General features: G+C 41.2%; 5 protein-coding genes and 3 non-coding genes across 15 annotated transcripts; 4 read left to right on the forward strand and 4 right to left on the reverse strand.

Moving 5' to 3' along the window:
* Positions 1-26,028: 26,028 nt before the first annotated feature.
* Positions 26,029-55,874, forward strand: LOC133546181 (oocyte zinc finger protein XlCOF6.1-like). 7 transcript variants are annotated; one of them, XM_061892059.1, is made up of 4 exons: positions 42,725-42,796; positions 43,062-43,174; positions 52,644-52,717; positions 52,797-55,874. In XM_061892059.1, exon 4 carries the CDS (start codon positions 52,910-52,912, stop codon positions 54,209-54,211), a length of 1,302 nt encoding a protein of 433 aa, XP_061748043.1. In that variant the 5' UTR covers positions 42,725-42,796; positions 43,062-43,174; positions 52,644-52,717; positions 52,797-52,909; the 3' UTR covers positions 54,212-55,874. The 7 variants fall into 7 exon arrangements, with proteins under 7 accessions (XP_061748047.1, XP_061748046.1, XP_061748041.1 ...); XM_061892063.1 differs by lacking the exons at positions 42,725-42,796; positions 43,062-43,174 and adding an exon at positions 26,029-26,496 and having other exon boundaries at positions 52,797-52,876; XM_061892061.1 differs by lacking the exons at positions 42,725-42,796; positions 43,062-43,174 and adding an exon at positions 26,478-26,496.
* Positions 55,875-60,078: 4,204 nt separating this feature from the next.
* trnak-uuu (transfer RNA lysine (anticodon UUU)) lies at positions 60,079-60,151 on the forward strand. The gene has a single exon. It is a non-coding gene; the product is annotated as a tRNA-Lys (tRNA).
* A 147-nt stretch (positions 60,152-60,298) lies between these two features.
* Positions 60,299-83,221, reverse strand: LOC133546074 (gastrula zinc finger protein xLCGF3.1-like). Its single transcript, XM_061891906.1, has 4 exons — positions 83,119-83,221; positions 82,821-82,901; positions 75,199-76,026; positions 60,299-60,363 (listed from the first exon to the last, which is right to left on the reverse strand). Exons 1-4 carry the CDS (start codon positions 83,219-83,221, stop codon positions 60,299-60,301), a joined length of 1,077 nt encoding a protein of 358 aa, XP_061747890.1.
* trnaf-gaa (transfer RNA phenylalanine (anticodon GAA)) lies at positions 60,759-60,831 on the reverse strand. Its single transcript has one exon. It is a non-coding gene; the product is annotated as a tRNA-Phe (tRNA).
* trnay-gua (transfer RNA tyrosine (anticodon GUA)) lies at positions 61,662-61,748 on the reverse strand. The gene is given in 2 exon segments: positions 61,662-61,697; positions 61,712-61,748. It is a non-coding gene; the product is annotated as a tRNA-Tyr (tRNA).
* A 7,735-nt stretch (positions 83,222-90,956) lies between the features above and the next one.
* LOC133546204 (oocyte zinc finger protein XlCOF7.1-like) lies at positions 90,957-96,635 on the reverse strand. Of its 2 annotated transcripts, XM_061892106.1 has the most exons (3): positions 96,297-96,635; positions 95,950-96,126; positions 90,957-92,813 (listed from the first exon to the last, which is right to left on the reverse strand). In XM_061892106.1, the coding sequence occupies exon 3, from the start codon at positions 92,761-92,763 to the stop codon at positions 91,804-91,806; it is 960 nt and encodes a 319-aa protein (XP_061748090.1). In that variant the 5' UTR covers positions 92,764-92,813; positions 95,950-96,126; positions 96,297-96,635; the 3' UTR covers positions 90,957-91,803. The 2 variants fall into 2 exon arrangements, with proteins under 2 accessions (XP_061748090.1, XP_061748089.1); XM_061892105.1 differs by lacking the exon at positions 95,950-96,126.
* A 107-nt stretch (positions 96,636-96,742) lies between these two features.
* On the forward strand, positions 96,743-110,435 carry LOC133546192 (oocyte zinc finger protein XlCOF22-like). Its single transcript, XM_061892085.1, has 3 exons — positions 96,743-96,878; positions 99,584-99,806; positions 108,971-110,435. The coding sequence occupies exons 2-3, from the start codon at positions 99,584-99,586 to the stop codon at positions 110,290-110,292; spliced, it is 1,545 nt and encodes a 514-aa protein (XP_061748069.1). The 5' UTR covers positions 96,743-96,878; the 3' UTR covers positions 110,293-110,435.
* A 21,130-nt stretch (positions 110,436-131,565) lies between these two features.
* Positions 131,566-143,525, forward strand: LOC133546187 (gastrula zinc finger protein XlCGF57.1-like). Its single transcript, XM_061892077.1, has 2 exons — positions 131,566-132,015; positions 139,523-143,525. The coding sequence occupies exons 1-2, from the start codon at positions 131,892-131,894 to the stop codon at positions 140,983-140,985; spliced, it is 1,587 nt and encodes a 528-aa protein (XP_061748061.1). The 5' UTR covers positions 131,566-131,891; the 3' UTR covers positions 140,986-143,525.
* Positions 143,526-144,179: the final 654 nt, after the last annotated feature.

Consider the following 144,179-nt stretch of genomic DNA (forward strand, 5'->3'; position numbering starts at 1 on the left):
GAGTACATGAATATATGTGACATACTCCGCTGCAGTAGGTGGCAGTATTATATATATTATTATCATCCAGTATTAGTTTTGACAGTGTGAGTACATGAATATATGTGACATACTCCGCTGCAGTAGGTGGCAGTATTATATATATTATTATCATCCAGTATTAGTTTTGACAGTGTAAGTACATGAATATATATGACATACTCCGCTGCAGTAGGTGGCAGTATTATATATATTATTATCATCCAGTATTAGTTTTGACAGTGTAAGTACATGAATATATGTGACATACTCCGCTGCAGTAGGTGGCAGTATTATATATATTATTATCATCCAGTAGTAGTTTTGACAGTGTGAGTACATGAATATATGTGACATACTCCGCTGCAGTAGGTGGCAGTATTATATATATTATTATCATCCAGTATTAGTTTTGGCAGTGTGAGTACATGAATATATGTGACATACTCCGCTGCAGTAGGTGGCAGTATTATATATATTATTATCATCCAGTATTAGTTTTGACAGTGTAAGTACATGAATATATGTGACATACTCCGCTGCAGTAGGTGGCAGTATTATATATATTATTATCATCCAGTATTAGTTTTGACAGTGTAAGTACATGAATATATGTGACATACTCCGCTGCAGTAGGTGGCAGTATTATATACATTATTATCATCCAGTATTAGTTTTGACAGTGTAAGTACATGAATATATGTGACATGAATATATGTGACATACTCCGCTGCAGTAGGTGGCAGTATTATATATATTATTATCATCCAGTATTAGTTTTGACAGTGTAAGTACATGAATATATGTGACATACTCCGCTGCAGTAGGTGGCAGTATTATATATATTATTATCATCCAGTATTAGTTTTGACAGTGTAAGTACATGAATATATGTGACATACTCCGCTGCAGTAGGTGGCAGTATTATATACATTAGTATCATCCAGTATTAGTTTTGACAGTGTAAGTACATGAATATATGTGACATACTCCGCTGCAGTAGGTGGCAGTATTATATACATTATTATCATCCAGTATTAGTTTTGACAGTGTAAGTACATGAATATATGTGACATACTCCGCTGCAGTAGGTGGCAGTATTATATATATTATTATCATCCAGTATTAGTTTTGACAGTGTAAGTACATGAATATATGTGACATACTCCGCTGCAGTAGGTGGCAGTATTATATATATTATTATCATCCAGTATTAGTTTTGACAGTGTGAGTACATGAATATATGTGACATACTCCGCTGCAGTAGGTGGCAGTATTATATATATTATTATCATCCAGTATTAGTTTTGACAGTGTAAGTACATGAATATATGTGACATGAATATATGTGACATACTCCGCTGCAGTAGGTGGCAGTATTATATATATTATTATCATCCAGTATTAGTTTTGACAGTGTGAGTACATGAATATATGTGACATACTCCGCTGCAGTAGGTGGCAGTATTATATATATTATTATTATCCAGTATTAGTTTTGACAGTGTGAGTACATGAATATATGTGACATACTCCGCTGCAGTAGGTGGCAGTATTATATATATTATTATCATCCAGTATTAGTTTTGACAGTGTAAGTACATGAATATATGTGACATGAATATATGTGACATACTCCGCTGCAGTAGGTGGCAGTATTATATATATTATTATCATCCAGTATTAGTTTTGACAGTGTGAGTACATGAATATATGTGACATACTCCGCTGCAGTAGGTGGCAGTATTATATACATTATTATCATCCAGTATTAGTTTTGACAGTGTGAGTACATGAATATATGTGACATACTCCGCTGCAGTAGGTGGCAGTATTATATATATTATTATCATCCAGTATTAGTTTTGACAGTGTGAGTACATGAATATATGTGACATACTCCGCTGCAGTGGGTGGCAGTATTATATACATTATTATCATCCAGTATTAGTTTTGACAGTGTGAGTACATGTATATATGTGACATACTCCGCTGCAGTAGGTGGCAGTATTATATATATTATTATCATCCAGTATTAGTTTTGACAGTGTAAGTACATGAATATATGTGACATACTCCGCTGCAGTAGGTGGCAGTATTATATATATTAATATCATCCAGTATTAGTTTTGACAGTGTGAGTACATGAATATATGTGACATACTCCGCTGCAGTAGGTGGCAGTATTATATATATTATTATCATCCAGTATTAGTTTTGACAGTGTGAGTACATGAATATATGTGACATACTCCGCTGCAGTAGGTGGCAGTATTATATATATTATTATCATCCAGTATTAGTTTTGACAGTGTAAGTACATGAATATATGTGACATACTCCGCTGCAGTAGGTGGCAGTATTATATATATTATTATCATCCAGTATTAGTTTTGACAGTGTAAGTACATGAATATATGTGACATACTCCGCTGCAGTAGGTGGCAGTATTATATATATTATTATCATCCAGTATTAGTTTTGACAGTGTAAGTACATGAATATATGTGACATACTCCGCTGCAGTAGGTGGCAGTATTATATACATTATTATCATCCAGTATTAGTTTTGACAGTGTAAGTACATGAATATATGTGACATACTCCGCTGCAGTAGGTGGCAGTATTATATATATTATTATCATCCAGTATTAGTTTTGACAGTGTGAGTACATGAATATATGTGACATACTAAGCTGCAGTAGGTGGCAGTATTATATATATTATTATCATCCAGTATTAGTTTTGACAGTGTGAGTACATGAATATATGTGACATACTCCGCTGCAGTAGGTGGCAGTATTATATATATTATTATCATCCAGTATTAGTTTTGACAGTGTAAGTACATGAATATATGTGACATACTCCGCTACAGTAGGTGGCAGTATTATATATATTATTATCATCCAGTATTAGTTTTGACAGTGTAAGTACATGAATATATGTGACATACTCCGCTGCAGTAGGTGGCAGTATTATATATATTATTATCATCCAGTATTAGTTTTGACAGTGTAAGTACATGAATATATGTGACATACTCCGCTGCAGTAGGTGGCAGTATTATATACATTATTATCATCCAGTATTAGTTTTGACAGTGTGAGTACATGAATATATGTGACATACTCCGCTGCAGTAGGTGGCAGTATTATATATATTATTATCATCCAGTATTAGTTTTGACAGTGTAAGTACATGAATATATGTGACATACTCCGCTGCAGTAGGTGGCAGTATTATATATATTATTATCATCCAGTATTAGTTTTGACAGTGTAAGTACATGAATATATGTGACATACTCCGCTGCAGTAGGTGGCAGTATTATATATATTATTATCATCCAGTAGTAGTTTTGACAGTGTGAGTACATGAATATATGTGACATACTCCGCTGCAGTAGGTGGCAGTATTATATATATTATTATCATCCAGTATTAGTTTTGACAGTGTAAGTACATGAATATATGTGACATACTCCGCTGCAGTAGGTGGCAGTATTATATATATTATTATCATCCAGTATTAGTTTTGACAGTGTGAGTACATGAATATATGTGACATACTCCGCTGCAGTAGGTGGCAGTATTATATACATTATTATCATCCAGTATTAGTTTTGGCAGTGTGAGTACATGAATATATGTGACATACTCCGCTGCAGTAGGTGGCAGTATTATATATATTATTATCATCCAGTATTAGTTTTGACAGTGTGAGTACATGAATATATGTGACATACTCCGCTGCAGTAGGTGGCAGTATTATATACATTATTATCATCCAGTATTAGTTTTGACAGTGTAAGTACATGAATATATGTGACATGAATATATGTGACATACTCCGCTGCAGTAGGTGGCAGTATTATATATATTATTATCATCCAGTATTAGTTTTGACAGTGTGAGTACATGAATATATGTGACATACTCCGCTGCAGTAGGTGGCAGTATTATATATATTAATATCATCCAGTATTAGTTTTGACAGTGTGAGTACATGAATATATGTGACATACTCCGCTGCAGTAGGTGGCAGTATTATATATATTATTATCATCCAGTATTAGTTTTGACAGTGTGAGTACATGAATATATGTGACATACTCCGCTGCAGTAGGTGGCAGTATTATATATATTATTATCATCCAGTATTAGTTTTGACAGTGTAAGTACATGAATATATGTGACATACTCCGCTGCAGTAGGTGGCAGTATTATATATATTATTATCATCCAGTATTAGTTTTGACAGTGTGAGTACATGAATATATGTGACATACTCCGCTGCAGTAGGTGGCAGTATTATATACATTATTATCATCCAGTATTAGTTTTGACAGTGTGAGTACATGTATATATGTGACATACTCCGCTGCAGTAGGTGGCAGTATTATATATATTATTATCATCCAGTATTAGTTTTGACAGTGTGAGTACATGAATATATGTGACATACTCCGCTGCAGTAGGTGGCAGTATTATATATATTATTATCATCCAGTATTAGTTTTGACAGTGTAAGTACATGAATATATGTGACATACTCCGCTGCAGTAGGTGGCAGTATTATATATATTATTATCATCCAGTATTAGTTTTGATAGTGTAAGTACATGAATATATGTGACATACTCCGCTGCAGTAGGTGGCAGTATTATATACATTATTATCATCCAGTATTAGTTTTGACAGTGTAAGTACATGAATATATGTGACATGAATATATGTGACATACTCCGCTGCAGTAGGTGGCAGTATTACATATATTATTATCATTCAGTATTAGTTTTGACAGTGTGAGTACATGAATATATGTGACATACTCCGCTGCAGTAGGTGGCAGTATTATATATATTAATATCATCCAGTATTAGTTTTGACAGTGTGAGTACATGAATATATGTGACATACTCCGCTGCAGTAGGTGGCAGTATTATATATATTATTATCATCCAGTATTAGTTTTGACAGTGTGAGTACATGAATATATGTGACATACTCCGCTGCAGTAGGTGGCAGTATTATATATATTATTATCATCCAGTATTAGTTTTGACAGTGTAAGTACATGAATATATATGACATACTCCGCTGCAGTAGGTGGCAGTATTATATATATTATTATCATCCAGTATTAGTTTTGACAGTGTAAGTACATGAATATATGTGACATACTCCGCTGCAGTAGGTGGCAGTATTATATATATTATTATCATCCAGTAGTAGTTTTGACAGTGTGAGTACATGAATATATGTGACATACTCCGCTGCAGTAGGTGGCAGTATTATATATATTATTATCATCCAGTATTAGTTTTGGCAGTGTGAGTACATGAATATATGTGACATACTCCGCTGCAGTAGGTGGCAGTATTATATATATTATTATCATCCAGTATTAGTTTTGACAGTGTAAGTACATGAATATATGTGACATACTCCGCTGCAGTAGGTGGCAGTATGCACCTTTCATGTCATTGCTGCAAGCTGCCCTTCAACTCAAGGAAGAATTGCTCAAAGCTTCTTTCATGTCAAAGAGCTGCTACTTCAAAGAGCAGCATCTTTTAAAGGCCGATCCTTCGCCAAGCACCCATCACTCCGTGTTGGGAGCCTCAAATGCTAACATCTCATCTCTTTTTGCACTCAAACTAATTACTTACTTTTTAAATCAGCTTTTTACATGTAAAACATGAGCCAGGAAATAAGGCAGGAAAAAATGTGCCAATTCCAAAAGGTGAGAAGGTTGATGGAGCAGCGACTCAATCTTACTGTTGAAGAACTATTTGGAGTGTTGGAAAGAACCGTAGCAGAGTACCAGGAGGAACTTTCTAGGACAAAGGAGGAGAACAAACGTCTACAAGAACTACTGGACGCTGTTTTCAAACCTCAAGTTGTGCTACACAGAGCAGGTTTGTGGACATCTTTTCACCTTATGTCATGCAAAGTTAAAGTTATAGTTAAAGTAGCAATGATTGTCACACACACAACAGGTGTGGTGAAATGTGTCCTCTGCATTTGACCCATCCCCTTGTTCACCCCCTGGGAAGTGAGGGGAGCAGTGGGCAGCAGCGGAGCCACGCCCGGGAATCATTTATGGTGATGATTTAAGCCCCAATTCCAACCCTTGATGCTGAGTGCCAAGCAGGGAGGTAATGGATACCATTTTTATAGTCTTTGGTATGACTGGGCCGGGGTTTGAACTCCCAACCTACCCATCTCAGGGCGGACACTCTAACCACTAGGCCACTGAGTAGAATCAACAGCTTGTAGAATGCTCACTAAATTATTGGATGACACTCTTGATTTGTGAATTTTATTTGACATTGTCTTCATGATGATTATCCTGTAGAAACAAGATTGTTTCTTTTAGATTTGTTTGTGTTTTCTAACAGTGGGAAAAGTCCAGAACAATTGGGAGATGACACCTTTTTAAAATGAGTGATTCATCTATTTTCTATTTGACATAAACATCATTGTGTTGAAAGCCTCTGCATGAATTTAGATATAGAAACAAGTTGCAAGTTGCAAGATTAGAATGTATGAATGGCTTTGATGTTTATACCTGGAGCTTTGTTTTCAATGAAAAATGATATTTTGCTCAATAAAAATATTGTATTGGGGATAGGTTGATTGGCAACACTAAATGGTCCCTAGTGTGTGAATGTGAGTGTGAATGTTGTCTATCTGTGTTGGCCACCTGTCCAGGGTGTACCCCGCCTTCCGCCCGATTGTAGCTGACATAGGCACCAGCGTCCCCAAAGGCAATAAGTGGCAGAAAATGGAAGAATGGATATTAACATGACATGAGGGAAGAAGTTTCTACTTGAAGTCAGTTACATACTACATGACTTCTTCACTACTCAGTGGATTAGTGGTTAGAGTGTCTGCCCTGAGATCAGTAGGTCGTGAGTTCAAACCCCGGCCGAGTCATACCAAGGACTATAAAAATGGAACCCATTACCTCCCTGCCAGGCTTGCAGCATCAAGGGTTGGAGTTGGGGGTTAAATCACGGGTACTTTAACTTGACATTTTTTTCCCGGGAAGTGAAAAAGGTGGTGGTCAACCAAGCCAAGATGGCTGTTGTGCAGCAACCTGTGAGCCAACTCTCTTTGAGGACACAAAGGGCCGAGATCAGGGCTGTCAAACATAGGTCCCACGGGCCGGATAAGGCCCTCCTGTTCTACAAGTCTGACATACCAATACGTGTTTTGATACCCTCTAATAAAATATTATGATTGACAGTATCGAAAGCAGCGCTAAGATCAACAAAAAAGTATATTTTTAAAAATATACTTCATCTCCAATGTCCATCATAACTATACATAAAACTTCTTAGAAGTCCTTATAGACAGTCAATTAACATCAAATTAGAGCTACTTTGACTGTAAACCAGTCCAAATGCGGGAAAAAAAAGAAACACAAAGTCCACCCGTTGGAAAAGGTTCGCTACCAAAACATACGTCTTTAATTCTTTGTAGTAAAATATATAATTTCCAGTCCAAATGCCAAAAAAAAAGCAACATAACGTGATTCAAAAGCTTTCTAGGAGCAATGCTATGCTACCTCACAAGACGTAACTACCTTACCTCATTTCTTGGCTTAACTTGCTTATGAACACATTGCTCTTGCACAAATGATAGTCAACAACCTCCATTTATAAGAAAGATGTGCTTACCTTTTTGGTTTAAACAGCTTATTTTGGTGTTGAGTCAGCCGACATGTCCTGCACTGCAGAGGAACCTCCTTCAGTTTGGGGACCAGGTGTAGTCCATTGGTAATCAGGGGAGGGATATGAGCCCAACAGCGAGTGCAGTACCAGCTACAGCCCTATGAGGGGGCTGCTGTGCAAATGGCTCACACTCAAACTAAACAGTAAACATGGTTTATGGGGGGGAAAAAAGCTTAAAAATCACTTAGGCATTTTCAGAATGGATTTGACTATTATTTAAAGTGACTTTGTAAACAGAACGACATCCCCCATAAGTAAGCATTGCCAGAACACACACGCACACACACACAGACACACACACACACACACACACACACACACACACACACACACACACACACACACACACACACACACACACACACACATACAAAGCACTGAGAATTTGAGGAAAAAAGTCACTTTTGAGTTGTCCACACCGGAGAATAACTAAAGATTGTTGAACAAAAAAAATATGTAACTGAAAAACTTCTGCAACAAAGATCACAAAAACCAAGATTTGGAAAATGGTATCGATCCAGATACAAATGTTTTCCCCCACATCAGTAATAATAGTTGTTATTATCCAGATGAACAATATAATAGCAACATTAATTGTAATAACAAACTGTCAATTATTCATTTTAATAGCAGAAGTTTGTATGCAAATTCTAACAACATGAAGCACTTTTTAGAACAATTCAACAAACCCTTTAAAGTGATCGCTGTCACAGAAACATGGATTGATGATAAAAAAAAATGAATATATTTTGATCTGGAAGGATATGAACTAAACTACATCAACAGAAGCAACAAAAAAGGAGGAGGAGTAGTTGTGTATGTGATGAAGAACCTGAACCACAAAGTGGTAAAAAACATGTCATTTGCTGTAGATAATATCTTACAAAACCAGTGAATTTGGCACGTTGTGTAAATGGTAAATAAAAAGAGAATACAATGATTTGCAAATCATTTTCAACTTATATTCAATTGAATAGACTGCAAAGACAAGATAATTATTGTTCTAAAAGAGAAACGTGTTTTTTATTGCAAATAATCATTAACTTAGAATTTAATGGCAGCAACACATTGCAAAAAAGTTGTCACAGGAGCATTTTTACCACTGTGTTACATGGCCTTTCCTTTTAACAACACTCAGTAAACGTTTGGGAACTGATAAGACCAATGTTTGAAGCTTTTCAGGTGGAATTCTTTCCCATTCTTGCTTGATGTACAGCTTAAGTTGTTCAACAATCCGGGGTCTCTGTTGTGGAAATTTAGGCTTCATATTACGCCAAACATTTTCAATGGGAGACAGGTCTGGACTACAGGCAGGCCAGTCTAGTACCCACTCTTTTAGTATGAAGCCACACTGTTGTAACACGTGACATGGCATTGTCTTGCTGAAATAAGCAGGGGCGTCCATGATAATGTTGCTTGGATGGCAATATTCGTTGCTCCAAAACCTGTATGTACCATTCAGGATTAATGTTGCCTTCACAGATGTGTAAGTTACCCATGCCTTGGGTACTAATACACCCCCATACCATCACACATGCTGGCTTTTCAACTTTATGCCTATAACAATCTGGATGGATTATTTCCTCTTTGGTCCGGATGACACAAGTACCACAGTTTCTAAAAACAATATGAAATGTGGTCTCGTCACACCACAGAACACTTTTCCACTTTACATCAGTCCATCTATGATGAGCTCGGGCCCAGCGAAGCTGCCGGCATTTCTGGGTGTTGTTGATAAATGGCTTTGGCTTTGCATAGTAGAATTTTAACTTTCACTTACAGATCTAGCGACTAACTGTTGTTACTGACAGTGGATTTGTGAAGTGTTCCTGAGCCCACATGGTGATATCTTTTACACATTGATGTCGCTTTTTAATGCAGTACCGCCTGAGGGATTTAATGTCCTCGCTTATGTGCAGTGATTTTTCAAGATTCTCTGAACCTTTTGATGATATTACAGACCGCAGATTTTGAAATCCCTAAATTCCTTGCAATAGTTCTTTGAGAAATGTTGTCCCTAAACTGTTCGACAATTTGCTCACACATTTTGTCACAAAATGGCGACCCTCGCTCCATCCTTGTTTGTGAATGAGTGAGCATTTCATGGAAGCTGCTTTTATAGCCAATCATGGCACCCACCTGTTCCCAATTAGCCTGTTCACCTGTGGGATGTTCCAATTATGTGTTTGATGAGCATTCCTCAACTTTATCAGTCTTTTTTGCCACCTGTGCCAGCTCCTTTGAAATTAGTTGCAGGCATCAAATTCCAATTGAGCTAATATTTGTAAAAAATAAAAACGTTTTCCATTTCGAATGTTAAATATCTTGACTTTGCAGTCTATTCAATTGAATATAGGTCGAAAAGGATTTGCAAATCATTGTATTCTTTTTTTATTTACGGTTCACACAACGTGCAAACTTCACTAGTTTTGGGTTTTGTAGAATGTATAAGCATTGAAATATGTCAGGAAAAAAGCAAACACATATTCATCAGTTGTATATATAGATTAAGTATAGAAACATTTGAAGATTGGATCAATGCAAATTCCATGGACAATGGTCAAAAAATAATGTTCTTATGTGGTGACTTTAATATTGACTTATTGAACCCTAACAAGCAAAAGTCCATTGATGACTTCATTGATACAATGTACAGCATCAGTTTATATCCTAAAATCACAAAGCCAAGCAGCATCACAGGACACTATGCCACGCTTATTGATCATATCTTTACCAATGATTTTGATAACAACATTACAAGTGGTCTACTTATAACCAACATTAGTCATCATCTGCCATTTTTCGCAATATATGATGGAAACTCCAAGAAGAAGAACATGGAAGACATTAATACATTTTGAAAAATTTGCACAGAGAAGAGGATGATTGTTTTCAAAAATGAGCTAGAAAAGCTAAATTAGGACAATGTGTCCAATGAAAATGATGTTGATGAAGCATATGAACATTTCTTAAACACGTTGATTTTTTTTATGACAAACATTGTCCATGGAAACAACTCAGTAGAAAGCAGAGAAAGAATAATCAACCATGGACGACAAAAATATTTAAAAAGCTTCTAATAAGAATACATTATATCGAAAATGTATAACACAAGCAAGTACAAAAGGTATAAAAACAAGCTAACTAGCATACTACAAACATGTAGAAAATAATATTACAGTCAATTATTAGACTGACACAAAAACAATATGAGAGCAACATGGGGGCATCCTCAATAGCTTTATTAAAAATGGTACTAAGAGGGATTGGCCCCAATTCTTCAAAGACACACTGATAGAATACAATACAATGAATAATAAAAAAACAGGAGTTGAACATGATCAGTAAAAAGTCTGATTAAAAAGGTGTGTCCTTAGCCCTTTTAAAAAATACATCAATGGTTTCTGCAGTCCTGAGGCTCTCTGGCAGGCTGTTCCACAGGTGGGGGCCATAAGAGAATATAACACCCACTCTCTGTCAAATAGTCAAAAACAGATCAATCAAAATGGTTTATGACCTCTAAGCCACGCCCCTGGCTTCCGGTGTGATCAATAGGTCACTGACAGTATGATTTGACTGATCAATCCATTAAAGATGACCATGTATTTTACAGTCTGATACTAACTGTCTGATTTGTCAGATGTCAGTTGTTTTGAAAATCTATGAAGGACTTGTCTGTCATCTCTGTACATCTAATATATTTCATTTAACAGTATTGTGTATGTCAACTATACACTCTATAAAACTCTTAAAAATGGAGAGGCTACTATGTTAGACATGTTAATGTGTGTGTGTGTGTGTGTGTGTGTGTGTGTGTGTGTGTGTGTGTGTGCCCAGCCAGGAAGGATAGAAAAATGTCTTGTGCTACCATGAGGGTTTGTGTGGGCTCAGTTTGTTCCTTGCGTGCAACTTCAGAGTTGAAACAAACACATTAGGAAAAGTTCTGTTTATTTCTCATAAAAGTCATTATAATGTGTCTTGCAGACGTCTGTGAAGAACATCTTCTCTCTGAGCAACAGGAGTGGAGCTCCAGGATGGTGAAGGAGGAGCCTCAGCCCTCTTACTTGAAAGAGGAAGACAAGGACCCACTCTTCCTCCATTTTAAAGAGGAAGAGGAGGTACCAGAGACCCCACACTTTATAAAGAAAGTGAATGATCCACTGACCCCCAACATTAAACTGAACATGGAGGAACCACTGACCGACCACTTTAAAAAGGAAGAAGAGGCGCCACAGACCTCACACATTAAAGAAGAAGAGGAGGAACACAGCGTCAGTCAGGAGGGAGAGCATATTGAAGGACTGATGTTCCCAGTGACTGGTGTCCCTGTGAAGAGTGAAGATGATGAGGTGAAAGGTGAAAGTGAGGAGAGGGGAGGGGGGGAGCCTCCAAGCAGCAGCTCAACACAACACATGACAACAGAAGCTGATGGAGACCACTGTGGAGGATCACAAGCAGACAAGCTCTTAGCTCCACTATCAGATAGTGAGGACACAACGTCACACTCTCCTGACACTGATGATGAAGACTCTAAAGATGATAAGACATGTCACACTGACAACACTCACTTCACATCTTCTCACTCTCACAAAACTTTTAAATACCCAAGTCTTCTGAAAGAACACATGAGAACACACACTGGTGAAAAATATTTTTCTTGTTCAATCTGTGGTAAAGGTTTCACACAAAGTCAGGATGTGAAAAAAACAAGAGAACACACACTGGTGAAAAATCACATTCCTGTTCAATCTGCAACAGAAGCTTTTGTGACCGATCGACCCTTGTAAGACACATGAGAAGACACCCAGGAGAGAAAGTGTTGAGTTGCAGTGTGTGTGGTGAAAGATTGTCTTCTAAGTACCAGTGTAAGAAACACAAGTGTGCTGGTGAGAACAGCAGCAGCAAATGAAACTGCAGGATTTGAAATAAACTGTCCAGACTTTCATTTTGACTTTCTAACAACATCAGCACATATAACATGTGTGACATTGTTGTTTGTCTAACACAATGTTGTTAACATGCTTCTATATTCACACACCATTTTTTCAGCCCATTGTATGCATTATTGTGCAACATTGTTTAGTTTTATATTGACATACATTTTTGCAAGAGGAACAATTTTACTAAAATGGTCAGTAAATCCAAAACAGTACAAAACATGTGATACATTCAAATTCCATTTAATGTACAAACAATTTATACAAAATTATTCCCTTTTAAAATGTGTGACTGTATGTGTAACATTGTTGTTTGTGTAACACTATTTTAATATGCTTCTACATTTAAAGATTAGATATTTTGTATTAGTGTTTTTTTTAGTCGAGTACCTGCATTAATATGCAACATTGTGTACTTTTATTAAAAATTTAACAGAACAATTTGACTGAAAAGGTGAGAGTAAACAGTACAAGACATATTTTAAATACATTTAAAAAAATGTAAGTGTATATATATTCATCATACAACATTAGACTTATTCATAATAGTGTTTTTTATAGGTGTTTGAAATATTGAAGTTTGACATATTTGTATTTGTAATTGTTAATAATCCCATAGATTATCACCTTTATATGATATACATATGTACTGGTTCACATCTGAAACATCTTCTGGACCACTTCAGGAAGCATATTATTATTTACTTTATACATCATCTGAACAGTTGTCTTATATACAATTTTAAAATGTGTGACTTTATGAATTATTTGTTGGGTCTCTTTAATCTATTTTATTAATTATCTTTATTACTCTCTTTTGTAATATGATGATTGTGTTGTGATTGTTTTAAATGTATGTCCCCAAACCTTTATGTAATATAAAAGTGAGAGAAAATGGCTGAATTGTTTGTGGAAGGATGGTTTTGTTTTTACTTACATTTGTGGATAAAATCAAACATTCCATTATTGTCTCTTAAACATTTTGTACAATTTTTTTTCTTTTTTAACATCCCGAAAACATTATTAATTTCAGTAAACAAGTTTGGAGTGTCAGACAAAAGCCGATATTGTACATCATCCAGCTGAGATTTCCTTTGCATACATTCTTATAATAAACACTTCATTTTGTTTTGCTATCACAGAAAGAACAAATGTTGTCTTCAATTGCAAAACATCTTAAAAATTATTTTAAGTGGTGAATTCCGTTTTTTTTTTTGTTTTTTTTTATGAACTCCTTTGCCTTTGGAAGAATGAAAACTTTACAGTTATTTGTATTTTTGTTTGTTTTTTTGTTCTAGAGAAAATACAGCAAATAAGAAATATTAAATAATTGTCTAATTTCAGAGTTTCAAATCTGTAATATTGTGTCCATCCACCAAAAGCCCGGACAATTTAGAAAAGAGCTCTGAAAAACATTACATGCTGTATTTAGAATATTTTGAACCTTTACATTTGTTTTTAAATATGTTTGTCTATTTACAGGTCGTACTTACTGAAATCTTGAAATATTATAATACTTTTATCACTCAATAAGTGCATCAGCAACCAAATGCCTTTTTCAAACCACTTGGGTTGCCAGCACCCAGACTTTGAAATAAGGGACATCTCGCGGGTGGTTGGAACATTTTTGGTGTCCCTTATAAAACTTGGATATCCCCTATTTCAGTCCGGGCCTGAAAAAATGCTTAGAAAATGCTTTAAAAATGCCAAATCTGTGCCAGTGCAGTTTGCAGAGGAAGTCCTCCCAGAAAGAATCATGAATGGGTATCTAAGCTTCTACTTTAGAGCTTACGTGCCACCCCTAGTACCTTGTTTCAAGTGCCAACGCTATGGGCACATAGTAGTGTGTGTCATGCTAAGATGAGATGTGGACGGTGTGGAGGGGAGCATGAATATGGACAATGTGGAGAAAATGAACAGGTCAAGTGTTGTAATTGTGGCGGGAATCACACAGCAGCGTATGGGGGCTGCATCATAAGGAAACAGAAGTACAGCAAATCAGAGTTGAAAGAAATATAACATACGCAGAGGCAGTTCAAATAAGAAATCAAGAAAGTGCAGAACAGGACAGAAGTGAAAATAGTTCAAGAAATAAAAAACAAGAGGCAGCAAATACAGGAATTTCCATGGACAAACTAGTTGTATTCCTGGCTTACGTAATAAACTGTACAGAACAGGCTAGAAACAAAACTGAGAAAATCAAAATAATTGTCAAAGCAGCAGCAAAGTTTTTAAATTTAAAAGAACTATCCTGGGAACAGGTGCAAGGTGAGCTACAGAGAGTAGACGAGACCGAGTCATGTGACCACAATCCAACGCCATGTTCATTGTTCAGTGGAATGCCAGAAGTTTGATAGCAAACGGACAGGAATTAAAGGGATATATTAATAATATGAAAAATAAACCACATATAATATGTATTCAAGAAACATGGCTGAAGCCAAAATTAAACTTTATAATAAAAGGATATATAACGATACGTAAAGATAGGAATGATGGGCAAGGAGGAGGATGTGCCATATTTATTAAGGAAGATATGCATTAATAAATGGGTTGTACTTGTATAACGCTTTTCTACCTTCAAGGTACTCAAAGCGCTTTGACACTACTTCCACATTTACCCATTCACACACACATTCACACACTGATGGAGGGAGCTGCCATGCAAGGCGCCAACCAGCACCCATCAGGAGCAAGGGTGAAGTGTCTTGCTCAGGACACAACGGACGTGACGAGGTTGGTTCTAGGTGGGATTTGAACCAGTGACCCTCGGGTTGCGCTCGGCCACTCTCCCACTGCGCCACACCGTCCCAATATTAAAAGTAAATCAAGAACTAGAGATAGTAGGAGTAGAAGTATGGAATAATAAAGAAAGATACAAAGTACTAAACTTCTATAATCCATGCAAGGAATTAGAAATTCACCAACTAGAAACAATAATGGAGCACTGGAGTGGCAATATTATTTGGTGTGGTGACTTTAATGCACATAGCACAATGTGGGGTGAAAGGGATGACTGGAATGGGGAAACATTGGAAGCACTTTTGGAGGAAAAAGAAGTGGTGTGTGTGAATGATGGGTCGGGAACAAGGTTAGATGTCGTCACGGGTAAAGAAACAGCAATAGATTTAACACTAGTGTCACAAGGGTTAGCAGGAAAGGTGGAGTGGGAAGTAAATAAATACAGCACAATGGGAAGTGATCACTATCCAATCTTCATTCACATAAACATAAATCATAGGACAGAAAGCACTAGGATAGAAGGAAGATGGAAGTATAATCATGGTGACTGGGGGAAATTTAGGGAAATTACCGACATAACTTTAAAGGAAGTAGATATAAATCAAGATATTGAACAATTAAATACAGATATTACGGGGTGCATAATAGAAGCAGCCGAACAGAGCATACCAAGGAATAGTATAGGGAGAAGAAGGAAGATAGTGCCGTGGTGGACACAAGAGTGCACAGATGCAATACAAGAACGGAATAGAGCATTTAGAATATTGAGAAGAACACATCATTTCCAAGACATGATCCAGTATAAAAGGCATCAAGCTAGAGTAAGGTATGTTATTAAAAAAACAAGAAAACACCATTGGAGAACTTTTTGTGAAACACTAAATAGAACTACTCCTTTAAGCCAAGTGTGGGGAATGATCAAGAGAATGTCAGGGCTCAGAAAAGAACATAAACATCATGAGATGAAAGATGGAACGCGGAGTGTGGGAGGAAATAAAGAAAAAGCAGAACTTTTAGCAAAAACCTTTGTTAAAGTGCACAGTAATGATCATTTGAGAAATGTAAAAAAACAAAAGAGAGAAGAAACAATTAGTTTAAATATTGAGGATATGAAGGAAGACAACGATAATAGTTTTACCAACACTATGGATATGACATTTTCTTTGGATGAAATGGTTCCAATTTTAAAAAAAGTTAAAAATACGACGGCAGGGAAAGACCTGGTGAGTTATCAAATGATCAAAAATGTAGGTAGCATCGGCAAAGAAGTGGTCTTGAAATTATATAATAGGATATATGAAGAAGGAAAATTACCAGATGAGTGGAAAACAGCTGTAATAATTCCAATATGCAAGTCAGGGAAAGATCCGGAAGAGGCAGGAAATTATAGGCCGATAGCATTGACCTCAAATTTGGGCAAAGTAATGGAAAAAATGATTAATGAAAGAATAATATATTATTTAGAGTCAAAAGAAATGATAAAAAACTACCAAAGTGGTTTTCGCAAAGCAAGAAGCACAAATGACCCAGCAGTGCAGCTGGAAGAGGAAATTAGAAAGGGACAAATAAATAAAGAAAGTATAATTGCGGTATTTTTGGACATAGAGAAAGCGTATGATATGTTGTGGAAACAGGGGTTGCTGATGAAACTAAATAGGATTGGGATTAGAGGAAGAATGTACAGATGGATAAAAGACTTTTTAACAAGTAGAACATTATTAGTAAAAATAGAGAATGAATATAGCAGAGAATACGAGGTGGAAAATGGGACCCCACAAGGGAGTATAATAAGTCCAGTACTATTTTCCATCATGATAAATGAAGTTTTTAGTGAAGTGGAAGGGTTAGTGGAGGTGGCATTGTTTGTGATGATGGAGTGATGTGGAAGAGAGGTAGAAATACACATCATATAGAAAAGAAGATTCAAAAAGCGGTAAATAATGTTCAAGACTGGGGGACGGCTTGGGGTTTAAGATTCTCTGTTGGAAAGACAAAAGTCATACATTTTACGAAGAGGAAAGTACAAAACAAGCTCCAAATAAAACTCTATGGAGAAAACATAGAAGAGGTACAAGTATTTAAATATTTAGGAATATGGTTTGATAAAAATATGAACTGGTCAACCCATCCATCCATCATCTTCCGCTTATCCGAGGTCGGGTCGCGGGGGCAACAGCCTAAGCAGGGAAACCCAGACTTCCCTCTCCCCAGCCACTTCGTCCAGCTCTTCCCGGGGGATCCCGAGGCGTTCCCAGGCCAGCCGGGAGACATAGTCTTCCCAACGTGTCCTGGGTCTTCCCCGTGGCCTCCTACCGGTTGGACGTGCCCTAAACACCTCCCTAGGGAGGCGTTCGGGTGGCATCCTGACCAGATGCCCGAACCACCTCATCTGGCTCAGGAGCAGCGGCTTTACTTTGAGTCCCTCCCGGATGGCAGAGCTTCTCACCCTATCTCTAAGGGAGAGCCCCGCCACACGGCGGAGGAAACTCATTTGGGCCGCTTGTACCCGTGATCTTATCCTTTCGGTCATGACCCAAAGCTCATGACCATAGGTGAGGATGGGAACGTAGATCGACCGGTAAATTGAGAGCTTTGCCTTCCGGCTCAGCTCCTTCTTCACCACAACGGATCGGTACAACATCCGCATTACTGAAGACGCCGCACCGATCCGCCTGTCGATCTCACGATCCACTCTTCCCTCACTCGTGAACAAGACTCCTAGGTACTTGAACTCCTCCACTTGGGGCAGGGTCTCCTCCCCGACCCGGAGATGGCATTCCACCCTTTTCCGGGCGAGAACCATGGACTCGGACTTGGAGGTGCTGATTCTCATTCCGGTCGCTTCACACTCGGCTGCAAACCGATCCAGCGAGAGCTGAAGATCCCGGTCAGATGAAGCCATCAGGACCACATCATCTGCAAAAAGCAGAGACCTAATCCTGCGGTTACCAAACCGGAACCCCTCAACGCCTTGACTGCGCCTAGAAATTCTGTCCATAAAAGTTATGAACAGAATCGGTGACAAAGGACAGCCTTGGCGGAGTCCAACCCTCACTGGAAATGTGTTCGACTTACTGCCAGCAATGCGGACCAAGCTCTGGCACTGATCGTACAGGGAACGGACCGCCACAATAAGACAGTCCGATACCCCATACTCTCTGAGCACTCCCCACAGGACTTCCCGAGGGACACGGTCGAATGCCTTCTCCAAGTCCACAAAGCACATGTAGACTGGTTGGGCAAACTCCCATGCACCCTCAAGAACCCTGCCGAGAGTATAGAGCTGGTCCACAGTTCCACGACCAGGACGAAAACCACACCGTTCCTCCTGAATCCGAGGTTCGACTATCCGACGTAGCCTCCTCTCCAGTACACCTGAATAAACCTTACCGGGAAGGCTGAGGAGTGTGATCCCACGATAGTTGGAACACACCCTCCGGTCCCCCTTCTTAAAGAGAGGAACCACCACCCCGGTCTGCCAATCCAGAGGTACCGCCCCCGATGTCCACGCGATGCTGCAAAGTCTTGTCAACCAAGACAGCCCCACAGCATCCAGAGCCTTAAGGAACTCCGGGCGGATCTCGTCCACCCCTGGGGCCTTGCCACCGAGGAACTTTTTAACTACCTCAGCGACCTCAGCCCCAGAAATAGGAGAGTCCACCACAGATCCCCCAGGCACTGCTTCCTCATAGGAAGACATGTTGGTGGGATTGAGGAGGTCTTCGAAGTATTCCCTCCATCTATCCACAACATCCGCAGTTGAGGTCAGCAGAACACCATCCGCACCATACACGGTGTTGATAGTGCACTGCTTCCCCTTCCTGAGGCGGCGGACGGTGGTCCAGAATCGCTTCGAAGCCGTCCGGAAGTTGTTTTCCATGGCTTCCCCGAACTCCTCCCATGTCCGAGTTTTTGCCTCAGCGACCGCTGAAGCTGCACACCGCTTGGCCCGTCGGTACCTGTCCACTGCCTCCGGAGTCCTATGAGCCAAAAGGACCCGATAGGACTCCTTCTTCAGCTTGACGGCATCCCTCACCGCTGGTGTCCACCAAGGGGTTTTAGGATTTCCGCCCCGACAGGCACCAACTACCTTGCGGCCACAGCTCCGATCTGCCGCCTCGACAATGGAGGTGCGGAACATGGTCCACTCGGACTCAATGTCCAGCACCTCCCTCGTGACATGTTCAAAGTTCTTCCGGAGGTGGGAATTGAAACTTTGTCTGACAGGAGACTCTGCCAGACGTTCCCAGCAGACCCTCACAATGCGTTTGGGCCTGCCAGGTCTGTCCGGCATCCTCCCCCACCATCGCAGCCAACTCACCACCAGGTGGTGATCGGTAGAAAGTTCCGCCCCTCTCTTCACCCGAGTGTCCAAAAAATGAGGCCGCAAATCCGATGACACAACTACAAAGTCGATCATGGAACTGCGGCCTAGGGTGTCCTGGTGCCAAGTGCACATATGGACACCCTTATGTTTGAACATGGTGTTTGTTATGGACAATCCGTGACGAGCACAAAAGTCCAATAACAAAACACCACTCGGGTTCAGATCCGGGCGGCCATTCTTCCCAATCACGTCTCTCCAGGTTTCACGGTCGTTGCCAACGTGAGCGTTGAAGTCTCCCAGTAGGATAAGCGAATCACCCGGGGGAGCACTTTCCAGTACTCCCTCGAGTGTACCCAAAAAGGGTGGGTACTCTGAACTGCCGTTTGGTGCATAAGCACAAACAACAGTCAGGACCCGTCCCCCCACCCGAAGGCGGAGAGAGGCTACCCTTTCGTCCACCGGGTTGAACTCCAACGTACAGGCTTTGAGCCGGGGGGGAACTAGAATTGCCACCCCAGCCCGTCGCCTCTCACTGCCGGCAACGCCAGAGTGGAAGAGGGTCCAATCCCTCTCGAGAGAAGTGGTTCCAGAGCCCTTGCTGTGCGTCGAAGTGAGTCCGACTATATCCAGCCGGAATTTCTCGACTTCGCGCACTAGCTCAGGCTCTTTCCCCCCCAGTGAGGTGACGTTCCACGTCCCAAGAGCTAGCTTCTGTAGCCGAGGATCGGACCGCCAAGTGCCCTGCCTTCGGCTGCCGCCCAGCTCACATTGCACCCGACCTCTATGGCCCCTGCTATGGGTGGTGAGCCCATTGGAGGGGTGACCCACGTTGCCTCTTCGGGCTGTGCTCGGCCGGGCCCCATGGGAACAGGCCCGGCCACCAGGCGCTCGCCATCGTGCCCCAACTCCGGGCCTGGCTCCAGAGGGGGGCCCCGGTGACCCGCGTCCGGGCGAGGGAAATCTGGGTCCATGATTTTTCTTCTTCATAAAGGTCTTCGAGCTGCTCTTTGTCTGATCCCTCACCTAGAACCTGTTTGCCTTGAGAGACCCTACCAGGGGGATTTATGCCCCCGGACAACATAGCTCCTAGGATCATTGGGACAAGCAAACTACTCTACCACGATTAGGTTGCAGCTCAGAGAGGAGACTGGTCAACCCACATCAGCAAAATAGTGGAGAAAAGTAAAAAGGTGTGAAATATAATGAGGGCTTTGAGGGGTAAAGATTGGGGGGCTGATAGGTTGACATTGAAAACAATATATATCACTTTAATTCCATCTGTTATCGACTACGGATGCATTATTTATCAATCTGCTTCAAAAACACTACTTGAGAAAATAGACCGGATCCAGTCGCAGGTGTTAAGATTATGTTGTGGAACTACTAAATCTACTCCAGTGGCAGCATTACAAGTAGAAATGAATGAAAAACCTTTGGACATGAGGAGAGATAAACTCTCAGCAGTTTATTGGGCAAACTTAAAAGGATCCAAGCAAGGACATCCAACCCGTCAAGTGCTAATAAACTGCCAAGAAAAAGGGAAGAAAAAAATGAATAGTTTTGGGTGGATAATAGGAGATATATGTAACAAAACACAAATTGACCATATTAAAGTGAGCCCTACAGTACCAATTCCTGCAATACCACCGTGGATGTATGACAACCCAAAGGTAAACATGCAGTTCCTGAAGAATAGACATTTAAATAGTTACCAGATAGAACATTGGATTGAGGAAATGTTTTTTGATAACATCATGATATTCACTGATGCATCAAAAACTATAAATAGTAAAGTAGGAGCTGCTGCAGTTATCCCACAAGGAAATATAGTGTTGAATAAAAGAATTAGTGATAAACTATCTGTTTTTACGGGGGAATTGGTAGCAATTTATATGGCAGTTAACTGGATAGAGGAAAACAAAGCAAGGAAAGTAGTCGTGTGCTCGGACTCCAGCAGTGAATTGACGAGCATAAAAAACATAGCATCAGAAACAAGACTAGATATAGTTTATGAAATAGTTCAGGCAATCTACAGGATAAATAAAGCGGGAGATGTGGTAACATTTCTCTGGGTTCCTGCTCATGTAGGAGTTGTGGGGAATGAGTTAGCTGATAGATATGCAAAAAAAGCAAGCACTAAAACAGAAGTAAACATGGAGATGAAGCACAGTAAAGAAGAAGTGAAGAGCATCATTAAGATAGAACACAATAAAAAGTGGCAGGATAATTGGAATAAGGAAACAAAAGGTAGAGAGATTTACAAAGTCCAGAGGAGAGTAGGTGTCATGAGAGGAGGGGGTAGAAATAGGAAAGAAGAAGACATTATTACTAGAATGAGATTAGGACATACATATCTAAATAGTTCACTAAAATTGATTGGAAACATAATACAGGACTGTGTGATTTTTGCCATCAGATAAAAAATAATGACCATGTTTTAATACAATGTAAGAAATACAATAGAGAAAGTGATCAATACTGGAAAGTAGGCTGGCGAAAGAAAATATTAGGTTAGCAGTGGGAGATATATTTGGATTTAATTCAGAACACATAGGATATAAAGCAATATAAACATATTTAAAAAACACTGGGTTAAATAAAAGAAAATAGAGTAGGGATCCATCTCGGTCCACACTCCATTACAGTAGGTGGCGCTAATGCACACCACAAGGTGGCACTAATGCACACCACAAGGTTGCTTGCCAACAACCATAAAAACATAAGAAAAAGGAGTGATGGGATCAGCAGTTATTTTGACTATACTGAATAACTAGAATCATTTCCTGAGATTGATTCGTTCAAAACATTCGATCACCGAATCACTTCTGCAGCAGCAGTTCTGTGTGCAGGTCGGCGAATCATGAGTCAGTCAGTAACAGCTTCCCCAGCGGCAGATCTCGGTGTGTGTCAGTTGGCGAACAACACAAACCCTCAGCACCCAATGAACGACACAAGCCCTCAGCACCCAATGAACGACACAAGCCCTCGGCACCCAATGAACGACACAAGCCCTCGGCACCCAATGAACGACACAAGCCCTCAGCTCCTGATGAACGACACAAGCCCTCGGCGCCCAATGAACAACACAAACCCTCAGCACCCAATGAACGACACAAGCCCTCAGCACCCAATGAACGACACAAGCCCTCGGCACCCAATGAACGACACAAGCCCTCGGCACCCAATGAACGACACAAGCCCTCGGCACCCAATGAACGACACAAGCCCTCGGCGCCCAATGAACGACACAAGCCCTCAACACCCAATGAACGACACAAGCCCTCGGCGCCCAATGAACGACACAAGCCCTCAGCACCCAATGAACGACACAAGCCCTCGGCGCCCAATGAACGACACAAGCCCTCAGCACCCAATGAACGACACAAGCCCTCAGCACCCAATGAACGACACAAGCCCTCGGCACCCAATGAACGACACAAGCCCTCGGCACCCAATGAACGACACAAGCCCTCGGCGCCCAATGAACGACACAAGCCCTCAACACCCAATGAACGACACAAGCCCTCGGCGCCCAATGAACGACACAAGCCCTCAGCACCCAATGAACGACACAAGCCCTCGGCGCCCAATGAACGACACAAGCCCTCAGCACCCAATGAACGACACAAGCCCTCAACACCCAATGAACGACACAAGCCCTCGGCACCCAATGAACGACACAAGCCCTCGGCGCCCAATGAACGACACAAGCCCTCAACACCCAATGAACGACACAAGCCCTCGGCGCCCAATGAACGACACAAGCCCTCAGCACCCAATGAACGACACAAGCCCTCGGCGCCCAATGAACGACACAAGCCCTCAGCACCCAATGAACGACACAAGCCCTCAGCACCCAATGAACGACACAAGCCCTCGGCACCCAATGAACGACACAAGCCCTCAGCACCCAATGAACGACACAAGCCCTCAGCACCCAATGAACGACACAAGCCCTCGGCACCCAATGAACGACACAAGCCCTCGGCACCCAATGAAAGACACAAGCCCTCAGCACCCAATGAACGACACAAGCCCTCGGCACCCAATGAACGACACAAGCCCTCGGCACCCAATGAACGACACAAGCCCTCGGCACCCAATGAACGACACAAGCCCTCGGCGCCCAATGAACGACACAAGCCCTCAACACCCAATGAACGACACAAGCCCTCGGCGCCCAATGAACGACACAAGCCCTCAACACCCAATGAACGACACAAGCCCTCGGCGCCCAATGAACGACACAAGCCCTCAGCACCCAATGAACGACACAAGCCCTCGGCGCCCAATGAACGACACAAGCCCTCAGCACCCAATGAACGACACAAGCCCTCAGCACCCAATGAACGACACAAGCCCTCGGCACCCAATGAACGACACAAGCCCTCGGCACCCAATGAACGACACAAGCCCTCAGCACCCAATGAACGACACAAGCCCTCAGCACCCAATGAACGACACAAGCCCTCGGCACCCAATGAACGACACAAGCCCTCGGCACCCAATGAACGACACAAGCCCTCGGCACCCAATGAAGGACACAAGCCCTCGGCACCCAATGAACGACACAAGCCCTCTGCACCCAATGAATGACTCGCACAGTGACTGAACGAGAGCCTCAATGTGACGTCATCCTCCGCGACACAGTCAGTTCTCTGTGTCAGTAGGTCCGCAAATCCTGATTCTGAATAAGTGAGTGAGTGCAGCGCGAACGTGAGTCACGTCCTCAGCGACAACCAGTCAGTTCTTGTAGGTCCGTGAAGCGAGCCTGAATCACTCAGCTACGGTTCTGTGGGCCAGAGGGCGACAAACGTGAATCGCTCTCTGCAAAAGCAAATATTAAATTAAGAAAACCCTTAACAAATGCCAACATAAAAACAAAATGTTCTGTAGCAAAGAAAATGTAAACTTAAATATGCAAACAAAACAAAAATAAATACCTTCAAAATAAAACAAATAAATTAAGAGACATAAATGCCAACATAAAAACTAAATGTTCTGTAGCCTAAGTTTAAAAATATAACAAAGAAAATGTAAACTTAAATATGCAAACAAAAACAAAAATACCTTCAAAATAAAACAAATAAATTAAGAGGCAGAAATGCCAACATGAAAACTAAATCTTCTGTAGCCTACGTTTAAAAATATAACAAAGAAAATATCAACTTAAATGTGCAAACAAAAATAAAATAAAAGGCCACCTTAAATAAAACAAAACAAATATTAAACCAAGTGCCCGAAATGCCAACATAAAAACAAAAAATTCTGTAGCTTACATTTAAAAATATAAAAATGGAAATATTGCCTTCCGTCCGATTGTAGCTGAGATAGGCGCCAGCGCCCCCCGCGACCCCGAACGGGAATAAGCGGTAGAAATGGATGGATGGATGGATATCAACTTAAATATGCAATAAAAATGTTATGTGATGAGATGATGGGGACGGGGCGCGTGTGTGTGTGTTTATTTTCACGTGGCTTGAGTCAACATTAGCCGTTAGCTTGGAGAATGAATGGAGAAGGGATGTCAATGGCATGAAACATATCTTGGAGAATGAATGGAGAAGGGATGCCAATGGCATGAAACATATCTTGGAGAATGAATGGAGAAGGGATGCCAATGGCATGAAACATATCTTGGAGAATGAATGGAGAAGGGATGCCAATGGCATGAAACATATCTTGGAGAATGAATGGAGAAGGGATGCCAATGGCATGAAACATATCTTGGAGAATGAATGGAGAAGGGATGCCAATGGCATGAAACATATCTTGGAGAATGAATGGAGAAGGGATGCCAATGGCATGAAACATATCTTGGAGAATGAATGGAGAAGGGATGCCAATGGCATGAAACATATCTTGGAGAATGAATGGAGAAGGGATGCCAATGGCATGAAACATATTCCCGCGACGGGAGGACAATCACTCGCGGCATTTGGGCAAGCAGAGCAGAGAGCGAGAGAGTTGTCGTTCACTGAGTGATTCATGTCGTTAATCCGCGGTGAACGAATCGTTCGCTCAGTCCCTCCCCCGCCCACATGATGAGTAGCTGGCTGCGTCGTTCGCTGACGTCGAGGGTTCAGCGAGTCACAGAATGCGGAAGTTCCACTCATACCGGCACGGTTGCGGCGGAGCTCAACTGAACTGAGAAAAGAACGAATCAGTTCATGAAGTGATTCGGTTCAGTACATTCACTCAAAAGATTTGTTCATTCGAACGAATCTTTCGCGAACGACACAACACTAAGAAGAAGAAGACAGAGAAAGAAGCGAGCAGGACGCTAATAAGTCAGTCTTATTATTTGTTCTCCAGTTTGAAATATTTACGTCGTATAAAATACATATTTGATTCTTTATTCAAGGACAAAGTGGTCTCGATGCGCTAGAAGCACTGTGCCGCTTCTCGTGCTATCTTTGCTTGTTAGTTAGCTTAGCTCGCTAGTTAGCTTAGCTTGTTAGCTGCTAACAGAAGACACAGAAGTTATCAACACATCGCTAAGTAGAGATCAAGTGTGAGAGTAAAGTGTTGTGATTGTGTGAAAATGTCTACATTACAAATGTTGAGAGCGTTGGTGGATCAGCGACTAACTGCTGCTGTTGAAGAAATATTTGTAGTGTTAGAAAGAACGATAGCAGAATACCAGGCGGAACTTTCTAGAACAAAGGAGGAAAACTATCAACTACTGGACGCTGTTTTCAAGAAACATCAAGTTGTGTCACACAGAACAGGTTTGTTGACTTCTTACTCTCACATCTTTACTAACTTTATATTTGATTAATAACAGGAAAAATACATTTGGAATATATAATATAATCACGATGAGCAGTGGAACTGTGTCTTCTTCCATCACACCTTCAACCATCCTCCATTGCAGCAAATACATTACCTTTCCTACAGGTATTATTATCACTGAAGGACTGTAGAACATGGCTAAACATGTTACACACAAAGGATGGACAAGCTAATAGTTAAGCTAGCCGCTAAAGTAGCTTGAAACAAGAATAAATACGTGCTTAGTCATTTTTCCCGTTCAAAATGAATTGGCTGTTTTTCAAACTTCCACCATTTCCACTTTTTTCAAGTGACTCAAATCATTCCATCTTCTACATGTTTCACTAAACCTTGACATTCAAACTATCATTTTTCCAAGTTAAAATTTTTTCAAAGAATGCCCAAAATTCACGTTTTTTCAAACCCTTTTTTCACCCTTTTTTGTGTCTACCACATTTTTCAACCCACTTCAACCGTTCCACCAGCAAATCATTCCTCTTAATGATGACAAAAAACAAAGTTGTTTTTTTCTCTGGAAAAATTCTTGGTTTTCCCAAAAATCCGGGAATTCCATAATACTATTTCTCAACAAAAAATGTTACTATTTCAACATTTCTCGACTGATTTGAAAAATTCCAACACCAACCATTCACTCCTTCAGAACATTCACAAATTTTAGCATTTTCTACAAACCCCGTTTCCATATGAGTTGTTAAATTGTCTTAAATGTAAATATAAACGGAATACAATGATTTACAAATCCTTTTCAACCCATATTCAATTGAATGCACTTCAAAGACAAGATATTTGATGTTCAAACTCATAAACTTTTTTTTTTTTTAAATAATAATTCACTTAGAATTTCATGGCTGCAACACGTGCTAAAGTAGTTGGGAAAGGGCATGTTCACCACTGTGTTACAAACCCCAATTCCATATGAGTTGGGAAATTGTACATCCATCCATTTTCTACCGCTTATTCCCTTTTTGGGGTCGTGGGGGGCGCTAGCGCCTATCTCAGCTACAATCGGGCGGAAAGCAGGTTATACCCTGGACAAGTCGCCACCTCATCGCAGGGCCGACACAGACAGACAGACAACATTCACACTCACATTCACACACTAGGGCCAATTTAGTGTTGCCAATCAACCTATCCCCAGGTGCATGTCTTTGGAGGTGGGAGGAAGCCGGAGTACCCGGAGGGAACCCACGCATTCACGGGGAGAACATGCATACTCCACACAGAAATATCTCGAGCCTGGGATTGAACCCAGGACTGCAGGACCTTCGTACTGTGAGGCAGACGCACTAACCCCTCTTACACCGTGACGCCGTTGGAAAATTGTGTTAGATGTAAATATAAACAGAATACAATGACTTGCAAATCCTTTTCAACCCATATTCAGTTGAATGCACTACAAAGACAAGATGTTTGATGTTCAAAATCATAAACTTGATATTTATAAATCCAGATACAAATGTTTTCTCCCACATCGGTAATAAATAGTTTTTATTATCCAGATGAACAATATAATGAAATAGAATAATATAGTGTAAAGAGAATACAATGATTTGCTAATTATTTTCAACTTAAATTCAATTGAATAGACTGCAAAAACAAGATATTTCATGTCCACACTGAGAAACTTATTTTTTTTTTTGCAAATAATAATTAACTTATACTCCTCTCTGAGCTGCTACCTTACCGTGGTAGAGGAGTTTGCGTGTCCCAATGATCCTAGGAGCTATGTTGTCCGGGGGCATAAAGCCCCCTGGTAGGGTCTCCCAAGACAAACAGGTCCTAGGTGAGTGATCAGACAAAGAGCAGCTCAAAGACTTCTATGGAATTACAACGAAATGAACCCAGATTTCCCTCGCCCGGACGTGGGTCACCGGGGCCCCGCTCTGGAGCCAGGCCCGGAGTTGGGGCACGATGGCGAGCGCCTGGTGGTCGGGCCTGTTCCCATGGGGCCCGGCCGGGCACAGCCCGAAGAGGCAACGTGGGTCATCCCTCCAATGGGCCCACCACTCATAGGAGGGGCCATAGAGGTCGGGTGCATTGTGAGCTGGGCGGCAGCCGAAGGCAGGGCACTTGGCGGTCCGATCCTCGGCTACAGAAGCTAGCTCTTGGGACGTGGAACGTCACCTCACTGGGGGGGAAGGAGCCTGAGCTAGTGCGCGATGTAGAGAAGTTCCGGCTGAATATAGTCGGACTCACCTCGACGCACAGCAAGGGCTCTGGAACCAGTTCTCTCGAGAGGGACTGGACCCTCTTCCACTCTGGCGTTGCCGGCAGTGAGAGGCGACGGGCTGGGGTGGCAATTCTGGTTGCCCCCCGGCTCAAAGCCTGTACGTTTGAGTTCAACCCAGTGGACGAGAGGGTAGCTTCCCTTCGCCTTCGGGTGGGGGGACGGGTCCTGACTGTTGTTTGTGCTTACGCACCAAACAGCAGTTCAGAATACCCACCCTTTTTGGGTACACTCGAGGGAGTACTGGAAAGTGCTCCTCCGGGTGATTCCCTTGTCCTACTGGGAGACTTCAACGCTCATGTTGGCAACGACAGTGAAACCTGGAGAGGCGTGATTGGGAAGAATGGTCGCCCGGATCTAAACCCGAGTGGTGTTTTGTTATTGGACTTTTGTGCTCGTCACAGTTTGTCGATAACAAACACCATGTTCAAACATAAGGGTGTCCATATGTGCACTTGGCACCAGGACACCCTAGGCCGCAGTTCCATGATCGACTTTGTAGTTGTGTCATCGGATTTGCGGCCTTATGTTTTGGACACTCGGGTGAAGAGAGGGGCGGAGCTTTCTACCGATCACCACCTGGTGGTGAGTTGGCTGCGATGGTGGGGGAGGATGCCGGACAGACCTGGCAGGCCCAAGCGCATTGTGAGGGTCTGCTGGGAACGTCTGGCAGAGTCTCCTGTCAGAGAGAGTTTCAATTCACACCTCCGGGAGAACTTTGAACATGTCACGAGGGAGGTGCGGGACATTGAGTCCAAGTGGACCATGTTCCGAACCTCTATTGTCGAGGCGGCTGATTGGAGCTGTGGCCGCAAGGTTGTTGGTGCCTGTCGTGGCGGTAATCCCAGAACCCGTTGGTGGACACCAGCAGTGAGGGATGCCGTCAAGCTGAAGAAGGAGTCCTATCGGGTTCTTTTGGCTCATAGGACTCCGGAGGCAGTGGACGGGTACCGACGGGCCAAGCGGTGTGCAGCTTTAGCGGTCGCGGAGGCAAAAACTCGGACATGGGAAGAGTTCGGGGAAGCCATGGAAAACGACTTCCGGACGGCTTCGAAGCGATTCTGGACCACCATACGGCGCCTCAGGAAGGGGAAGCAGTGCACTATCAACACCGTGTATGGTGCGGATGGTGTTCTGCTGACTTCGACTGCGGATGTTGTGGATCGGTGGAGGGAATACTTCGAAGACCTCCTCAATCCCACCAACACGTCTTTCTTTGAGGAAGCGGTGCCTGGGGAATCTGTAGTGGACTCTCCTATTTCTGGGGCTGAGGTCGCTGAGGTAGTTAAAAAGCTCCTCGGCGGCAAGGCCCCGGGGGTGGATGAGATCCGCCCGGAGTTCCTTAAGGCTCTGGATGCTGTGGGGCTGTCTTGGTTGACAAGACTCTGCAGCATCGCGTGGACATCGGGGGCGGTACCTCTGGATTGGCAGACCGGGGTGGTGGTCCCTCTCTTTAAGAAGGGGGACCGGAGGGTGTGTTCCAACTATCGTGGGATCACACTCCTCAGCCTTCCCGGTAAGGTTTATTCAGGTGTACTGGAGAGGAGGCTTCGCCGGATAGTCGAACCTCGGATTCAGGAGGAACAGTGTGGTTTTCGTCCTGGTCGTGGAACTGTGGACCAGCTCTATACTCTCGGCAGGGTTCTTGAGGGTGCATGGGAGTTTGCCCAACCAGTCTACATGTGCTTTGTGGACTTGGAGAAGGCATTCGACCGTGTCCCTCGGGAAGTCCTGTGGGGAGTGCTCAGAGAGTATGGGGTATCGGAATGTCTTATTGTGGCAGTCCGCTCCCTGTATGATCAGTGTCAGAGCTTGGTCCGCATTGCTGGCAGTAAGTCGGACACGTTTCCAGTGAAGGTTGGACTCCGCCAAGGCTGTCCTTTGTCACCGATTCTGTTCATAACTTTTATGGACAGAATTTCTAGGCGCAGTCAAGGCGTTGAGGGGTTCCGGTTTGGTGGCCACGGGATTAGGTCTCTGCTTTTTGCAGATGATGTAGTCCTGATGGCTTCATCTGGCCGGGATCTTCAGCTCTCACTGGATCGGTTCGCAGCCGAGTGTGAAGCGACCGGAATGAGAATCAGCACCTCCAAGTCCGAGTCCATGGTTCTCGCCCGGAAAAGGGTGGAGTGCCATCTCCGGGTTGGGGAGGAGACCCTGCCCCAAGTGGAGGAGTTCAAGTACCTAGGAGTCTTGTTCACGAGTGGGGGAAGAGTGGATCGTGAGATCGACAGGCGGATCGGTGCGGCGTCTTCAGTAATGCGGACGTTGTATCGATTCGTTGTGGTGAAGAAGGAGCTGAGCCGGAAGGCAAAGCTCTCAATTTACCGGTCGATCTACGTTCCCATCCTCACCTATGGTCATGAGCTTTGGGTCATGACCGAAAGGATAAGATCACGGGTACAAGCGGCCGAAATGAGTTTCCTCCGCCGTGTGGCGGGTCTCTCCCTTAGAGATAGGGTGAGAAGCTCTGCCATCCGGGAGGAGCTCAACGTAAAGCCGCTGCTCCTCCACATCGAGAGGAGCCAGATGAGGTGGTTCGGGCATCTGGTCAGGATGCCACCCGAACACCTCCCTAGGGATGTGTTTAGGGCACGTCCAGCTGGTAGGAGGCCACGGGGAAGACCCAGGACACGTTGGGAAGACTATGTCTCCCGGCTGGCCTGGGAACGCCTCGGGATCCCCCGGGAAGAGCTAGACGAAGTGGCTGGAGATAGGGAAGTCTGGGCTTCCCTGCTTAGGCTGCTGCCCCCGCGACCCGACCTCGGATAAGCGGAAGATGATGGATGGATGGAATTAACTTATAATTTCATGGCTGCAACACATGCCAAAGTAATTGGGAAAGGGCATGTTCACCACTGTGTTTCATCACATTTTCTTTTAACAACACTCAATAAACGTTTGGGAACTGAGGAAACTAATTGTTGAAACTTTGAAAGTGGAATTCTTTCCGATTCATGTTTTATGTAGACCTTCAGTCATTCAACAGTCCGGGGTCTCCGCTGTCGTATTTTACGCTTCATAATGTGTCACACATTTTCCATGGAAGACAGGTCTGGACTGCAGGCGGGCCAGGAAAGTACCCGCACTCTTTTACTACGAAGCCACGCTGTTGTAACACGTGGCTTGGCATTGTCTTGCTGAAATAAGCAGGGGCGTCCATGATAACATTGCTTGGATGACAACATATGTTGCCCCAAAACCTGTATGGACCATTCAGCTGCTTTTGATGATTTTATGCACCGTAGATGGTAAAATCCCTAAATTCCTTTCAATAGCTCGTTGAGAAATGTTGTCCTGAAACTGTTCGACATTTTGCTTACAAATTGGTGACCCTCACCCCATCCTTGTTTGTGAATTACTTAGCATTTCACAAAAGCTGCTTTAATACCCAATCATAGCACCCACCTGTTCCCAATTAGCCTGCACACCTGTGGGATGTTCCAGATAAGTGTTTGATGAGCATTCCTCAACTTTGTAAGTATTTATTGCCACCTTTCCCAACTCCTTGGTCACGTGTTGCTGGCATCAAATTCTAAAGTTAACGATTATTTGCAAAAAAAAAATGTTTATCAGTTTGAACATCAAATATGTTGTCTTTGTCGCATATTCAACTGATTATGGGTTGAAAATGTATTCTGTTTATATTTACATCCCACACAATTTCCCAACTCATATGGAAACGGGGTTTGTAAAAGAATTCCGCTTTTCCCAAAATTCCCAAATTTTCCTGAAATTCTCATTGAAAATAATGGTACATTTTTCAAAGTTCCACAACCTCAACATGTTTCATCGGATTCACTCCTTGCCAACCTCAAACTGTTCAGCCTATTCGGTAATCACGGGCTTTCCCTTGACCAATTCCAAAAATTCCCAGAATTACACGTTTTCCGTGACATTTTTCCCCATTCAAAATGAATGAGCCATTTTTCAAAATGCCACCATTTCCACATTTTTACACCGATTCAAACATATTCCACTAATTCTGGAAATTGAAATTACAACATTTTTTAACCCACTTCCACAGTTCCACCGTCAAATCATTCCTTTCCATCAGGACAGAAAACAAATTTGTTTTTTGAATTGAAAAAAATCCTGGTGTTCCCAAAATTCACGGAATTCCATAAAACCATTTCTCAATTAAGTATGTTACGACTTCAACATTTCTCAACTGATTTGAATAATTCCAACACCAACCATTTCAACTCATTCAGAACATTCACATTTTATAGCATTTCCAAAAAAATTCCCGCTTTACCCGAAAATCCAAAAATTCCATGAAATTCCCATTGAAAGGAATAAAATGAAAGTTCCACAACTCCCACATTTTTCATCTGATTCAAACCGTTCCAACTTCAAAATATTCAGTGTGTTCAGGAATTGTGTGCTCCCTTTCAACACTTATTCAAAGAAATTCCCGGATTTTCTGGAATTCCCCGTTTTTAGGGACATTTTCCCCATTCAAAATTAATTATCCATTTTTCAATTTTCCACAATTCCCACATGTTTCAAACCATTCCACCTTCAACACAATAAATTCAGCCTGGAAATTCAAACAACCAGTTTTCCACATTCAACAAATTTCCAGGAATTCTCATATTTTTCTAACCTTATTTCCAACCTTCTCTAGTGCAATGACTCCTTTCACATTGTTCAACCCATTTCAACCGTTCCACTGTCAAAACATTCCTCTGAGTCAGGACAAAAAAAGCATGTTGGTTTAAGAACTTAAAAAAAATCACGGTTTTCCCAAAATTCAAACCCTACAAAATCTAATCGTTCCAACATTCAAACTATTCTTACATTCATACTACATTCTGTCAACCTTTCAGTTCAACTTCAGCATTGGAGCATTCACACACAATTCTTTCAGGAATTGCTTCATCTACTTATTAGTATTATTTTAATTTAATGTAGCTTACCACATTGAAAGCGTGGACTGTATGAATGGTGCCTTTCCAGTTCTCACACTAATGCAATTTGAGTGTCTAGAAATGCACTAAATTAATATTTTTTTACAATTATTATTAATAATAATAATAATGATGGATTAGATTTATATCGCGCTTTTCTATTGTTAGATACTCAAAGCGCTCACAGAGAAGTGGGAATCCATCATTCATTCACACAAGGTGGTGGTAAGCTACATCTGTAGCCACAGCTGCCCTGGGGTAGACTGACGGAAGCGTGGCTGCTAATTTGCGCCTACGGCCCCTCTGACCACCACCACCAATCATTCATTCATCATTCATTCACTGGTGTGCGTGGCACCGGGGGCAAGGGTGAAGTGTCTTGCCCAAGGACACGACGGCAGCGATTTGGATGTCAATAGGTGGGAAGCGAACCTGCAACCCTCAGGTTTCTGGCACGGCCGCTCTACCCACTACACCATGCCGCCCCATAATAAGGTAATCAAGTTATATTTTGAAGGAGTAATCAGTAATCTGATTACTTCTTCCCAGTTTAACTGTGGCGTCACTATCTAAATGAAAGCAAAACAGATGTCATTGTTTTTGGCCAACATGTTGATTGTGCTCAAGTGGTTTTTAGAGCAGACATGTCTCTAAAGAGGAATGTGAAAATGACTGTAATTATTGTCCACCAGCAGGGGGAGCTCATCACTAGTACTACTGCGTGGAGGCTGGCATGTGGTACATTATTTACTGTGTGTGTATGACTTATTCAGAGGGACAACAGCACACTAGTATGGATTGCAGGAATTAATTTGAGGATGTTTTTATATGAATAAGGTGGATTGGATGTTAGCCTGGGAAGGCATTCCCCTGAAGGTCTTCTTCATGTGTCAGCTGGAAGTACCCTGACTGCTGTGAGGGGAAACTGATGAGATTGTGAGATCATATGTTGGTGCAGGGCAACGTCTCATGTGACTGAGCAAAGCTGGACTTTTCTCAAGAATGTTTGTTTTCTCCTGTTTCACAGACCTAAAAGAAGCGCATCTTCCCAATGAGCAGGAGGAGGAACCACAGTCCCCTAACATACTCGAGGAAGAAGAGGTACCACACTCCCAACACATTAAAGAGGGAGGAGAGGAACCACAGCCCCCCCACATTAAAGAGGAAGACGAGACGCCACAGACCCATAATGTTAAACTGACCCTTCACATTAAGAAGGGAGAGGAGGACCCACTGACCCTCTACTTTAAAGTGGAAGAGGAGGACCAAGAGCCACCGCACATTAGAGAGGAAGAGGAGGAAGAGGGCATCAGTCAGCCTAAATGGTTGGAGGAGTTCCCAGTGACTGGTGTCCCTGTGAAGAGTGAAGATGATGAGGTGAAAGGTGAAAGTGAGGAGAGGGGAGGGGGGGAGCCTCCAAGCAGCAGCTCAACACAACACATGACAACAGAAGCTGATGGAGACCACTGTGGAGGATCACAAGCAGACAAGCTCTTAGCTCCACTATCAGATAGTGAGGACACAACGTCACACTCTCCTGACACTGATGATGAAGACTCTAAAGATGATAAGACATGTCACACTGACAACACTCACTTCACATCTTCTCTCTCTCACAAAACTTTTAAATACCATTGTCGTCTGAAATCACACATGAGAACACACACTGGAGAAAAAACTTTTATCTGTTCACTCTGTGGTAAAGGTTTTGCACAAAGTTCAAGTTTGGTAAAACACATGAGAACACACACTGGTGAAAAACCTTTTTCCTGTTCAACCTGTGGTAAAGGTTTTACACAAAGTCAGAGTTTGAAAAGACACATGAGAACACACACTGGTGAAAAACCTTTTTCTTGTTCAATCTGTGGTAAATGTTTTACACAAAGTCTATATTTGAAAGTACACACTAGAACACACACTGGTGAAAAATCACATTCCTGTTGAATATGCAACAGAAGCTTTTGTGACCGATCAGACCTTGTAGCACACACGAGAATACACCCAGGAGAGAAAGTGTTGAGTTGCAGTGTGTGTGGTGAAAGATTGTCTTCTAAGTACCAGTGTAAGAAACACAAGTGTGCTGGTGAGAACAGCAGCAGCAAATGAAACTGCAGGATTTGAAATAAACTGTCCAGACTTTCATTTTGACTTTCTAACAACATCAGCACATATAACATGTGTGACATTGTTGTTTGTCTAACAATCTTGTTAACATGCTTCTATATTTATAGACTCTTTTTTTTTCAGTCCATTACATGCATTAATATGCAACATTGTGTACTTTTATTAAAATTGAAACAAACTAATTTGAAAAGGTGAGAGTAAACAGTAAAATACATTTTAAATACAATAAACATTTTATGTGTGTATATATATTCATCAGACAATTTTACACTTATTTTATTCTGTTTTAGATAGATTAGATAGTACTTTATTTATTCCTTCAGGAGAGTTCCTTCAGGAAAATAAACATTTTCTGTACAATCCCATTCAAGATCATACAAACATTACAGGGAGACAGAACAGGATCGCTGACGGGTCTGCCGGCTTCCAGCGCCCCTTACAAAAAAGGTGAGATACAGGTAAACAAGGGGGGAATGGGAGGAAAAAATAGAAGATTAAAATAAAATAACAAAAAATTCTATCCAAGACTGGGCCCTGGAGAGGGTGTCCAGACTGAGGCCAAGGGAAAAAAAAAAAAACTCATAGCCATAGTACACATCCCTCTCACATGTGTGTAAGAGGGAAACATCAAAGAACACAAAGGACATGAAAGACATTAAAGCAGCAGATACAAGCAGACACTTGTACATACAGCTATGAATAAAAAGTAAAGGAAACATATACACTGTGGTGGCCTCTGCGGTGTTCCACGCCATCGTCTGCTGGGGTGAAGGGAGCATGGCCAGAGACGGGAGCAGACCCAACAAAGCAACCAAGAGAGCCGCCAACCAACTCTCGGCCAATGTCCAGTCTGCATGGATGAGTGAGGATGTGTGCAAGGAGACCGAGGTCTCCGACACCTGCTCATTCAGCCGAGACACTATAAAGCGTGTCCGTCCCGGCACTCAGAGCTAGCTCCGCAGTCCTGTCTCTTCATCCGCATCTCCTCCTGTCCTTCCAAACTGACTCCGGTGTGGCAGAGACCCAGCAGCTGGTCTCTATGGCCAAAAGGCTCCCGGGAGGCAGATCCAGAAGTCCACAAAAAAAGCACCGCAAAGGTCACGAAAGTGACACCCCTTGTCACACAGTCCCAAAGGGTCCCGGACCAAAAGGCAAAAAAATATAATAACACGTGAAAAGAAGAGAGAAACACAAAAGGATGACACAAGAGCCCAGAGATCCTGCCAACAGCAGCCACTACAGCAGCGCCATCTTGGGAAAAAAATATTGAAGTGTTGCATATTTTTATTTTTAATTGTTAATGATCCCATAGATTATCACCTTTATATGATATACATATGTACTGGTTCACACCTGAAACATCTTCTGGACCACTTCAGGAAGCATATTATTATTTACTTTATACATCATTTGAACAGTTGTCTTTTATACAATTTTAAAATGTGTGACTTTATGAATCATTTGTTGGGTCTCTATAATCCATTTTATTCATTATCTTTTTTACTCTCTTTTGTAATATGATGATTGTGTTGTGATTGTTTTATATGTATGTCCCCAGACCTTTATGCAATGTGAAAGTGAAAGAAAATGACTAAATTGTCTGTGAAAGGATGGTTTTGTTTTTAGAAATTACATTTTGGATTTTTTAAAAAATCCCATTTTTGTGTTTTAAACATTTGTTACTTTTTCAGTTGTTTTTTTTTAACATCCCAAAAACAATATCAATATCAATCAAATTTCGGAGTGTAAGGCAAAATCCAATAGTGAACATTTACTTTGCATACATTCATAAAATAAACTGTTTATTTTGTTTCCCTATCACAGAACGAACAGGTATTGTCTTCAATTGCAAAACAACATCCTAAAAAATATTTTAAGTGGTCTATTCCGTTTTTTTTCTTAAATGAACTCTTTTGCTTTTGGAAGAATGGAAACTTTCAAGTTATGATTTTTTTTTGTTCCACAGAAAATACAGTAAATAAGAAAAAGTAAAGAAGTAAAAACGATGATATGCTGTAATTAGAATCATTTGAAGGAAAGCCTTTCCAAAGGGGCGCACTTCTGTATGTGCGGCGACAGGTGCTTGAGGCGGAACAATTGTTCTACAATCCTATCAGCAATGAAAGGCAGTTTTGTTTCCTTCAGGCCGAGTGTATGCCTTCCATCAATGTTCACTGTGCTCCCCATAAGCTGTGGCTTGCTATTGAGAAGAAGTCAATAGTGCATATTCTACCTGTTTTGCTGGCTGTGTAACTATATAAGATCATAGAAAACACAATCTGAATAAAAAAAATCCTTTTAGAGGTTTAACTTGTGTAGTGTTTGAGTTTTAATGCATGTAATATTTATTCTGTTTGTGTAAAAGTTCAACATTTAGGAAGATTTTCAACAACTTGCCATCTCCAGGTATTGCATACATTACAATGATTTGTGTGTCTCATGAAAAACAATATTTTTTGATGATGATCATGTTCCACGGATTCCACTCCAGTGTTGAGTTTTGGGGACTGAAAAAAAGAATAAAATTGTGTCATTTAAAATCATCTGCCGAGTAATATAACTGTTAATTGGTACTGTTTAGTAAACAAATAACTGTCAATTGATATAACCTATTAGTAGATAATCCATGACACTTAGAACATTTGTGATGACAGGATAACAATGATGTAATGTACATTTCATGATTATTTGTACACAACATTATTGTAGAATGTAACAAGATGTTTCAACAATGTTTATTTCAACTACAGTCCATGTCAGGTTTTAACATACCTGCTAAAGTAAAGTAAAGTTAAAGTACCAATGACTGTCACACACACACTAAGTGTGGCGAAATTATTCTCTGCATTTGACCCATCACTCTTGATCACCCCCTGGGAGGTGAGGAGAGCAGTGGGCAGCAGCGGTGCCGCGCCCGGGAATCATTTTTGGTGATTTAACCCCCAATTCCAACCCCTTAATGCTGAGTGCCAAGCAGGGAGGTAAACGGTCCCATTTTTATAGTCTTTGGTATGACTTGGCCGGGGTTTGAACTCACGACCTACCCATCTCAGGGCGAACACTCTAACCTCTAGGCCACTGAGTAGCCACACTGTTGTAACACATGCTGAATGTGGCTTGGTATTGTCTTGCTGAAATAAGCAGGGGCGTCCATGAAAAAGACGGCGCTTAAATGGCAGTATATGTTCTGAAACCTGTATGTACCGTTCAATATTAATGGTGCCTTCACAGATGTGTAAGTTACCCATGTCTTGGGCACTAATGCACCCCCATACCTTCACAGATGCTGGCTTTTCAACTTTGCTTCGATAACAGTCTGGATGGTTCGCTTCCCTTTTGGTCCGGATGACACGATGTTGAATATTTCCGAAAACAATTTGAAATGTGGACTTATCACACCACAGAACACTTTTCCACTCTGCATCAGTCCATCTTAGATGATCTCAGGCCCAGAGAAGCCGGTGGCATTTCTGGATGTTGTTGATAAATGGCTTTCGCTTTGCATAGTAGAGCTTTAACTTGCACTTACAGATGTAGCGACAAACTGTATTTAGTGACAGTGGTTTTCTGAAGTGTTCCTGAGCCCATGTGGTGATATCCTTTAGAGATTGATGTCGGTTTTTGATACAGTGCCGTCTGAGGGATGGAAGGTCACGGTCATTCAATGTTGGTTTCCGGCCATGCCGCTTACGTGGAGTGATTTCTCCAGATTCTCTGAATCTTTTGATGATATTATGGAGCGTAGATGTTGAAATCCCTAAATTTTTTGATTTGCACTTTGAGAAATGTTGTTCTTAAACTGTTTGACTATTTGCTCACGCAGTTGTGGACAAAGGGGTGTACCTCGCCCCATCCTTTCTTGTGAAAGACTGAGCATTTTTTGGGAAGCTGTTTTTATACCCAATCATGGCACCCACTTGTTCCCAATTAGCTTGCACACCTGTGGGATGTTCCAAATAAGTGTTTGATAGACAGAGAGACAGACAGACAGACATATAGACGGACAGACAGACAGACAGACAGACAGACAGACAGACAGACAGGTAGATAGATAGGTAGATAGATAGATAGATAGATGGATGGATGGATGGATAGATAGATAGATAGATAGATAGATGGATGGATGGATGGATGGATGGATGGATGGATGGATGGATGGATGGATGGATGGATGGATGGATGGATGGATGGATGGATGGATGGATGGATGGATAGATAGATAGATAGATAGATGGATGGATGGATGGATGGATGGATGGATGGATGGATGGATGGATGGATGGATGGATGGATGGATGGATGGATGGATGGATGGATGGATGGATGGATGGATGGATAGATAGATAGATAGATAGATAGATAGATAGATAGATAGATAGATAGATAGATAGATAGATAGATAGATAGATAGATAGATAGATAGATAGATGATAGATGGATAGATAGATAGCTAGATTGATGGATAGATTGATGGATAGATAGATAGTACTTTATTTATTCCCTCAGGAGAGTTCCTTCAGGAAAATAAAAAATGTTCAGCACAATCCCATTCAAGATCAGACAAACATTACAGGGAGACAGAACAGGATCACTGACGGGTCTGCCGACTTCCGGCACCCTTTATAAAAAAGTGGGGGGGGGGGGAAATGGGAGAAAAAAATTAAAGATTAAAATAAAATAAAATGAAATAAAATTAAAAAATGGGTCTAAGCCTGGGCCTCTGGAGAGGGGGTCCAGACTGAGGCCAAAGGGGAAAAAAACAACTCATAGCCATAGCACACATAGTACACATCCCTCTTACATGTGGAGGGAAACATCAAACATTGAAGAACACAAAGGACATGAAAGACATTAAAGCAGCCGAGCTGATGCAACCAGACACTTCTACATACATACATGAATAAAAAGTAATGTGATGAGCATTCCTCAACTTTATCAGTATCTATTGCCACCTTTCCCAACTTCTTTGTCACGTGTTGCTGGCATCAAATTCTAAAGTTAATGATTATTTGCAAAAAAATAAAGTTTATCAGTTTGAACATCAACTATGTTGTCTTTGTAGCATATTCAACTGAATATGGGTGGAAAATGATTTGCAAATCATTGTATTCTGTTTATATTTACATCTAACACAATTTCCCAACTCATATGGAAACTGGGTTTGTAAACGTGAGCGTTAAATGTTAAAACTAAATCTAAATCTTAAATCTAAACCTAGATCTTAAAACTAAATTATCTAAATGTTAGTGCTATATTTTCAATCTAAGTCTAAATGTAAATCTAAATTTTAAATGTACATCTCTATCTAAATGAGAGCGCTTCATGTTAAATCTAAACATAAATCTTAAATCTGAATTTAAATCCATCCATCCATCCAAGGCGGGGTAGACCCTGGACAAGTCGCTACCTCATCACAGCTGAATCTAAATCTGAGCGCTAAATGTTAAAACTAATCTCTAACCACTAGGCCTACTACATTTTGGTTTCCGTCAGCCATGTTGGATCGAGATCATAGTCATTCTACATCCTGTACACAAATTCAAAATGACATTTTTCATACTCGGCACATTTTCTAACATAATCTTGTTAATATGCTCAATAAGGTTCTATTCAAATGTAATACAAATAAAACGTAAGACTTTCTTTGCACACTTAAGGATTTAAGTTTCCAGGTGAAAAAGATGCCACCTCACAAAAAAATATTAATTGTTCAACTCTTTATAGTCCATGAATTAATTCAGATCCAGAACACACATTGTTATATATCTTATTATATTATAATGATTATTATAATTGAATTTAAGTTTATGTAAAATATTTTCACACAACAAAGTGTGAATACATGTTGTAAAGTGTGGGGTTGAGTTATAATTGATATAATACAATTAGGTATGGCAAATGCATTTTGTTTACTTGCCAACTATTCAAATTATATTTAATATACATATTTATATAATGTCATGTAATAAAACTTAAACATTATTTATGTTAATATAAGAGTTTAATTGCTAGCCAGTTCTACTTCTGAGTATTTATTTTATTTTGTTATTGAACAATTAAACATACATAAACAATGTTTAGACACATTAAGCTACTTTCAATACAATATGAGTCAATGTTTTTTCAATATTTTACTCAACAATATAAAAAACATCACATTAAATCCAATCCTCTTACAAACAATACCCGTTAAAGAAAGTAAAAGTAAATATGAGAGACCATTCCAATAAGATTAAAATAAAATGTATATAATTAAATGATAAACTTGTGCTTAAATGCGCTTTTTTAAAACGACTTAATATATTCCAATATAATAATGTGTGTTTCTATTTTGTACAAATCTTCCAAGACTGAATGAATACATTGAAATTATTAACACAATGTGAGGGTTTGGATTTCACTTTAAGAGAGAGACTTTTGTTTATGAGAGCAAATGTTTCATACTTTTTAAAAATGTATATAAATTCACGACACGATCGATCCACGCATGCGTGAATTTACGTCACCTCCTGTACTTTTTTTTACAAAGGCGCTCCTTGGACGTCACGTTCTGTGATATTTCAATGTTTTATTAATGTTTTGTATAAAATAGATTATCCAGGAGTAAAATTGAACAATAATAAAAACACGTGGAAGGGTAAATTTAAATAAATCTGGCAGTAATATCGCTACAATTTGTAGCACTTTCACTCTTGTCATTGCAATGAATGTCGCACGGGGGCGCCACTGAACCCCAACATTAAAGCTTTGTTTGATATACTTTGAATTTATTTTTAAAAAACAAGACACTCGTTTATATCACATTGTTATTCAAATAAATATTACGTAAAAGAAAAGCATGGTAACAGTGACAGCAGGCAATATCTTATATAGAGCTACCTCTTCATCCGCTCGGCTGTGACGTCATTCCCAGCTTCCGGGGTAAACGGAAAACAGCAGAACAGGAGGAAGGAGTGTGCAGGACGCTAATAAGTCAGTCTTATTATTTGTTATCCAGTTTATAATATTTACGGCGTATAAAATACATATTTGATTCTTTATTTAAGGATAAATTGGTCTCGATGCGCTAGAAGCACTGTGCCGCTTCTCGTGCTATCTTTGCTTGTTAGTTAGCTTAGCTGGCTAGTTAGCTTAGCTTGTTAGCTGCTAACAGAAGACACAGAAGTTATCAACACATCGCTAAGTAGAGATCAAGTGTGAGAGTAAAGTGTTGTGATTGTGTGAAAATGTGCCAAAGAAGGATAGCAAAGTATGAGGAGGAACTTTGTCCAACAAAAGAGGAGAAGGAGCGACAACATCAACTACTGGACGCTGTTTTCAAGAAACATCAAGTTGTGTTACACAGAACGGGTTTGTTGACTTCTTACTCTTACATCTTCACTAACTTTATATTTGATGAATAACACTATGCTTAATATATTGTGTATAAGAAGTTGTGTTGTCTTGTGAGGATGATGCATTCCGTCTGCTACTTGCAACGTGGTCTTGCAACCACGTGGTTGTCTGTGTTCTGTGGAATGTAACTACTAAAGATGAGTTACATATCCCAGTCCATTTGTACTACAAACTGTCAGTGGTGGAACAAGTCAGAGTTGGGCTGTGGACGAGCCTCATGACATGGCCCCCTAAACCCAGATAATAAAGGTAACTTTACCATCATTTTATAACACACACATGCCTTTCTGGGTTTACTACAAACAATCTCTAAGCAGGTTTTAAAACGTTTGCCAGCCATTTTTGCTGAAATTTTTATTTTCCCGACATTTACTTATTTTCTCACGTTCACCACAGCATCAGCCCTTTCACAGGATGTAGAACAATTATCAAAGGGGATCTGATTTTTTTTTATTTTGCCTGTCATTCACAATCCATATGTAAGACAATAACATGTTTTTATTTTGTATGCATTCTAAGTCCTAAACAAACGTTAGCAAAATCTTGACTATCCTAATTCTAACAATGGAGTCAATGAGAGCGCCTTTATTCCGCTCACAAATAAGAATTATTTGATCAATATAATATACCCAGAAGTAATTTTTTTAAATGCTGTCTCTTTAAAACATGCTTTAAAAATGCATATCCTCTGGAAATATGTCTTATAATAGCCACAAACTGGAGGATACATTTTAATTAGGATACGATTTAAATAAATAGTGTAAAGGTTTTATGGAATTTTCCAGGGTGTACCCCGTCTTCCGCCCCCCTGTGAATCCAAAAGGGACAAGCGGTAGAACATGGATGGATGGATGGGACATTATAGACAGGCCTCAAATTTTTACTTTTTAAGGTCAAGACAAGTGTTGCCTTAAAGGATGGTTCATATTTTAGGGCACCAAGGCAAGTTAGAAGGGCACCAAGGCAAATGCAATTTTTTTTCCAGTTTGTTTATTAAATGTAGAATCGCTCACATTTATTTGTGCAATAAACCTTTCGACAATTTTGACCCGTACTTTGGGTCGAAGCATAATAATTGTGTAAATGCATCAATAAGTTCTTTATGCTTGTTTAAGGTGCTTTTTTTAAAACCTTTATTTTGTTAACGCAGTCAGACCTATTATTGTGAAGGGGAAGTGTGTTGCTGTTCTCAGAACGATGTGTGGAGGTGAAAGTTGCGAGTACTGTCCTGTTAGTATATTATTCCAACATTGATGATGTCGTTCACAACACAAGCAGATGAGATGTGTTGTGGGTGTATGGATTTTCCTTTCCAGCTTTAGCTTCGTTGTTTAGTCGCTAATTTAAATGACAGCGTGTTTAAAGAATGAATGAGTGGTCCGGAACAAATTATTTTCCATCCATCCGTCTTCTTCCGCTTATCCGAGGTCGGGTCTTGGGGGCAGCAACCTAAGCAGGGAAGCCCAGACTTCCCTCTTTTTCCAGCCACTTCATCCAACTCCTCCCTGGGGGATTCCGAGGCGTTCCCGGTCAGCTGCAAGACATAGTCTTCCCAACGTGTCCTGGGTCTTCCCCGTGGCCTCCTACCGGTCGGACGTGCCCTAAACGCCTCCTAACGGAGGCGTTCGGGTGGCATCCTGACCAGATGCCCGAACCACCTCATCTGGCTCCTCTCCATGTGGAGGAACAGCGGCTTTACTTTGAGTTCCTCCTGGATGACAGAGCTTCTCACCCTATCTCTAAGGGAGAGACCCGCCACTCGGCGGAAGAAACTAATTTCGGCCGCTTGTACCCGAGATCTTGTCCTTTCGGTCATAACCCAAAGCTCATGACCATAAGTAAGGATGGACCTTTGAGCGACCGATAAAGAGAGCTTTGCCTTCCGCCTCAGCTCCTTCTTCATCACAACGGATCGATACAGCGTCCGCATTACTGAAGACGCCGCATCGATCCGCTTGTCGATCTCACGATGCACTCTTCCCTCACTCGTGGACAAGACTCCTAGGTACTTGAACTCCTCCACTTGGGGAAAGATCTCCTCCCCAACCCCGAGATGGCACTCCACCCTTTTCCGGATGAGAACCATGGACTTTGGAGGTGCTGATTCCCATCCCAGTCGCTTCACACTCTTCTGCAAACCGATCCAGTGAGAGCTGAAGATCTTGGCCAGATGAAGCCATCAGGACCACATCATCTGCAAAAAGCAGAGACCTAATCCTGCAGCCACCAAACCAGATCCCCTCAACGCCCTGACTGCGCCTACAAATTCTATCCATAAAAGTTACGAACAGAATCTGTAACCAAGGGCAGTCTTGGCGGAGTCCAACCCTCACTGGAAACGGGTCCGACTTACTGCCGGCAATGCGGACCAAGCTCTGACACTGATCATAGTGGGAGCGGACCGCCACAATAAGACAGTCCGATACCCCATACTCTTTGAGCACTCCCCACAGGACTTCTCGGGGGACACGGTCGAATGCCTTCTCCAAGCCCACAAAACACATGTAGACTGGTTGGGCAAGCTCCCATGTACGCACAAGGACCCTGCCCAGAGTATAGAGCTGGTCCACAGTTCCACGACCAGGACGAAAACCACACTGTTCCTCCTGAATCCGAGGTTCGACTGTCTGACTTAGGCTCCTCTCCAGTACACCTGATTAGACCTTACCGGCAAGGCATTATTTTCCCTAAAAAATGTTGCTTCTCCTAAGAATGACAACATTGCTCTTACATTGATGTCAATTTCCCTGATATTGTGCAATGAAAAGCAGATTTTGTTTTATTAGCCAGTTCTGTGACACCGGAAGTCATTGTTGAAATAATATGCCTTATTTTTTTTGTTGAGTTCAGTGATTATTGACTGGATTATTACTTTGGGAAGGTCAGAGAAGAAGAGTTGTGGTCTTGTGAGAATTTTCTCGTAGGTCACCTGCTAATGTTAGCCAAGTTAGCTGCTCATGTGTGTTGGAGTGGAGACGGCTGAGGGGAGTCGTGTATGAAACAAGCTCAGCTTCCTCATGAACATGACATGATGATGTCACATAAGGACTACACGCCTACACTCACAAAAGAATGGCAACGTTTGGGCCCCCAGACCCGCTTTATTTGTGTCTTATTGAGGCAGCGCTTTTTTACGCTTTCAGACCAAACGAACGAAGTTTGAGAGCCGCAGCCGGAGAAAATAAACACACAGTGTATCCATGACTGCAAAGTTCATTGACCATTTGTTTGATTGACTGACTAATGTTTTAATACCTCCGTCTTAATACCTCTCACACAAACATGCTTGTGGGGGAGTTTTCTGTGTCTACGTACCTTCCACACATGCGTACACCCACCTGAGTAACATTTGTCCAAGTTGCACCATCCCCACATTTTTTAACCTATTCAAACCATTCCAACATCAACACATTCCACTCACATATATTATATATTAAGGTTTATTTGAAATAGGGACGGATCCAAAAAACCTAGACATCTGAAACAGTTATCCAATGTATGCATCATAGTGTTTGTAGCCAAAGCTAATTTACAACACTTGTCCCCAACAACAACAACAACAACAACACAGATCCAACATCATTAAAACAAGAAAATGAAAATAAGACAAAAATGAGTCGATAATAATGATAATAGAAATAATACAAAGTGCAAACTAGATAAAAGCCAATGATAATAATAACAACACAAAGTGCAGGCTAGATAAAAAACAATTAGTAAAAAATAGAAAAAACTAAACATGGGAACACGATTGCTGCTCAACTAGCCATAATTTTGTTTGTTCTTTGAAAGTGACAAGTGCAGTTATACTTTTCAAAGTGTCAGGTAAAGAGTTCCATAGTTGTGGTCTTTTTATTGAAAAGGCAGTCTGGGCAAAAGATGTTCTACGGAATGGAACACAACAGTTGCCTTTTGACATTGCTCTGGTGGTAGATCTGGTACCACTTTGCAGTCTTGTAATGGCCTTGCAGAGCAATTGGGGAGCAGAGTTATCCAAACATTTAAAAACCAGTTTGACTGTATGTAACAAAATAAAATTGGTAAAACTTAAAATATTGTATTTGGTTAAAATTTGGCAAGGTTTTCATCCATCTGGGAATTGCCCGGTTTTAATGGAAATATTAAAATGTGGTTAAAATTTGGCAATGATGATATCGTATTCTCTTCTTGTCTAGGACTTTCAAGGCCCGGTAATAAAGACACTCAATGGTCTTGACTGCTGATGGTGTGCCTGGGACCATGTAGTTAAGCTATAAGATATGTGTGAAAGAATCATTGAATTCATAAAAGTAAAAGCACAGCTGAGAGTTAAGCAGTTTCTTATAATCTTAAAACAGCCTAGGTTGGCCTTCAGAGTTTTACACATTTTCTTAATGTGACTTTTAAAATTCAGCTGATAGTCTATGATTATGCCCAAATATTTGACTTCAGGTACTTGTTCAATGACCTACCTCATCATTAATTTTTATATTCAGGTTTGTTTGAGGTTGCTTTTTTATGGAGAAGCAGACAGTTAGTCTTTTTAGTGTTTAGGGTTAAACAGGATGATGCCAGCCAAGATGCTATTTTGTCTAATTTAGCATTTAGCTTTTCAGCAACTAGAGTACAGGTCTTACCAGATGTATATATGACTGTGTCATCCGCATACATCTGTAAATCTATATCTGTGCATACATCTGGTAGGTCATTGATGTATAGACTAAATAGTATCGGTCCCAAGACACTACCCTGAGTATCCCTGTTTCAATTTTGCGGAAGGAAGATCTCACATTATTAATGGTGACACATTGTTCACGGCCCTTTAGATATGACTCAAGCCAGGACAATGACTGTTTGAATAAGTTGAATTTACAGTAGTTAGTTTTGAAATTAAAATGTTATGATTGACTGTATCAAATGCTTTTTTTAAGTCTGAAAATTCTGCACCGACTACCTGTCCTTTGTCAAGGGAATGTTTGATCTTTTCAGTTAAAAAACAAGTGGCAGATTCTGTAGAATGGTTACGTCTGAGTCCGAATTGCAAGGGATTCAAATAGTGATTTGTCTCAAGGTGGTGCATTAGTTCCGAAACAATCTTCTCCAGGACTTTAGATGAAACTGGAAGAAGGCTGATGGGTCTATAGTTAGATGTCAATCCAGCATCACCAGATTTTAAAAGTGGTATTACCTGTGCAGTTTTCCATCCATCTGGGAATTGCCCAGTTTTAATGGAAATATTAATAAGACGGGTAAGAGGCTGTATAAGGATGCCGCTATTTTTAAAAAAAAATAAAAGCTGTGTCTAGGTTATAAATATCCTTTGAGTATGTGGTGTTTAGGTCATGTATGGCATTTAAGACAGTTGTCTGACTAACCTCCTTGAGCTGAAATGAGCTGTCTTGTTTATCAGGTATGTCTGTTGTTTGATCATCATTAGTCAGACAGGAAAAACCCGAAGAAAGGTTTTTGACAGATTCTATAAAGAATTATTTGAACTCATTTGAGACTTGAGTACAATCAGTAATGATTTTGTCTCCTACTTTAGTATGTATATGGTTTGGGTGGTGTTACCCTCTGGGTTTAATAGGTTGTGTAGTAGTTTCCAGATCATTTTACCATTTCCTTTGGCCTCTAAAAGCATGTGGATGTAATAGTTTGATTGGGACATTCTGAGATGTTTAACTACTTGATTACGTAAGTCTTTGAATATTTTCGAATCTGTGTCACTACGAGTTTTGATAAAAGTTTTTAAGGCATAATCTCTTTTTTTCATTATTTTCCGGATTTCATCATTAATCCATGGTAACTGAAATATTCCGTGGGATTTTTTTCGCTTTCTAATATATTGATCAATAATGCGTCCGATAGTAGACATTAGCTGATTACAACAGGCGTGTACTTGGCCATTTTGTTGGAGCTCGTCTCAAGTAAGACCCTTTAATTCGTTTTCAAATAAAGTTGTTGATTGGCGAGGGATCTCAAGTTTAACATTTTTATGATCTTGACTTTTAAACCTCGTCAGACGTCTCTTTGTGAGTTTTCTTGCAGCTAATGTCAGATTAAGATCTGACAAGCTGGTAACTAGATTGTACGTTTTGATGATTCTGTCAGGCTTGTTTGTGAAGATTAACTCAATTAGTGTCTGAGTGTTTTTAGTGATACATGTGGGGTTCTATCTTCTGACTAAAGTCATGTTTGGATGTGAGTTCTTTTATTTTTTTTCTGCAGTGTTTATCTAGCCAATTTAAGTTGAAGTGTCCGAAGACAGGTACTTCACTGTTATTCTTAAAATTCTTAAACAGTACATCTAAGTCTTCGCATAGCATTGCAGCGCACGCAGATGGAGGGCTGTATACCACCAATACATTGAATTGCATGTTTTGTGATAGTGTGACATTGATACATAAACATTCAGTAGATATATCAGCAGTCAGGGAAATTTCCCTTGCATTAAGTAAGTCTTTGACATATATCAGTACCCCCCCCCCTCCCCTTCCCACAGTTCGGTCCCTTCTAAAACATTTATATCCCGGAACACTGATTAAGCTGGTTAAAATGTTATCATGCAGCCTCGTTTCACTTATGCATAGAAAATCAAGATTAGACTCGGACAGTAATAATCTGATTTCATCACACCTGCGAACTAGGCTTTGGATGTTTATGTGACCTCCCAAAATACCTTTGGGTTTCATTGCAGGATCCCAAATCACTTTAGCAGGATTAACAGTTTGAAAAAGCAAAGTCTGTTTCTGCTTCGTCTGTGCTTGTGTTCGGAGTGATCTTTTTTTACCTTGCGGCCCGCACTTCTCCAGCTGGGCGCCGTACGTGTAGCCCCCCCCCCCCCCCCGAAGCACCCACCGCGCAGGGGCGCCCGGCCTCCCCCCTGGCCACCACCCGGTCGATCCTTTCCTCGATGAGGCTGCACTCCTCCGGCGCGAAAAAGCTCCTCTGCATGGTGCTGCTCCTCACCCGCTCGGCCTACAACCCCGGGTGGTCGGCGCCGCTCCCGCTGTCGTCACACTCGCGGCGCCGGCGTTGCCACTCGTCCCGCGCTCGTCATCGTGCGGCGACACCGACCCCGGCCTCTCCCCCAGGTCGGCGCAACCGTCGCTGCAGGCACCCAGTGCAGTCCGCGTGCGACGTCCACTCCAGGCAGGCCGCTGCACACGACCCCGGACGACACAAACACGCCGAGGATCCAGAGGCCGACGGCGAGATGCAGCGGCACTTGGTCAACTTTCCCGTAGTGAAAGTGGAGTTTGATGTTCTTCCCCTTCATCCCGCTTCCTCTTGCCAACGTCAGCGGCCGAGCTGATTCCCAGAATGCCGCTGATGGAGTAGGAGGAGCCGGCAGAGTCGGCAGAGCACGCGTGCAGACGACGCCGGCTTAGCTCCTCGGCGAGGATACAAGCTATGTATTGTCGTGTATTTGTGTTGTAGATATTGGTTGGAAAATGACCAAAATAAAATGTCAAATCAATTATGACAAAAGCAAGAACAAGTTCAGAGAGCACAAGACCATCCTGGACATTCAAACTCACACTTTCCCAAGTTCCAAACCACATTCCGGTTTTCCTTGAAATTCAAACTCTTCAACATTTAAACCATTCCAACATTCAAACTATTCTTACATTCATACTACATTCTGTCAACATTTCAGTTCAATTTCAGCATTGGAGCATTCACACACAATTCCTTGAACAATTGCCTCATCTCATCTAGTTATTATTATTATTATTATTATTGTTATTAAATGTAGTTTACCATATTGCTGAAAATTTTAACTTCCCCTTGGGGATTAATAAAGTACCGTATTTCCTTGAATTGCCGCCGGGGTGCTAATTAATTTAAAACCTCTTCTCACTCCGGAGTTTACCAAAGACATGCGGTAAAGGCAAGCATGCGCTAATATTTTAAAACCTCTTCACACTTCGACACTTACCAAAGGCAAGCGGTAAATTTAGGCCTGTGCTTAAAAAATTGAGTGTGATGTAAAGATACCATCATGAAAACCACATTTAATACAAAAAACATTATTATGGTCTTACCTTTACTTTTAAATGAAGTCCCTGCGCAGCTCCTTCTGATCAACAGCATCGATAACTTGTTTATAGAAGTCTTCCCTATCTTTCTTCAGTTTTAAAAGTTTCTCTGTCTCGATGGAGATCTTCCATTATTACCTCCTGCTTTTATTGAAAGTCCAGTTTAGAAAACGGTTTTATTTTAGATATGTAATCCTCCATGTTAAAAGTGCAAGCGAGAGGAAAAAATAAACACACGCTGCTCACTCTTGCTGCTTGTTGTCACTTCTTCTGCAGCCGAGTTGTCGCAAGAAGAATTACTAGCGCCCTCTACCACCAGGAGGCGGGAGTCATTTAATGACTCATATTTGACACACGCAGCTATGGTATATTAATAAAACATAGCTGCTTATTGTTCTTTTTAGCATAGCTTAGACTTAAAATCGTACTGAATAGCTCTAAATCTTCTACCCTTTATGCGATTTCAAATTATTGAAATCAGCCTCCTCCATTTTGAAAATGATGACAGGTGAAGTGTCACTCGTGACGTGACGAGTTTGACCCGGCGGAAAGACACGCGCTAATACAAAAAATATTTTGCGAAACAAGTTTACCCGGCGTTAATCCTGGGCCGGCGGTAATGCTAAGCATGCGCTAATTATTTTGCGAAACGAGTTTGACCCGGCAGTAATTCTAGGCAGGCGCATACTATATACCCGGCGGCAATTCAAGGAAATACGGTCTGTCTGATTCTGATTTTGATTGAATGTGTGGACTGCATGAATGATGCCTTCTCAGTTCTCACTCTAACGCAATTTGAGTGTCTGGAAACGCACTAACTTAATATAATCCATTATTACTATTATTAATAAAGTAAACACGTTATCTTTTGAAGGTGTAGTCAGTAATCTGATTACTTCTTCCCAGTTTAACTGTGGTGACACTATCTAAATGAAAGCAAAACAGATGTCATCTTTCTTGGCCAACATGTTGACTGTGCTCATGCTTCTTTTATAACAGACATGTCTCTAAAGATGAATAGGAAAATCACTGTACTTATTGTCCACCAGCAGGGGGAGCTCATCACTAGTACTACTGCGTGGAGGCTGGCATGTGGTACATTATTTCCTGTGTGTGTATGACTTATTCAGAGGGAGAACAGCACACTTTCACGTATGGCGTCTACCATTAAGGATTGCAGGAATTACTTTTAGGATGTTTTTATATGAATAAGGTGGATTGGACGTTGGCCTGGGAAGACATTCCCCTGAAAGTCTTCTTCATGTGTCAGCTGGAAGTACCCTGACTGCTGTGAGGGGAAACTGATGAGATTGTGAGAAGATATGTTGGTGCAGGACAATGTCTCATGTGACTGAGCAAAGCTGGACTTTTCTGAAGAATGTTTGTTTTCTCCTGTCCCGCAGACATCGATGAAGAACATCTTCCTGGTGAGCAGGAGGTGGAACCACAGTCCTCCAACATACACGAGGAAGAAAAGGTACCACATTCCCAACACATCAAAGAGGGAGTAGAGGAGCCACAGACCCATAGTGTTAAACTGACCCTTCACATTAAAGGGCAAGCGGAGGACCCACTGATCTTACACATCAAAAATGAAGAGGAGGACCCACTGACCCCTCACTTTAAGGAGCAAGAGAACCTGCTGACCCCTCACATTAAAAAGGAAGAGATGGACCCACAGATCCCCTACTTTAAAGAGGAAGAGGAGGACCAAGAGCCGCCGCACATTAAAGAGGAAGAGGAGGAAGAGGGCATCAGTCAGCCTAAATGGTTGGAGGAGTTCCCAGTGACTGGTGTCCCTGTGAAGAGTGAAGATGATGAGGTGAAAGGTGAAAGTGAGGAGAGGGGAGGGGGGGAGCCTCCAAGCAGCAGCTCAACACAACACATGACAACAGAAGCTGATGGAGACCACTGTGGAGGATCACAAGCAGACAAGCTCTTAGCTCCACTATCAGATAGTGAGGACACAACGTCACACTCTCCTGACACTGATGATGAAGACTCTAAAGATGATAAGACATGTCACACTGACAACACTCACTTCACTTGTTCTCTCTGTCACAAAACCTTTAAATACCATAGTCTTCTGAAAACACACATGAGAAGACACACCGGAGAAAAACCTTTTATCTGTTCAATATGTGGCAAAGGTTTTGTAGAAAGTCACAATTTGAAAGTACACATGAGAACACACACCGGTGAAAAACCTTATGTCTGTTCAATCTGTGGTACATGTTTTGTACAAAGAATCAATTTGAAAGTACACATGAGAAGACACACTGGTGAAAAACCTTTTATCTGTTCAACCTGTGGTAAAGGTTTTACAGAAAGTCCGAGTTTGAAAGTACACATGAGAACACACACTGGTGAAAAACCTTTTTCTTGCTCAGAATGTGGTAAAGATTTTGTTCAAAGTAAACATTTGAAAGTACACATGAGAACACACACTGGTGAAAAACCTTTTTCTTGCTCAGAATGTGGTAAAGGTTTTGTACAAAGTCCCCTTTTAAAAGTACACATGAGAACACACACTGGTGAAAAACCTTTTGTCTGTTCAATCTGTGGTAAAGATTTTACAGAAAGTCGATGGTTGAAAGTACACATGAGAACACACACTGGTGAAAAACCGTTTTCCTGTTCAATCTGTGGTAAAGGTTTTACACAAAGTCATCATTTGAAAGTGCACATGAGAAGACACACTGGTGAAAAACCTTTTTCCTGTTCAATCTGTGGTAAAGGTTTTACAGAAAACTGGTGTTTGAAAGTACACAAGAGAACACACACTGGTGAAAATTCACATTCCTGTTCAATCTGCAACAGAAGCTTTTGTCAACAATCAAAGCTTGTAGCACACATGAGAAGACACTCTGGAGAGAAAGTGTTGAGTTGTGGTGTGTGTGGTGAAAGATTGTCTTCTAAGTACCAGTGTAAGAAACACAAGTGTGCTGGTGAGAACAGCAGCAGCAAATGAAACTGCAGGATTTGAAATAAACTGTCCAGACTTTCATTTTGACTTTCTAACAACATCAGCACATATAACATGTGTGACATTGTTGTTTGTCTAACAATCTGTTTAATATGCTTCTACATGTACAGATTAGATAATATGAAATATTGAAGTGTGACATATTTGTATTTGTAATTGTTAATAATCCCATAGATTATCACCTTTATATGATATACATATGTACTGGTTCACATCTGAAACATCTTCTGGACCACTTCAGGAAGCATATTATTATTTACTTTATACATCATTTGAACAGTTGTCTTTTATACAATTTTAAAATGTGTCTTTTTAAACCATTTGTTGGGTCTCTATAATCATTTTTATTCATTATCGTCATTACTCTGTATTATGATGATTGTGTTGTGATTGTTTTATATGTATGTCCCCAGACCTTTATGCAGTATACAAGTGAGAGAAAATGGCAGATTTTTTATTTAATTTTTTTGGGAAAGGATGGTTTTGTTTTTACAAACTTACATTTGTGGATGTATTACATATATTGTGTTTTAAACCTTTTTTTAATGTTATTTTTTTCTTTTATAACATCCCCCAATCAACATCAATATCAGTCAAAGTTTGGAGTGTCAGACAAAAGCCAATATTGTACATCATCCCACAGAGATTTACTTTAAACAAACAACATGTTTACTTGAGCCACTTCCTGGGAAACTTATCAAGGAGCTTTTTGTATTATTAGGTCCATCAGTGCTAAATATTATAAACTTATCACTTTCCTCGGGCACTGTTCCCCTTGCATTCAAAAAAGCGGTTATTCATCCTCTCCTTAAAAGACCTAACCTCGATCCTGACCTCATGGTAAACTACCGACCGGTGTCTCACCTTCCCTTTATTTCGAAAATCCTAGAAAAAATTGTTGCAGAGCAGCTAAATGAACACTTAGCGTTTAACAATCTATGTGAAACCTTTCAATCCGGTTTCAGGGCAAATCACTCGACTGAGACAGCCCTCGCAAAATTGACTAATGATCTATTGCTAACGATGGACTGATGCGTCATCTATGTTGCTGCTCCTCGATCTTAGCGCTGCTTTCGATACCGTCGATCATAATATTTTATTAGAGCGTATCAAAACACGAATTGGTATGTCAGACTCAGCCCTGTCTTGGTTTAACTCTTATCTTACTGATAGGATGCAGTGTGTCTCCCATAACAATGTGACCTCAGACTACGTTAAGGTAACATGTGGAGTTCCCCAGGGTTCGGTCCTTGGCCCTGTACTCTTCAACATCTACATGCTGCCGCTGGGTGACGTTATATGAAAATACGGTATTAGCTTTCACTGTTATGCTGATGACACCCAACTCTACATGCCCCTAAAGCTGACCAACACGCCGGACTGTAGTCATCTGAGGTCCTCTCCAAGGTTTTTCATAGTCAGCATTGTCACTGGCGTCCCACTGGATGTGAATTCTCCCTGCCCACTGGGTGTGAGTTTTCCTTGCCCTTTTGTGGGTTCTTCCGAGGATGTTGTAGTCGTAATGATTTGTGCAGTCCTTTGAGACATTTGTGATTTGGGGCTATATAAATAAACATTGATTGATTGATTGATTGACTTTGCATACATTTTAAAAATAAACTGCTTTTTTTGTTTTCCAATCACAGATCGAACAAGTGTTGTCTTCAATTGCAAAACAACATTCAAAATATTACTTTAAGTGGTCAATTCCGTCTTTTTTTTCTTAAATTAAGTCTTTTGCCTTAGAAAGAATGGAAACTTTTAAGTTAAGAGTATTTTTTTGTTCCAGGTTGTACTTAATGAAATCTTCAAATAATAAACTTTTTCTATCAGTCAATAAGTACATCAGTGACCAAATGCCTTTTTCAAACCATTGCTGTTCAAAGATGGATTTGTTTCTCATTTTAATATAAGAACAATTCCATAGTGGAGTATTGTGTGTGATGAAGTTGTGTTTGTAAATTAGTTTCCAGTACAACAACACTTGCTGGTAGGGATGGGTACTGTTCACTTTTCAACTGATTCGGAACACATTCCACTACCTCCAAATCAATACCAGTCCTCAACAGTATGACTTTTTGGTACTTTTGTGTGTGTTAATAATATTGAGTGTTTGTGATAAATTTGTATTGCAACGTTTAAAAATAAGATTATTATTGCTAACTGCGATCCTTTCGTTACCATTTTTTTTGTTTTTTTTTGTTTTCGTATTATCATTTACATGTAGCTTTATTTACATTTGCAAGTCCAGTACGCTAGATGGCAGTAGTGTAAATTCATGATGTCTTTTGTTGCGCCCCAAAAAGTTTTAATATTGTAAATATTGGATTTATTATGCACCAGCTGTCTGATTCTAACATTCATCTTAGTTATAGTTTTAATCAACTCATTTGGTGGGTGTTAACGTCATGAGAAATTGCTAATGCTAATCAGTAGCATGTCAATAGCAAAGCCAATGTATATTAGCATCAAGCTAACATAACATTTATAGCGTTTTTGAGTCCATTTCTTTGATGGCATTGACAATTGCAACATTTATCTCAAGGTAGTTTGACTCAGACTGCTCTCAGTGCTGCTGGAGTGATCTCCAAATGCCAAACAGAGGTCAAATGAGTTCCAAGTTAGATATTCAACAGACATTCAACATCCAGCCAGGCTGACTGCTTGTCCCCGGCACTGAAAACTCATGCCACGTCTGTCAGTCCCTGCTGAGAAGTGCTTTACTTTAAGGGACCGTCAATAAAGTACTTGTCATTAGCTCACTAAGAACATTTCAATTGTCAGTAGCTTCAGTCATGTGACCTAGAACCTCAAACCTACTTTCATATTGTTTGTTCATCACTGCTGTAGTCGGCGCATGCCTTGAATTGTCCAGTTTTAAGGGATAAGCAGTAGAAAATGGATGGATGGATGTTTAGTGACAGAGTGGAAACTGTCAAACCTCAAGCCCGCCAAGTGCTCGAACCCAAGGCAGTTTTGGGAGAAAAGTTTACAGGTCAGATGAGACTTTGCCTCACCTCCAATCAAGAGTGAAAAGGCTGATCTTTGTACACAAGCAGCTTTTCCAACAAGACAACAATATTAAACACACATAAAAACTGTTTTCAAAGGGTTTCAGGCAGGTTTCTGGAATGTCCGTTCCAGAGACTGGACCTTAACCCTGCTAAACATTTGAGAACATTGCTTTGAACTGGCTCTGTGTCAAGAAAGCAACACATGTCAATCAAATCTACCAGTATTTCCAAGAACGGGGTCAAATATGCAAGCAAAATGTTGCCAGAAGCATCTTGCTTCATTTTTATTTATTGTTACGTGTTGTGAAGAAACCCTGAAGTGCTCTGTTGTAAGAACATCAGACTTTCATTCTGACTTCCAGGATTCAAGTCCATAACTTTTATGGACAGAATTTCGAGGCGCAGTCAAGGCGTTAAGGGGATCGGGTTTGGTGACTGCAGGATTAGGTTCCTGCTTTTTGCAGATGATGTGGTCCTGATGGCTTCATCTGGCCAGGATCTTCAGCTCTCACTGGATCGGTTCGCAGCCGAATGTGAAGCGACTGGGATGAGACTCAGCACCTCCAAGTGTGAGTCCATGGTTCTTGCCCGGAAAAGGGTGGAGTGCCATCTGCGGGTTGGGGAGGAGACCCTGCCCCAAGTGGAGGAGTTCAAGTACCTCGGAGTCTTATTCACGAGTGAGGGAAGAGTGGATGGTGAGATCGACAGGCGGATCGTAATGCGGACGCTGTATCGATGAAGAAGGAGCTGAGCCGAAAGGTAAACCTCTCAATTTACCGGTCGATCTACATTCCCATCCTCACCTATGGTCATGAGCTTTGGGTCATGACCGAAAGGACAAGATCACGGGTACAAGCGGCCCAAATGAGTTTCCTCCGCCCGGGTGGTGGGTCTCTCCCTTAGAGATAGGGTGAGAAGCTCTGTCATCCGGGGGGACCTCAAAGTAAAGCCGCTGCTCGTCCACATGGAGAGGAGCCAGATGAGGTGGTTCGGGCATCTGGTCAGGATTTAGGGCACGTCCAACCGGTAGGAGGCCACGGGGAAGACCCAGGACACGTTGGGAAGACTATGTTTCCCGGCTGGCCTGGGAACGCCTTGGGTTCCCCCGGGAAGAGCTGGACAAAGTGACCGGGGAGAGGGAAGTCTGGGCTTCCCTGCTTAGGCTGCTGCCCCCACGACCTGACCTCGGTTAAGTGGAAGAAGATGGATGGATTGATGGATGGATTAAGTAAAAAGTTAAACATTGTATTGATATGATCCAGTTTAAGAGGTTGTTCCAATTAATAGTGCTTATAAAGTACAAAGAAGAGGAATTATGAGAAAAACTTCAACATAATTGAAAATAAGATATTTTTCATCTCAGTACACTAATAATGACTGAATTAATGAATTACATATTACAAAACTGTTGTATTACTCATTCACGGATGTCATTTTACTACAAAAAAGGTCAGTAAATGAATGTATATATTTGTAAACGCTCTGAAGTGGGAAAGGTGTAGGATTAAATAAGCTTAGCTTCTTCCTACTCCTTTTCGGACATGATGTAATGTGAAATGGTATTAAAGTGTCTGATGTATTATGTTGTAAGTATGTTCATGTTCAAAATAAACTAAAGAAAGAAATAAAAGAAAGAAAGTATAGATCGACTGACTGAGTTTATAATGCAATTTTACCAAGTGATAAAGTAACAGCACAAAGCACACATCAGTCATATTAAATGATGCATCAAGGACAATACTGTAATGACATCAAATAGATATTTTTAATTTCACCAGAGTACCTGGTTGGTTTCACATCTTGTTCAACCACTTACCAGAGGGAACAAGATACCTCTTGTTTCAAAAATCATCATCAAAAAAGTATAGCTTGAAGAAAGGGTAAAGTGCCATGACACGGAGTCGAACTGGGATTGCAGCGGCCACAACACAGAGTACTAACCACTATACCATCACAGATATAACTGAGAATGTGTTTGCTTCCCTGTTCATGTTCATAGACAGAATAGTCACATCTAGTTTGAATGCTAGTGACCAAGCCCCAACAATTTTTACTCTAACAAGAGGAAGGCGTGCTCAGGTAAGATTTGTTTTGTTTCACCTTTTTCCTCACCCACTTTATTCTAAATAAATGTCCCGAGTATACCAACAGATACAACTTCCAGTTATCTATTCACAATGATAACAAGACAAAATGTTCGAGTTAGTAGATATTTATTTTAAATGCAAGAAAACACTCTCAAAGAAACAGCACTGAATTTTGTTTCAGTTCAATTAACGAAAACCAATGAGCTAGCCAAGAGTTGAACCTAGAATCTTCTGGTCTGTGGTCAGACGTGTTATCCATTGCACCACTAGCCCTATGTGAAGCCTGATTTTACTGTAGTACAAGTTGTATATCGTAAACATCTTACGCCAAAGGAACACACAGTTTACATGAGGCTTACTACCAAAACAGGGCTTTACTGACTGCTTATGTTGGACTTTAAAATCTAGTGACCTTCTATTTGTTGCAGCCTGGGCCTTCACCAGCTCTACCTGTTGCAGCTAACCTCCACTAAAAATTAAAACAAAATGCTTCTGGCAATATTTTGGGGAGCCTCCAGCTCAGAGTTGGCAACTTCGGGAGAGGAGCGTCTTTTTTGGTCAAAACCTTTTTTGTTGATGACAATGTAAAACTGGCCTATCTGTCAAAAATGAGCTTTGGGTTCAAGCACTTGGGGAGCTTGAACTTTGACAGTTCCCAGCTTGTCACTGAACATGCTGACTAATTCACTTTCACCTGAGATTGCCAATATGGATGTTATCTCAGATGTTGGACATATCAGCACATCAAAGGTCCTGGGTAGCTCAGTCGGCAGAGCATCAGACTTTTAATCTGAGGGTCCAGGGTTCAAGTCCCTGTTTAAGTGGCTGATGCTGACCGCCATACATTTCTCAAAAAATGTCCCTTTACCCCCCTGCAGCAGTCCTTCGAATCTATATTTAATTTAAATAGTTTTCAACAATGATTGTTTTTCCTCTGTTTAATTTGAAAAACTGATAGTCAAAAACCTCCCTCACATCCACTTTAGTTCAGGTGGGAGAGCGTTAGTGTGATCATCTGAAGGTTTAACCGCAATACCTTAAACACAAATTGTTAGACAGTGTATCTGTATGAAAAAGTTGTGGTTAATATTTTGCTGTAGGTGTGTTAGATGCACCTTCACCTCACACTGAGCTCAGCTTTATTACTCTCACTTTCAAGTTATACAGTACAAGAAATACCACTAAGGCAACAAATTTGTGTTTGAAACAGCCCGATGTAAGGCTCAGTTAAAGACCAAACATTGGCTTAAGGAACGATACACCGTTAAACCACGTAACGCTTGTCCAAATTAAAAAGAGAGGAAAGGTGTGTAACTACTGATACTAGGATTCCACCAGCAAGGCTGGCAGGTCAGGGAGACCATTTCAGTATTGTAAGAGCCACAGAAGGATTATTAGTAAGAAGATTTGATTCTGAAACTCAGCGAGTTGTGCTGGAACCCGGGATCGAACCAGGGACCTTCAGATCTTCAGTCTGACGCTCTCCCAACTGAGCTACTTCAGCTACGCAAAACCTTCTCGGGTTTACATGTTCAAATGTAACCAAGGTCTGCCCTATTGGTGACTTTTGAGGGGTGGAAGGAGGTCTTTCCAAGGGGTCTCAAAGTCTAGTATTGGTCAGCAGAACAGGTACTTGAGTCCCGGAAGCTCAAAAAGAATGTCTTGCGCTCCATGACTGAGCATTTCAGGGTCTCTAAAAAATGTACCTAAATGCTTCTGAAGAATGTTTTACTACCGAGAATGTTATGATTATTGCAAACATTTGGCAGATTTTTCAGAAATGTTCAAAAGTTCTTAGCAGGCTAATAAATAAGTCTTCAAGTGTAGATGAACCTTGCTTAGAAGAAAGGTAGTTTAAACGGTATAAGAACAGATACAACTACCAGTTATACATTCGCAATAATAAAGAGAAAAAAAACACATATTTCAGTTAATATATTTAAAAAAAAAAAAAAAAGCAAAATAAACACCCCCCAAAATTGTACAGAATACTGTTTCAGTTGAGTTAACAAACAACAGCACGCTGGCTAGGAGTTGAACCTAGAATCTTCTAGTCCATAGTGAGACACATAATCCATTGCATCACTATCCCTACAGAAAGAAACATCTTACTGTAGGACAGGTTGTGTTTCGTAAATATCTTACGCCAAAACAACACACAGTTTACATCCTCAGGATGTAAGACATTATTTGGATTCTTATTTGAACCACGTCACACAGAAATGTAATGTATGAATGAGTGAGAATGAGGGAGGGATGTTTTGGGTTGGTGCTCTAATTGTAAGTGTATCTTGTGTTGTTTATCTTGATTTAATAATAATAAATAAAGAGTAATCCTTCGAGCCGGATTTGAACCAGCAACCTAAGTATTTCAGCATGAGCAACTACAGTCCTCCGCTCTACCAACTGAGCTATCGAAGGTTAGTATCACTTCATACTTACTCTGATGTTTGAGTCACTTTAGTATCAAACAATCAAAGTTGACTTATATAGCCCTAAATCACAAGTGTCTCAAAGGGCTGCACAAGCCACAACAACATCCTGGGCTCAGATCCCACATCAGGGCAAGAAAAAACTCAACCCAATGGGATGACAATGAGAAACCTTGGAGGGGACCGCAGATGTAATTAAAAATATACCAAAATGAGGCCATGTCATTGAAGAATGTTTTACTGCCATAAATGTTAGGAATATTGCATACAATTAAACTTCATTTAACCTGCCTGAAACCCTTTGAAACCATCTTGTTTGAATACCCTGTTGTGTACCTTGTTCAGCCATGTTGCTGTTAATTGGACTTTAACAAAAGTAGCTGACTATTTGTCTCAACTGACTATTAAACTTGTGTCCCCAAGGCATTTGGCTCCAACTTCGGGAGAGTAGCTTCTTTTTTGGTCAAAACCTTCTTACTTGATGAGGATGTAAAAGTGTCTTAATTGTCAATAATGAGGTTTGTGTTCAAGCAATTGGTGAGTTGAGCTTTGACAGTTCCCAGCTTGTCACTGAACATCCTAACTAATCCACGTTCATCTGAGGTTGCCAATATGGCTGTTCTCTTAGATGTTGGGCAAATCAGGCTTGAAGAGGGACTGGGTAGCTCAGACAGCAGAGCATCACACTTTTAATCTGAGGGTCCAGGGTTCAAGTCCTTATTCAGGCAACTCCAGCTATCTTCTTTACATTTCTGCAAAGACTTCACTTAGCAGTCCTGTAACCTGTATTTAGTTTGAATAGTATCTGTCTTTTTCATTGTAAATTGTTAAATATGTATATTTACACAGAAAAGTTCTACATGGCTGAGGGCGTAAGATTGTCGCCCGCAGGTTGGAAGGAAAATAAATAAAGCTGAGAACAGTGGAACAAGTCTCATCATTGTGCTGACCCACAACAGTTACGTAAGCTTTTGGCGACGCTCCCAGCATAGGGCGCCCTTTTCCCCTTTTGCTTTTGTCACAAAGGCTGTCGGTACTTGCCATACTTGTCAATACAGCTACATATTGCTGGTCCAAACAAAACGCTGCTCTCCACCCAAAACATGTTTGTTTAGTTTTGACTGGGTTTGGGATTGAAAGTAAGATTTGCAGTATCCCCAAGAGTGAGCCACATGTGCGATCAAGGCACTTCAGTGCTCAGGTTACAGGCCTCGCACTGAGTAGCCTGGTCCTAGTGTTCACTTCAGTGCTCATGTTACAGGCCTCGCACTGAGTAGCCTGGTCCTAGTGTTCACTTCAGTGCTCATGTTACGGGCCTCGCACTGAGTAGCCTGGTCCTAGTGTTCACTTCAGTGCTCTCGTTACAGGCCTCGCACTGAGTAGCCTGGTCCTAGTGTTCACTTCAGTGCTCATGTTACAGGCCTCGCACTGAGTAGCCTGGTCCTAGTGTTCACTTCAGTGCTCATGTTACAGGCCTCGCACTGAGTAGCCTGGTCCTAGTGTTCACTTCAGTGCTCATGTTACAGGCCTCGCACTGAGTAGCCTGGTCCTAGTGTTCACTTCAGTGCTCATGTTACAGGCCTCGCACTGAGTAGCCTGGTCCTAGTGTTCACTTCAGTGCTCATGTTACAGGCCTCGCACTGAGTAGCCTGGTCCTAGTGTTCACTTCAGTGCTCATGTTACAGGCCTCGCACTGAGTAGCCTGGTCCTAGTGTTCACTTCAGTGCTCATGTTACAGGCCTCGCACTGAGTAGCCTGGTCCTAGTGTTCACTTCAGTGCTCATGTTACAGGCCTCGCACTGAGTAGCCTGGTCCTAGTGTTCACTTCAGTGCTCATGTTACAGGCCTCGCACTGAGTAGCCTGGTCCTAGTGTTCACTTCAGTGCTCATGTTACAGGCCTCGCACTGAGTAGCCTGGTCCTAGTGTTCACTTCAGTGCTCATGTTACAGGCCTCGCACTGAGTAGCCTGGGTCCTAGTGTTCACTTCAGTGCTCATGTTACGGGCCTCTGCACTGAGTAGCCTGGTCCTAGTGTTCACTTCAGTGCTCATGTTACGGGCCTCGCACTGAGTAGCCCTGGTCCTAGTGTTCACTTCAGTGCTCATGTTACGGGCCTCGCACTGAGTAGCCTGGTCCTAGTGTTCACTTCAGGTGCTCATGTTACAGGCCTCGCACTGAGTAGCCTGGTCCTAGTGTTCACTTCAGTGCTCATGTTACAGGCCTCGCACTGAGTAGCCTGGTCCTAGTGTTCACTTCAGTGCTCATGTTACAGGCCTCGCACTGAGTAGCCTGGTCCTAGTGTTCACTTCAGTGCTCATGTTACAGGCCTCGCACTGAGTAGCCTGGTCCTAGTGTTCACTTCAGTGCTCATGTTACAGGCCTCGCACTGAGTAGCCTGGTCCTAGTGTTCACTTCAGTGCTCATGTTACAGGCCTCGCACTGAGTAGCCTGGTCCTAGTGTTCACTTCAGTGCTCATGTTACAGGCCTCGCACTGAGTAGCCTGGTCCTAGTGTTCACTTCAGTGCTCATGTTACAGGCCTCGCACTGAGTAGCCTGGTCCTAGTGTTCACTTCAGTGCTCATGTTACAGGCCTCGCACTGAGTAGCCTGGTCCTAGTGTTCACTTCAGTGCTCATGTTACAGGCCTCGCACTGAGTAGCCTGGTCCTAGTGTTCACTTCAGTGCTCATGTTACAGGCCTCGCACTGAGTAGCCTGGTCCTAGTGTTCACTTCAGTGCTCATGTTACAGGCCTCGCACTGAGTAGCCTGGTCCTAGTGTTCACTTCAGTGCTCATGTTACAGGCCTCGCACTGAGTAGCCTGGTCCTAGTGTTCACTTCAGTGCTCATGTTACGGGCCCTCGCACTGAGTAGCCTGGTCCTAGTGTTCACTTCAGTGCTCATGTTACAGGCCTCGCACTGAGTAGCCTGGTCCTAGTGTTCACTTCAGTGCTCATGTTACAGGCCTCGCACTGAGTAGCCTGGTCCCTAGTGTTCACTTCAGTGCTCATGTTACAGCCTCGCACTGAGTAGCCTGGTCCTAGTGTTCACTTCAGTGCTCATGTTACAGGCCTCGCACTGAGTAGCCTGGTCCTAGTGTTCACTTCAGTGCTCATGTTACAGCCTCGCACTGAGTAGCCTGGTCCTAGTGTTCACTTCAGTGCTCATGTTACAGGCCTCGCACTGAGTAGCCTGGTCCTAGTGTTCACTTCAGTGCTCATGTTACAGGCCTCGCACTGAGTAGCCTGGTCCTAGTGTTCACTTCAGTGCTCATGTTACAGGCCTCGCACTGAGTAGCCTGGTCCTAGTGTTCACTTCAGTGCTCATGTTACAGGCCTCGCACTGAGTAGCCTGGTCCTAGTGCTCACTTCAGTGCTCATGTTACAGGCCTCGCACTGAGTAGCCTGGTCCTAGTGTTCACTTCAGTGCTCATGTTACAGGCCTCGCACTGAGTAGCCTGGTCCTAGTGTTCACTTCAGTGCTCATGTTACAGGCCTCGCACTGAGTAGCCTGGTCCTAGTGTTCACTTCAGTGCTCATGTTACAGGCCTCGCACTGAGTAGCCTGGTCCTAGTGTTCACTTCAGTGCTCATGTTACAGGCCTCGCACTGAGTAGCCTGGTCCTAGTGTTCACTTCAGTGCTCATGTTACAGGCCTCGCACTGAGTAGCCTGGTCCTAGTGTTCACTTCAGTGCTCATGTTACAGGCCTCGCACTGAGTAGCCTGGTCCTAGTTCACTTCAGTGCTCATGTTACAGGCCTCGCACTGAGTAGCCTGGGTCCTAGTGTTCACTTCAGTGCTCATGTTACAGGCCTCGCACTGAGTAGCCTGGTCCTAGTGTTCACTTCAGTGCTCATGTTACAGGCCTCGCACTGAGTAGCCTGGTCCTAGTGTTCACTTCAGTGCTCATGTTACAGGCCTCGCACTGAGTAGCCTGGTCCTAGTGTTCACTTCAGTGCTCATGTTACAGGCCTCGCACTGAGTAGCCTGGTCCTAGTGTTCACTTCAGTGCTCATGTTACAGGCCTCGCACTGAGTAGCCTGGTCCTAGTGTTCACTTCAGTGCTCATGTTACAGGCCTCGCACTGAGTAGCCTGGTCCTAGTGTCACTTCAGTGCTCATGTTACAGGCCTCGCACTGAGTAGCCTGGTCCTAGTGCTCACTTCAGTGCTCATGTTACAGGCCTCGCACTGAGTAGCCTGGTCCTAGTGTTCACTTCAGTGCTCATGTTACAGGCCTCGCACTGAGTAGCCTGGTCCCTAGTGTTCACTTCAGTGCTCATGTTACAGGCCTCGCACTGAGTAGCCTGGTCCTAGTGTTCACTTCAGTGTTCATGTTACAGGCCTCGCACTGAGTAGCCTGGTCCTAGTGTTCACTTCAGTGCTCATGTTACAGGCCTCGCACTGAGTAGCCTGGTCTAGTGTTCACTTCAGTGCTCATGTTACAGGCCTCGCACTGAGTAGCCTGGTCCTAGTGTTCACTTCAGTGCTCATGTTACAGGCCTCGCACTGAGTAGCCTGGTCCTAGTGTTCACTTCAGTGCTCATGTTACAGGCCTCGCACTGAGTAGCCTGGTCCTAGTGTTCACTTCAGTGCTCATGTTACAGGCCTCGCACTGAGTAGCCTGGTCGCTAGTGTTCACTTCAGTGCTCATGTTACAGGCCTCGCACTGAGTAGCCTGGTCCTAGTGTTCACTTCAGTGCTCATGTTACAGGCCTCGCACTGAGTAGCCTGGTCCTAGTGTTCACTTCAGTGCTCATGTTACAGGCCTCGCACTGAGTAGCCTGGTCCTAGTGTTCACTTCAGTGCTCATGTTACAGGCCTCGCACTGAGTAGCCTGGTCCTAGTGTTCACTTCAGTGTTCATGTTACAGGCCTCGCACTGAGTAGCCTGGTCCTAGTGTTCACTTCAGTGCTCATGTTACAGGCCTCGCACTGAGTAGCCTGGTCCTAGTGTTCCAATCATGTGTCCTGTTACAGGCCTCGCACTGAGTAGCCTGGTCCTAGTGTTCACTTCAGTGCTCATGTTACAGGCCTCGCACTGAGTAGCCTGGTCCTAGTGTTCACTTCAGTGCTCATGTTACAGCCTCGCACTGAGTAGCCTGGTCCTAGTGTTCACTTCAGTGCTCATGTTACAGGCCTCGCACTGAGTAGCCTGGTCCTAGTGTTCACTTCAGTGCTCATGTTACAGGCCTCGCACTGAGTAGCCTGGTCCTAGTGTTCACTTCAGTGCTCATGTTACAGGCCTCGCACTGAGTAGCCTGGTCCTAGTGTTCACTTCAGTGCTCATGTTACAGGCCTCGCACTGAGTAGCCTGGTCCTAGTGTTCACTTCAGTGCTCATGTTACAGGCCTCGCACTGAGTAGCCTGGTCCTAGTGTTCACTTCAGTGCTCATGTTACAGGGCCTCGCACTGAGTAGCCTGGTCCTAGTGTTCACTTCAGTGCTCATGTTACAGGCCTCGCACTGAGTAGCCTGGTCCTAGTGTTCACTTCAGTGCTCATGTTACAGGCCTCGCACTGAGTAGCCTGGTCCTAGTGTTCACTTCAGTGCTCATGTTACAGGCCTCGCACTGAGTAGCCTGGTCCTAGTGTTCACTTCAGTGCTCATGTTACAGGCCTCGCACTGAGTAGCCTGGTCCTAGTGTTCACTTCAGTGCTCATGTTACAGGCCTCGCACTGAGTAGCCTGGTCCTAGTGTTCACTTCAGTGCTCATGTTACAGGCCTCGCACTGAGTAGCCTGGTCCTAGTGTTCACTTCAGTGCTCATGTTACAGGCCTCGCACTGAGTAGCCTGGTCCTAGTGTTCACTTCAGTGCTCATGTTACAGGCCTCGCACTGAGTAGCCTGGTCCTAGTGTTCACTTCAGTGCTCATGTTACAGGCCTCGCACTGAGTAGCCTGGTCCTAGTGTTCACTTCAGTGCTCATGTTACAGGCCTCGCACTGAGTAGCCTGGTCCTAGTGTTCACTTCAGTGCTCATGTTACAGGCCTCGCACTGAGTAGCCTGGTCCTAGTGTTCACTTCAGTGCTCATGTTACAGGCCTCGCACTGAGTAGCCTGGTCCTAGTGTTCACTTCAGTGCTCATGTTACAGGCCTCGCACTGAGTAGCCTGGTCCTAGTGTTCACTTCAGTGCTCATGTTACAGGCCTCGCACTGAGTAGCCTGGTCCTAGTGTTCACTTCAGTGCTCATGTTACAGGCCTCGCACTGAGTAGCCTGGTCCTAGTGTTCACTTCAGTGCTCATGTTACAGGCCTCGCACTGAGTAGCCTGGTCCTAGTGTTCACTTCAGTGCTCATGTTACAGGCCTCGCACTGAGTAGCCTGGTCCTAGTGTTCACTTCAGTGCTCATGTTACAGGCCTCGCACTGAGTAGCCTGGTCCTAGTGTTCACTTCAGTGCTCATGTTACAGGCCTCGCACTGAGTAGCCTGGTCCTAGTGTTCACTTCAGTGCTCATGTTACAGGCCTCGCACTGAGTAGCCTGGTCCTAGTGTTCACTTCAGTGCTCATGTTACAGGCCTCGCACTGAGTAGCCTGGTCCTAGTGTTCACTTCAGTGCTCATGTTACAGGCCTCGCACTGAGTAGCCTGGTCCTAGTGTTCACTTCAGTGCTCATGTTACAGGCCTCGCACTGAGTAGCCTGGTCCTAGTGTTCACTTCAGTGCTCATGTTACAGGCCTCGCACTGAGTAGCCTGGTCCTAGTGTTCACTTCAGTGCTCATGTTACAGGCCTCGCACTGAGTAGCCTGGTCCTAGTGTTCACTTCAGTGCTCATGTTACAGGCCTCGCACTGAGTAGCCTGGTCCTAGTGTTCACTTCAGTGCTCATGTTACAGGCCTCGCACTGAGTAGCCTGGTCCTAGTGTTCACTTCAGTGCTCATGTTACAGGCCTCGCACTGAGTAGCCTGGTCCTAGTGTTCACTTCAGTGCTCATGTTACAGGCCTCGCACTGAGTAGCCTGGTCCTAGTGTTCACTTCAGTGCTCATGTTACAGGCCTCGCACTGAGTAGCCTGGTCCTAGTGTTCACTTCAGTGCTCATGTTACAGGCCTCGCACTGAGTAGCCTGGTCCTAGTGTTCACTTCAGTGCTCATGTTACAGGCCTCGCACTGAGTAGCCTGGTCCTAGTGTTCACTTCAGTGCTCATGTTACAGGCCTCGCACTGAGTAGCCTGGTCCTAGTGTTCACTTCAGTGCTCATGTTACAGGCCTCGCACTGAGTAGCCTGGTCCTAGTGTTCACTTCAGTGCTCATGTTACAGGCCTCGCACTGAGTAGCCTGGTCCTAGTGTTCACTTCAGTGCTCATGTTACAGGCCTCGCACTGAGTAGCCTGGTCCTAGTGTTCACTTCAGTGCTCATGTTACAGGCCTCGCACTGAGTAGCCTGGTCCTAGTGTTCACTTCAGTGCTCATGTTACAGGCCTCGCACTGAGTAGCCTGGTCCTAGTGTTCACTTCAGTGCTCATGTTACAGGCCTCGCACTGAGTAGCCTGGTCCTAGTGTTCACTTCAGTGCTCATGTTACAGGCCTCGCACTGAGTAGCCTGGTCCTAGTGTTCACTTCAGTGCTCATGTTACAGGCCTCGCACTGAGTAGCCTGGTCCTAGTGTTCACTTCAGTGCTCATGTTACAGGCCTCGCACTGAGTAGCCTGGTCCTAGTGTTCACTTCAGTGCTCATGTTACAGGCCTCGCACTGAGTAGCCTGGTCCTAGTGTTCACTTCAGTGCTCATGTTACAGGCCTCGCACTGAGTAGCCTGGTCCTAGTGTTCACTTCAGTGCTCATGTTACAGGCCTCGCACTGAGTAGCCTGGTCCTAGTGTTCACTTCAGTGCTCATGTTACAGGCCTCGCACTGAGTAGCCTGGTCCTAGTGTTCACTTCAGTGCTCATGTTACAGGCCTCGCACTGAGTAGCCTGGTCCTAGTGTTCACTTCAGTGCTCATGTTACAGGCCTCGCACTGAGTAGCCTGGTCCTAGTGTTCACTTCAGTGCTCATGTTACAGGCCTCGCACTGAGTAGCCTGGTCCTAGTGTTCACTTCAGTGTTCATGTTACAGGCCTCGCACTGAGTAGCCTGGTCCTAGTGTTCACTTCAGTGCTCATGTTACAGGCCTCGCACTGAGTAGCCTGGTCCTAGTGTTCACTTCAGTGCTCATGTTACAGGCCTCGCACTGAGTAGCCTGGTCCTAGTGTTCACTTCAGTGCTCATGTTACAGGCCTCGCACTGAGTAGCCTGGTCCTAGTGTTCACTTCAGTGCTCATGTTACAGGCCTCGCACTGAGTAGCCTGGTCCTAGTGTTCACTTCAGTGCTCATGTTACAGGCCTCGCACTGAGTAGCCTGGTCCTAGTGTTCACTTCAGTGCTCATGTTACAGGCCTCGCACTGAGTAGCCTGGTCCTAGTGTTCACTTCAGTGCTCATGTTACAGGCCTCGCACTGAGTAGCCTGGTCCTAGTGTTCACTTCAGTGCTCATGTTACAGGCCTCGCACTGAGTAGCCTGGTCCTAGTGTTCACTTCAGTGCTCATGTTACAGGCCTCGCACTGAGTAGCCTGGTCCTAGTGTTCACTTCAGTGCTCATGTTACAGGCCTCGCACTGAGTAGCCTGGTCCTAGTGTTCACTTCAGTGTTCATGTTACAGGCCTCGCACTGAGTAGCCTGGTCCTAGTGTTCACTTCAGTGCTCATGTTACAGGCCTCGCACTGAGTAGCCTGGTCCTAGTGTTCACTTCAGTGCTCATGTTACAGGCCTCGCACTGAGTAGCCTGGTCCTAGTGTTCACTTCAGTGCTCATGTTACAGGCCTCGCACTGAGTAGCCTGGTCCTAGTGTTCACTTCAGTGCTCATGTTACAGGCCTCGCACTGAGTAGCCTGGTCCTAGTGTTCACTTCAGTGCTCATGTTACAGGCCTCGCACTGAGTAGCCTGGTCCTAGTGTTCACTTCAGTGCTCATGTTACAGGCCTCGCACTGAGTAGCCTGGTCCTAGTGTTCACTTCAGTGCTCATGTTACAGGCCTCGCACTGAGTAGCCTGGTCCTAGTGTTCCCAATCATGTGTCCTGTTCTCTTTTAGAGGAATAAAAAGAAGACACAAAGTGCTTTATTGTCTTCTCATGGCAGGGTGTGGCCTGACTCTTTTATTAAACATGTCTACTGTTGCTTGAATAAACCTCTTCACTTGACATGTTTGTACTGTATCCTGACATGGCCTCCTTTTAATATTGCTGCTTTCTTTTTTCTAGATAGTCACTGTCACTAGAAATCAATTACAATTACACATTTTCTTACCTGACTATACCTAGAAAAGGTCTTAACAATCAGAGTTTTAAAGGCCTACTGAAATGAGATGTTCTTATTTAAACGGGGCTAGCAGGTCCATTCTGTGTCATACTTCATCATTTCACCATATTGCCATATTTTTGCTGAAAGGATTTAGTAGAGAACAAATATAACCTTAGAGGAAAATCTAATTTAAAACATGCACATACAACACTTGAAACCTTTAGCATATCAGTATGTGGAATTAAATTATGGAATGAATTAAGTAAAGAAATTAAACATTTTACTGATATGATCCATTTTAAGAAGATGTTTAAATTAATAGTGCTTACAAAGTACAAAGAAGAAGAATTATGAGAAACACTTTCAACCTTATTGAAAATAAGATATTCTTCATCTCAGTATGTTGGTAACGACTGGATTAGTTAATTGCATGTAACAGAACCGTTGTATTGCTCATTCACGGATGTCATTTTGATATTCTGCTGTAAAGAGGGTGAGTAGATGTATGTATGTATGTATTTGTGGGCGCTCTGAAGTGGGAAAGGGGTAGGATTAAATAAGATTTGCTTTTTCCTACTCCTGATGAAATGTGAGGTAATATTGTATTGTCCGTATTGTATTGTGTTGTAAATATTCATATTCCAAATAAACTAAGAAAAGAAAGAAAAAGGACATCGACGATAAAGTCCGCAACTTTTGGTCGCTAATAAAAAAAGCCTTGCCTGTACCGGAAGTAGCAGACGATGTGCGCGTGACGTCACGGGTTGTAGGGCTCCTCACATCTGAACATTGTTTATAATCATAGCCAGCAGCAGCTAGAGCTTATCGAACCGAGAAAACGATGATTTCCCCATTAATTTGAGCGAGGATGAAAGATTTGTGGATGATGAAATTCAGAGTGAAGGACTAGAAAAAAAAAGGCGATTGCAGTGAGAGCGATTCAGATGTTATTAGACACATTTACTAGGATAATTCTGGAAAATCCCTTATCTGCCTATTGTGTTGCTAGTCTTTTAGTGACATTATACAGTACCTGAAAGTCAGAGGGGTGTGGCGACGGGTGTGGTGACGGCCAGTGTGTTCGTGGGAGGAGTTAATAGTCGCTGCAGCAGCTGCAGGACGACGCTGGCTCCGCTCATAACTACGGTAAGAGCCAACTTATTAGCACAATTTTCTCACCGAAACCTGCCGGTTGACATGTGGTCGAGATCCATGTTTGCTTAACCGCTATGTTCCATAGTAAAGCTTCACCTCCGGGAATGTAAACAAGAAAACACCGGGTGTTTGTGTGGCTAAAGGCTAAAAGCTTCCCACCTCCATCTTTCTACTTTGACTTCTCCATTATTAATTGAACAAATTGCAAAAGATTCAGCAACACAGATGTCCAGAATACTGTGTAATTATGCGATTAAAGCAGACTACTTATAGCTGGGATGAGGCTGGAAAATAATGTCCACTACAACCCGAGACGTCAAACGCACGCGTCATCATACGAGTCATCATACCGCGACGTTTTCAACACGACACTTGGCGGGAAATGTAAAATTGCAATTTAGTAAACTAAACTTGCCGTATTGGCATGTGTTGCAATGTTAATATTCCATCATTGATATATAAACTATCAGACTGTGTGGTGGCTAGTAGTGGCTTTCAGTAGGCCTTTAACTGTTACTTTAGGTATGAAAATACCTCCAACTAGATTAGGATACTATATTTCCACATTCATTTTGCCAAACACTTGTGACTAATAATTGTAAGTGTCACACATGTGTCCACCATCTTCCTTCTTCTCCCTATTCTACTCCTTGGTATGCTCTATTTGGCTGCTTCCATTATGCACTTTGTAACATCTACATTCATTTGCACAATAACTTGATTTGTATCCACTTCCTTTAATATCATGTCTGTTATTTCCATAAATTGTTCCCAGTCACCATTATTTTCCACATTGTCCATATTCCTGCTCCCCTCCACACCGTCCACATCTCATCTTGGCATGACACACACTACTATGTGCCCAGAGTGTTGGCACTTGAAACAAGGTACTGGGGGTGGCACGTAAGTTCTAACCTAAAAGCTTGAAAAGCATAAAACATGACTTTTTCCTGGGATGACTTCCTGGACAAACTGCACAAGCACAGATTCGCCCTCCATCTTTTCTCCATTTCTAAATGCCATCATTATCTTCATCATTGTGACAGTTCACCCTTTTCATTTTTATTTTCAAATCTTCTAAATGTTCTGCTCTTGGGATTCCTGTCACGACTCCTCTGGCCCCCTTTCATTCTCCCACTTCCATTCTTTCCTTTAGTATCTTATTGCACAGCTTTTGCAATCGCATTGCTTTTGTTCTTTTACTCTCCATTTTTACATTTAATCAAACTACTTCCGTCCTTTAGCACTTTGGCCATCTCCACCTCTCCAATGTCCTTCTTTCATCTCTTAACCTGTGTCATCAAACTAATATCCTTCATGTCTTGATCTGACTTCAATGTATATATAATCTTGCAATTATCAACCATAATATTTTTCATCCTTTCTACTCTCTTAGCGCTCTACTTTCCTTCATGACCTCCTCTCCCTTTCTTTCCTCTCTCCCCTCTAGTCCTATCCATGTCCATACCTTCCTCACACATCCCCTCCTTATCCTCTTCCATCTCTTTTTAACCAGCTACCAGAAATCCATAGCTGGATAATGGAGAGGTTTTGTGAAATAATAATAAAAAAAAAAATCACCTAAAAGCAAAAATAAAATTGAACTAAATCTCCTCTGTTATGTACATCATTGTCCAAGTGACATTATATTGTCATCTTCCTCTTTATGCCATTTTCCCTAGGGTGACAGAAAAACATGATACAACCTGCCTATCATGTGATTCTACCATGTTGGCAGAATACAAACACACAATATATTGACATATATAACACATAAAACATGGAATTAGAAGTGAACAGTACCCATCCCTACCAGCAAGTGTTGTTGTACTGGAAACTAATTTACAAACACAACTTCATCACACACAATACTCCACTATGGAATTGTTCTTATATTAAAATGAGAAACAAATCCATATTTGAACAGCAATGGTTTGAAAAAGGCATTTGGTCACTGATGCACTTATTGACTGATCAAAATAGTTTATTATTTGAAGATTTCATTAAGTACAACCTGGAACAAGAAAAATACCCATAAATTAAAAGTTTCCATTCTTTCTAAGGCAAAAGAGTTAATGTAAGAAAAAAAGACAGAATTGACCACTTAAAGTAATATTTTGTATGTTGTTTTGCAATTGGATACAACACTTGTTCGATCTGTGATTGGGAAACACAATAAACTGTTTATTTTAAGAATGTATGCAAAGTAAATCTCTGTGGGATGATGTACAATATTGGCTTTTGTCTGACACTCCAAACTTTGAATGATATTGATGTTGTTGTGGGGATGTTAAAAAAGAAAAAAAAAAAAACATAAAAAAATTTTTCAAACACAATACTGGATTTATTTGATATTTCCACAAATGTAAGTTTGTAAAAAAAAAAATCCCTTCACAAAAATAATCTGCCATTTTCTCTCACGTTTATATTGCATAAAGGTCTGGGGACATACATGTAAAACAATCACAACACAATCATAATAATACAGAGTAATAACGATAATGAATAAAATAGATTAAAGAGACCCAGCAAATGATTCATAAAGTCACACATTTTAAAATTGTATAAAAGACAACTGTTCAAATGATGTATGAAGTAAATAATAATATGCTTCCTGAAGTGGTCCAGAAGATGTTTCAGATATGAACCAGTACATATGTATATCATATAAAGGTGATAATCTATGGGATTATTAACAATTAGAAATACAAATATGTAATACTTTCATATTTCAAACTATCTTAATCTATAAATGTAGAAGCACATTAAACAGATTGTTAAACAAACAACAATGTCACACATGTTATATGTGCTGATGTTGTTAGAAAGTCAAAATGAAAGTCTTGAGAGTTTATTTCAAATCCTGCAGTTTCATTTGCTGCTGCTGTTCTCACCAGCACACTTGTGTTTCTTACACTGGTACTTAGAACACAATCTTTCACCACACACACTGCAACTCAACACTTTTTCTCCTGGGTGTCTTCTCGTGTGTACTACAAGATTTGATTGTTCACCAAAGCTTCTGTTACAGATTGAACAGGAAAAAGGTTTTTCACCAGTGTGTGTTCTCTTGTGTCTTTTCAAAGTTGGACTGTCTGTAAAACCTTTACCACAGATTGAACAAGAAAAAGGTTTTTCACCAGTGTGTGTTCTCTTGTGTACATTCAAATTATGACTTTGTGTAAAACCTTTACCACAGACCACACAGGAAAAAGGTTTTTCACCAGTGTGTGTTCTCATGTGTACTTTCAAATCTCGACGTTGTACAAAATATTTTCTACATATTGAACAGAAATGTGATTTTTCACCGGTGTGTGTTCTCTTGTGTATTTTCAAATGTTGACTTTGTGTAAAACCTTTACCACAGAATGAACAGATATAAGGTTTTTCACCACGGTGCATTCCCATGTGCTTTTTCAAACTCCAACTTTGTGTAAAGCCTTTACCACAGATTGAACAAATGAAAGGTTTTTCTCCAGTGTGTTTTCTCATGTGTCTTTTCAGACGACTTTGGTATTTAAAAGTTTTGTGACAGAGAGAAGATGCGAAGTGAGTGTTGTCAGTGTGACATGTCTTATCATCTTTAGAGTCTTCATCATCAGTGTCAGGAGAGTGTGACGTTGTGTCCTCACTATCTGATAGTGGAGCTAAGAGCTTGTCTGCTTGTGATCCTCCACAGTGGTCTCCATCAGCTTCTGTTGTCATGTGTTGTGTTGAGCTGCTGCTTGGAGGCTCCCCCCCTCCCCTCTCCTCACTTTCACCTTTCACCTCATCATCTTCACTCTTCACAGGGACACCAGTCACTGGCATCTTGGTGACTTCAACCTCCTCCAGTCCTTCAAGATGCTCTTCCTGCTGACTGATGCTGTGCTCTTCCTCTTCCTCTTTAATGTGAGAGTTCAGTGGATTCACCTCTTCCTCCTTAATGTGAGGAAGAGGTGTCAGTGGGTCCTCCTCATCCTCCTTAAAATGGGGGATCCATTGGTGTTCCTCTTCCTCTTTAAAATGGGGGATGAGTGTGTATTCTTCTTCATTCTTAATGTGGAAGGGCTGTGGCTCCTCCGTCCGCATCCTTAAACTTCTGTTGCTCAGGGTGAAGATGTTCTTCACAGATGTCTGCAAGACAAACACAGCATCTCTGCTCAGTCACACAATGCATTCACTATTTTTACATGCACTTAGGAAAAACAAGTTATCGTATGAACTCTCTTGAAACCTCAGTGACGCACAAACACGCTGCTCTTTACAACATTATTCACAGGAAAAGAAAAACAAACCAGGACAACAGGACTTTTTACTGTGGATAGACGATATGGTTTAAATTAGATTTTGCGATTAAATTATTTCATATAGAATTACAAAAAAAAACCATTTTAAAACAGGCTACATGTCAGGTTCAAACACTGATGACATCAATTAAACAAGACAAGATGCAAAGAATCAAACAGAGACATAATTCAATTTGAATTCAATTGAGGAGAAATGTGTCGACCTCTAACTTTTTACAGTGTCACCCACGCTCTGGCGAAAGATTGTACTCCCCCTTCTTTATTTTATTTTCTCAGACCAAATGACCACAACTGCTTCAAGAGGGAAGTGGGTGGTAAACAGCGTTGCCTTTGTTTACGGAACAGTTCAAAAGAAAAGGTCCTAAACACTTCACAGAAAAGGTTGTAAATGATTTCAAAAAGAAGTTCGTAAAACAGTTGAAAAAGGAGGTTCAAAAAGAGGTCCCCTGCAGGGGGGACTGGTCCTGCTTCCTCTTTGCTTTTGTAGTACTTGGGTCAGAAATTATCTTTATGTTTGAAAGAAAACAGGAACACCTTCATCTTGCTTTCCCCAACACAGTGGAGTTTTACGAGCCTTACTCTTGGTAGGTTTCAAAGACAGCTTTTGCTTCTCACCAGTCACTCAATGCAACACAAAGTTTTTGTGATAACTTAGAAACAATTATTCTGACACTACACAGGCTCCTAATTTAGTTGCTGAAATATGCAGTCAAATATTACATAATTTCCAGTATTATTTTGGCAAATAAATTAACCAGATATTAACAGTAAATAAACAAGTCCTTAATAATAATTGTTTCGACAAAATAATACAATTAGAAAAGACACAATATGTTACTGCATATGTCAACTGCCAAATTAGGAGCTTTTGTAACCCGCTTTGAATTTTTTCTATCATCAAACATATACCAAATAATGTATCGTGACATATATTGTTATTAGGATATAGATTTGAGGTCATATCACTCATACCAAACTTTGGTTTGCCGAGTCATTTTGTTTGGCCAACCAAATATATTATTTTTTTTTATAATCTTCGGATGTGTGTGTATTAAGGGTGTAACGGTACGTGTATTTGTATTGAACCGTTTCGGTACGGGGGTTCTGGTTCGGAGGTGTATTGAACAAGTTTCCACACGGACATATTAAGTAGCGCACCACACGTTGTGTAAACAATGAACACTGAGGCACAACACACAGCATGCTAACAACGACCGGGCTACTACAACATGTAAAAGTCAGAGCTGGAAGACCCTCCTGCATCGTTAAGATCTCCCGTTTGGGAACACTTCGGCTTTGCAGTGCGATACAACAATGGGTAACATCGCTTCAACGAAGAGAAAGACGAACAAACACTGCTCCCACTGCATTCAAGCAGTTTCTCCTAGGCGACTCAGGCAGGGCTAAAGCGATAACAAATGCCGTTGGTGTTTTTACAGCAGCGGATTTAAGACCATATTGCATTAAAAACTCGATTTTGACACACTTCTATGGTGGAAGAACAATGAGCCCACATATCCTCTTACTGCCAAGTTAGCCAGGCACTACCTTGCCATACCTGCGACCTCTGTGCCCAACGAAAGGGTATTTTTCACAGCTGGAGACATTGTAACTGCAAGCAGGTCTGCTCTTTCTGCAGACAATGTGGATAAACTGATTTTTCTGGCAGAAAACATGAAAATTGATTGAAAGTCATCAGGGTTAAAGGCTGGAGGGTGGGAAAAAGAAATGTTAATATGAGGCTGAGTTGACTTGAAACTGTTTAATGCTGCACTTTTTGTATGTAGAAGAAAAGTTTTGTCATTTTATTTAATCTGAGCAACAACTTGAAGCAGTTTAATGTTGCACTTTATATGTAGAAAGGTTTTGTCAAGAAACCAATTCTAAGCCTTATCTTATTTAGTTTTTATTATATATATATATATACACACACAGTGGGGCGAAAAATAATTTAGTTAGCCAGCGATTGTGCAAGTTCTCCCACTTAAAATGAGGACAAAAGGTCTGTAAATTTCATCATAGGTACACTTCAACAGATTGTGAAAAAAAATCCAGGAATTCACATTGTATAAATTTTAAAGAATCTATTTATAAATTATGGTGGACAATAAGTATTTGGTCAACCATTCAAAGTTCTCACTGATGGAAGGAAGTTTTGGCTCAAAAACTCATGATACATGGCCCCATTCATTCTTTCCTTAACACGGATCAATCGTCCTGTCCCCTTAGCAGAAAAACAGCCCCAAAGCATGATGTTTCCACCCCCATGCTTCACAGTAGGTGTGGTGTTCTTGGGATGCAACTCAGTATTCTTCTTCCTCCAAACATGACGAGTTGAGTTTATACCGAAAAAAGTTCTATTTTGGTTTCATCTGACCACATGACATTCTCCCAATCCTCTGCTGTATCATCCATGTATCCATTTTGGTATAAACTCAACTTGTGGTGTTTGGAGGAAGAAGTATACGGAGTTGCATCCCAAGAACACCACACCTACTGTGAAGCATGGGGGTGGAAACATCATGCTTTGGGGCTGTTTTTCTGTGTTAAGGAAAGAATGAATGGGGCCATGTATCGTGATATTTTGAGCCAAAACTTCCTTCCATCAGTGAGAGCTTTGAATGGTTGACCAAATACTTATTTTCCACCATAATTTACAAATAAATTATTTAAAATTCCTACAATGTGAATTCCTGGATTTTTTTCCCACATTCTGTCTCTCACAGTTGAAGTGTACCTATGATGAAAATTACAGACCTTTCATAATTTTAAGTGGGAGAACTTGCACAATCGCTGGCTGACTAAACATTTTTTTGCCCCACTGTGTATATATATATATATATATATATGTATATATATATATATATATATATATATATATATATAAATATATATACATAAATATATATATATATATACATATACATATATATATACAAATACATATACATATATATATATATATATATATATATATATATATATATATATATATATATATATATATATATATATATATGTGTGTGTGTGTGTGTATATATATATATATATATATATATATATATATATATATATATATATATATATATATATATATATATATATATATAATCTGTCCAGAGTCGGGACCCGGGGTGGACCGCTCACCTGTGCATCGGTTGTGGACATCTCTGCGTTGCTGACCTGTCTGCGCTCGGGATGGTCTCTGGCTGGCCCCACTATGGACTGGACTCTAACTATTATGTTAGATCCACTATGGACTGGACTTTCACAAGATTATACTAGACCCACTCGACGTCCATTTTATCCGGTCTCCCCTAGAAGGAGGGGGGTGGGGGGGGCGAGTCATGTGCATTCCTCTCCAAGGTTTCTCAAAGTCATTCACATCAACGTCCCACTGGGTAGTGAGTTTTTCCTTGCCCTTTTGTGGGCTCTGAACTGAGGATGTTGTTGTGGCTTGTGCAGCCCTTTGAGACACTACTGATTTGGGGCTATCTAAATAAATATTGATTGATTGATTGATTGATATATTTTGACCGCATTAACCCTGGCAACCAACCCTGTGTGTATATGTATGTTATTGTTATGCTTAGCATTCATGACTAGTAGACACAAACAAAAGCTCTTTTAAAGAAATGTTAAAAGGATAAAGCCATTGTTTACAAATGTTGGTAAATAAATAACCAGAAAATGTATATTTTGTTGTTTTCTTACTGTACCAAAAACGAACCGAACCGTGACCTCAAAACCGAGGTACATACCGAACCAAACTTTTTGTGTACCGTTACACCCTTAGTGTGTAGGCTACGAGGAGCCAGCAGCTACACAACAGCTAAGCTAAAACAGCACATTTAAGCATATCAAATAATTATAGTTGCTTAATACGTACACAATGTCTCCAAAACAGAAGTCTGATAGAAAGTATCCAGTAACAAACGTGCCCGCATTATTCAACTTTCTGTGCCATGAGCTTGACTTCATGAATTATTGTGGCCACCAGGTGTTGTGAAAGATCAAATAAAACAATTGCAAAAGCATCCGTCACCAGGTTAGTGTTTTCTATATATTTGTGTCAATATGTAGAAGCATCCTCAGCCTTCCCGGGAAGGTCTATTCAGAAGTACTGGAAAGGAGTTTATGCCGCATAGTCGAACCTCAGATTTAGGAGGAACAGTGTGGTTTTCATCCTGGTCGTGGAACTGTGGACCAGGTCTATACTCTGGGCAGGGTTCTTGAGGGTGCATGGGAGTTTGCCCAACCAGACAACATGTGCTTTGTGGACTTGGAGAAGGCATTGGACCGTGTCCCTCGGGAAGTCCTGTGGGGAGTGCTCAAAGAGTATGGGGTATCGGACTGTCTTATTGTGGCGGTCCGCTCCCTGTATGATCAGTGTCAGAGCTTGGTCCGCATTGCCGGCAGTAAGTCGGACAAGTTTCCAATGAGGGTTGGACGCCGCCATGGCACTGATTCTGTTCATAACTTTTATAAATAGAATTTGTTGGCGCAGTCAAGGCGTTCAGGGGATCCGGTTTGGCGGCTGCAGGATTAGGTCTCTGCTTTTTGCAGATGATGTGGTCCTGATGGCTTCATCTGGCCATCTGGATCGGTTTGCAGCAGAGTGTGAAGTGACTGGGATAGGACCCAGCACCTCCAAGTCCGAGTCCAAGGTTCTCGCCCGGAAATGGGTGGTGTGCCACCTCCAGGTTTGGGAGGAGACCCTCCCCCAAGTGGAGGAGTTCAAGTACCTCGGAGTCTTGTTGACAAGTGAGGGAAGAGTGGATCCTGAGATCAATTGGTGGATCGGTGCGGCGTCTGCAGTAATGTGGACGCTGTATCAATCTGTTGTGGTTAAGAAGGAGCTGAGCCGGAAGGCAAAGCTCTCAATTTACCGGTCGATCTACGTTCCCATCCTCACCTATGGTTATGAGCTTTGGGTTATGACCGAAAGAACAAGATCACGGGTACAATCAGCCGAAGCGGTCTGTACATTTTAATTAATACATTTCCCTTATTACCTCTTGTGGTCTTTATTTGACCCCATATTCGTTCCCACTACCGCACCTTAAAGGGGAACATTAACACAATTTCAGAAGGGTTAAGACCAATAAAAATCAGTACCCAATGGCTTATTTTATTTTTCGAAGTTTTTTTCAAAATTTTACTTGTCCCGGAATATCCCGAAAAAAGGTACTGCCTGATTTACGCTATCTGCGAAGCCACTGTCCATTTTCTTACGTCATCCAGTGATGCCAATACAAACAACATGGCGGATACCACAGCAAGATATAGCGGCATTAGCTCGGATTCAGACTCGGATTTCAGTGTCTTGAGCAATTCAATAGATTACGCATGTATTGAAACGGATGGTTGGAGTATGGAGACAGATAGCGAAAACGAAATTGAAGAAGAAACTGAAAATTGAGCGAATAGCTATTGACGCTATTCGGCCATGTCTGCTTTAGCGTCGCTGTTAAAATGTGCGGACCAAACGATAGGGACTTTTGCATTGACACTGGAGCAACTTAAATACGTCGATTGGTTAGTGTTTGTTTGGCATTAAATGTGGGTGGAAGGAAACGCTGGATGGAAATACAACTACAAATGTACATACAGCTAGCCTAAATAGCATGTTAACATAGATTATGTTTGTGTCAAATACCATGAGACATTATAAAGACACCAAAACAGAGAATAGAAGACAGACCAGTGTTTGCTTTTCACGTGCAAGGAGAGAAAAAGGAGCAAGTTGTCAGTTACAGGCTCCCAATTTACTCTGAAAATTTCTCCAGTTTCCTCGCCTTTTTAATTCATTTAGGGAAGCCCTTTCAGTACAAACACGCACACACAGCTGCGCTCAGGGAAGGCGATTTACAGCTGTGTGGGATACCTAACCCCTGTGCTGATAACTAAATACAAGCAAATACATAGCAATACAAAAATTAGCAACTCCCTGCATTCCTCTGGGCCATCTGCAAATTCCTCGTTTACATGGGTAGGTAGACCTAAATTCAATCCAACACAAAGTTTCCTTTCTACTTGTCTACACAATTAACAAAACCATCATATTTGAATAATGAGATAACTTTTTTTACAATTAATCCAACATTTCCTTCCTGTTTATTTTTATTCAAATTCTCACATCACCTTGAAACGACCACTTCTTTCGATTTTCAAAAATATGATTACACTCAGAATATAGATGTTGCAATTTCATTATTCGGAGTCATATGGATCTGGAAACAAGTCTGGTAATGCAGGTGCAAGATCGTCTGTGTCATCATCATCATCATCATCATCAATTTGTTGTTCAGACAGTAAATACATATCTGGAAACAAATCAGAAACACCATCCAGGTAGGTATTCTCATCTTCATATTCATCTTCCTTGTCGTCCACCAGGAAGAGCATCTGAACAGCTTTATCGTCTGCTGGGCAGACAATAAAGCTGGGTTTAACCGTCTGATTACTGTGGTAATCAGACGGTTAAGCAGAGAACACAGACAGGGAATACAACAACATCCACACAACGTCAGTCTTGCTGAACACGGCCATAGATACTAAATATCAAAGACTTGTATTTGCCAAACACGTCCAACCACCCCTCCCACATAGATGTATCTATGCCAGAGTACTTTTTAATCTTACCGTTAAGGGTGTGCAGGCCTTCCAGTGCTTTGGTCAGGCTACTTTCTGCATCAGTGTAGTTTGGTATGAACGTGCAACACTGTTCACCAAATATTGTGCACATGCCCCCTTTTTCCGCTAACAACATGTCTAGTGTCATACGGTTTTGAAAAGCCATAAGGAAGGTGGCGACGAGTTGATCAGCGACGGCTTCAAGTCGGCCTGTGTAATTTTCTAATCCCTCTACGTTGTAGTGGACATAGTTTATTCTATCAACATTCTTGTTAATCGTACACCACCAGTAGACGGAGGATTCAAATCCAGCTACAACTTAATTTACCAATTTATAGTCGTCAGATACACTTCTTTGGACACCCATTGGATCGATCAAGTTAGATCTAAAACACTTTGCCAGTTTACATCATGTCTAGTTATTTTCCAATGTTCAGGTATCAAAACTATTCAGGCGTGTTAACAATTATTTTACAAATATCCATACATTTGTTATGTGTAAGCAGTTATCTTATGATAAGTTTCCTAACTGTTGTACGTGTCAATGCAGGTATAATTACCTTCTTTTTTTTTACACATTGATCAAATATTGGTTTCTGTTTTGTCTCTTTAGCTACAAGGTAAATTTCGTTTTGCTCATTACTTCAATGAAACCTTTTTTGACTCATCTTGAGTAATTGTCTGGGCTTTTACATACAACACATTCAATTTTTGTAGCCTTTCCTACTTGCTCCGTAATGAGGAACAAATTAATTGCCAAAACAGGAACCAATTATTATCAAACTTTGACACACCATCAAATGGTATGCTTACAACTGTGAAAGTGGAATTTGTAGTGCACTGGTTAACATGTCCCTTTTTGGTGCAGTATTTCTACACTCCTGCCAGACTTTTTTACACATCTGTCTGTAGTTTGTCCTGCAGACTTGGTTTGTGGGTGGACAATGAGTCCCACTTGTCTTTTAAGTCGATACAATACCATTTGACCTTTGGGACTTGTTTGATTGAACTGTACACTTGTGTCTTCCATCCTTTTTGTGGATGAATGTACTCCTGGTGGTTTCCACAAATACCATATTGCTAAAAATACCAAAATGGTAATGAGAGTGGCTACCCAACATGCGATAGCATCATTAATCCACTTCCTTGTTTTTGGCATCTCTCAGAGGTAAGGTTCTCTACGTAGGTCGGTGTCCTTCTAAGATCTTTACTGACGTTTGGGTTTTTCCCAGCTGCTAACCGTCTAAGACCACACTATTGATCAGACTTTGGCTCACCTTCCTGTTTGGACGTTACCTCGTAAGAGATGACCTTTTTGCAACGTGTCAAATGTGCCCAAGTTGATTTCTCTGCTATTTTAATGGCTGTTGGTGTAGTCAGCAATACTTGCTATGGCTCCTCCCACTTGGGAGAATGCCAGTTCTTCCTTTTGATGCTCTTAATTTAAACCCAATCTCCTGGTTCCACTAATTCCAGTTCCTGTTGGGGGACAGAAACATCCTCGTTAAGTGTTTGTTCTTTTTGTCTTTCAAATATTTTTCTCATATAGTCTGCCAAATTTGAATCATCATCAGTTTCCCATTCATTTCTGAAATAAGGTAATCTATATTGTCGTCCAAACAATTTTTCATATGGTGTTAAGCCCATGGTACTCGTAATGTTTATGTACAATTTGACCAGATCTAAACATTGTGTCCATGGTCTTCCTGTTGCTTCGATGCACTTTTTTAACCTATTTTTAATTGTTCCATTCATTCTTTCTACTAACCCTGCACTTTGGGAATGATATGCACAGTGATTTTTCAATTCTTTATGGAACATAGTACTTATCATTTTTATTATTTGGTTTACAAAGTGTGCCCCATTATCACTGTAAATTCTCTCTGGGATCCCGTATCTTGGTATTATGTCTTTGCACAATGCTTTTGCTACTGTCAAATCATCTGGTGTTTTAGTTGGAGTTAATTCAATCCATTTTGAAAATGCATCTATTATGACCAGGCAATATATATTTTCTTCACTTTGGTATAATTCAATAGAATCCATATTGTGGTTGGGGAAATTTCCCTCATCTCGGTCGTAAGTGACCCTATGGATTGTGTTTGGCGCATGTCAAACATACTCGACAAAAAAACATGTTTAATAAGATTTGTAACCATATGTTGTGTAACTTTGGTTAACCTGTCCAAACCACCCCCCTTTTGAGACATGGGACAATATTGCTACCCATTTGTATAGGTTTTTGGTAGGGTAGGTTTTTTGATAGGTTAGGTTTTCCCTCTGGTTATTTAAAGATGCCATTTTCTATTTTTGCCCCCTTTATTTTTATTTTTTTTCCAAAATTTAATTTCATTCTCTGGGCTTTGTTGTTGCATATCTTGTACAAACAATCTTGTTCCATATGTTTGTTTCGAAATAATTATATGTGTAACGGTTGCCACATTGTGTTTGATTTTGGATTAATTTCCTGTGGTATTGTTATTGCTGCCTCCGCCACACTTTCAGTATCCGAGTACAGATATGTAACTGTGGCTCTGACGGGTGACACTATCATAAGGGTGTGGCTTTCATTGGCTGTTTATCAGGCACTGCCAAGGCATAGTAATAACATGGTTGTCCTGCACCTTGGAAAACCATTGCATTACTTTCTGATAGTTCAAATTGTCTTTTTACCACTAGCTTTCCACTAGGGTCTGTTATCAGTGCCAATTTCAATTTTGTCAAGCCATCTCTTCCCAATAAGTTCATTGGACAATTTGGGTATAGTAAAATTGTCAATTTGCATGTCTCTCCCTCAGGGTCTCTTATCCAAACTAGCTCAGATTCACTGACTAGAGTTACTTGTCCATTTGCAGCTTTAACTCCCACCATGTGTCTTGACAAATGCGAACCTGGTATTAATTCTTTACAAACTGTCTTGCGTGCTCCGGAATCACACAAGAAAGTCATTTGCTTTTCGTCTACCATTAGTTCGATCTGTGGGCTTTTTGTGTCTAATGCAAATATTTCCTGTATGTTTAAACTGACTTCTATTTCTTTTTGACAGTCAAGTTCCAACTCTGTCATGTGAGAATCTGACTTAGTTTGATTTTGGCCAAGTCATGCTTGTTTTTGTCTTTTTGGGCAGTCACTTGCAATGTGAGCGTCTTCCCCACAACTCCAGCACCCTGTTTGATATGCAAACCGTCTTCCCCCGGCCCTCTAAAGCCTCCTATGGAACTGACCTCGTCTTCTCTGACCTCCCCCACCTTTGCCTGTGTTTTGATAAAACGTGTCACTGTTCTGATCTAACAGGAAAGTGTCTTTTGTTGCTTTCACGTCTTTTTGTTTCTCTTTCACTAGTTTTTCCGCATGAAGTGCATGGTTTATATATTCTTCCAATGGGCCTGTTGTCATTCCTATGTAATGTTTGGTAACCCATGCATGTATTGCTGCTTTAGACCCAGCGTGGAGGGCCTTTTTTAATTGTTGCTGATAAGCACCCTGGGGTGCATTATCTTCCACCAATCCACTGTGTGCTTTAAACACTTTTGTCACACGTACTCGATATTTAGCAAAAGTTTCATCGTCTTTTTGCTTTGTTCTTCCTATTTCTGTATAATTTGCTCTCATTCTGTATCTGTTGCGTGCTCGGTTACTCAACCCTTCTACTTGATGGTGTAATTCCAAGCTGTTATAGGGCAAGGGTTGATCGTGGCCATTGTTGGGTGTCCGGTCCCCTCTGATTAAATGCCAATCTGGTCCCAGAGCAGTCATCCAAATTTGTTGGACTTTAGTCCCGCTCAGGTTGTAAGATCTCCTCAGACTCTCCATCTCTGTGCAGTACTGTTCAATATCCTTCACTATGTAAATGATTTAATAAAGCTAATGTTATTTTTCTCCTAATTCAAATGTTATACGCATTACTTTATGTCATTTTTTAAGTAACATTTTAAACTCACTTAACTGTCTATACGCCACTTAATCTATACTTTTACATTCAGAATTTACATTCTTCCAATTGTTTATATTTCTTATTTGCAATTATTATTCAACAATATTCAAAGCAGATAGTTGTCTATTGCTAATTGATAGTTGTTTTGATTGCCATGTTTCCTAATTTATTCTATGTTATGTTATTATCTTATCTTAGCTCGACACCCAGATGTATGCTGTACTAAAAATGTCCACAACATATATTAACCTAATAATGTTATACTACACTTCAAAGTTAAACCTACTTTAAACTTACATGTGTTACATTCTTTTTCACACCTCCCCAGTGCACCACGCACACACACACACACACAAACACACAAAGTTGTGTGAGTGTGTGCTTGCACTCCTAAGGGCAAAGGTCAGCAACACTTGAGGAGCGTTTCTTGTTTTTTTCTTCTTTCCTCAGCGAATAAACGCATATCCCACTTTATCATGCTATACATATGAACACGTATTATAGTTATTAATCTAGGTTTTTATTTGTTTCATTATTTAAAAAATATACATATATATATTTGCATATATAACAGCGCTATTTCTATACACAAACATACATGTATCTCTTCAGTCTACAATTTATTCACATCTTATTTCAATACCCCCACATTATCTCTGTCGTACGCATGAGTTTATTCCATTTTGAATTAATTCTTATTGATTTCTTCTCATTTCTTAATACATTTTTACTTTTATCTCACTTTAGCACTTTGAGTTGTTTTTCCTTTTTTAATTTTATCTTAACCTATTTTTATTTGTATTTGAACTTTTGGGGTTTTTACACACTTAAACACACATTAACAAACAAACAAACAAGATTGCAGCGATCTTACCACTATTAAAAACAATAAAAGCTTAACCATTCAATCAATCTTTACTTGTAAAGCCCTAAATCCGGAGTGTCTCAAAGGGCTGCACAAGCCACAACAACATCCTCTGCTCAGATCCCACATCAGGGCAAGAAAAAACTCAACCCAATGGGATAACAATGAGAAACCTTGGAGGGGACCGCTGCAATGGACGTTGGGTGGATCTAGCTAGCATAATACATAGGGACGGCGTGGCGCAGTGGGAGAGTGGCCGTGCGCAACCCGAGGGTCACTGGTTCAAATCCCACCTAGAACCAACCTCGTCACGTCCATTGTGTCCTGAGCAAGACACTTCACCCTTGCTCCTGATGGGTGCTGGTTGGCGCCTTGCATGGCAGCTCCCTCCATCAGTGTGTGAATGTGTGTGTGAATGGGTAAATGTGGAAGTAGTGTCAAAGCGCTTTGAGTACCTTGAAGGTAGAAAAGCGCTATACAAGTACAACCCATTTATCATTTATTTATTTAATGGCATACGCTGACAACATGACTAATTGGTGTCGTCTTTTAACATTCATGCTGAGTTACTTTGTTCTTTTATTTTTTCTCTCAGGACAGTCTCTTGCAAAATGTCCTTCTCTGCCACAACGCCAACAAGCAGTAGGGTTTAACTGCTGTTGTTTTTGTTGTTGTTGTTGTCTTCTATTTTCTTTTTCTTTTTCAGTACAGTCTCTTGCAGAATGTCCTTCTCTGCCACAACGCCAACACGCAGTAGGGTGTATCCGCTTCCGTTGTTGTTGTCTTCTATTTGGGTTGAAATAGATTGTAATAGACCATATCAGATCTGCGTTTCTTTGTGTCACTCTTTCCATTTTGAGAGTTTGGAGTAATCCGTCGTCCCCTGCAGGGCCGCACGTATAAGGATTACTGTTGTCACGTTGTAAGATAGTGGTTAAGATATATTATTGTGGTACACGTCGCTTCCACTGGTGATTATTACCCAGTGGAGGTGTCTTACCTAAAGTACCCACAAATAACCCACTATTTACTTCTTACAACTTTCAATATGGAGTGAAAAACCAAGTGGTAATCACTCCCAATCACACTCACCTTCACACCATTCACACACAGAAATTTCAGTTTTCGCGGTTTCTGTCGACCTACAGACTGCAGTTTTGCGGAATTTTCTGTGTCTTGATACAACAAAGTGCCTTTAAATCTACAAGTACTTTCTGGAGACCGAATTCCAGTACCTTCGGAATTCTTTGCGCGTCTCTGCAGTCCTTCTATTTTACCTGTTAGAGCCTAGGATTTACAGGGTTTGTCTATGCGTCGCAACCCTCAGTCACGCGCTTTTTTAATATTTTTTTTTATTTTAGCAAGAAAAAGATTAACTTACCCACTGGCTGTCTTCACCTCTTCTTTGGAATACCGTCAACCGTTGGACTCCAACGGACGAGCTGACACCCAGCCTTTTTTAAAAGGGTTAATTAGGAATCCTCCTAGAGGTCCTGCCATGGCCACGGTCTTTCTGGATCTCCGCTGACATCCGCTGGAATCCTCAGGTATATTGGTATCCGGCTCGAAGGACCAAGTTAATGTCAGGGTCAAATACCATGAGACATTATATGGACACAAAAACAGAGAATAGAAAACAAACCAGTGATTGCTTTTCACGTACGAGGAGAGAAACTGGAGCAAGTTGTCAGTTACAGGCTCCTAATTTACTCTGACACTTTCTCCAGCCTCCTCGCCTTTCTAATTCATTTAGGGAAGCCCTTTCAGTAAAAACACGCACACACAGCTGCGCTCAGGGGGGGGATTTACAGCTGTACGGGATAACTAACCCCTGTGGTGAGAATTAAACACAGGCAAATACATAGCAATAAAAAGATTAGCAACTTCCTGCATTGCTCTGGGCCATCTGCAAATTCCTCGTTTAAGTGGGTAGGTCAACCTAAGTTCAATCTAAGCAAAGTTTCATTTATACTTGTCTACAAAATGCGCAAAACAATCATATTTGAATAGAAATTTGATAACTTATTTACAATTAATCCAACACTGCCCCCTTCTTTCCTCTCTCCCCTCTAGTCCTATCCATGTCCATACCTTCCTCATACATCAGCTCACTATCCCCTTCCATCTCTTTTCAACCAGCTACCAGAATCCATAGCTGTATAATGGAGAGGTTTTGTGAAATAATAATTAAAAAAAGAATCACCTAAAAGCAAAAATAAAAATGAAATACATCTCCTCTGTTCTGTACATCATTGTCCAAGTGACATTATATTGTCATCTTCCGCTTTATGCCATTTCCTCAAGGTGACAGAAAAACATGATACAACCTGCCTATCATGTGATTCTACCATGTTGGCAAAATACAAACACACAATATATTGACATATATAACACATAAAACATGGAATTAGAAGTGAACAGTACCCATCCCTACCAGCAAGTGTTGTTGTACTGGAAACTAATTTACAAACACAACTTCATCACACACAATACTCCACTATGGAATTGTTCTTATATTAAAATGAGAAACAAATCCATCTTTGTACAGCAATGGTTTGAAAAAGGCATTTGGTCACTGATGCACTTATTGACTGATAAAAATAGTTTATTATTTGAAGATTTCATTAAGTACTACCTGCAAAAAAAAATTAAAAACAATTTAAAAAGGCTTTCATTCAAAATATTCAAATTACTGTATATCATCTTTTTTAATTATTTACTATTTCTTATTTACTGTATTTTCTCTGGAACAAAAAAATACTCATAACTTGTAAGTTTCCATTCTTCCTAAGGCAAAGGAGTTAATTTATAAAAAAAACAAACATAATTAACCACTTAAAATATTTTTTAGGATGTTGTTTTGCAATTGACGACAACACTTGTTTGTTTTTGTGATAGGGAAACAAAATAAACAGTTTATTTTAAGAATGTATGCAAAGTAAATCTCTGTGGGATGATGTACAATATTGGCTTTTGTCTGACACTCCAAACTTCGACTGATATTGATGTTTTTGGGATGTTAAAAAAACAAAAAAAAACATAAAAATATTTAAAACACAATACTGGATTTATTTGATGTATCCACAAATGTAAGTAAAAACAAAACCATCCTTCCACAAACAATTCAGACATTTTCTCTCACTTTTATATTGCATAAAGGTCTGGGGACATACATATAAAACAATCACAACACAATCATAATACACAATTATAATAAGGATAATGAATAAAATAGATTATAGAGACCCAAGAGATGATTGAAAAAGTCACACATTTTACAATTGTATAAAAGACAACTGTTCAAATGATGTATAAAGTAAATAATAATATGCTTCCTGAAGTGGTCCAGAAGATGTTTCAGATGTGAACCAGTACATATGTATATCATATAAAGGTGATAATCTATGGGATTATTAACAATTAGAAATACAAATATGTAATACTTCAATATTTCATATGAATAAGTCTAAAATTGTCTGCTGAATATATATACATATACATACACACATATATACGTACACACATATACATATATTTATATATATACACCCATAAAATGATTATTGCATGTAAAATATGTCCCGTACTGTTTATTCCCACCTTTTTACTCAAATTGTTCTGTCCGTGTTTTAATAAAAGTACACAATGTTGCATATTTATGCATGTATTTGACTGAAAAAAGCACTGTCATAAAATATCTCAGCAATAAATGTAGAAGAAATTTAAAAATATTGTTACACAAACAACAATGTCACACATGTTATATGTGCTGATGTTGTTAGAAAGTCAAAATGAAAGTCTGGACAGTTTATTTCAAATCCTGCAGTTTCATTTGCTGCTGCTGTTCTCACCAGCACACTTGTGTTTCTTACACTGGTACTTAGAACACAATCTTTCACCACACACACTGCAACTCAACACTTTCTCTCCTGGGTGTCTTCTCATGTGTGCTACAAGGCTTGATTGTCGACAAAAGATTCTGTTGCAGATTGAACAGGAATGCGATTTTTTTCCCAGTGTGTGTTTTAATGTGTACTTTCACATCTGTACTTCTTGTAAAACCTTTACCACAGATTGAACAGGAAAAAGCTTTTTCACCTGTGTCTGTTCTCATATGTCTTTTTAAATTGTTACTGTGTGCAAAACCTTTACCACATATTGAACAGACAAAAGGTTTTTCACCAGTGTGTGTTCTCTTGTGTACTTTCAAATGTTCACTTCGAACAAAACCTTCACCACATACTGAGCAAGAAAAAGGTTTTTCTCCAGTGTGTGTTCTCATGTGTCTTTTCAGATAACTATGGTATTTAAAGGTTTTGTGACAGAGAGAACATGTGAAGTGAGTGTTGTCAGTGTGACATGTCTTATCATCTTTAGAGTCTTCATCATCAGTGTCAGGAGAGTGTGACGTTGTGTCCTCACTATCTGATAGTGGAGCTAAGAGCTTGTCTGCTTGTGATCCTCCACAGTGGTCTCCATCAGCTTCTGTTGTCATGTGTTGTGTTGAGCTGCTGCTTGGAGGCTCCCCCCCTCCCCTCTCCTCACTTTCACCTTTGACCTCATCACCTTCACTCTTCACAGGGACACCAGTCACTGGCATCTTGGTGACATCAACCTCCTCCAGTCCTTCAAGATGCTCTCCCTGCTGATTGATCCTGTGTTCTTCCTCTTCCTCCTTAATGTGAGGGGTCAGTGGGTCCTCCTCTTCCTCCTCAATGTGAGGGCTCTGTGGATCCACCACTTCCTCTTTAAACTGGGGGATTAGTGGGTTTTCCTCTTCCTTTTTAAAATGGGAGATCTGAAGGTATTCCTCTTCCTTCTTAATGTGGGAGGGCTGTGGCTCCTCCGTCTGCATCCTGAAGCTCCACTTCTGTTGCTGAGGGTGAAGATGTTCTTCACAGACGTCTGCAAGACAAACACAGCATCTCTGCTCAGTCACACAATGCGTTCAGTACACTTACATCCACTTAGGAAAAACAAGTCATCGTATGAACTGTCTTGAAATCTCAGTGACGCAGAAAAACGCTGCTCTTACAACATTATTCACAGGAAAAGAAAAACAAACCAGGTTGATTGATTGATTGATTAATTGATACTTTTATAAGTAGATTGCACAGTACAGTACATATTCCGTACAATTGACCACTAAATGGTAACACCCGAATAAGTTTTTCAACTTGTTTAAGTCGGGGTCCACGTTAATCAATTCATGGACAGAACTTTTTCATATGGATAGACAACATAGTTTAAAGGGATTTTGTAATATATTATTTCACATATAAATATTAACAGAACAATTTTAAAACAGACTACACAGGCTCCTAATTTAGTTGCTGAAATATGCAGTAAAATATTAAATGATAAATAATGATAAATGGGTAGAGGTGCAACGGTACGTGTATTTGTATTGAACCGTTTTGGTACGGAGGTTTCGGTTCGGAGGTGAACCGATCCGACACGGACATATAAGTAGCGCCGCACGTTGTGTAAATAATGCACACCGAGGCACCATGAATTGATTTACGTGGACCCCGACTTAAACAAGTTGAAAAACTTATTCGGGTGTTGTACAGAATATGTACTGTACTGTGCAATCTACTAATAAAAGTTTCAATCAATCAAAAAAACAACAACACACGGCATGCTAGCAACGACTGGGATATGATAGACTGACCACACCTCCTCTTTTCACGAGATATATCCTCTTTATGGAGATGTCCAGGTGGAGTTTCTTAAATGCCTCGAATGTCCGGCATTTTAAGTTATGGTTGCGTGTATTTTCAATGTACGTTCAGGGTTAAGAAGGGGTTAAAAACAAAACAAAAAGTGGTGCACGCAGCAGCATTCGTGAGGGAGGGCCAGAGAGAGCGAGAGAGTTATGATAAACGCGCATGCGTCGCCAGGCTCTGATTTTTATCCTTTGATTAATCAGATTTAATTTTTTATTATCTATAGCAGGGGTGTCAAAAGTGTGCCCTGGAGGCCATTTGCGGTACACAGCTAATGTTTTAAAGGCCCACAGCACATTCTAAAAATACTATTAAAATAAACAAAAACATAAACAAAAGTGAAATAAAAGAGCTTAAAGGCTAAATGTAATTTAGAAAAAGTTGCAACGTTGACTAATAAAACTAAGCTGTTTTTTTTTCTTTCAAACTGTCATTGCTTAAAACATAATATTGAATCAAAATCTATTTTATTATGAATTATATCCAAGTTTCCCAATACTTCACATCAAATATTCCACTAAGAAAAATATTTTTGGTGGAAGATTTAGCAAATGTGTTAAATAAATAATTAAAAAATTTATATTTTGTTTTTTTCTTACTGTACCGAAAATGAACCGAACCGTGACCTCTGAATCGAGGTACGTACCGAACCGAAATTTTTGTGTACTGTTACACCTCTATAAATGGGTTGTACTTGTATAGCGCTTTTCTACCTTCAAGGTACTCAAAGCGCTTTGACACTACTTCCACATTCACACATTCACGCACACATTCACACACTGATGGAGGGAGCTGCCATGCAAGGTGCTAACCAGCACCCATCAGGAGCAAGGGTGAAGTGTCTTGCTCAGGACACAATGGACGTGAAGAGGTTAGTACTAGGTGGGGATTGAACCAGGGACCCTCGAGTTGCGCACGGCCACTCTTCCACTGTGCCACGCCGTCCCTATTATTACATCATTCCCAGGATTATTTTCTCAAATAAAGTAACCAGATATTAACAGTAAATAAACAAGTACATTAATAATAATTGTTTTGACAAAATAATACAATTAGAAAAGACACAATATGTTACTGCATATGTCAGCTGCCAAATTAAGAGCCTTTGTAAACAGTTTTGAAATTCTTCTATTATCAATCATATACCAAATGATATATCGTGACATATATTGTTATTAGGATATAGATTTGAGGTCATATCACTCATACCAAACATTGGTTTGCCGAGTCATTTTATTTAGCCCACCAAATATATTTATTTTTTTATAATCTTCAGATGTGTGTGTATTAAGGGTGTAACGGTACGTGTATTTGTATTGAACCGTTTCGGTACGGGGGTTTGGGTTCGGTCCGGTGGTGTATCGAACAAGTTTCCACACGGACATATTAAGTAGCGCACCACACGTTGTGTCAACAATGTACACTGAGGCACAACACACGGCATGCTAGCAATGACCGGGCTACTACAACATGTAAAATCCAGAGCTGAAAGACACTCCTGCCTCGTTAAGATCTCCCGTTTGGGAACACTTCGGCTACGCAGCGCGATACAACAATGGATAACATGGCTTCAACGAAGAGAAAGACGAACAAACGCAGCTCCCACTGCATTCAAGCAGCTTCTACTCGGCAACTCAGGCAGGGCTAAAGCGATAACAAATGCCGTTGGTGTTTTTACAGCAGCAGATTTAAGACCATATTGCATTAAAAACTAGATTTTGACACACTTCTATGGTGGAGAAACAATGAGCCCATTTATCCTCTTACTGCCAAGTTAGCCAGGCACTACCTTGCCATACCTGCTACCTCCGTGTCCAGCGAAAGGGTATTTTTCACAGTTGGGGACATTGTAACTGCAAGCAGGTCTGCTCTTTCTGCAGACAATGTCGATAAACTGATTTTTCTGGCAGAAAACATGAAAATTGAGTGAAAGTCACCAGGGTAAAATGGTGGGGAGGGCTGAAGAAAAGTTAATCTGAGGCTGAGTTGACTTTAAACTGTTTAATGTTGCACTTTTTGTATGTAGAAGTAAAGTTTTGTCATTGTATTTAATCTGAGCAACAACTTGAAGCAGTTTAATGTTGCACTTTATACGTGAAAATGTTACACTTTATATGTAGAAAGGTTTTGTGTATATATATATATATATATATATATATATATATATATGTATATGTATATATATGTATATATATATATATATATATATATATATATATATATATATATATATATATATATCTGTCCTGAGTCAGAACCTGGGGTGGACCGCTCAACTGTGCAACGGTTGGGGACATCTCTGCGTTACTGACCTGTCTGCGCTCGGGATGGTCTCTGTCTGGCCCCACTATGGACTGGACTCTCACTATTATGTTAGAAACTGGCTGGCCTTGGAACGCCTCGGGATCCCCTAGAAAGAGCTGTATGAAGTGGCTGGAGAAAGGAAAGGCTGGGCTTCCCTACTTAGGCTGCTGGCCCCGCGACCCGACCTCAGATAAGCAGAAGAAGATAGATGGATGGATGTGTAACACAATTTGATGTTTCTAGAAAACTGTGTCCAGTAGTTGATGTTGTCGCTCCTTCTCCTCTTTTGAGTCACCAACACTCACGTCATTTGTAATGTAGACATGTTCACACAATAAAAACACTTTACACTTACATTGGATCTCTGCTTTGATGTGTCGATCACTTCCGCCTCTCTTTGTTAGCAGCTAACAAGCTAAGCTAACCAGCAGGCTAGGCTAGCACGTCAAAGTGCACTCAGACTAATGCATCCGCATACAATAACAATTAATAACGACGTTTACTGCGTTAAACGACACACATGTGCACATGTACGTTGTAATTAAGACCTAGAAACCATAATAACCAAAACAACGTATTCTCCGCCAGACGCCATCTTGTTTTGTGCTTCCTCCTGTGTGACGTCATCGAGGTGTTCTCAACCGCGGAACAAAATGTTGGCCCAGCACGTGTTTCACTGGGACAATAGTGAGTGGTGCACACTTCCTTCAAACACGTGTTTCACTGGGACAATAGTGAGTGGTGCACACTTCCTTCAAACACGTGTTTCACTGGGACAATAGTGAGTGGTGCACACTTCCTTCAAACACGTGTTTCACTGGGACACTAGTGAGTGGTGCACACTTCCTTCGCCCGGCCACAGAAGACAAAAAAGAGTTGCTGGTGTAACAATAGGAAGAATATATTCCACTCCTCTCTTGTACACGCGGCTTATGAGGTAATATACATGATATATTTTCATATTATTTATCTTATTTACCTCATATGTTGTTCGAAGCTAACGTGCTAGCTTTAGCCCGCTAGCAGGCCTTTGTAGCAAATGCGAGCGTTTTTTTTTGAGGAGTGTATTTTATATGTTCTCTATGAGAATTATATTGACTTATTTAATACTTTAACTGTTTTTTGTTGTATATTACAGTCACGCTTAACATCATTAAATATTTGTTACTAGAAAGAAACGAATGTCTCGTAATTTAAGTCTGGAATAAGTCACATGGTATAATAATAATAATAATACATTTTATTTGGTATAGCGCTTTTCAGTGTACTCAAAGATGCTTTACAGGATGAACAAAAATAATTACAAATATTATTATTATAATGACAGTAGAATATTATTGCAGTGGTCTATTTTGTGTTGGTGTCAACTTTATTAACAATAAATATAAATTATGTTTGCATGCACTTCTATTCCTTTGATAACATCCATCCATTTTCTACCGCTTGTCCCTATTTGGGGTTGCGAGGGGGGACAGGGGGTGTTGGAGCCTATCTCAGCTGCATTGGGTGGACATATCATGGAAATTAAATCAACTGGTGTTTGTTATTACGAAAACACTATTTGCACAATTGTAAGCGATTAATGCTTATTCAGTCAGACTAAAATAAATATTTAATTAAATAAATGTTAAATATGAAAAATGGCTTTAATATACTGCACACAAATTGAATATGCATCAATATTTTGTTTGTAATCAAATCATGAGGTACCCAAATATTCTAATATATATATATATATATATATATATATATATATATGTATATATATATATATATATATATTAGGGCTGGGTAACGATTAAAAATTGTAATCGAAGTTAATCGCACTATTTCTCCGAGTAATCGCGATTAACTGCATTGTATACACAAAGCCCAATAATGAATTCAAAAGTAGTGTGTAGTGCACCTTTATTGGAATATTCTCTCACATGAACAAAAGGGCCAAAACATTTGTTGTGCAAACACAATTTAAATCAGTCCTTGTTAAACAGTAGCAGTTAAATAGCATATTTTATGAAAATCAACTCCAAAAATGTAAATACAAACATTTAAGCTAATTGCCACTGCCAGGGTATTTAAGTTATCCTGTTTGTTATGGAAAATAAATATAATCTACATACAAATCTCTGAGCCACAATCATAACATCTGAACAGGCAATTTCTGAGGTAACAGCAGAAACATTTTTTTTTATCAGGGTCTTATGTTTAAAAAAACTATATTATAGGTAGTGGGCTGTTTTAGGGAATGTTTGATCAAATTATCCGTAGTAGCAATATTAATAATGTTGTGTTTATTCTGCGTAGTGCACTTAAAATAATTAAGACCATATCTAGGAATTGATATGATGGGAATTTTCCGATTGTTTGCTTGGTGCTTTGATAAACTGAACGCATCATATACATGGTACTATATTGTGATGTTATGAGCCAGGGAAAAAAAGAACTACCCTACCCAGCATGCAACAGGAGTGACGAGCATGCGCGGTAGCCCGGTATAGGTTGTGTCACCATGACAGCATCTTGTATGTTGTGATATGCACGCTCTGAAAGCAAACGTTAAGAACTCAGCCAACACTCCTCGTCTGCATTATTGATAAATAGACAGACAACACAAATACTCCGCTGCTTCACAGGCCGCTGGATGTAGCCGGCAAAGTATTCCCATGCTAGCTAGCCGGTCTAGCAAGCACGCCTCATTCAGTCCAAAACGGCCCGATCTATCCACATCCAGAATTGTCTGGCGGTCGTAAGTGATCCCGGAGTGACCACGCTGTAAGCCAGCCATGAAATTTGCAGAATTGTCCGGTATTTTTGCCAAATGTTCCATCTTTAGCAAGAGCCCCTCGACGCCGGGCGACGCCATCTTGTTACGAAAAGGCGTTAACAAAATAAAAGCATGTAAACAACATACGCAAATGTGAGATAAAATAATTGTCGGTGTTAATAGAGTGATGAATTAACTCGTAATTAATTTGCCCACCCCTAATATATATATATATATATATATATATATATATATATATATATATATATATATTCTCACGCCAGCACATTCCTTAAGGTGTGAGTGAGGTTCAAGCAACATACTATCACACGGCCACACTCGCTGGCACTTGTTCCACGTGCTTCGCTGCACTTCTGTTTCTTGTCTGTTGGGCTAAAAATGTTGCTTTTGCAGAAGGAAAAACAAGGAGAGGATATTGTGCGTAAAAGTAAAGCCAACCGACCACAGCTCTGTAGTCCTGGTCACCGTTGACGTGAGGTGGGACTATTTTGGAGGTGCACGTCAAGGTTGGCTGGTAGGTTGGTAGTGGGAGGAGCCAGTTGGCGTCACTTGATGCTGCAGCACAATGACACTTTTATACGTGCAGACTGACTTCATGCAGTCATGACGGTATTAAAATCCCAGCAGGAGGTTTTCTATAAGTTGTTACTTTTTAAACAATAATTAATGTAAATGCAGAAAACAGGATCAATGACACAATTCATAATAATCAATAACTGATGATTATTCCATGTGTAGAAGAACATCACCACAGAGTGGTGTCAGTCCACTTGGAAAATTTTATATTTGATAGACTAAACAACATTTGACACATCTGAGCTGAAGTTTGTTTGTGTTGTCTTGCGGACGTCCAACAGATGAACGCTCGTCAAGAAGAACGTCCCCTTCAGCAGCAGGAGGATCCACAGCCCCCCCACATTAAAGAGGAAGAGGAGGAAGTGTGGATCAGTCAGGAGGGAGAGTGTCCTGTAGGGCAGGAGGAGGCTGATGTCAGCAAGTTTCCACTGACTGTTGTCTCTGTGAAGACTGAAGAGCATGAAGACAAACCACCTGAGTCCTCACAGCTTCATCACAGTCCAAGTAAGCACAACATCCACATATCATCTAATACAATGTTTGTGACACATGTTCATCCGGGGGACACATTTATCACTAAAGATGGAGATATGTTTGCTTTTTAACACCACCATTTAAAAATGAATGCTCATCAATCATCAACAGTGTAATTGCTGGGGTGTAACCATGTGACCTAGAGGCCGTCCTCCTTACCTCACGTGGTCAAATGAAGGCAAACATTCAATATGGCTACTGTTTATTTACCTTAGCAGCACATATGTCAGCATATTTCAAAGGTTTAGTGGTGAAGATAAGAGATGTATACCAAGTACCATTTTTTTTTTAGTACTGGTTCCTAAAGGCCTACTGAAAGCCACTACTAGCCACCACGCAGTCTGATAGTTTATATATCAATGATGAAATATTAACATTGCAACACATGCCAATACGGCCTTTTTAGTTTACTAAATTGCAATTTAAAATTTCCCGGGAGTTTCGTCTTAAAAACGTTGTGTTACGATGACGTCTACGCAAGACGTCACGGGTTTATAGGAAGTATGAGCGCTGCACACACACACAGCTAAAAGTCGTCTGCTTTAACGGCATAATTACACAGTATTTTGGAGATCTGTGTTGCTGAATCTTTTGCAATTTGTTCAATTAATATTGGAGAAGTCACAGTAGAAAGATGGAGTTGGGAAGCTTTACCCTTTAGCCACACAAACACACGGTGATTCCTTGTTTAAAATTCCCGGAGGTGAAACTTTCCTATGGATCAGAGCGCGGTCAAGAGAACATGAATCACGACCACACGTCAACCAGCAGGTTTCGGTGAGATAATTGTGGTTAAAACGTCGCTTCTTACCGGAGAAAAGCTGAGCTTGTGCCATCCATAAAGCTGCCGTCGACTCCTCTGAGACACTGGCGTCAAGACACCCGTGGAGACACACCTCCGACTATCAGGTACTATTTAACTCACTAAAACAATAGCAACACAATAGAAAGATAAGGGATTTCCCAGAATTATCCTAGTAAATGTGTCTAAAAACATCAGAATCCGTCCCAATGCAATCGCGTTTTTTTTTTTTTCTAGTCCGTCGCTATCAATACCTTCAACCACAAATCTTTCATCCTCACTCAAATTAAAGGGGAAATTGTCGTTTTCTCCTGTCCGAATAGCACTTTTTGTTGGAGGCTCCCATTAAAATCAATGTGAATATGTGAGGAGCCCCCACACTTGTGACGTCATCGTCTGCGACTTCCGGTAGAGTCAGGGCTTTTCTCTTAGCACCGAAAGTTGCAAACTTTATCGTGGATGTTCTCTACTAAATCCTTTCAGCAAAAATATGGCAATATCGCAAAATGATCAAGTATGACACATAGAATGGACCTGCTGTCCCCGTTTAAATAAGAACATCTCATTTCAGTAGGCCTTTAATTATGTTGTCCATGAAGACCGTGAAGATTCTGGACTAACGACACAACTATTTGTATTTTTAATTCCAGCTGACTGAGGTAACTATGACACGTTGTCACATTGAGTTCAGCTGCCGCTGCTACACATTACAATCAGCTTTGAATGATGACAAATAAGGAAGCAACAAAAGTTTGATGTGTGTGTTATTGAGAAGAAGATGACATAACTGCATTTCACCTTGCACTGCACACATAGTTGACTTCTTTAAGACTTCAACCTCTTCTGCAAATAGGAATGCTATTTAAAATGCCTCTTTTCCACTTTTTTATTTCCACAAATGACATGTAGTACCGAAAAGAGTACCGATAAATACTGGTATCGATAAGGAATATTGATTAGGGTATCATATCCATAAATCTATAAATTTACATCCCTACTGAAGATACAAGCCAGATATTGGTCTCAAGATGGCGGCGCCCTGCTCGGCTGCGGCTGCAGAGGCTCTTGGTAGTAATAGAACATTTTGGCAAATCTACCAGTAATTTCTGTGAATTTCATGGCTGGCTTCCAGCGTGGACACTCCGTAGTAACGTAGGACCGCCAGACAATTTTGGATGTGGATGGATCGGGCAGTATTAGACCGAAAGATGCGTATACGTTGGACCTCCTCGCTATCCTGGGAATACTACGCCGGCTACATCCAGCGGCCTGTGAGGCAGCGGAGCCTAGTACCAGAGGGGACCGCAGACAGAGGAGACATAAGCGGTGGGATCAGAAACAGAAACGGAGATGCCGAGCGGGGCTAACAACAAAGCTAAAGGCTAATCCTCACAGAACGCCGCTTCCTTCCATCCTGCTCTCAAATGTCCGCTCACTGGAGAACAAACTGGACTACCTGACGCTGGATTCATATGCAAGACACTGCTGCTGGAATTTTAATTTTCCTGAGGGAACTCTCCTGAAGGAATCAATAAAGTACTATCTATCTATCTATCTATTTATCTATCTAGATGAGAGACTGCTGCGCCATATTTCTCACAGAAACGTGGCTGAAACCATTCGTCCCGGGCGAGGCAGTTAGCATCGAGGAGCTAACTATGTTTGGGTCGGATAGGAGCAGCACTCTCACTGGTAAATCCCGAGGCGGTGGTGTTTGTATATACATCAATAACAACTGGTGCAACAACGGGAAGAACGTCTCATGTCACTGCTCTCCCGATGTAGAAATATTAACTATAAAATGCAGGCCATTTTATTTACCTCGGGAATTCAGTGCTATGATCTTCACAACAGTGTACATTCCCCCCAGTGCTCACACCAAAGAAGCTTTGAATGCTTTGTGCTGCTCCATCAATGAACTGCAAACTACACATCCAGAGGAAGTTTTCATCGTTGCAGGGGATTTTAATCAAGCTTACATGAAAACAGTTTTCCCTCATTTCCATCAATATGTGAATTTTGCAACCAGGGATGGAAGCAAGCTGGACTTGGTTTATAGTAATATTAAACAGGCGTATAAAGCTGCACCACGCCCCCACCTGGGCTCCTCAGACCATCTATATGTGATGCTAATTCCTGCATACAAGCCCCTGCTGATCAGAAAGCAAGCTACAGTGAAGCAGGTGAGGACCTGGCCAGAGGGAGCAATGGAAGCATTACAAGACTGCTTCGGAACCACAGACTGGGACATGTTCAAGGCAGCCGTCACCGATAATCATAACACATGTGTGGAGGAGTATGCAAAGTCTGTGTCCGCATACATTCAGAAGTGCATGGAGGATGTCAGTGTGATCAGATTAGGGGCGGCATGGCGTAGTGGGTAGAGCGGCCGTGCCAGAAACCGGGGGGTTGCAGGTTCGCTTCCCACCTATTAACATCCAAATCGCTGCCGTTGTGTCCTTGGGCAGGACACTTCACCCTTGCCCGTGGTGCCGCTCACACTGGTGAATGAATGATGAATGAATGATTGGTGGTGGTAGGAGGGGCCGTAGGCGCAAACTGGCAGCCACGCTTCCGTTGGTCTACCCCAGGGCAGCTACAGATGTAGCTTACCACCACCAGGTGTGAATGAATGATGGCTTCCCACTTCTCTGTGAGCGCTTTGAGTATCTAACAATAGAAAAGCGCGATATAAATCGAATCCATTATTATTATTATTATTATTATTATCAAGAACATCCCCACACGGGCCAACGAGAAACTCTGGATGGATGAACAGTGAGGTACTGCGTGCAATGCTGAAGGCTCGGAACAAGGCGTTTAAGTCTAGCGACATGGTAGCAGTAAAAACAGCCAGAGCTAACCTGAACCGTGCCATTAAGGTTGCAAAGGTGCTCACAGTCAGAAAGTGCAGGACTTCTTCCAGAACCCCACGAACACTCGACAAATGTGGCAGGGCATACAGGTCATCACGGACTATAAAGCTGCCCCCCATCCCTGTGACAACAGTATCAGCTTCCTAAATGACCTAAACAACTACTTTGAAAGGTTTGAGGCACTTAACACCCCTCCGGCGAGAAAATCCATCACTCCGGCGAGAAAAAACACCCCTCGCTCTGATGAGCAGCCGCTCAACTTGGACACAGCGGATGTCCTGAATACCCTGAGGAAAGTGAACCCCCGGACCTGATGACATTCCGGGCCAGGTGCTTCAGGGATGTGCAGACCAGTTGGCGGGGGTTCTCACAGACATCTTCAACATCTCGCAGGGAGGTGGTGAAACATCTGGTTGACTGGTGCAGAACCAACAACCTGGTCCTGAACGTCGACAAGACCAAGGAGGTCATCGTTGACTTCAGGAAGCACCGGTCCAGCCACACTTCACTCTTCATCAACGGCACAGCGGTGGAGATGGTAAGCAGCACCAAGTTCCTGGGGGTGCAGATTACTGACAATATAACCTTGTCCCTACACACCGGAGATCTCGTAAAAAGAGCTCAGCAGCGCATGCACTTTTTGCGTCGGATGTAAAGAGCACAGCTCCCTCCCCCCATTCTCAGCACATTCTACAGAGGAACTATAGAGAGCCTGCTGACCAACAGCATCTCTGTCTGGACTGGAGCCTGCAATGGCTCAGACTGGAAGTCTCTCCAGAGAGTGGTGAGGACGACGGAAAAGATTATCAGGTACCTGAGGCAGAGCAACAGTCCCAGAGCATGATTGACCCCCCACCATGCTTAACAGTAGGAATGGTGTTCTTCTCTTTGTAAGCTTCATTTTTTTCTCCTCCAGACATAACGTTGATTCATAGGCCCAAAGATTTCCAGTTTTGTCTCATCACTCCATAGAACAGTTTCCCAAAACATTTGGGGTTTGTCCAGATGATTTTTTGGCATACTGGAGTCTATTTTCCTTGTGCCTGGTAGTCAGAAGTGGGGTGCGCCTGGGAGTTTTGGCATGGAGGCCTTCATCTCGTAGTGCGCGCCTTATTGTCTGGGACGAAACCTGCGTTCCCCCCTCTGCAATGTCCTGTTGTAGTTCCTCAGTTGTTACCCGGGGGTTTTTCATCACTGTACACACACAGCATCCTCTTTCTACCACGCCCAGGTAGTGTTTCCACTGTGCCTTTAGCTTTAAACTTGCCAATTATGCTCCCAACTGTGTCTCTTGGAATGTGTAATGTCTTTGCTATTTTCTTATATCCATATCCTTTCTTATGAAGAGAAATTACCTCCTCTCTTGACTTCTTTGACCACTCCTTGGACTTCACCATGTTGCAAATACACCATTGACCATCTACAAGAAGCTGAGCGTCAGTCTTTTTCAATCACTTTAATTGTTGCTCGTTATGGTTCTAATCACATCTACAGGTGTGTTCAACACCTGATTGAAAAGACCTTATTCAAATTCTGTTCTTAAGAGTTATGATCTGCAAGGGGTTGAATAATTTTGTCAATGAGATATTAAGAAAAATGTCCTTTTTTGGTATTTTGTAAAATACAGTGTTAAGATTTGAGTTGCATTTGTCTATTTGAAACATCTTTATTTGATATGACTATAAACAAAATACGGAATAAATGTCCAACTTGCTAAAACACCAAAATTGTGTGGCGGTTTAATAATTTGGATCACAACTGTATATCTGCACCTTATTGTTTTTTTTTTATCCTGCACTACCAAGAGATAATGCAACGAAATTGCGTTCTTATTTGTACTGTAAAGTTCAACTTTGAATGACAATAAAAAGGAAGTCTAAGTCTAAATATCTTATAAAAAATAAAATCATTTTTTAATTTGGATTTAGTTACTTCTCCGCTGTCCATCAATGTCTCAACACCTTTGAGAGATGATTTAATCTAGTTCATTTCTACTAATTAGCTATGTTTTGTTGATATCAAACATCAGAATCAGACATACTTTATTAATCCCTGAGGGGAAATAAACATTTTCAGCACAATCCCATTCAAGGTCAGACAAACATTCCAGGGAGACAGAACAGGATCGCTGACGGGTCTGCCAACTTGCGGCGCCCCTTGCAAAAAAGGTGAGATACATACAGGTAAACAAGTGGGGGGAATGTGAGAAAAAATTTAAAATCGGTCTCAGCCTGGGCCCTTGGAGAGGGGGTCCAGACTGAGGCCAAGGGAAAAAAACAACTTATAGCCCTAGCATACATCCCTCTTTCATGTGTAAGAGGGAAACTTCAAAGAAGACAAAGGACATTAAAAGAGCAGAGCTGATGCAACCAGACACTTCTACATACATACATGAATAAAAAGTAAAAGAAACAAATACACTGTGGTGGCTTTTGTGGTGTTCCACACCATTGTCTGTTGGGGTGAAGGGAGCTTGGCCAGAGACGGGAGCAGACCCAACAAAGCAACCAAGAGAGCCGACTCCACCCTCGGCCGCCGACCAAGTCTCGGCCAGTGTCCAGTCCGCATGGATGAGTGAGGATATGTCCAAAGAGACCGAGGTGTCCGATACCTGCTCATTCAGCCAAGACACTGTGAAGCTTTTCCGTCCCGGCGCTCAGTGCTAGCTCCGCAGTCCTGTCTCTTCATCTGCATCTCCTCCAGTCTCTCCAAACGGATTCTGGTGTGGCAGAGACCCAGCAGCCGGTCTCCATGGCCAAAAGGCTCTCGGGAGGCAGATCCAGAAGTCCAAAAAAAGCACCGCAGAAGTCACGAAAGTACCACCCCTTGTCACACAGTCCCAAAAGGTCCGGACCAAAAGGCAAAAAAAAAATATATATATATATATATATGTATATATATATATATATATATATATATATATATATATATATATATATATATATATATATATATGTATATAAACACATGAAAAGAAGATGGAAACACAAAAGGATGACACAAGAGCACAGAGCTCCTGCCAACAGCAGCCACTACAGGGTCACCATCTTGGGGGAAAAAAAAAAAATTGCAGCATACCAGCTACAACAACACAGAAATCGTAAAAGTTTCCTAAAGGAAAATGTTCATATTTAAATAAGTAGAGTAAATAAATCATAAACAGGATTTTACAATTTAAATGCAAATGTTGATGCTCCTCTTAGACACTGTTCTTTGTTCTCTTTCGGGTGTACAAGCAGCTGTCTTGTTTGTATGTAAGTGTTTTACTGCTGTGTTTATTTTTTTCATGAGTTTTTGTATTGCTTCCCTGATGTACCGTATGGTTTTGACATCTTGAATGTCAACGTGGGGACTGATAAAATCCTCAGAGACATTATCAGAATATATACCCGTGCAGGACAAAATGTCATGTGACTGGGTAAATCTGGACTTTTCTAAAGCATTTGTTCGTCTAACTTGTGTATTGAAGAACATTTCCCTGAGCAGCAAGAGCGGACCTCAAGGATGGAGCAGAATCAGTCACAACCCCTTATATTAAAAAGGAAATGGAGGTTCTGCAGTACCCCAAGATTAAAGAGGAAGAGGATTCAAAGCAACCCCACATTAAAGGGAAGGAGGAGCCAGATAGCTCTCACATTAAGGAGACAAATGAATCACAGCCCTCCCTTACCTTACAGAGAAAGAGGAGTCACAGCTCCACTCACAATAAAGAGGAAGAGTAGGACTCACTGACTTTTTGCTGCGTCAACACAGAAAAAGGTTAAGTGAAATAACTTAGATGTTAACTATCGGTCAATAATGCTTGTCTTTCTCTCAGACAGACAGGGCTTTACTGTCCGTAACACACACACACACACACACACGCACGCACACACACACACACACACACACGCACGCACGCACGCACGCACACACACACACACACACACACACACACACGCACGCACACACGCACGCACACATCGCAAAATGAGCTAACGTTACGCTAAAAGCTAATCAGCCTTCACCTCGAGGACTGTGAGCGAGCTGAGCTACTGCCTATACCTCCAGATCGTCAACGGGCTCATAGTGATGTTACAAGTAGTTGACTGGGAGGTGTTTATTATGATATGGGGATCGTCCGCTGCATTATGCTCACCTGCTGAACACCTTTCTGCTAACATGCACCGTCTCTCCTCTCTGCCTGCCTCTGCCGTGAGCCCTGATTCCATGCACTCTGAATACGCACTGCTGATTGGCTCTTACCGCTTTGCCTGTAACCAATCAGATGGTTGTGTGGGTGGGACAATGCTGGGGGCTGCAGAGACATAGTGACAGAGACAGAGGCAGTACGAAGCGTACCAGCTTGTTAAGACTTTAGTTTAGCACAAAATGATAATATCAATACGTCTAATGAAGTCAAATACAAATAAGGCAACAAGAGAAGTATCCTACACTTCTCTTTTGTAAAGTAAATGTGAACATGCGATATGGGCATCTACATCGACTATATGATTTGCCTGAGAAGCCGGACAGGACAAAAAAAAACCAAAAATGTTTTGGTTTTTTTAAGACTTTAGTTTAGGCGGTGGGTAATGTGTTGATGTTGTTAAGGTGGCCTGGCAGTATAGCTCGGTTGGTAGCGCGGCCATGCCAGCAACTTGAGGGTTCCAGGTTCAATCCCAGCTTCTGCCATCTGAGCCATTGTGTCCTTGGGCAAGACACTTTACCCACCTGCTCCCAGTGCCACCCACATTGGTTTAAATGTACACTTCCACGTGATGTAGAACAGTAGTACCACATTTTAAACATACACACACATCTAAAGAATATAAAAATAAATATATTTGGTGGGCCAAACAAAATGACTCGGGGAAACAATGTTTGGTATGGGCCATATGACTTAAAATCTATATCTTAATAACAATATATGTTACGATATATCATTTGGTATATGATTGCTAATAGAAGAATTTCAAAATGGGTTACAAAAGCTCCTAATTTGGCAGCTGACATATGCAGTAACATATTGTGTCATTTATAATTGTATTAATTTGGCGAAACAATTATTATTAATGTACTTGTTTATTTACTGTTAATATCTGGTTGCTTTATTTGAGAAAATAATACTGGAAATGATGAAATATTTTACTGCATATTTCATCAACTAAATTAGGAGCCTGTGTAGCCTGTTTTAAAACGGTTCTATTAATAATTCTATAAGAAATAATATATGACAGAATCAATTTTAAACCATCAACCGTCAATCCATTGTAGAAAGTCCTGTTGTGCTGGTTTGTTTTTCCTTTCCTGTGAATAATGTTGTAAAGAGCAGCGTGTTTGTGCGTCACTGAGATTTCAAGACAGTTCATACGATAACTTGTTTTTCCTAAGTGCATGTAAAAGTACTGAATGCATTGTGTGACTGAGCACAGATGGATGTTTCTAAAACGTGTTTGTCTTCTTGTGGCCTGCAGATGTCTGTGAAGAACATCTTCTCCCTGAGCAACAGAAGTGGAGCTTCAGGATGGAGCCACAGCCCTCCCACATTAAAAAGGAAAAGAAACACCCACTGATCCCCCATTTTAAAGCGGAAGAGGATGACCCACTGACCACTCACATCAAAGAGGAAGAGGAGGACTCATTGACCCCCAATTTTAAAAAGGAAGAGGAGAAGCCACTAATAACCCATTTTAAAGAGGAAGAGGAGGACCTACTGACCCCTTACTTTAAAGAGGAAGAGGAGGACCAAGAGCCGCCGCACATCAAAGAGGAAGAGGAGGAAGAGGGCATCAGTCAGCCTAAATGGTTGGAGGAGTTCCCAGTGACTGGTGTCCCTGTGAAGAGTGAAGATGATGAGGTGAAAGGTGAAAGTGAGGAGAGGGGAGGGGGGGAGCCTCCAAGCAGCAGCTCAACACAACACATGACAACAGAAGCTGATGGAGACCACTGTGGAGGATCACAAGCAGACAAGCTCTTAGCTCCACTATCAGATAGTGAGGACACAACGTCACACTCTCCTGACACTGATGATGAAGACTCTAAAGATGATAAGACATGTCACACTGACAACACTCACTTCACTTGTTCTCACTGTCACAAAACCTTTAAATACCATTGTCGTCTAAAATCACACATGAGAACACACACTGGAGAAAAACCTTTCTCTTGTTCAATCTGTGGTAAAGGTTTTACAGTAGGTCATAGTTTGAAAGTACACATGAGAACACACACTTGTGAAAAACGTTTTTCCTGTTCAACCTGTGGTAAAGGTTTTACACAAAGTCAGAGTTTGAAAATACATATTAGAACACACACTAGAGAAAAACCTTTTTCTTGTTCACTCTGTAGTAAAGGTTTTACACAAAGTATCAATTTGAAGGTACACATGAGAACACACACCAGTGAAAAACCTTTTTCCTGTTCAATCTGTGGTAAAGGTTTTAGAGAAAGTCAACATTTGAAAGTACACATGAGAACACACACTGGTGAAAAACCTTTTTCATGTTCAAACTGCGGTAAACATTTTACTCAGAGGCCAGATTTAAAAGTACACATGAGAACACACACTGGAGAAAAACCTTTTTCATGTTCTATCTGTGGTAAAGATTTTACTCAGAGGCCACATTTGAAAGTACACATGAGAACACACACTGGAGAAAAACCTTTTTCATGTTCAATCTGCGGTAAAGATTTTACTCGAAGGGAAAATTTCAAAAAGCACATGAGAATACACACTGGAGAAAAACCTTTTCCTGTTCAATCTGCAGTAAATATTTTGCGCAACGGCACTATTTGAAAGAACACGTGAGAACACACACTCGAGAAAAACCTTTTACATGTTCAGTATGTTGTAAAAGTTTTTTACAAAGTCAGCATTTGAAAAGACACATGAGAAGACACCCAGGAGAGAAAGTGTTGAGTTGCAGTGTGTGTGGTGAAAGATTGTCTTCTAAGTAGCAGTGTAAGAAACACAAGTGTGCTGGTGAGAACAGCAGCAGCAAATGAAACTGCAGGATTTGAAATAAACTGTCCAGACTTTAACTTTGACCTTCTAAAAACATCAGCACATAGTTTCTAAGATTTATAGATGAGATATTTTAGATTATTACCTTTTTTCAGTCAAGTACTACACATGACAAGTGTTTTTTAAAGTTGTTCATGATTTATCCCCCTTTTTTAGAATTCCTCAAACATTATCAATTTCAGAAAACATGGGAACGTTTGGAATGTTTGGGAAAAGTTAATTATGTACATCATCCCACAGAGCTTTACTGTACATCCATCCATTTGTTCTACCACTTGTCTCTTTCATTTTATATGTATAGCATTTAATCACATACTTGTCCGCCAAAGGGTGTTGCGTTTTGGAGGAACTCCTTCTGTCAGAGTGCTGTTCACACTTCTTTTACTGCGGAAATCTACTCACAAAAACAATCCAAACAGTAGGAAACAAAAAACAATGGTGCGAAAAAGAGAAGACTAAATGTGCATTTTGGAAAAAATAACAAAAGCTACTTCTATACAAAAATGAACTAAACTTGGTTTGGAGTTACAAGACGTGCACAATACACAACAACACCAAGATGGATGGCACTGGGAATGGCCAAGGTAGCAAAATACTCAAAGCATGGAATCAACTGGCGTGGAGTAGAATCGCCGAGTGCCATCCAGCTGTCAAGGTGCTGCTTAAGTAGCACCAGGGTCAATTGGAAGCAGCTGTGCACGTCCCACAACTCCGCCCACAAAGGCAACACAGGAACTCTAGGAGGAAGGAGAAATGTAAGAACAAGGTCAACTGCACCAAAAGACGAAAACTGACTGTTGGAGCCAAATTTCCTTATTTGCTTATATTGTTTTTATTTAGTTTTCTCTGATTGATTGCTGGCTTCAGTTCATGCTGAATTTCCCTTTCTGCAGATTGCTCCGCCCACTTCCTGTTGAGAACCAGGAAGTGTCGACAGGGATGGGACTGTTGCTATGGTGCGGTTGCCATGGTAGCCTCCTTTAATTGTGTTCAGCTGGGAACACTGGGGGGTGATTGCATGGAGGACAAACAGTTTTGGAGCGTGTGGTGTGGTGTGTGGTCAGGTCTCACTGCTGTGACAATGTGCCATTCAAGCCAAGGTCAGCATACATTATGTTCTAGAACCTACTTTTCATTTCATTTTGATAGCTTGGAATAAAGGGATTGTCATATCCAAACACATTTCTACAGTACTGGACATTCAATCATCAAAATGGTCAACACAGTATCAGTATCAGTATCAGCCCAAAGATAAGTGCTGTACAATGACAATAAAATGCCTCGTAGCCGATTATACAAATGTGATCAATTCATCTTGATATTTTCCTGCCACAGTGAATAGGTTTCCCTTTTTAAAGGGCAAATTCCTCCCAGGGTATTTTGTCCTAATGACTGTCTGGATAAAGGGAGGAGAATATAATTCAGGAAAACAATTTATTTTACTAATAAACTAGATTAAGTAACACATTTTTACAGTTAGCTAAATTGGACAGAACACCTGCATCATCTTCTCAACAACACCCACATTCTTACAAACAACATATTTAAGAATGGTGGTGTTAAATACAAAGTGCATTCAGATACAAACAATTATTTTTGATGTTTACTCCATTAAAGGACATAAATGTGCACATGTATGCACTGATTAAAAATACAGAACAATAATGCCCACGTTTAGACTTTCTCCATCAAACGCCATCTTGCTTTCTCCTCCTTTCTATTTCCAGCAGACTAGTAGAACATCTTAGGTGTATTGCTGCCCTCCACAGTCTATTAACAAAATGTCTTCCTTCTGTCCTATGGCCCACACTACAGACTTGGACACAAACAGGACAGAAAGTAAAAAGCAGCTTTAAGGAGGTCAAAACAAAATGTATGCATTCTTTCCAACGGCCGCTGGGTGGCAGCAGAGGCTCCATGTATCACCTGAAGAAACATTTGACTTCTGACCTTTCCACATTATTTCTCTCATCTTTACTGCTGGAGTTCAGCTCACTGAGGATGTAAGCTACATTTTGGTATTTTAATTATCTTTAATTATTCATAAACAGGCTTAAAACAAACCATTATTATCATTACTGCCTCATTTCCCCCCACTCTCTACTAATTAAAACTATTCTAGCACAAAAACATTCAGGATGTTCATACAAAAAATATTACACATCCCCCAAACGTACCATTTTATTATGGTATTCATATAATATTACATTTAATATACACATGGTCATAACAGTGCTGACAATTTAAATTCCCTGTGGGGATTAATAAAGTATTTCTGATTCTGATCATTACATCACTCTCATAAAGCCTTCAATGCTGAATATGTTTTTTACCATAGCTCAGCTTCACAATGTTGGAATATTGACTGCTGATATTAACATTCTTCTATTGTTTACAATATTACAGTCTACTCTTTTTCTTTGCTCAAATGAACAGGATGGAAGTGTCTTTAATTGTCACTACTGAGTGTAATTATGTATATAATAATCTTCATTACCGCTTGATTTAACTCTCATTTTATTTTATCCATAGAGAACTTAACCATAAAAAGATGTCTGCACATCAATAAACCGTCACTAAACTTCAATAAAACTAAATACATCATATTTGAAGATTGTAAAAATGTAAACCACAAATTATGATGGATAATATTGAAATTAAAGGAATTAAGGTAATCGCATTTTTCTGAGTTAATATAGATGATGAAGTAAGCTGGACACTACATGTAAGTCATATAAAGAAAACAATAAAACAATGGAGTGCAATACTAAAGAGAATAAAATACGTACAAATATTAACTAGAATTATTGTACCCAACTTCAGTTGAAGCATACATTGTTTATTGCATAAAAGTCTGGGGACATACATATAAAACAATCACAAAACAATCATCATATTACAAAAGAGAGTAATAAAGATAAGTCATAGAATGGATTATAGAGACCCAACAAATTATTCATAAAGTCACACATTTTAAAAGTAAAAGATCTTGTATAAAAGACAACTGTTCAAATGATGTATAAAGTAAATAATAATATGCTTCCAGAAGTGGTCCAGAAGATGTTTCAGATGTGAACCAGTAAATATGAACTAAGAGGGATTTATGTGTACTCAAAAGCAAAGGTATGAACACATGTAAAACAAATATGTACATCATATAAAGGAGTTCATCTATGGAATTATCTACAATTACAAAATAAAATATGTAACACGTCATTTTTCAAAAAACATATAAAACACTATTATGAATAAGTATAGAGGTAAATTATGGATATTTACACATACAATGTTTATTGCATGTAACATAATTGTATGTACTGTTTATTCTCACCTTTTCAGTCAAATTGTTGTGTTCATTTCAAAGTACACAAATGTGTATATTAATGCATGTACATGACTGTAATAAACACACTAATCTGAAGTCTCTAATCTATAAATGTTAGAATCATATTAACAAGATTGTGTTAGACAAACAACAATGTCACACATGTTATATGTGCTGATGTTGTTAGAAAGTCAAAATGAAAGTCTGGACAGTTTATTTCAAATCCTGCAGTTTCATTTGCTGCTGCTGTTCTCACCAGCACACTTGTGTTTCTTACACTGGTACTTAGAAGACAATCTTTCACCACACACACTGCAACTCAACACTTTCTCTCCTGGGTGTCTTTTTCATATGCACTGTAAGAGTGTTTAGGTGACCAAAGCTTTTATCGCAGCTTGAACAGGAGTATGGTTTTTCACCAGACTGCTATATCATGTGTAATTTTAAGTGTCGTCCTTCTATATAACTTTTACAACATACTGAACATATGAAAGGTTTTTCACCAGCGTGTGTTCTCATTTTTACTTTTAAACTTTGTCTTATGACAAAACTTTTACCACATTATGAGAAGGAACAAGGTTTTTCTCCAGTGTGTATTCTCATGTGTGTTTTTAAATGTTGCCTTCGAATAGATTTTTTACCAAAGATTGAACATGAAAAAGGTTTTTCTCCAGTGTGTAGTGTCATGTGTGCTTTGAAATGCTTCTTTTGAGTAAAATCTTTACCGCAGATTGAACATGAAAAAGGTTTTTCTCCAGTGTGTGTTCTCAAATGTACTTATAAACCTTGATTTATTACAAAACTTTTACCACATTCTGAGCAGGAAATTTTATTTTCTCCAGTGGTAATCTCATATGTACTTTCAAAGATTGCCTTTGAGTAAAATTTTTAACACAAATTGAACATGAAAAAGGTTTTTTCTCCAGTGTGTATTGTCATGTGTGTTTTAAAATGTTGCCTTCGAGTAAAATTTTTACCACAGATTGAACATGAAAAACGTTTTACTCCAGTGTGTGTTCTCATATGTACTTTTAAACTTTGATTTAGTACGATACTTTTACCACAGTCTGAGCAGGAAACATTTTTTTTCTCCATTGTGTAATCTCATATGTACTTTCAAAGATTGCCTTTGAGTAAAATTTTTGACACAAATTGAACATGAAAAAGGTTTTTCTCCAGTGTGTATTGTCATGTGTGTTTTAAAATTTTGCCTTCGAGTAAAATTTTTACCACAGATTGAACATGAAAAAGGTTTTTCTCCAGTGTCTATTCTCATGTGTGTTTTCAAATTATGGCTTTGAGTATAATTTTTACCACATTCTGAGCAGGAACAATGTTTTCCTCCAGTGTGTGTACTCATGTGTGATTTTAAATAGTACCTTCGAATAAAAACTTTACCACAGATTGAACATAAAAAAGGTCTTTCTCCAGTGTGTGTTCTCATGTGTACTTTCAAATAGCTACTTTTTACAAAACCTTTACTACAGATTGAACAAGTAAAAGGTTTTTCTCCAGTGTGTGTTCTCATGTGTGATTTCAGACGACAATGGTATTTAAAAGTTTTGTGACAGAGAGAAGATGTGAAGTGAGTGTTGTCAGTGTGACATGTCTTATCATCTTTAGAGTCTTCATCATCAGTGTCAGGAGAGTGTGACGTTGTGTCCTCACTATCTGATAGTGGAGCTAAGAGCTTGTCTGCTTGTGATCCTCCACAGTGGTCTCCATCAGCTTCTGTTGTCATGTGTTGTGTTGAGCTGCTGCTTGGAGGCTCCCCCCCTCCCCTCTCCTCACTTTCACCTTTCACCTCATCATCTTCACTCTTCACAGGGACACCAGTCACTGGGAACTCCTCCAACCATTTAGGCTGACTGATGCCCTCTTCCTCCTCTTCCTCTCTAATGTAAGGGGTCACTGGGTCCTCCTCTTCCTCCTTGGAGTGAGGGGTCAGTGGATCCACCACTTCCTTTTTAAAATGGGGTGTCAGTGGGTCCTCCTCTTCCTTTTTAAAATGGGGTATCAGTGGGTATTCCTCTTCCTTCTTAATGTGGGAGGGCTGTGGCTCCTCTGTCCGCATCCTGAAGCTCCACTTCTGTTGCTCAGGGTGAAGATGTTCTTCACAGACGTCTGCAAGACAAACACAGCATCTCTGCTCAGTCACACAATGCATTCACTACTTTTACATGCACTTAGGAAAAACAAGTTATCGTATGAACTGTCTTGAAATCTCAGTGACGCACAAACACGCTGCTCTTAACAACATTATTCACAGGAAAAGAAACAAAAACCAGGACGACAGGACTTTTTACTATGGATGAACGATATGGTTTAAAATTGATTTTGCGATACAGTATTTCATTTAGAATTACTGATAGAACCATTTTAAAACAGGCTACACAGGCTCCTAATTTAGTGGCTGAAATATGCAGTAAAATATTACATTTCCAGTATTATTTTCTCAAAAAAAGTAACCAGATATAACAGTAAATAAACAAGTACATTATTAATAACTGTTTTGACAAAATAATACTATTAGAAACGAACAATATGTTACTGCATATGTCAGCTGCCAAATTAGGAGCTTGTGTACCTATTTTGAAATTATTCTATTCTCAATCATATATCAAATTATATATTGTGACATATTGTTGTTAGGATATAGATTTGAGGTCATATCGCCCATACCAAACATTGGTTCGTCGAGTCATTTTGTTTGGCCCACCAAATATATTTAATTTTAATATTCTTCAGATGTGTGTGTATGTCTAAAATGTGGGACTACTGTTCTACATCACGTGGAAGTGTCATGTCATGGGGATGGTGTGCTTTTAACTAAGGGTGTGACGATGAACATGATTCTTACACATGTGTGTACTTCATGTGTATATGAATGTACTTTCCCTTGTGTGCTTAGTTTGACTGTAACTTCATAGTGGATAATATCTATAAACAACCTCAATTGTTTTACATCTTTAATTTGAAGGACTGTTTACTTATCTGACAAATTCAAAGGAAACTGCACTTTTTTAAAAATGTTACCTATCATTCACAATCCTTATGTAAGACATTTGTTTCAAACTATTATGAATTTGAATTATTAAATAATCATGAGCAAAAAATCAGCTAACATTGGAGTCAATGGGAGCTCCTCTGTTAGACCCACAAAGTCCTCCCAAAAAACATCCAAAAATTGCCAACAATACTCATTTTACATTTTGTGACCTGAATATTAACCAAGTATTAATGATATTGTTATTATAAGCGCTAACGTTAAGGACCTACTTTTAGCGGCGCGTTGATCACAGAAGTAACTAGCTTATGCTGCTATATTGACATACTGAACTGTTTTCTCACCTCTAAGATGGTGAAAGCTAATTCTACAAACCCTGTCTCCATATGAGTTGGGAAATTGTGTTAGATGTAAATATAAACGGAATACAATGATTTGCAAATTATTTTCAACCGATATTCAGTTGAATATGCTACAAAGACAACATATTTGATGTTCAAACTGATAAACATTTTTTTTTTTTTTTGCAAATAATCATTAACTTTAGAATTTGATGCAAGCAACACGTAACAAAGTAGTTGGGAAAGGTGGTAATAAATACTGATAAAGTTGAGGAATGCTCATCAAACACTTATTTGGAACATCCCACGGGTGTGCAGGCTAATTGGGAACAGGTGGGTGCCATGATTGGGTATAAAAGCAGCTTCCATGAAATGCTAAGTAATTCACTAACAAGGATGGGGCGAGGGTCACCAATTTGTAAGCAAATTGTCGAACAACATTTCTTAACGAGCTATTGAAAGGAATTCAGGGATTTTCCCATCTACGGTCCGTAAAATCGTCAAAAGGTTCAGAGAATCTGGAGAAATCACTGCACGTAAGCGATGACATCACAGACCTTTGATCCCTCAGGTGGTACTGCATCAAAAACCGACATCAGTGTGTGAAGGATATCACCAGATGGGCTCAGGAACGCTTCATAAAACCACTGTCAGTAACTACAGTTGGTCGCTACATCTGTATGTGCAAGTTAAAACTCTACTATGCAGAGCAAAAGCCATTTATCAACACACAGGAACGCCGCCGGCTTGGCTGGGCCCGAGCTCATCTAAGTTGGACTGATGCAAAGTGGAAAAGTGTTCTGTGGTCTGACGAGTCCACATTTTACATTATATTTGGAAACTGTGGATATGGTGTCCTCCGGAACAAAGAGGAAAATAATCATCCGGATTGTTATAGGCGCACAGTTCAAAAGCTAGCATGTGTGATGGTATGGGGGTGTATTAGTGCCCAAGGCATGGGTAACTTACACATGTGTGATGGTATGGGGGTGTATTAGTGTCCAAGGCATAGGTAACTTACACATGTGTGATGGTATGGGGGTGTATTAGTGCCCAAGGCATGGGTAACTTACACATGTGTGATGGTATGGGGGTGTATTAGTGTCCAAGGCATGGGTAACTTACACATGTGTGATGGTATGAGGGTGTATTAGTGTCCAAGGCATGGGTAACTTACACATGTGTGATGGTATGAGGGTGTATTAGTGTCCAAGGCATGGGTAACTTACACATGTGTGATGGTATGAGGGTGTATTAGTGTCCAAGGCATAGGTAACTTACACATGTGTGATGGTATGGGGGTGTATTAGTGCCCAAGGCATGGGTAACTTACACATGTGTGATGGTATGGGGGTGTATTAGTGTCCAAGGCATGGGTAACTTACACATGTGTGATGGTATGAGGGTGTATTAGTGTCCAAGGCATGGGTAACTTACACATGTGTGATGGTATGAGGGTGTATTAGTGTCCAAGGCATGGGTAACTTACACATGTGTGATGGTATGGGGGTGTATTAGTGCCCAAGGCATGGGTAACTTACACATGTGTGATGGTATGGGGGTGTATTAGTGCCCAAGGCATGGGTAACTTACACATGTGTGATGGTATGGGGGTGTATTAGTGTCCAAGGCATAGGTAACTTACACATGTGTGATGGTATGGGGGTGTATTAGTGCCCAAGGCATGGGTAACTTACACATGTGTGATGGTATGAGGGTGTATTAGTGCCCAAGGCATGGGTAACTTACACATGTGTGATGGTATGGGGGTGTATTAGTGTCCAAGGCATGGGTAACTTACACATGTGTGATGGTATGAGGGTGTATTAGTGTCCAAGGCATGGGTAACTTACACATGTGTGATGGTATGGGGGTGTATTAGTGCCCAAGGCATGGGTAACTTACACATGTGTGATGGTATGGGGGTGTATTAGTGCCCAAGGCATGGGTAACTTACACATGTGTGATGGTATGGGGGTGTATTAGTGTCCAAGGCATGGGTAACTTACACATGTGTGATGGTATGGGGGTGTATTAGTGCCCAAGGCATGGGTAACTTACACATGTGTGATGGTATGGGGGTGTATTAGTGCCCAAGACATGGGTAACTTACACATGTGTGATGGTATGAGGGTGTATTAGTGTCCAAGGCATGGGTAACTTACACATGTGTGATGGTATGAGGGTGTATTAGTGTCCAAGGCATGGGTAACTTACACATGTGTGATGGTATGAGGGTGTATTAGTGTCCAAGGCATGGGTAACTTACACATGTGTGATGGTATGGGGGTGTATTAGTGCCCAAGGCATGGGTAACTTACACATGTGTGATGGTATGGGGGTGTATTAGTGCCCAAGGCATGGGTAACTTACACATGTGTGATGGTATGGGGGTGTATTAGTGCCCAAGGCATGGGTAACTTACACATGTGTGATGGTATGGGGGTGTATTAGTGCCCAAGGCATGGGTAACTTACACATGTGTGATGGTATGAGGGTGTATTTGTGCCCAAGACATGGGTAACTTACACATGTGTGATGGTATGGGGGTGTATTAGTGCCCAACACATGGGTAACTTACACATGTGTGATGGTATGGGGGTGTATTAGTGCCCAAGGCATGGGTAACTTACACATCTGTGAAGGCACCATTAATGCTGAATGGTCCATTCAGGTTTTGGAGCAACATATGTTGTCATCCAAGCAACGTTATCATGGACGCCTCTGCTTATTTCAGCAAAACAATGCCAAGCCACGTGTTACAACAGCGTGGCTTCGTAGTAGAAGAGTGCGGGTACTTTCCTGGCCCGGCTGCAGTCCAGACATGTCTCCCATCGAAAATGTGTGACGCATTATGAAGCGTAAAATACGACAACAAGACCCCGGACTGTTGATTATTTCTGCCCCTATATATGCCTGTCTTTGTTTGCCTTTTGTTCTCGGACTTTAGTTTGCTACACACAACAGATGACGTCGCATTTCCCGATTGTGGTAAAAGACTTTTTGTTATACGATTAGCTTCCATGCTATTTTGTTTGTTTGCTTGTCCCTAGTTTATATACTAGCGCTTTTTGTTCCTTTTATCTTCCACGTTAGTTCTGTTTGTTTTGTCTTTAGTGCCTAATGCAAGTGTTTTTTGTTCAAAAATTGTTTTTGTAGTGTATAACAAATCATTATCCTTATCCTCACGCTGTGTTCCATCCTCCACTGCACCCACGAGAGAACAACTTTTCACCACGATGCCAGCAAGATGTCACAGTAAAGTCCGAGTTAATGAAGCTTCTCTCGCAGCGGAAGTCGAAGAATTCGACAGGATAACGTGGAGGTTAGCCTAAGCAATGCAGGCTGGGACATTCCGCGGCGCGCCGTATGTGATGATCTTGGGGCTTGGAGGTCTCCAAGTCCCGCTTGACTTCACTGGGTCCAGCAACACCCCGTCTCACCCCCTCGCACGCGTCGGCAGAGGCGGAAGCCGCGGCGAAGGGCGTCGCCTAGCTAACTCCACCATCACCCCTTCACAGACACAGCCACTTTCAACTTGTCCAGGACTCACCATACACGCCTGGTAATCCTTTTTGTTTTTCTTCTATTGACTCCCCCGGAGTCAATAGAAGAAATCTGATCTGGTGACGTCAGCCCTCTTACGTCCGCAGAACATAGTGGGGATTAAGAATTTTTTTTAGAGCAGGCACTTCCTCAGTCGTCCACAGGGGACATACATGACAATCTTACACTCCTTAAATACATTTGTTTTCAATCACAGTATAAGTCTTTATTTTCTGAATTTGATTGCTTGATTGATTTATACTTGTATTAGTAGATTGCACAGTTCAGTACATATTCCGTACAATTGACCACTAAATGGTAACATCACCATTAAGTTTTTCAACTTGTTTAGTCGGGGTCCACGTTAATCAATTCATGGTACAAATATATACTATCAGCATAATACAGTCATCACACAGGTTAATCATCATAGTATATACATTGAATTATTTACATTATTTACAATCCGGGGGTGGGATGAGGAGCTATGGTTGATATCAGTACTTCAGTCATCAACAATTGCATCAACAGAGAAATGTGGACATTGAAACAGTGTAGGTCTTACTTGGTAGGATATGTACAGCCAGCAGAGAACATAGTGAGTTCACATAGCATAAGAACAAGTATATACATTAGAAGAACATTTGATTATTTACATTAGGTTATTTATAATCCGGGGAGATGGGATGTGAATGGAGGAGGGTATTAGGAAAGGGTTGAAGTTGCCTGGAGGTGTTGTGTTAGAGCGGTTTTGAAGGAGGATAGAGATGCACTTACTTTTATACCTGTTGGGAGTGCATTCCACACTGATGTGGCATAGAAGGATAATGAGTTAAGACCTTTGTTAGATCGGAATCTGGGTTTAACGTGGTTTGTGGAGCTGCCCCTGGTGTTGTGGTTATGGCGGTCAGGAAGTAGTTGGAGATGTACTTCGGTATCAGGGAGGTGTCGCGGATTTTATAGACTAGGCTCAGTGCAAGTTGTTTTACTCTGTCCTCCACCCTGAGCCAGCCCACTTTGGAGAAGTGGGTTGGAGTGAGGTGTGATCTGGGGTGGAGGTCTAAAAGTAACCGGACTAGCTTATTCTGGGATGTTTGGAGTCTAGATTTGAGGGTTTTGGAGGTGCTGGAGTACCAGGAGGTGCAAGCATAATCGAAAAAGGGTTGAATGAGAGTTCCCGCTAGAATCTTCAAGGTGCTTTTGTTGACCAGAGAGGAGATTCTGTAGAGGAATCTCGTTCTTTGGTTGACCTTTTTGATTACCTTGGTTGCCATTTTATCACAGGAAAGATTAGCTTCTAGAATGGAACCTAGGTAGGTGATCTCATCTTTCCTGGTGATAACAATGTCACCCACTTTTATAGTGAAATCACTGACTTTCTTAAAGGGGAACATTATCACAATTTCAGAAGGGTTAAAACCAATAAAAAACAGTTCCCAGTGGCTTATTTTATTTTTCGAAGTTTTTTTCAAAATTTTACCCGTCCTGGAATATCCCTAAAAAAAAGCTTTAAAGTGCTTGATTTTGGCTATGTGCGAAGCCACTGTTCATTTTCCTGTGACGTCACATAGCGATGCCAATACAAACAACATGGCGGTTACCATAGCAAGATATAGCGACATTAGCTCGGATTCAGCCTCGGATTTCAGCGGTTTAAGCGATTCAACAGATTACGCATGTATTGAAAGGGATGGTTGGAGTATGGAGGCAGATAGCGAAAACGAAATTGAAAAAGAACTTTTCTTTTTATTTATTAACTTTTATTTTTTATTATTGTAAAACTGAAATACACATAATGACAATGTATAAGCTATATGATTCAATTAACATACTGAAATGTTATACACAATATCTAAACATTAGCTTCACACAAATATACAGCATTATCGCCAAACAAATACTGCTGAGTGTTGAAACTATTTCGATGGTGGAAATATGCGACCAGCAGCCATTTTAAATCCTCAAACATTCATTAAATTAGTGCCCAAAAATCGTTTTTCAATACACATCTTACTATCAAACTTAGCAACTTTCCACCTTAGTATTGAGTTACATAAACAAGTTAAACAGTTTACTTACAGACTTATCTTTTCCAAGGCTTGTAAGAGTTAACACAACTCGACTACTTCTTATTGTTTATGAACTAGACGAACATCGTAAACCGGAAGTGCCCAAAGTAAACCGGAAGTGCCCAAACTAATGACGCGCAGCATTTCCCATCGCCACAAGGTGTCAGTAATAGTCCACAATCAAACGGGCATAACACTCCCCGCTTGGTATAATGTTTTATACCACTATACAGTCTCTTTACGAAGGAGCAACACAACCTCTGAAACAGGTCTAGTGTAGATTATTGGAGTACCTTGTCGGATGATCTTAACATCTACTTTTCTTACTTTGTTGTCATGCCTGTTGATAGACTTGACGATGAGTCCAGTGGGACATTCATTTCTTCTCACCTGGCCGTCTTTCAGTAGTACTAGGTCTCCAATTTGCAGGTTAGGCCTTTCTGCATACCATTTTCTCCTAGTTTGTATGGTTGACAGGTATTCTTGTTTCCATCGCTTCCCGAATCTATCAGAGAGAGATTGGACTTGCCGCCATTGTTGTGAGTGGATGTCTTTCACGTTGAAGTCTCCTGGTGGTGCAGATATGACGTCTCTCTTCAGTGTCAGCAAGGTTGCAGGTGTTAGTATTGCTGGCATCTCTGGGTCAGTTGAAACTGGAATGAGAGGTCTTGCGTTTATAATTGCCATGACCTCAGCCATGAGAGTGGTGAGCACCTCATGAGAAAGGTGAGAGCCTCCCTCCTTAAGGAGCAATGCATCCAGGATACGGCGAGTGATGCCAATTAGTCTTTCCCACACTCCTCCCATGTGGGAAGAGTTTGGCGGATTGAAGATCCAAGTGCACACTTAGTCCTGCAGGTAAGTTTTCAACTCTTTTTCCAACGACTCTTCCTCTTTTTCCGACCACTTGTCCCTCGCCGTCACCTTCTCTTCCTCGTCATGCTTCTCGTCGTCTGTGCTGGAGTCCATGACGATGGCCTTGGACTTGCTCCCCGCTCTGGACTTCTTGGGGCTGGACGAGGAGCGTCCTGCTTGGGCGTCGCTCTTCTTGCCCTTGTCGGCCGACACTTTTTTCTTGGCCCTCTTCTTTTTCTTGGCGGGAAGCTGTTTGCCGCTGTTCTGTCTCTGAGGATCTCATCAGTCCCCACGTTGACTTTCAAGATGTCAAAACCATACGGTACATCAGCGAAGCAATACAAAAACTCATGAAAAAAATAAACACAGCTGTAAAACACTTACATACAAACAAGACAGCTGCTTGTACACCCGAAAGAGAACAAAGAACAGTGTCTAAGAGGAGCATCAACATTTGCATTTAAATTGTAAAATCCTGTTTATGATTTATTTACTCTACTTATTTAAATATGAACATTTTCCTTTAGGAAACTTTTATGATTTGTGTGTTGTTGTAGCTGGTATGCTGCAATTTTTTTTATTTTTTTCCCCCAAGATGGTGACCCTGTAGTGGCTGCTGTTGGCAGGAACTCTGTGCTCTTGTGTCATCCTTTTGTGTTTCCCTCTTCTTTTCATGTTTATATATATACATATATATATATATATATATTTTTTTTTTTTGCCTTTTGGTCCGGACCTTTTGGGACTGTGTGACAAGGGGTGGCACTTTCGTGACTTCTGCGGTGCTTTTTTGTGAACTTCTGGATCTGCCTCCTGAGAGCCTTTTGGCCATGGAGACCAGCTGCTGGGTTTCTGCCACACCAGAGTCCGTTTGGAGAGACTGGAGGAGATGCAGATGAAGAGACAGGACTGCGGAGCTAGCACTGAGCGCCGGGACGGAAAAGCTTCACAGTGTCTTGGCTGAATGAGCAGGTATCGGACACCTCGGTCTCTTTGGACATATCCTCACTCATCCATGCGGACTGGACACTGGCCGAGACTTGGTTTGGCGGCCGAGAGTGGAGTCGGCTCTCTTGGTTGCTTTGTTGGGTCTGCTCCCGTCTCTGGCCAAGCTCCCTTCACCCCAGCAGAAGATGGCGTGGGACACCGCAAAAGCCACCACAGTGTATATGTTTCTTTTACTTTTTATTCATGTATGTATGTAGAAGTGGCTGGTTGCATCAGCTCTGCTCTTTTAATGTCCTTTGTCCTCTTTGATGTTTCCCTCTTCCACACATGAAAGAGGAATGTGTGCTATGGCAATAAGTTGTTTTCTTCCCTTGGCCTCAGTCTGGACCCCCTCTCCAGGGGCCCAGGCTTAGACCGATTTTTTTTTTCTCTCTCATTGCCCCCACTTGTTTACATGTATGTATCTCACCTTTTTTGCAAGGGGCGCCGCAAGTTGGCAGACCCGTCAGCGATCCTGTTCTGTCTCCCTAGAATGTTTGTCTGACCTTGAATGGGATTCTGCTGAACATTTTAATTTCCCCTCGGGGGTTAATAAAATGTGTCTGATTCTGATGTTTAACATCAACAAAACATAGCTAATTAGTAAAAATAAACTACATTAATTCATCTCTCAACGGTGTTGAGACATTGCTGGACAGCGGAGTAGTAACTAAATCCAAATAAAAAATGATTTTATTTTTTTAAGATATCTGGCTTGTATCTTCAGTAGGGATGTAAATTTATAGATTCATGGATATGATACCCTAATAAATATTCCTTATCGATACCAGTATTTATCAGTACTCTTGTCGGTACTACATGTCATTTGTGGAAATAAAAACCTGGAAAAAAGGCATTTTAAATAGCATTTCTATTAGCACCAGAGTTTGAACACCTCCAACATGATGTTCTGTAACATTTTAAAGCAGGGAAGTCTTTTATCAGCAGCTGTTTATTTGAAGTCTTAAATAGATAGATAGATAGTACTTCATTGATTCCTTCAGGAAAATTAAAAGAAGTCAACTATGTGTGCAGTGCAAGGTGAAATGCAGTAATGTCATCTTCTTCTCAATAACACACACATCAAACTTTTGCGCGTAGTTGCTTCCTTATTTGTCATCATTCAAAGCTGATTGTAATGTGTAGCAGCGGCAGCTGAACTCAGTGTGAAAATGTATCATAGTTATGTCAGTCAGCTGGAATTAAAACTACAAATAGTTGTGCCGTTAGTCCAGAATCTTCACGGTCCTCATGGACAACATAATTAGGAACCATCCATCCATCCATCCATCATCTTCCGTTTATCCGAGGTCGGGTCGCGGGGGCAGCAGCCTAAGCAGGGAAGCCCAGATTTCCCTATCCCCAGCCACTTCGTCTAGCTCTTCCCGGGGGATCCCGAGGCGTTCCCAGGCCAGCCGGGAGACATAGTCTTCCCAACGTGTCCTGGGTCTTCCCCGTGGCATCCTACCAGCTGGACGTGCCCTAAACACATCCCTAGGGAGGCGTTCGGGTGGCATCCTGACCAGATGCCCGAACCACCTCATCTGGCTCCCCTCGATGTGGAGGAGCAGCGGCTTTACTTTGAGCTCCTCCCGGATGACAGAGCTTCTCACCCTATCTCTAAGGGAGAGCCCCGCCACACGGCGGAGGAAACTCATTTCGGCCGCTTGTACCCGTGATCTTATCCTTTCGGTCATGACCCAAAGCTCATGACCATAGGTGAGGATGGGAACGTAGATCGACCGGTAAATTGAGAGCTTTACCTTCCGGCTCAGCTCCTTCTTCACCACAACGGACCGGTACAACGTCCGCATTACTGAAGACGCCGCACCGATCCGCCTGTCGATCTCACGATCCACTCTTCCCTCACTCGTGAACAAGACTCCTAGGTATTTGAACTCCTCCACTTGGGGCAGGGTCTCCTCCCCAACCCGGAGATGGCACTCCACCCTTTTCCGGGCGAGAACCATGGACTCGGACTTGGAGGTGCTGATTCTCATTCCGGTCGCTTCACACTCGGCTGCGAACCGATCCAGTGAGAGCTGAAGATCCCGGTCAGATGGAGCCATCAGGACCACATCATCTGCAAAAAGCAAAGACCTAATCCCGTGGCCACCAAACCGGAACCCCTCAACGCCTTGACTGCGCCTAGAAATTCTGTCCATAAAAGTTATGAACAGAATCGGTGACGGAGTCCAGCCCTCACTGGAAACGTGTCCGACTTACTGCCAGCAATGCGGACCAAGCTCTGACACTGATCATACAGGGAGCGGACTGCCACAATAAGACATTCCGATACCCCATACTCTCTGAGCACTCCCCACAGGACTTCCCGAGGGACACGGTCGAATGCCTTATCCAAGTCCACAAAGCACATGTAGACTGGTTGGGCAAACTCCCATGCACCCTCAAGAACCCTTCCGAGAGTATAGAGCTGGTCCACAGTTCCACGACCAGGACGAAAACCACACTGTTCCTCCTGAATCCGAGGTTCGACTATCCGGCGAAGCCTCCTCTCCAGTACACCTGAATAAACCTTACCGGGAAGGCTGAGGAGTGTGATCCCACGATAGTTGGAACACACCCTCCGGTCCCCCTTCTTAAAGAGAGGGACCACCACCCCGGTCTGCCAATCCAGAGGTACCGCCCCCGATGTCCACGCGATGCTGCAGAGTCTTGTCAACCAAGACAGCCCCACAGCATCCAGAGCCTTAAGGAACTCCGGACGGATCTCATCCACCCCTGGGGCCTTGCCACCGAGGAGCTTTTTAACTACCTCAGGGACCTCAGCCCCAGAAATACGAGAGCCCACCACAGAATCCCCAGGAACCGCTTCCTCAAAGGAAGACGTGTTGGTGGGATTGAGGAGGTCTTCGAAGTATTCCCTCCACCGATCCACAACATCCGCAGTCGAAGTCAGCAGTCATACACGGTGTTGACAGTGCACTGCTTCCCCTTACTGAGGCGGCGTATGGTGGTTCAGAATCGCTTCGAAGCCGTCCGGAAGTCGTTTTACATGGCTTCCCCGAACTCTTCCCATGTCCGAGTTTTTGCCTCCTCGACCGCTAAAGCTGCACACCGCTTAGCCCGTCGGTACCTGTCCACTGCCTCCGGAGTCCTATGAGCCAAAAGAACCCGATAGGACTCCTTCTTCAGCTTGACAGCATCCCTCACTGCTGGTGTCCACCAACGGGTTCTGGGATTACCGCCACGACAGGCACCAACAACCTTGCGGCCACAGCTCCAATCAGCCGCCTCGACAATAGAGGTTCGGAACATGGTCCACTCGGACTCAATGTCCCGCACCTCCCTCGTGACATGTTCAAAGTTCTCCCGGAGGTGTGAATTGAAACTCTCTCTGACAGGAGACTCTGCCAGACGTTCCCAGCAGACCCTCACAATGCGCTTGGGTCTGCCAGGTCTGTCCGGCATCCTCCCCCACCATCGCAGCCAACTCACCACCAGGTGGTGATCGGTAGAAAGCTCCGCCCCTCTCTTCACCCGAGTGTCCAAAACATGAGGCCGCAAATCCGATGACACAACTACAAAGTCGATCATGGAACTGCGGCCTAGGGTGTCCTGGTGCCAAGTGCACATATGGACACCCTTATGTTTGAACATGGTGTTTGTTATGGACAATCCGTGACGAGCACAAAAGTCCAATAACAAAACACCACTCGGGTCAGATCCGGGTGACCATTCTTCCCGATTACGCCTCTCCAGGTTTCACTGTCGTTGCCAACGTGAGCGTTGAAGTCCCCCAGTAGGACAAGGGAATCACCCGGGGGAGCACTTTCCAGTACTCCCTCGAGTGCTCCCAAAAAGGGTGGGTACTCTGAACTGCCGTTTGGTGCGTAAGCACAAACAGTCAGGACCCGTCCCCCCACCCGAAGGCGGAGGGAGGCTACCCTTTCGTCCACCGGGTTGAACTCAAACGTGCAGGCTTTGAACCGGGGGGCAACGAGAATTGCCACCCCAGCCCGTCGCCTCTCACTGCCGGCAACGTCAGAGTGGAAGAGGGTCCAGTCCCTCTCGAGAGAACTGGTTCCAGAGCCCTTGCTGTGCGTCGAGGTGAGTCCGACTATGTCCAGCCGGAACTTCTCTACCTCGCGGACTAGCTCAGGCTCTTTCCCCCCCAGTGAGGTGACATTCCACGTCCCAAGAGCTAGCTTCTGTAGCCGAGGATCGGACCGCCAAGTGCCCTGCCTTCGGCTGTCGCCCAGCTCACAATGCACCCGACCTCTATGGCCCCTCCTATGAGTGGTGAGCCCATTGGAGGGATGACCCACGTTGCCTCTTCGGGCTGTGCCCGGCCGGGCCCCATGGGGAGAGGCCCAGCCACCAGACGCTCGCAATCGTGCCCCAACTCCGAGCCTGGCTCCAGAGCGGGGCCCCGGTGGCCCGCGTCCGGGCGAGGGAAATCTGAGTTCATTTTGTTGTAATTCCATAGAAGTCTTTGAGCTGCTCTTTGTCTGATCACTCACCTAGGACCTGTTTGTCTTGGGAGACCCTACCAGGGGGCATGAAAACCCCCAGACAACATAGCTCCTAGGATCATTGGGACACGCAAACTCCTCTACCACGGTAAGGTAGCAGCTCAGAGAGGAGCAAGGTTTGTGTTTGAGGATATCGATAGCGACGGACAAGAAAAAAAAAAAAAAAAAAGTTTAAAAAAAAAAACGCGATTGCATTGGGACAGATTAGACAATTCTGGGAAATCCCTTATCTTTCTATTGTGTTGCTAGTGTTTTAGTGAGTCTAACAGTACCTGATAGTCAGATGTGTGTGTTCACGGGTGTGTGGACGCCAGTGTCTCAGGGAAGTCGACGGCTGCTTTATGGGCGGCACAAGCTGACCTAAGAAGAGACTTTTTACCACAATTTTCTCACCGAAACCTGCTGGTTGACATTGGGTCGGGATCCATGTTCGCTGTGATCCATAGTAAAGTTTCACCTCTGTGAATTTTAAACAAGGAATCACCGTGTGTTTGTGTGGCTAAAGGCTAAAGTTTCCCAACTCCATTTTTCTACTTTGACTTCACCAATATTAATTGAACAAATTGCAAAAGATTCAGCAACACAGATCTCCAAAATATTGTGTAATTATGCCGTTAAAGCAGACGACTTTTAGCTGTGTGTGTGTGTGTGTGTGTGTGTGTGTGTGTGTGTGTGTGTGTGTGTGTGTGTGTGTGTGTGTGTGTGTGTGTTTGCAGCGCTCATATTTCCTAACAGCCTGTGACGTCAAGCGTACACGTCATCATTACGTGGCGTTTTCAGGAAAAAACTCCCGGGAAATTTTAAATTGCAATTTAGTAAACTAAAGCGGCCGTATTGGCATGTGTTGCAATGTTAATATTTCATCATTGATATATAAACTATCAGACTGCGTGGTGGCTAGTAGTGGCTTTCAGTAGGCCTTTAGGTCGGGGTCTGATCATCCAGTCATTGATATCGACACCAACATCGCCCCCTTGTGGTGGAAAATTATAACAGTCATAACTTCCTTCCACATGCTCCAATCTTCCTGATTTGTTTATTTATAGTGGGTCGAGATCATCGTCATTCTACATCCTGTACGCATATTCAAAATGACTTTTTTCATACTCAGCACATTTTCTAACAGAATCTTGTTAATATGCTCAATAAGGTTCTATTCAAATGTAATACAAGTAATACGTAAGACTTTATTTGCACACTTAAGGAGATAAGTTTCCAGGTAAAAAAGATTAATTGTTTATCTATTTATTTTCCATGCATTAATTTAGATCCAGAACACACATTGTTATATATCTTATTATATTATAATGATTACTATAATTGAATGTAAGTTTGTGTAAAATATTTTCACACAACAAAGTGTGAATACATGTTATAAAGTGTGGGGTTGAGTTATAATTGATATAATACAATTAGGTATGGCAAATGCATTTTGTTTACTTGCCAACTATTCAAATTATATTTAATATACATATTTGTATAATGTCATGTAATATGAATTCAACATGTCTTATGTTAACATAAGAGTTTATTTGCTAACCAGTTCTACTTCTGAGTATTTATTTTATTTTCTTATTGAACAATTAAACATACATAAACAATGTTTAGACACATTAAGGTACTTTCAATACAATATGAGTCAATGTTTTTTCAATATTTTACTCAGCAATATAAAAAAAAACCATCACATTAAATCCAATCCTCTTACAAACAAAACCCGTTAAAGAAAGTAAAAGTAAATATGAGAGACCATTCGAATAAGATTAAAATAAAATATATATAAATAAATGATAAACTTAAACTATTTCAGTAAATATAATAAGGGCTTTTTCTATTTTGTACAATCTTCCAAGATTGGATTAATAAATTCAAATCATTAACACAATGATAGAATTTGGATTTCACTTTAAGAAAGACACTTTTGTGTATGAGAGCAAATATTTCACACTTTTTAAAAATTGATATAAATTCACGACACGATCGGTCCACGCATGCTCGAAGATTACGTCACTTCCTGCATTTACAATTTGTTTTATGTCAGAGTTCGTGCGAAATCACGTTCTGTGATATTTGAATGTTTTATTAATGTTTTGTAGGAAAATATATTATCTTGGAGAAAAAGGGAACAACAATAAAAACATGTGGAATCTGGCAGTAATATCGCTACAATTTCTAGCACTTTCACTCTTGTCATTGCAATGAATGTCGCAGGGGGGCGCCACTGAACCCCAACATTAAAGCTTTGTTTGATATACTTTGAATTTATTTTTGAAAAACAAGACACTCGTTTATATCACATTGTATTTCAAACAAATATTACAGGTTATAAAAGCATGGTAACAGTGACAGCAGGCAATATCTTATATAGAGCTACCTCTTCCACCGCTCAGCTGTGACGTCATTCCCAGCTTCCGGGGAAAACGGAAAGCAGCAGAAGAGAGCAGTACTGCCTTGTAACGTCAAGTGTGCCAAGTGAGCAGGACGCTAATAAGTCAGTCTTATTATTTGTTATCCAGTTTATAATATTTACGGCGCATAAAATACATATTTGATTCATTATTTAAGGATAAAGTGGTCTCGATGCGCTAGAAGCACTGTGCCGCTTCTCGTGCTATCTTTGCTTGTTAGTTAGCTTAGCTCGCTAGTTAGCTTAGCTTGTTAGCTGCTAACAGAAGACACAGAAGTTATCAACACATCGCTAAGTAGAGATCAAGTGTGAGAGTAAAGTGTTGTGATTGTGTGAAAATGTGCCACAGAAGGATAGCAAAGTATGAGGAGGAACTTTGTCCAACAAAAGAGGAGAAGGAGCGACAACATCAACTACTGGACGCTGTTTTCAAGAAACATCAAGTTGTGTTACACAGAACGGGTTTGTTGACTTCTTACTCTTACATCTTCACTAACTTTATATTTGATGAATAACACTATGCTTAATATATTGTGTATAAGAAGTTGTGTTGTCTTGTGAGGATGATGCATTCCGTCTGCTACTTGCAACGTGGTCTTGCAACCACGTGGTTGTCGGTGTTCTGTGGAATGTAACTACTAAAGATGAGTTACATATCCCAGTCCATTTGTACTACAAACTGTCAGTGGTGGAACAAGTCAGAGTTGGGCTGTGGACGAGCTCCATAACATGGCCCCTAAACCCAAATAATAAAGCTAATTCTACCATCATTTTACAACACACACATGCCTCTCTGGGTTTACCACCAACAATCTCTAAGCAGGTTTTAAAACGTTTGCCAGCTATTTTTGCTGAAATTTGCATTTTCCCGACATGCATTTATTTTCTCACTTTCACCACAGCATCAGCCCGTTCGCAGGATGTAGAACAATTATCAAAGGGGATCTGATTTTTTTTTTCTCCTATCATTCACAATCCATATGTAAGACAATAACATGTTTTTATATTGTATGCATTCTAAGTCCTAAACAAACATTAGCACAATCTTGACTATCCTAATTCTCACAATGGAGTCAATGAGAGCGCCTCTATTCCGCTCACTAATAAGAATTAGTTGATCAATATAATATAGCCAGAAGTCATTTTTTTAAATGCTATCTCTTTAGAACATGCTCTAAAAATGCATATCCTCTTGAAATATGTCTTTTAATAGCCACAAACTGGAGGATACATTTTAATTAGGACACATTTTAAATAAATAGTGTAAAGGTTTTATGGAATTTTCCAGCGTGTACCCCGCCTTCCGCCCACCTGTGAGTCCAAAAGGGACAAGTGGTAGAACATTGATGGATGGATGGGACATTATAGACAGGGCTCAAATTTTTACTTTTTAAGGTCAAGACAAGTGTTGCGTAAAAGGAGGGTTCATATTTTAGGGCACCAAGGCAAATGCTATTTTCTTTCCAGTTTGTTTATTAAATGCAGAATCGCTCACATTTTTTTTGTGCAATAAATCTTTGGACAATTTAGACCCGTACTTTGGGTCAAAGCATAATAATTGTGTAAATGCATCAATAAGTTCATTACGCTTGTTTAAGGTGCTTTTTTTTTTAAACACTTTATTTTGTTAGCGCAGTCAGACCTATTATTGTGAAGGGGGAAGTGTGTTGCTGTTCTCAAAACGATGTGTGGAGGCGACAGTTGCGAGTACTGTCCTGTTTGTACATTATTCCAACATTGATGATGTCGTTCACAACAACACAAGCAGATGAGATGTGTTGTGCGTTTATGGATTTTCCCTGCTAGCTTTAGCTTCGTAGTTTAGTCGCTATTTTGAATGACAGCGTGTTTAAAGGATGAATGAGTGGTCCAGAACACATTATTTTCCGGGGGCAGCAACCTAAGCAGTGAAGCCCAGACTTCCCTCTTCCCAGCCACTTCATCCAACTCCTTCCGGGGGATCCGGAGGCATTCCCAGGCCAGCCGGGAGACATAGTCTTTCCAAAGTGTCCTGGGTCTTCCTCGTGACATCCTACCGAGTGAGGCGTTTGGGTGGCATCCTGACCAGATGGCCAAACCACCTCATCTGGCTCCTCTCCATGTGGAGGAGCAGCGGCTTTACTTTGAGTTATAAATGATAGATGGGTTGTACTTGTATAGCGCTTTTCTACCTTCAAGGTACTCAAAGCGCTTTGACACTACTTCCACATTTACACATTCACACACACATTCACACACTGATGGAGGGAGCTGCCATGCAAGACGATAACCAGCACCCATCAGGAGCAAGGGTGAAGTGTCTTGCTCGGGACACAACGGACGTGACGAGGTTGGTACTATGTGGGGATTGAACCAGGGACCTTGGGTTGCGCACGGCCACTCTCCCCACTGCGCCACCCCGTCCCTCCTAGGTGACAGAGCTTCTCGCCCTATCTCTAAGGGAGAGCCCCGGCACCCGGCGAAAGAAGCTAATTTGGGCCGCTTGTACCCGTGATCTTGTCTTTTCGGTCATAACCCAAAGCTCATGACCATAAGTGAGGATGGACCGTAGGTAGAGTTTTGCCTTCCGGCTCAGCTCCTTCTTCATCACAACGGATCGATACAGCGTCCGCATTACTGAAAACGCCGCACCGATCCGCCTGTCGATCTCACGATGCACTCTTCCCTCACTCGTGGACAAGTCTCCTAGGTACTTGAACTCCTCCACTTGGGGGAAGATCTCCTCCCCAACCCAGAGATGGCACTCCACCCTTTTCCGGACGAGAACCATGGACTTGGACTTAGAGGTGCTGATTCCCATCCCAGTCGCTTCACACTCTGCTGCAAACCGATCCAGTGAGAGCTGAAGATCTTGGCCAGATGAAGACATCAGGACCACATCATCTGCAAAAAGCAGAGACCTAATCCTGCTGCCACCAAACCAGATCCCCTCAACGCCCTGACTGCGCCTACAAATTCTATCCATAAAAGTTACGAACAGAATTGGTAACAAAGGGCAGCCTTGGCGGAGTCCAACCCTCACTGGAAACGGGTCCGACTTGCTGCCGGCAATGCGGACCAAGCTCTGACACTGATCGTAGTGGTAGCGGACCGCCACAATCAGACTCTCTGAGCACTCCCCACAGGACTTCCCGAGGGACACGGTCGAATGCCTTCTCCAAGCCCACAAAACACAGACTGGTTGGGCAAACTCCCTTGCACCCTCAAGGACCCTGCCCAGAGTATAAAGCTGGTCCACAGTTCCATGACCAGGACTAAAACCACACTGTTCCTCCTGAATCCGAGGTCCGACTATCTGGCCTAGGGTCCTCTCCAGTACACCTGAATAGACCTTACCGGCAAGGCATTATTTTCCCTGACAAATGTTGCTTCTCCTTAGAATGACAACATTGCTCTTACATTGATGTCAATTACTCTGATATTGTGCAATGAAAAGCAGATTTTGTTTTATTAGCCAGTTCTGTGACACCGGAAGTCATTGTTGAAATAATATGCCTTATTTTTTTGTTGAGTTCAGTGATTATTGACTGGATTATTACTTTGGGAAGGTCAGAGAAGAAGAGTTGCGGTCTTGTGAGAATTTTCTCGTAGGTCACCTGCTAATGTTAGCCAAGTTAGCTGCTCATATGTGTTGGAGTGGAGACGGCTGAGGGGAGTCGTGTATGAAACAAGCTCAGCTTCCTCATGAACATGACATGATGATGTCACATAAGGACTACACGCCTACACTCACACAAGAATGGCAACGTTTGGGCCCCCAGACCCGCTTTATTTTTGTCCTATTGAGGCAGCGCTTTTTTACGCTTTCAGACCAAACGAACAAAAGAAGACCTTTTGTATGCAGTTTGAGAGCCGCAACCGGAGAAAATAAACACACAGTGTATCCATGACTGCAAAGTTCATTGACCGTTTGTTTGATTGACTGACTAATGTTTTAATACCTCCGTTTTAATACCTCTCACACAAACATGCTTGTGGGGGAGTTTTCTGTGTCTACGTACCTTCCACACATGCGTACACCCACCTGAGTGACATTTGTCCAAGTTGCACCATCCCCACATTTTTTAACCTATTCAAACCATTCCAACATCAACACATTCCACTCACATATATTATATATTAAGGTTTATTTGAAATAGGGACGGATCCAAAAAACCTAGACATCTGAAACAGTTATCCAATGTATGCATCACAGTGTTTGTAGCCAAAGCTAATTTACAACACTTGTCCCCAACAACAACAACAACAACAACACGGATCCAACATCATTAAAACAAGAAAATGAAAATAAGACAAAAATGAGTCGATAATAATGATAATAGAAATAATACAAAGTGCAAACTAGATAAAAGCCAATGATAATAATAACAACACAAAGTGCAGGCTAGATAAAAACCAATTAGTAAAAAATAGAAAAAACTAAACATGGGAACACGATTGCTGCTCAACTAGCCATAATTTTGTTTGTTTTTTGAAAGTGACAAGTGCAGTTATACTTTTCAAAGTGTCAGGTAAAGAGTTCCATAGTTGTGGTCTTTTTATTGAAAAGGCAGTCTGGGCAAAAGATGTTCTACGGAATGGAACACAACAGTTGCCTTTTGACATTGCTCTGGTGGTAGATCTGGTACCACTTTGCAGTCTTGTAATGGCCTTGCAGAGCAATTGGGGAGCAGAGTTATCCAAACATTTAAAAACCAGTTTGACTGTATGTAACAAAATACAATTGGTAAAACTTAAAATATTGTATTTGGTTAAAATTTGGCAAGGTTTTCATCCATCTGGGAATTGCCCAGTTTTAATGGAAATATTAAAATGTGGTTAAAATTTGGCAATGATGATATCGTATTCTCTTGTCTAGGACTTTCAAGGCCCGGTAATAAAGACACTCAATGGTCTTGACTGCTGACTGGGACCATGTAGTTAAGCTATAATATATGTGTGAAAGAATCATTGAATTCATAAAAGTAAAAGCACAGCTGAGAGTTAAGCAGTTTCTTATAATCTTAAAACAGCCTAGGTTGGCCTTCAGGGTTTTACACATTTTCTTAATGTGACTTTTAAAATTCAGCTGATAGTCTATGATTATGCCCAAATATTTGACTTCAGGTACTTGTTCAATGACCTACCTCATCATTAATTTTTATATTCAGGTTTTTTTGAGGTTGCTTTTTTATGGAGAAGCAGACAGTTAGTCTTTTTAGTGTTTAGGGTTAAACAGGATGATGCCAGCCAAGATGCTATTTTGTCTAATTTAGCTTTTAGCTTTTCAGCAACTAGAGTACAGGTCTTACCAGATGTATATATGACTGTGTCATCCGCATACATCTGTAAATCTATATCTGTGCATACATCTGGTAGGTCATTGATGTATAGACTAAATAGTATCGGTCCCAAGACACTACCCTGAGGTATCCCTGTTTCAATTTTGCGGAAGGAAGATCTCACATTATTAATGGTGACACATTGTTCACGGCCCTTTAGATATGACTCAAGCCAGGACAATGACTGTTTGAATTAGTTGAATTTACAGTAGTTAGTTTTGAAGTTAAAATGTTATGATTGACTGTATCAAATGCTTTTTTTAAGTCTGAAAATTCTGTCCTTTGTCAAGGGAATGTTTGATCTTTTCAGTTAAAAAACAAGTGTCAGATTCTGTAGAATGGTTACGTCTGAGTCCGAATTGCAAGGGATTCAAATAGTGATTTGTCTCAAGGTGGTGCATTAGTTGTTCCGAAACAATCTTCTCCAGGACTTTAGATGAAACTGGAAGAAGGCTGATGGGTCTATAGTTAGATGTCAATCCAGCATCACCAGATTTTAAAAGTGGTATTACCTGTGCAGTTTTCCATCCATCTGGGAATTGCCCAGTTTTAATGGAAATAGTAATAAGACGGGTAAGAGGCTGTATAAGGATGCTGCTATTTTTAAAAAAAAAAAGCTGTGTCTAGGTTATAAATATCCTTTGAGTATGTGGTGTTTAGGTCATGTATGGCATTTAAGACAGTTGTCTGACTAACCTCCTTGAGCTGAAATGAGCTGTCTTGTTTATCAGGTATGTCTGTTGTTTGATCATCATTAGTCAGACAGGAAAAACCCGAGGAAAGGTTTTTGACAGATTCTATAAAGAATTATTTGAACTCATTTGAGACTTGAGTACAATCAGTAATGATTTTGTCTCCTACTTTAGTTTATATTGGGTTTGGGTGGTGTTACCCTCTGGGTTTAATAGGTTGTGTAGTAGTTTCCAGATCATTTTACCATTTCCTTTGGCCTCTAAAATCATGTGGATGTAATAGTTTGATTGGGACATTCTGAGATGTTTAACTACTTGATTACGTAAGTCTTTAAATATTTTCGAATCTGTCACTACGAGTTTTGATAAAAGTTTTTGAGGCATAATCTCTTATTTTCATTAATTTCCGGATATCATAATTTTTTCGCTTTCTAATATATTGATCAATAATGCGTCCGATAGTAGACATTAGCTGATTACAACAGGCGTGTACTTGGTCATGTTGTTGGAGCTCGTCTCAAGTAAGACCCTTTAATTCGTTTTCAAATGCAGTTGTTGATTGGTGAGGGATCTCAAGTTTAAAAGTTTTCTGATCTTGACTTTTAAACCTCGTCAGACGTTTCTTCGTGGGTTTTCTTGCAGCTAATGTCAGATTATCATCTAACAAGCCGGTAACTAGATTTTATGATTCTGTCAGGCTTGTTTGTGAAGATTACTCAAGATACTCAATTAGTGTCTGAGTGTTTTTAGTGATACATGTGGGGTTCTATCTTCTGACTAAAGTCATGTTTGGATGTGAGGTCTTTTATTTTTTTTCTGCAGTGTTTGTCTAGCCAGTTTAAGTTGAATCCTCCGAAGACAGGTACTTCACTGTTATTCTTAAAATTCTCAAACAGTACATCTAAGTCTTCGCATAGCATTGCAGCGCACGCAGATGGAGGGCTGTATACCACCAATACATTGAATTGCATGTTTTGTGATAGTGTGACATTGATACATAAACATTCAGTAGATATATCAGCAGTCAGGGAAATTTCCCTTGCATTAAGTAAGTCTTTGACATATATCAGTACCCCCCCTCCCCTTCCCACAGTTCGGTCCCTTCTAAAACATTTATATCCCGGAACACTGATTAAGCTGGTTAAAATGTTATCATGCAGCCACGTTTCACTTATGCATAGAAAATCAAGATTAGACTCGGACAGTAATAATCTGATTTCATCACACCTGCGAACTAGGCTTCGGATGTTTATGTGACCTCCCAAAATACCCTTGGGTTTCACTTCAGGATCCCAAATCACTTTAGCAGGATTAACAGTACGAAAAAGCAGTCTGTTTCTGCTTCGTCTGTGCTTGTGTTTGGATTGTTCTTTTTTCACCTTTTATAGAAGCCAGGCGGTGGAAACTGACAGATTGACTCTGAAACAAAAAACGGATCGAGTCTGTTGCCGTGGCCCTACCGTTCCACATCCAGTGGAAATCCTGGTTACACTTACAAACGTTGCTTGGCGAGATCAATGAAGAAACCTTACTTCGGGTTCAAGGCACGAAGGAAAAGGAAATACACTTTCAAACCAGAGCACTCGCAGTGAGCAAACTCGACCACAAGATGGCGTCATAACAGCGACAACAATGCAGAATACAGATTTACACTGTAAACTACTTAATCTTTTCTCCAAGTTTATACATCAGTAACTGACATCAAAATCCCAGAGGGCGCTAGAGCCTATCCCAGCTGCACTCAGGTTAAAGGGAATTTATTGCAATATAGATTTTAGGCCATATTGCCCAGCCCTCGTAAAAAGTTGTCTTATTTTCCTCTTAATAATGTTGTGAAGAGCAGTGTGCTGGTTTTCAGGCCAATTCATATAATATCTTGTTTTTTTTAAGTTCATGTGAACTTACTGACTGAATCTGGACATTTCACAAGCATGTTTGTCATTTTGTGTCCTGCAGATGTCTGTGAAGAACAAGTTCTGCCTGAAAAACAGGAGTGTGGCTTCAGGATGGTGAAGGAGGATCCATCGAAGAGGAAGACCAGGCTCCACGGACCCTCTGGCGTCTCCTTTTCCTCTTTGACACAGACACCTCCCTGTAAAAAGGAAGAGGAAGACTCACTGACGCCCCACATTAAAGAGGAAGAGGAGGAACACAACATCAGTCCGGAGGGAGATCATCTTGAAGGACTGGAGGAGTTCCCAGTGACTGGTGTCCCTGTGAAGAGTGAAGATGATGAGGTGAAAGGTGAAAGTGAGGAGAGGGGAGGGGGGGAGCCTCCAAGCAGCAGCTCAACACAACACATGACAACAGAAGCTGATGGAGACCACTGTGGAGGATCACAAGCAGACAAGCTCTTAGCTCCACTATCAGATAGTGAGGACACAACGTCACACTCTCCTGACACTGATGATGAAGACTCTAAAGATGATAAGACATGTCACACTGACAACACTCACTTCACATGTTCTACCTGTCACAAAACCTTTAAATACCGTCGTAATCTGAAAAGACACATGAGAATACACACTGGAGAAAAACCTTATGTCTGTTCAATCTGTGGTAAAGGTTTTGTTGAAAAGCAGAGTTTGAAAAAACACACAATATTACACACTGGTGAAAACCCTTTTATCTGTTCAATCTGTGGTAAAGGTTTTGTCGAAACTCACAAATTGAAAGAACACATGAGAACACACACCGGTGAAAAACCTTTTTCTTGTTCAATCTGTGGCTTATCTTTTTCAAGGAAGCAACATTTGAAAGTACACATGAGAACGCACACTGGCAAAAAACATTTTTCCTGTTCAGTCTGTGGTAAAGGTTTTACAAATGGTCACAATTTGAAAGTACACATGACAACGCACACTGGAGAAAAATCTTTTATCTGTTCAATCTGTAGTAGAGGTTTTGTTCTAAGTAAATATTTGAAAGTACACATGAGAATGCACACTGGAGAAAAACCTTTTTCTTGTTCAATCTGTAGCTTATCTTTTTCAAGGAAGGAACATTTGAAAGTACACATGAGAACACACACTGGCAAAAAACCTTTTTCCTGTTCAACCTGTGGTAAAGGTTTTACACAAAGTCAGAGTTTGAAAATACACAAGAGAACACACATTGGAGAAAAACCTTTTTCTTGTTCAATCTGCGGTAAAGGTTTTACACAAAGTCAGAGTTTGAAAGAACACATGAAAATACACAGTGTAGAAAAACCTTTTTCTTGTTCAATTTGTTGTAAAGATTTTTTAAATCGACAGTCTGTAAAAGTACACATGAGAACACACACTGGCGAAAAACCTTTTTCCTGTTCAACCTGTGGTAAAGGTTTTACACAAAGTCAGTGTTTGAAAAGACACACTAGAACACACACTGGTGAAAAATCACATTCCTGTTCAATCTGCAACAGAAGCTTTTGTGACTGATCAACCCTTGTAGCACACATGAGAAGACACGCAGGAGAGAAAGTGTTGAGTTGCAGTGTGTGTGGTGAAAGATTGTCTTCTAAGTAGCAGTGTAAGAAACACAAGTGTGCTGGTGAGAACAGCAGCAGCAAATGAAACTGCAGGATTTGAAATAAACTGTCCAGACTTTCATTTTGACTTTCTAACAACATCAGCACAACATCAATCAAGTACATGCATTAATGTACTTTTATTAAATATTGAACAAAATAATTTGACCGAAAAGGTGAGTGTAAACAGTACAAGACATATTTTACATACAAAAAACATTTTATTTGTATATATATGCATAATACAATTTTAAACTTATTCATAATAGTTTTTTATAGGCGTTTGAAATATTGAAGAATTACATTTTTTTTTATTTGTAATTGTTAATAATCCCATAGATTATCACCTTTATATGATATACATATGTACTGGTTCACATCTGAAACATCTTCTGGACCACTTCAGGAAGCATATTATTATTTACTTTATACATCATTTAAACAGTTGTCTTTTATACAATTTTAAAATGTGTGTCTTTTTGAATCATTTGTTGGGTCTCTATAATCCATTTTATTAATGATCTTTATTACTCTGCTTCACGGTGGCAGAGGGGTTAGTGCGTCTGCCTCACAATACCAAGTTCCTGCAGTCCTGGGTTCAAATCCAGGCTTGGGATCTTTCTGTGTGGAGTTTGCATGTTCTCCCCGTGAATGCGTGGGTTCCCTCCGGGTACTCCGGCTTCCTCCCACCTCCAAAGACATGCACCTGGGGATAGGTTGATTGGCAACACTAAATGGTCCCTAGTGTGTGAATGTGAGTGTGAATGTTGTCTGTCCATCTGTGTTGGCCCTGCGATGAGGTGGCGACTTGTCCAGGGTGTACCCCGCCTTCCGCCCGATTGTAGCTGAGATAGGCGCCAGCGCCCCCCGCAGCCCCGAAAGGGAATAAGCGGTAGAAAATGGATGGATGGAATTACTCTCTTTTGTAATATGATGATTGTGTTGTGATTATTTTAAATGTATGTCCCCAGACCTTTATGCAATAAAAAGTGAGAGAAAATGGCTGAATTGTTTGTGGAAGGATGGTTTTGTTTTTACAAACTTACATTTGTGGATAAGACAAAAACTCCTATTATTGTGTTTTAAACATTTTTATGGTTGTTTTTCTTTTTAACATCCCCAAAACAATATCAATATCAATCAAAGTTTGTCTTTTTAGGCAAAAGCCAATATTGTACATCATCCTACATAGATTTACTTTGCATACATTCATAAAATAAACAGTTTATTTTGTTTCCCTATCACAGAACGAACAAGTGTTGTCTTCAATTGCAATTCAATATCCTAAAAATGATTTTAAGTGGTCAATTCCGGGGTTGTTTTTTTTCCAAAATGAACCCCTTTGCCTTTGGAAGAATGGAAACTTTCAAGTTCTATTTTTTTTTAATATACTATTGAAGAAATAGTAAATAATTACAAAAGATGGTATGCTGTATTTAGAATGTTTTTTACAAAAGCATTTTATTTTTAGTAATTATTTTTATTTGCAGGATGTCGTCAATGAAATCTTCAATTCATAAAATACTTTTCTCACTCAATAAGTGCATAAGCGACCAAATGCCTTTTTCAAACCATTGCTGTACAAAGATGGATTTGTTTCTCATTTTAATATAAGAACAATTCCATAGTGGAGTATTGTGTGTGATGAAGTTGTGTTTGTAAATTAGTTTCCAGTACAACAACACTACTCTAGCCTTGACTGGAGGGCAAAGCAGGTCTAAATAGCAACCGGCTGATTGACAGTCCAGGTGTGGCCAGGTGCCAATCAGCCGCATCTGAGGGGAAACAGCTCTCAGAGAGACAAGCAGGAAACCGAACCAAAATAAGAGCGCTTACAGGAAATAAAAACAAACACAGAGGACAAAACCTAACTAAACTGTCAGTGACAAATTTGACACATTTATTAAAAAAACAAAACTTCTATCGATATTTGCAGTTGCGGCATTTTGTTAATATGAAGGTGAAAAATGTAACAAAGACCAGCATATGTTTAATTGAACTGTTTACAAAAGTTTACAATTCAGAAACTATTGATAGAAGTGTTTCATGCTTGTATAAGAAATCATATTCAACTTTATATATTAAAACAAAATGGGAGAAGAAAGGAGGGATAACTATATCTGAGGAAGAATGGACAATAAAAAGGAGATATCAATGGACTTGTAGCAGCTCACCCAAGTGGAGAGTTTGGCTGGGAAAGTTTTATTCCACCTTCTCAGAAGTCTCAGTATGATAACAACTCCCCTGCCTGTTGGACAAATTGTGGGAATCTAAAGGCAAACCACTAGCATGTTTTCTGGGACTGCTCTGCCATAAAGGACTATTGGAAAGAGATACACCAAGCTCTACAGGATATTTTCAAATCACCCCTTGAAAGTAACATTCTGTTTTTCACACATCGCACCTCAGGATTGGCTGAAAAAAGAGAAATACTTCATGAATATCCTACTAGTGGTTTGTAAAAAGAGCATTACCAGGAAATGGATATTACAGGAGAGCCCAACTTTGAAGAAATGGATGGAAATCACAATGGACATTTATAAAACACAGGAGATAACAGCTTTATCAAAATGATAAACTAGAGAAATGTACTTCATACTGGGAATACTGGGTCCATTATGTCACGCCACATAAGCCTGATTTTATTTTTTCCAATTCGTGATTAAACTGTTAATTTTTTTTTAAAGATGACTCCCTATATGTACATAGTTTTTTCTATTTATTTATTTACTAACTGTTCATATTCTTTCATTTTTTTAATTATTATTATCGTTATTATTGTTAATATTACTTTGGTTAGTTTTTTTTTCTTTTTTTGCTGATTTTCTGTGAGTGTTTTGCTGGATTTCAGCAGTTGGTTTTGTTTGCTTCATAGAAAAGTTGCTCTGGGTTTTTGTTCTTCTATCAATAAATATCCCTTTTTTCACTGCACGGTGCCACCTCGTTCTTCTGCATCTTAAAAATAACGAAATGATTGTAACTAGCATTCCCAATTTCCAGTTTTTGGTGAACTCTTGTGAAAAATCCCCTCTCATGTTACTCTTTATAGTTAATTCATTTTTAAATTAATAAAATACTAACTGAGTCCTGCTGCTAGTTCACTTT

The sequence above is a fragment of the Nerophis ophidion genome, linkage group LG29 (assembly GCF_033978795.1).
Source record: "Nerophis ophidion isolate RoL-2023_Sa linkage group LG29, RoL_Noph_v1.0, whole genome shotgun sequence".
In the NCBI taxonomy this organism is placed as follows: domain Eukaryota; kingdom Metazoa; phylum Chordata; class Actinopteri; order Syngnathiformes; family Syngnathidae; genus Nerophis; species Nerophis ophidion.

Excerpts from the sequence above, each read along its gene's own strand:
- LOC133546074 (XM_061891906.1), bottom strand. The coding sequence starts at position 83,221 with ATGTGCACAATATTTGGTGAACAGTGTTGCACGTTCATACCAAACTAC. Across the intron at positions 76,027-82,820 it reads TGAGAATACCTACCTGGATG|TTGAAGGACTGGAGGAGGTT; the intron begins GTGTTTCTGATT and ends AGGAAGAGCATC. Across the intron at positions 60,364-75,198 it reads AATCTGTAACAGAAGCTTTG|GTATTGCGGTTAAACCTTCA; the intron begins GTGAACAATCAA and ends TTTGTGTTTAAG.
- LOC133546192 (XM_061892085.1), top strand. The coding sequence starts at position 99,584 with ATGAACGCTCGTCAAGAAGAACGTCCCCTTCAGCAGCAGGAGGATCCA. Across the intron at positions 99,807-108,970 it reads ACAGCTTCATCACAGTCCAA|ATGTCTGTGAAGAACATCTT; the intron begins GTAAGCACAACA and ends TGTGGCCTGCAG.
- LOC133546187 (XM_061892077.1), top strand. The coding sequence starts at position 131,892 with ATGTGCCACAGAAGGATAGCAAAGTATGAGGAGGAACTTTGTCCAACA. Across the intron at positions 132,016-139,522 it reads AGTTGTGTTACACAGAACGG|ATGTCTGTGAAGAACAAGTT; the intron begins GTTTGTTGACTT and ends TGTGTCCTGCAG.
- LOC133546181 (XM_061892057.1), top strand. The coding sequence starts at position 26,310 with ATGTCTACATTACAAATGTTGAGAGCGTTGGTGGATCAGCGACTAACT. Across the intron at positions 26,497-52,643 it reads AGTTGTGTCACACAGAACAG|ACATCGATGAAGAACATCTT; the intron begins GTTTGTTGACTT and ends CCTGTCCCGCAG.
- LOC133546204 (XM_061892105.1), bottom strand. The coding sequence starts at position 92,763 with ATGCAGACGGAGGAGCCACAGCCCTCCCACATTAAGAAGGAAGAGGAA.